General features: G+C 32.6%; 7 protein-coding genes and 1 long non-coding RNA gene across 10 annotated transcripts in view; 7 read left to right on the top strand and 1 right to left on the bottom strand.

Annotated features, from left to right (window-relative positions):
• The window catches only part of LOC141717154 (TMV resistance protein N-like), a 3,467-nt gene extending 709 nt beyond the window's left edge, over positions 1-2,758 (top strand). Inside the window, exons 3-4 of the mRNA XM_074519262.1 lie at positions 1,182-2,056; positions 2,132-2,758. Of these exons, the coding sequence (XP_074375363.1) occupies positions 1,182-2,056; positions 2,132-2,566 (1,310 nt within the window). The 3' untranslated portion in view covers positions 2,567-2,758. The remainder of the gene's footprint in view (positions 1-1,181; positions 2,057-2,131) is intronic.
• Positions 2,759-30,503: 27,745 nt separating this feature from the next.
• LOC141717127 (protein FAR1-RELATED SEQUENCE 5-like) lies at positions 30,504-31,747 on the top strand. The gene is made up of 2 exons (XM_074519237.1): positions 30,504-30,854; positions 31,157-31,747. Exons 1-2 carry the CDS (start codon positions 30,504-30,506, stop codon positions 31,745-31,747), a joined length of 942 nt encoding a protein of 313 aa, XP_074375338.1.
• Positions 31,748-55,163: 23,416 nt separating this feature from the next.
• Positions 55,164-55,994, top strand: LOC141717126 (F-box/FBD/LRR-repeat protein At1g13570-like). The gene has a single exon (XM_074519236.1). It carries the CDS (start codon positions 55,164-55,166, stop codon positions 55,992-55,994), a length of 831 nt encoding a protein of 276 aa, XP_074375337.1.
• A 22,926-nt stretch (positions 55,995-78,920) lies between these two features.
• LOC141717446 (uncharacterized) lies at positions 78,921-86,559 on the top strand. Of its 3 annotated transcripts, none has more exons than XM_074519511.1 (12): positions 78,921-79,088; positions 79,451-79,579; positions 79,859-79,982; positions 81,538-81,677; positions 81,793-81,937; positions 82,329-82,507; positions 83,153-83,390; positions 83,763-83,849; positions 84,104-84,249; positions 84,481-84,585; positions 85,031-85,119; positions 85,584-86,559. In XM_074519511.1, the coding sequence occupies exons 1-12, from the start codon at positions 79,026-79,028 to the stop codon at positions 86,263-86,265; spliced, it is 2,127 nt and encodes a 708-aa protein (XP_074375612.1). In that variant the 5' UTR covers positions 78,921-79,025; the 3' UTR covers positions 86,266-86,559. The 3 variants fall into 3 exon arrangements, with proteins under 3 accessions (XP_074375612.1, XP_074375611.1, XP_074375613.1); XM_074519510.1 differs by having other exon boundaries at positions 84,481-84,624; XM_074519512.1 differs by lacking the exons at positions 78,921-79,088; positions 79,451-79,579 and adding an exon at positions 81,043-81,139 and having other exon boundaries at positions 79,870-79,982; positions 84,481-84,624.
• Positions 86,560-87,230: 671 nt separating this feature from the next.
• On the bottom strand, positions 87,231-92,826 carry LOC141717445 (respiratory burst oxidase homolog protein C-like). Its single transcript, XM_074519509.1, has 12 exons — positions 91,997-92,826; positions 91,676-91,838; positions 91,531-91,579; positions 91,317-91,430; positions 90,801-91,226; positions 90,335-90,721; positions 90,146-90,241; positions 89,939-90,054; positions 89,633-89,735; positions 89,430-89,503; positions 88,683-89,260; positions 87,231-87,989 (listed from the first exon to the last, which is right to left on the bottom strand). The coding sequence occupies exons 1-12, from the start codon at positions 92,610-92,612 to the stop codon at positions 87,880-87,882; spliced, it is 2,832 nt and encodes a 943-aa protein (XP_074375610.1). The 5' UTR covers positions 92,613-92,826; the 3' UTR covers positions 87,231-87,879.
• Positions 92,827-100,758: 7,932 nt separating this feature from the next.
• On the top strand, positions 100,759-101,723 carry LOC141717120 (uncharacterized). The gene is made up of 2 exons (XM_074519230.1): positions 100,759-101,095; positions 101,293-101,723. Exons 1-2 carry the CDS (start codon positions 100,759-100,761, stop codon positions 101,721-101,723), a joined length of 768 nt encoding a protein of 255 aa, XP_074375331.1.
• An 18,648-nt stretch (positions 101,724-120,371) lies between these two features.
• Positions 120,372-127,243, top strand: LOC141717444 (chaperone protein ClpD, chloroplastic). The gene is made up of 12 exons (XM_074519508.1): positions 120,372-121,270; positions 122,057-122,217; positions 122,319-122,548; positions 122,682-122,790; positions 122,870-123,000; positions 123,583-123,684; positions 124,360-124,641; positions 125,148-125,248; positions 125,329-125,620; positions 125,918-126,151; positions 126,302-126,538; positions 126,795-127,243. The coding sequence occupies exons 1-12, from the start codon at positions 120,585-120,587 to the stop codon at positions 127,104-127,106; spliced, it is 2,877 nt and encodes a 958-aa protein (XP_074375609.1). The 5' UTR covers positions 120,372-120,584; the 3' UTR covers positions 127,107-127,243.
• Positions 127,244-141,112: 13,869 nt separating this feature from the next.
• On the top strand, positions 141,113-142,149 carry LOC141716592 (uncharacterized). Its single transcript, XR_012573258.1, has 2 exons — positions 141,113-141,426; positions 141,795-142,149. It is a non-coding gene; the product is annotated as an uncharacterized LOC141716592 (long non-coding RNA).
• Positions 142,150-144,179: the final 2,030 nt, after the last annotated feature.

Genomic DNA, 144,179 nt, shown 5'->3' with positions numbered 1-144,179 from the left:
AGTTCGTGCAAGACAGAGGTTGGTAACCTTTGGAAAGTCCATCCTTTTCTAATTTGGAACATATCTTAGCCGATTCTTTCCTATTCAGTTTGCTTCTTTTTTTTGTTAGGACCGTCAGTTGCTTTTATATGATCCGAATTTCAAAAGTTCATCATTCTATAAAACAACTATTTATCTTTAAGACTATTATTAAAAAAATTACCCTATTATCTTTTTTATGATGATCAGAACCAACCATTTGGCTTAAAGGTATGACTGCAATTTTGGCTTAAAGGTATGACTGCAATTTTGCATTTCTGCTCTAATAGCATACTTTTATAGAGGCATTATGTGAATACTTATATGGAAGTTTCCAAAATTCTTATAATAGATTTAGTATCGATATGATTTTCCTATGAACAAATAATATTAAGGGTTGTCTAGATTGCATGAATACCGATTAAAAACTGTGTGTCATAATAACTCCAATAAATTTATTTCAATAAATTTATAATGCTTTTCCTATAGTGTATTTTTTTTTTTGCCTTATTGATAAAATCAGGGAAGGAATAATATTGAAGGTCTCATCTTAGATCCGACGACTTGTACACATGGACTAATGACTACCTCTTTGTTCGAACGAATGTCCAATTTGCGGTTACTTCAAATAATCGGCGCACCTGATATTAAAGGAGATTTTAAAAATTTATTTCCTAATTTAAGGTGTATTAGATGGCATTTTTGTCCGTGGACGCATCTACCTCCTACATTTCGGCCAGATAAACTCGTCTCCATTGATATGTATTCAAGCAAATTCAAGATTTTGTGGAAGGGTTTAAAGGTATTTTTTCTCTCCAGTAATCGGTATTTACATATTCATTTATGATTATATAATTATGTTTATTTATTTTAAAAGAAAATTCTAATTGAAGTTCTTATTCATAAAAAACTACAACAATTATATCTAAAAATATGTTTTTCATGCGCTTCATCATAAGAAATAATTTAATCCAATTTGTATGTTCAAAGTTGGTAAAAACTGAACAATCTTGTATTATAGAAATATATTATAAATATAGCGGTGCACTAAATATATTTGAATATTTGCAGAAGTTCGTCATTTGAAACAGCAACGACTACCAGAGCAGTTGTGTGATATGAAGGCCTTAAAAAAGATTGATGCATGTTTTACCGCAATTGAGAAACTGCCGGATACAATTACTCACCTCAAGGCCTCATCAATTTGCTTTACCTGAATTTGTCTGACTGCAAAAACCTTATAAATCTTCCAAATAGCATATGTAATCTCAAGTTGCTTAGAGAACTAGATTTGAGCTACTGTTCAAACCTGGAGCAATTGCCTGAGCAATTGGAGAAGATGCAATGTTTAAATTGGCTGTTTGCACCTGACACAGCAATTGAACAAGTACCAGATTCTATTGGACTGCTGAGTAGGTTACAAGGGTTGCTTCTAAATGATTGCAAGAACCTTAAATGTGTGCCTGGAAGTATCTGGAATCTTACCTCAATCGATGATTTAGGCCTTCATCTAGGGGAGACAGTTATCAGTTTACCTGATTCAGTAAAAAATATGAAGAAGTTAAGTAGGTTGGACCTGAGTGGTAATGTAAGAGTATGGGTGCCTGTGATTCAGTGTTTATCTTCTTTGATATGGTTAAAGCTTTCTGATGAGGGACGGATTCTCCCTTTGGAAAAACCATTCAGCCTTTTGCAGCTTTACAACCTACAAGTACTCATATTGGATAAATGTACAAGTCTTGGTTGCTCCCTTCCACAACTTCCTTTGAATCTAGAAAGATTACGCATCTATAACCACACTTCACTAGAACAACTACCTGATATATCGAGCTTAAAAAAGTTGGTACACTTGGGTATAAGTGGATGCATTAGCCTTCAATCAATCTTGTTACTTCCTTGTTATCTTGAATCACTTTGCATCACAGAATGCACAAGCCTACAAGAACTACCAGATCTGTCAGTGCTGAAGGAATTGGAAGTATTGGAAATTCGGAGCACCAATCTAAAATCAATAAGCTTGAAACAGGGTTCCCTTCATGTATGTTGATGTTCTCACAATAACACACAATTGTACTTCTATAAAACCTATTCACATTTTTAATTTGTATTACAGGTAGGACAAAGCCGCCCTCCATTTAGAGCTGATCTACCAAACAGAGAGATTGCAGAATGGTTCACCTATAAAACCAGTGGGCGTGCAATCTCTTTCGATATCCCACCAAGCTTTGGATCTAACTTCTCAGGTCTTGCACTCTGGATTGTGTACACATGCAAATCCAAAGAGGACTTGATATACATGAGATCTGTTATCGCGAAGGAAGCAGAGGGTGTAACAGAGAAATATCCCATCTATGTACAAAATGTAGTAGGTGAAGCACAGTCGACTGTAAAATGCATTACAGGAGGGAAGCTCTTAATGAAAAGTGGAGAGAGAATTAAGGTTTCTTTTCCAAGCTTACTGTATACTGACTATGATGATGGGGAAGTTCCTATTGGAGAAGTGAAGGTCAAGATGTGTGGAGTTCATGTCATACGAAGATTGAATTAGAAATTTAAATTCAAGATAAGATAAGATAAGGTAACTTACTGTGCTTTGTAAATAAATTACATTTGCCTCAAGAGCTTTTAAATATCCAATCAAGAATCCTTTTTTGATGGATATCTTTAGAATGTTTTCTTGACTACAGCCCAAAATTTATAAAACATGTTCAATGGCTTGAACTTTCTCGTAGATGTCAGTCGTTCATGTGGTAGTAATGCAGTCTTTGATAGTGCAGTTCCCTTAGGTGTTATATATCAACTTTCTTGGATGATAGAGCATCAATAAATCTCTTCAAGTAACTGGCATGTTTCTCAAATCACGCGCAACGGTCGAGTAGGTTCTTCATTGTATGCCTGACCTGTTGTGTGAAGTTTTTTCTCGTTGTGTCTACTGATAACAGAACCATTCCTGTTCCTGATAGGCCTAACGAGGATAATAAGGTTGAAGTAAGATAGGAACTTGATCTAGCTGAAATCTTTCAATGGACCTGTATGACAACAACCTCTCTCTTACCGGTATTGATTAAAAAGTCTACTAAAATCTTATTACGAATAAAGTTTCTGAGGTTATCTGAATAAAGTTTCTGAGGTTATCTCAGGGAACTTTCCTGAGATAATATTAAAAAATCTAATACAAGGGTGACAAATGGCATGTGTAAGGTCAATTGTACGAGTGCTAAGAAAATAGAATAATTAGAAATTATGTTATAAGGAAAGTGAATAATGTTTTGATTTGATATGCATACATACCTCAGGAAAAGTTCCTGAGGTAATCTCAATCTTATTTAAGTTGATTTGTCTTGTGAATTTGAATTACAGGACCTTGATGTATACTCTGCTATAAGCATTGAGAATGAAGAAGACTTGCTTTGTAATAGCTTTGAAGAAGAATCATATTTAAGCTGCCATATCGAGTTATGGCAAAGATCGGCCCAAAAACGATGTTGGTTCTGTTAACCTCAGTTTGTATCACCACTATGAAGATGTTGATAATATCCGAAAGAACATGCCCATATTTTTCGAAAATCATAGAATGCACATCACCTAGTAAATGAAAATTATATGAGGTCACCAGCAGGGCAAAAGACAATTAAAGAAATGATAGGATGCCACAAAAAGAACGTTCTTCCGTTTCCTGTTTATCAGTGTCACCATATTGAGAACATCGTAGCACGTGTGGTATCTCTTGTCGATGAGGATGGGGATGATATTACGCTTAAAGTTTTTATTGTCAGCCATTTGAATACATCTTCGTGCAATACTGTCCTCCCCTACAAGAGATACCACATGTATTACATATATGATGATATTGATAGACTGCAAATGGAAGAACTTTCTTTTATAGCATCATATAGTTTCTTTTTGCTTATAGTCTCTGCACTGCCAATGACTTCATATATTTGCCATTTACTAGTGATGTAAAAAATGTGGTAGCCTCTCTTTCCAAGATTCTGAACACAAACTCACACCATCATGTTTCAGAGTGAGCTAACACAACCCTTTTCAAAGATAATGTTGAGAATACGAAACACAATTGATGATCAGAGTCCCACATAAAATCTATGTGAAAGACAAAAAAACTATCTGCAACCCTGTTCATCTTCTGTTCAGTATTCTCACTTTTTACTATTATATGAAAAAGAAGTCTTAAGTGATGAAGAGGAGAAAAATAATAGAAACTCTTCAACTTTAAAACTTCAACTTGGTTCAGCTTGTTTTTGTGAAATTTGGGGAATTAACCTCCTACAAAGGCTCTTTGGAAAACTTAACATAATAAAAGGAAAACAAATTAACTGACTAGGATTTAGTGAATTTACCTTTTGTATGCATTCTCTTGAGCTTTTTGTAGGCTTTGTTATCAGATGTATACCAATTATGCAAGTAAATTATTTCTGTCATTGCTCTTGTTTTTCGAAGATGATGAATTCTGAATTATCACTACACTTTCTATTATTGAAACTTTGTCATTTTCGCAACATATTAAATTTCTTAACAGCTTATATTTGTAAAGAAAACTCTATCCTTTTTTTGCGTGTGCTATAAATATTGTTTGCCAGGTGTATAGGCATATATTTCTCAAATTGCAAGGAAAGTCTTGAAGGTTCTTTAATGGCAGATCATCAATCTGCTGATGCTGCTGCAGATACTCTTGTGGAAGAGAGGGAATATGTAATGCATCCACCCTCTGGTAATTGCTCTATTTTGGGTGCCTCACTTTTAACTCTAATAGCTGAAAATCTGTTAATATTTTAAATTGTTTGAAAAAAGCTCATAAAATATGTGGTAGAAATCATGTTGGGGCTGTCAGTGCTTCCGCATGGATGAAATATGTATTTGTAATCAGTACAAGTTTATTGTATAAAGGTTAGCTAGGGCCTATAAGTATGCCTTGAAGGAAGAAGATAAAATTGTTGACCTAGCAGAACTCATGCAAACATCTCATTCTCAGCTTAAGCAGTTGAGAAACCATTTGCATATGCTTCAACCACATACTTATCCTGCAATTTTAATTATCTGTATTAAGTCACTTCGTAGGATTGTTGAAATTAATTTGCTATATAAGCTTATATGCATGTCACTGCAACAAATCAGATCATTTAAGACATTTTGGATTATGTCATAGATGTATAGTGTGTCATGGTGGGTCCTAGGACACATGATTAAAACTATACAAACCCTCCAATCTTCTAAATTCATTGATTCAACTTCTAAATTATCTTCTTAGTTTTCAATCAAACCCTCCAAACTATACAATTTGATACAGAAAAAGTTAGGCTTACAAATACAAGGTGTTTGTTAGAAGGTCATAAAGAAATATTTGGTAAAATTCTTTTGATTCTTTTACCATTGTGTGTTGACGTAATGAAAAGGACGAATGCAAGAGATATCTCAAGTTTTTTCACCAAAAAGACAGTTAGAGAAAATGAGGCTAAAGGTCAAGTAAGTGAACCTCCTCCTGCTCCTGAAATAATTCTCACTCCACCTCAAATAAGCGCACAAAGCTCTTCTCTATATGTGAATGTTCCTCAAGCTGCGTTTAATGTTTTGACTCTTGCTCATGATCCCGGAAAAAGGAAAAAAATGAGAGAATTTCATCCTGATGAAAGGGATTTAGTGAGAAGAACATACATACAACGAGGGCCTTGCCAACCGAAAGATTATGTGTTTCCTAAAACATATTTCGGAGAAAAGAAGGAGCGTCACTTTAATGTTAAATAGTTTGATACTTGGCCAACATGGCTTGAATATAGTGTGAATAAAGATGCTGCATTTTATTTCATTTGTTATTTGTTCAAAGCTGAATATACGGTTGGAGGCGATGCTTTTGTTAATGAAGGTTTTAAGTATTGGAATCGATTGTCTACAATTAGAGATCATGTTGGTAAACATATGAGTTGTCATAATAATGTAGTGGTTGCTATGGAATTGTTCAAGAAACAAAAGAGCAGCATTAGTAGTGCTTTATCAAAACAAACTGAGGAGGTTACCAGTGTATATCGCAAGCGATTAGAGGCATCAATAACAGCTATTAGATGGCTTTTATTACAAGGGTTGCCCTTTCGTGGCCATGATGAAAAAGAAAGCTCAACAAATCGAGGTAATTTTATTAAGTTGTTAACTCTTCTTTCGGAACATGATCTTGACTATGGCAAAGTTGTTTTGAAAATGGCTCCTCGTAATTGTCAACTTACTGCACCCGTAGTTCAAAAAGATAGTATTAATGCTTGTGCAAAAGAAACGACTAAGGCAATGTTAGAAGAGCTTAATAATGGATTTTTTGCTATTCTTGCTGATGAATCTGCTGATATTTCTGACAAAGAACAAATGGCTCTTTGTTTGCGATATGTCAATAAAAAAGGAGAAGTTTGTGAACGATTTATTGGTGTTGTGCACCTTCCGAATACTACTTCATTAACTCTTTTAGAAGCTATTGAGTCTTTACTCATGGAGTATTCACTAACTTTCTCGCAAGTTCGTGGTCAAGGCTATGACGGGGCAAGCAATATTTAAGGTGCAATCAATGGGCTTAAAACTTTAATACTGAATGAATGTCCTCAAGCATACTTTGTTCACTGCTTTGCGCATCAACTTCAATTGACACAAGTTGCAATTGCTAAGAAAAACTCGGATTGTGGTTGGCTATTTGTTGATGTACTTGCACCTCTCCTGAATTTTGTTGGAGGTTCATCAAAAAGAAAAGAATTTCTTCGAGAAAAACAGGCTATCCGAGTTGTAGAAGCATTATTTGTGGGATAACAAATGAGTTAAATCTGGCTCTACAAGACATGATCAAGACATTGTAAATGCTATGTCCATGGTTGACATAACGAAGACTAGTTTGCAGAAAATGAGAGATGGAGGCTGGGATTCTCACATGAACAAAGTAACTTCTTTTATGCTTAAGTATGATACTGAGATACCAAATATGGAGGAAAACTATCTTGTTCCGGGAAGAAGGATGTACAGAGGAAAAAACTCGCAGGTAACAAATTTACATCATTTTCGAGTTCAAGTATTTCTGAGTGTCATTGATCTTTAATTGCAAGAACTTGAAAACCGATTTCCTGAGGTAAGCAAGGAATTACTTATATGTATGGCATGTTTTAGTCCCGTCAATCGATTTACTGCCTTTAACAAAAGTAAATTACTACAACTTGCTACATTATATCCCAATGAATTTTCAAGTAGCGAACTGCTATTCTTTGAGCATTCTCTTGAGAATTTTATAAATTCTATTAGAGAAGATGAGAGATTTTGGAATTTAAAGAATATTGGTGAGCTCTCTGTGAAACTTGTTGAAACAGGAAAGGATAAAACTCATCCAAGTGTCTACTTATTACTGAAACTCGTGTTGATTCTCCCCGTTGCAACGACAAGTGTTGAAAGAGTTTTTTCAGGAATGACGCAAGTGAAAGATAAATTACGTAATAGCATGGGAGATCAAATGTTGAATGATTGTTTGATTACATATCAAGAGAGAGATTTATTTTTAAATGTTAAGTTGAGTGATATTGTAGATCTCTATCAAAACATGAAAAGTCGTCGAGATCAATTGTAATTTTTGAAGCTTTCTATTATATAAATCAGTTTTTCCTCTATTACTTTATTGATATTAAATTAGGGACACACCATATGTAAAATCATGTATCCGCCACTGTTCATAAATAATTATGATATTTTACTTTTTTCCGTCATAAGTTGGGCGCATACTATTTTCTGCATAAGTTTGTCGTCGTAAATGCCTAAATTTGTTGTAGTGTGTCTCAACTCTCACATGAAGTTACAATCTTGTATATATAATGAGGTAAAGTATACCAAATTATTTCACAAACAAAACATCAATGACTTTAGTTCTTATTATTTTTCTCCTCCTCACTTGTCGCTTCTTTCGCATATACAGCAAAAGTGAGAATGTTTTCAATGACAAACTTGAAATCTTCTACAACACTAACCTAAGACATCAAACACATACAAATATCTTAATTAAATAGAAAAAATATTGCAGCCCCACCCCCCAGAAAAAATAGTAGATAGCAAGCTCCTTACTCAAATTAATTCCAAAAATGGAGTAAATTTGGAAAATATAACAAAACGTTATGCTACTATTCAAGCTGCCAAATCGAGTTGCAAGAATGGGCCCAAAAAAACTTTGTAAAATCGACATCGTTTTTTGGGGGATTCTTTTCATAATTCGAGTTGGCATCTTGAATAGTAGCATAAAATTTTGTAATGTCGTTCGTTCTTGGGCGAATCCTTACCATAAATCGATTTGGCATCTTGAATATATAGTAGCATAAATTTTTGCTATATCAATGGAACTTGCTCCATTCTCAGAATTGATTTGAGTCACTAGCCAGCTCAATTACTGATTAGGCTTCAGAAATCTTTTAATTTTAGATATTTGCCTCTGTTTGACGCCTTAGGATATTGTTGTAGAAGATTTCAAGCTTGTCTTTGAAAACATTCTAACTTTTAACCATGTAAGAAAGAACTGAGAAGTGAGAAGACGAGAAAAATAACAGAAAGGGAAAGCCATTGATAATTTGTTTGTGAATAATTTGGTATAGTTTACCTCATTATATATACAATGAGATGAGATATGTGATCATTGCCGCAACCTCATGCAAATGGTTGAAGTTGCCCAGTTTGCTAGAGCGGAAAAGCCTACAAATGTGCATTTGATGACTACACTATGTACTATAGGTTGTCCAAAAAGGTTAGACATTTTTTTTACACGGATTTTACACTTTTTTTGCACGTATTTTGCACCCGTTTTTATGGGCTTAGTTAATGTATTTAGAAATAATATATTTTAATTTTTTTATTCTATATAAAAATATGAACATTATATTTTTATAAAAATTACAAAACAAAATTAAAATATGTAATATATAAGTACCTCGCCCGAAAATATTGAAATACCTGAAAAAGGTTAAATGCCCATACTTTTTGGGGGCGGAGGGAGTAATTGACATCATATTTAATCTTTATAGAGAAACCTTATAATACAATTTGTTCTTTGAAATAACAAATTAAGTATATATAAATTTGAAATAAAATCACAAATGATTCTAAGACCAATTATTTTTGTTATACATGAAAATAGTTTGACAGGTAAGTAAACAGTTTTAAACAGGTAGTTCTTCTCAAGAAACAACAGTCCAACACTTCAAAAGTAAAGTGAAGCATTGTGTGAATCTGGTATAGCGACTTTAGGGGTGAAAAGGGTTTACATTAACTCGCTCCAAAATATGATGGAGTTTGTCTTCGAAATCATGAGAAGCGAGGTTACACCATTATTTACATCACCTAGTAAATGACAATTATATGAGGTCACTAGCAGAGCAAAAGAAAATCAAAGAAATGATAGAATGCCACAAAAAGAACGTTCTTCCCGTTTGCTGTTTATCAATGTCACCATATTCAGAACATCGTATCACGTGTGGTATCTCTTGTCGATGAGGATGATATTGCGCTTAAAGTTTTTACTGTCAGCCATTTGAATACATCTTCGTGCAATACTGTCCTCCCCTACAAGAGATACCACATGTACTACATATATGATGATATTGATAGATGGCAAATGGAAGAACTTTCTTTTGTAGCATCCTATAGTTTCTTTTTGCTTATAGTCTTTGCACTGCCAATGACTTCATAGATTTTCCATTTACTAGTGATGTAAAAAATGTTGTAGCCTCTCTTCCCAAGATTCTGAACACAACTCACACCATCATGTTTTAGAGTGAGCTAACACGACCCTTTTCAATGATAATGTTGAGAATACGAAACACAATTGATGATCAGAGTCCCATAAAAAATCTATGTGAAAGACAAAAAAAACTAAGTGCAACCCTGTTCATCTTCTGTTTAGTATTCTCACTTTTTACTATTATATGAAAAAGAAGTCTTAAGTGATGAAGAGGAGAAAAATAATAGAAACTCTTCAATGCATGTACAATGCATGACAAAGAATTTGTTAGAGATTCAATAACGCATGAGAAAAATAATAGAAACTCTTCAATGCATGACAAAGAGTTTGTTAGAGATTAAATAATGCATATTGTTCAATGCATGCATGAAAATCAGTTAAGTGTGCATCCAGTATGTGCCCGTTTGGGGAGAGCATCTTCCTCAGCTTAGCTTATCTATTACTATTATATAAAAGACGAAATATTGAAAGTTTTGGTACGGTACCTGTTTTTTGGTACACGTTGAATTTACTGAATTACCCTTATTTTATTTAAAAAATTTATTAGCCTTAGTAATTGAATTATAATAGAAAAAGAAATAAAAATTGTTTTCAACTATAACACGAAGTTTTATTAGCCTAAATCGAATTATAATAGAAAAAGAAATAAAAAATGTTTTCAACTATAACACGTTACCTTTTTTATTTATCTCAATTAAAACAACTTCTTCAGATATCACAGACAAGTTTATTTAATAAAATAAAATTAAAATATTATAACCACTAATAATTAATAAATTACCTTCTTTAGCTACTTAATTGTTTATTTTATTTAATTATTATTTTACTTAAAGACTTTGTTAAGTTTCTTGACTTTAGCCATCCATAAACTCTTAATGCTTTACAAGAATAACTTAGCATCATCATCCTTATTCCTCGACATCAACAACAATCTCATCTCATCATTTATAAAACTATACAAAAGTCAAAATCAGTTGCACCTCTAACCAGTAGCTGTTGCAGATATATTTTATACGGGTCCACAATAAAAATATTTATTTATATAATTTTTACTATTAATGTAAAGACAAATATACTTAAAATAAGCATTATCTTGCAATTCAATTACATAAACAAAATAAAAAAATAATTATTTGATTTTGAAGTCAAATTATTTATCTATCTATATTATTATATTAAATACGAAACTTTGCGGTCTTTCTTTCAATTACATAATCGACCTTTTCTTAAAAAATAATAATTTACTCAAGTGCTCTTAATTAATATCTAACCAATTACCTTTATAAGTAAAATACGTTGCCTTTTTTATTTTCACCAACTAAAACAACTCTTTCTCTACAAATATTTTAGACAATTCTTTTTAATCTTTTTTTTTTGAAATACAGGAAATATATTGAGTTAAATTGGGACAAAGCCCATACAATATTGAGAGAACTAGATCTACAACCCATAAATTAGTTTAAAATATTATAGACAAAATATTAAAAGTTTGGTTGATACGGTCTTTCCTTCAATTACATAATTGCCCTTCCTTAAAAAAATCAATATTTTAACTAATTATTTTTATAAGTAAAATACGTTGCCTTTTTTTTCACCAACTAAAACAACTCATTCTCTACAAATCTATATCTTTTTAAGTAAAACATGTTGTTTTTTTTAATTTTCTCTAAATAAAACAAATCTTTCTCTAAAAATATTATGGACAATTCCCTTTTAATATATAATGATTATCTATTTATCAAACTATATTATATTATAATAGACAAAATATTAAAATTTGGTAGTAGGTCGGTACTCGCTGAAATTACATAATTGTGCAACTTATTTAATTTATTATTTTAACATAATTAACTTATATAATATTACAAAAGAATAAACGGGAAAAAAGAGAGTTTTACCGTGAATTAAATAAGATTCATGTTCACGACTCTGAAACTAATGTTGATAAACCAAATCAACGACGATGTTTGAACTATACATATTTTGCCACGAAATAGTTTCTCCAACATTGATAATTTTTTTATTTTTTTATCGTAGGTAACCCGCAGTCGCTACCCTTCGGGTGCGCACTGGGTAAACCCTACGAGTTCACGCAATAGCCTGCAAATCACGTGAACCAAGGTAAACCGCATTTAAGCGTCAGACTTTGACTCAGAAGACATAATCATAAATTCTCCTCCTGTGGAATTCGAACCTATGGAATTGAATCTATATTTTTTAATGAGTTTATTAAATTATTTTTTTTCTAAAACCTAATTATTATAAAATAGGTATTATAATATAATAAAAGATATATTCATATTTACTTATTCAAACATACTTACAGTTTTAACAAATATAATTAATAAAATATTAACATTAAAATAAGAATTATTTAAAACAACCGTGCATCGCACGAGTTTAGACTAAACATTAAAATTTAAAAGTTTGATAATCGGTCGGTACTTGATGAAGCTACTTAATTGTCCTCGCTTAATTAATTTATTATTTTGACATAATTATCTTATATAATGTTATTGTTAAAAATTATGAAATCCCTAAAACAAAGTTATATATAACCGGATACATATGGCGAGTATGAGACGGTATTTGAGTAGATATAGATGGTGTCCATTCTAAAATAAAATAATAAATACTAATGATGATGTCAAAACAATTATATTATTGAACCGAAATAAAAAAAATTAAATTAAAAATAAGTCATTGGTCGATATAATGATATCGAGTCAAAAAATAACATATTACTTAATTTTTAATTTAAAAATAAAAATAATAAAATAACAAATATTTAAAAGAACTGTGCATTGCACGGGTTTTAAGCTAGTTAGCCTAAAGACCATTCTATATTAACTTGGAGTGTTTGCGCAAATTGATGAATGATCATATATCACTGTTTTTAAGAGAAGCATGGGACTCTCATGTACTCTCTTCTTATCGATCTTAGTTTGTGGTTCTATACAATATTATAATTTGTATACTTCTTCCTTTATGATGAATCATTGCAGGTAAGTTAAAATACAAAAATTAATATAATTAAACTTAACAATATGTTTAGTTTAAAATTTTAAAATTTTATTTTCCATCAAATTTAAATTTAACAATAAACTAAATTTAATTTAATAATAAATTAAATTATTACTTTTAACACCGACCAAAAATCCGGGTGACAATTTTTCACGAATTTTAATTGTGCAATTCCGTTTGTCTTTTTTTTTCCTTTTAACATTTTGTATTTTAGATATGAATTTTTGTTTAAATTCCATAATGATAATTTTTTATACAAAAATTATAATTTATAAGTCAGAATTTACCAAAATATCAACAACTTATAAGTAAAAATATCCAAATATCTTATAAGCAATAATTTACATATCACACTTTCCAAGTTTAAGTCATAAGTTAGTTTTTATAAGAAACCCCAAACGGGTCTTATGTCAAATCTCAGTGTTAATTTTAAAATTAATTGTAAGCCACTGCAACAAATCTGGTCATTTATGAAGGTTTTTTTGAACTGAAATCGTCGTAATTGAGCCATTTACGATGGAAAAAAATCATCGTTTTTGGTCGAGTAGTAAGTTCATTTTTTCGTCACAAGATAAAATTGTGTCGCAAGTTAGGAAGTATGGGCCCACATACTCAATAAAATAATAAATCTACTTACGACGGAATATATCATCGTATGATACCAAAATACGACAAAAAATAACGTCGTAAGTACATAACTTACGACGGAAAAAACGTCGGATATTACTTTACAGGACCCACTTTTAATAAGATAAAACATAATTTTACGATAGAAAAATGTGTCGTAAGTTAGAAATTTTCGACAGAAAAAACGTCTGTTCTTGATGCATTTCTGCTTGGAATTTGAGCTGCTCATTTCGGAGGGTGTTCAACATATGTTCTTGATGCTCTCGAGACCGTCCTATACGACCCTCCAATCGAACGGTCAACGCCTCTATATCCTCGTGTTGTTTCCTCACCATTGCAGTTTGCCCCTCCATTAGTAACTCAGTCAGAGATTGCTTCATCGACGTTACAGCAGTCTCTACTGCTTTCGTCACCAGATCTGCCATGGTCTCCTCAATACCAAAAGCCTTCTCCTCAAGTTGCCCAATCCTCTGCGTGGCCGTCGGTGGTCCCATGGATGGTGGTGCTCTGATACCACTTGTAATATACTTGACTACGATTTTTGAGCAAATAACGTCAATATATCACTACTGGATAACACTATAATTGAAACTAAAAGAAGAATTACAAAACTCGAAAGATTACTAAACTCACAGCTGACAATTCGAGAGGTCAGTCTCTCCAAACCCTAGATTTGATTTCACTCTAATTCATTCCCTAAAAGACCAAGCCCCTTTTTCCTCCCCTTGTATAGTATTCATTAGCCACTTTTCTGTGTTGCCGATTTTGCCCCTTTGAATGAAAAGACCGGTTTGCCATTGGGCCACCTTCGACTATAAACCTTCACTATTGGGCCTGGGCTTGGGGTTATAACATTCCCTGGCCCCTGAAGACCCACCTTGTCCTCAAGGTGGAAGGACGAAAAACGCTGATTGATGACATCCATTTCTTCCCAAGTTGCCTCAGATGGTTGTAAGCCCCTCCACTTAACAAGCACTTCCATTTTGTCTTGGTTATGGACCTGGGAACCCCTTTGAATATCCAGTATTGCTTCTGGTTCTACAACCATTTCCAACTCTGGGGTTAATTGTTCTGGTATAGTGGATGATGCCGGTGTGGAACCAATCGAGTGCTTGAGCTGGGACACGTGAAACACCAGATGAATGCGGCTAGTGGGTGGAAGATCCAATTTGTAAGCCATTTTTCCAATTAGTTGAATAACAGTGAAAGGACCATAAAATCGAGCCGCCAGTTTCTCGTAAGGTCTGTTAGCCAACGACTTTTGGCGATAAGGCTGAAGCTTTAAATAGACTTGTTCTCCCACTGTGAAACTCTCATCCCTGCGTTTGTTGTCTGCTGCTAATTTCATTCGCTGATGGGATTTAACCAACTGGAATTTGAGATCGTCTAGTATTGCATCTCGTTCTTTTAACAGCTCATCTAAGCTGTTGACTGGAGTCTGACCTTGTCCAATCCGCAGTAGGGATGGAGGATCCCTTCTATAGAGCACTTTGAAAGGACTTACCTTGGTTGAAATGTGTGGTGAAGTGTTATATAAAAATTCTGCCCAGCTCAGCCATGCAGCCCATGACTTCGGTTTCTCCCCCACGAAACATCTTAAATAGGTTTTCAGGCCCTTGTTTACGATCTCAATCTGTCCATCCGTTTGAGGATGGTAGGCGGTACTCCGTTTTAATTGTGTTCTCTGCAACCGAAAAAGCCCTTTCCAAGAAATGCTTAAGAAAATCCGGTCTCTGTCTGATACGATGGACGCTGAAAAGCCATGTAACCTTAAAATTTCCTTCACGAATAATTCTCCTACTGTTACTGCGGTTTATGGGTAACGGAGGCCCAAAAAATGCGCAAATTTGGACAACCGGTCCACCACCACTAGGATAGAATTGATTCCCTTCGACATAGGCAGTCCATCCACAAAGTCTAGAGAAATATCTTCCCATATAAGTGTTGGTATGGGAAGAGGTTACAGCAACCCAGCTGGTGACCTCTGCGAATTTTTTTGTTGCTGACAAATCCTACATTGTTGGACGTTGTGGGACACGTCACGCCGCATTCCTTCCAAAACCACTCCCCAGCCATCCTGAGATATGTCTTTAACTCACCTGCGTGGCCTCCCACCACTGAGTCATGGTACTCTAACTGTAAAATTGGGATGAATTTAGAGGTGCGAGGTATGACACACCGACCCTTGAACATTAATTTATTTTCTACCAGCTGAAACCCCGTTGGCCCTTCTCTGCCCCCCTTGGATATCTTTTCGAATACGTTGCAATGCAGCATCCTTGGCAATTTCATCATCTAATTCTGCCCAGTTGATTCGGGTGGTGGTAACCATGGTCCCATACTCAATCCCTTCCTTTGTTTTTCTTGATAGAGCATCCGCCACTCGGTTTGCAATCCCAGGTTTAACTACACTTCGAAATCAAAACCCAACAACTTCTTTACCCACTTCTGATACTCTACATTCACCTCACGTTGTAGCATTAAGTACCGCAGACTCTGCTAATTTGTTCTCACTATGAAATGGCGTCCAACTAAATAGTGTTTCCATTTTTGGATGTCTAAACAGATGGCCATCAATTCTTTTTCGTATACAGATTTCTGTTGTTCCTGAGGACCTAACAGTTTACTGAAAAATGCCAATGGCCGATTTTCCTGCATAAGTACAGCGCCCAAACCAAATTCTAAGGCGTCTGCTTCCAACACAAACAGTTTTGAAAAGTCAGGTAGGGTTAACACTGGGGGGATGATCATAGCAGCTTTGAAACGTTCAAATGATTTTGTAGCATCTTCGGACCAACCATAACTGTCTTTCTTCAGATGGGTTGTCAATGGTTGGGCGAGTTGGGCATAGTTGGCCACAAATTTTCTGTAATACCCGGTTAAACCGAGAAACCCACGTAGCTCTCTTAAGTTCCTGGGGATGCTCCATTCTAACACAACCTTGACTTTTTCTTGGTCTACAGCTACCCCTGCTTCCAAGATTACATGGCCCAAGTATGCTATTGTTGTCTTGGCAAATTCGCATTTCTTAATATTGGCAAACAGGCTGTGCTCTTTGAGTTTTTGCAGAAATGTCTGGAGGTGAGCTACATGTTCTTCTTTGGACCCACTATATATCAAGATATCGTCAAAAAAGACGAGTACGAACCTCTTGAGGAATGTCCTGAACACGTCGTTCATTAACGATTGAAAAGTTGCAGGAGCGTTCATTAGCCCGAAGGGCATTACAAGGAATTCATAGTGACCATCGTGGGTTCGAAAAGCGGTTTTATGTGTGTCTTCTGGCCGTACCAAAAACTGATGATAGCCCGCTTTTAAATCCAATTTCGAAGACACTCGAGCTCCATGTAATTCATCGAGTAATTTTTCAATTACCGGAATCGGATATTTATCCGGTATGGTTTCCTTATTTAACGCGTGGTAATCCACGCAAAACCTCCAAGAACCAACTTTTTTTAACCAGTAATACGGGGCTGGAAAATGGACTTGTCGAAGGTTTTATTATACCCGCAGCTAGCATTACCTGAATCAGTCGTTCTATCTCATATTTTTGGCTTTGCGGGTAACGATAAGGTCTAACCCCAATTGGGTTACTGCCCTGCTTCAAAAAAATGGCATGCTCATGACCCCTGTCGGGTGGTAGGCCCTCTAGGCTCCGAAAAACACTTCCAAACTGCTCCACTTTCTCCCGTATTTCTGGTGTTAGCCTATGTATCCTCTCCTCTACTGTCCCGGGACCACCAGCTTGAGACTCCGGTTGGTTACACTCGACCAAATAAACCCTTCCTTCTTTACGTAAATTTTTCAGCATTGTCTTCAGCTAGACTTTTGCTCGTACCAAGGCAGGATCCCCTACAATCTTGACAGTATTTCCTCCCAACTCAAAACTCATTTCTTGTGTTTTCCAGTTGGTAACCACTGGCCCCAATTTTTTGAGCCACTGAACTCCGAGAATCACATCTGAGTTTCCCAAGGTCAGTGGTAAGAAATCGTCTAATACTTCTACCCCTCCATCCAAGTGCACTGCTACTCCCTTACATATACCACTCCCGTTGATAGCCTCACCATTCCCCAAGGATACACCAAAACTTCCTGATTGTGTCATTGGTATTTTTAGCTTCTCAACCAGTGGTAATGACAAAAAATTGTGCGTAGCACCCGGGTCAACCATCACAACCACAAGCTCTTCCCCAATTAATCCCCTCAACTTCATAATTTTGGGATTTGACAACCCGATCACTGAATTCAACGACACTTCTGGGACAAATTCTTCAGCAGGGCACAAAATTGGATTAGAATTCACCCCATCTACTTCCTCCCCTTCGTCATCGCTCATAAGTAGCACACTGAGTTCTTTCTTACGACAACGGTGCCCAATCATCCATTTGTCGTCACAGCGGAAACATAATCCTTTCGCTTTTTTATCCTGTAATTCCTTTTCAGTTAGCCTCTTGAATTCCCCTCCTGGTTTAGGTGTTCCCCCTCCTGAAGCTGCTGATTTTGGTGAATACACAGACCCCTGTGACTCAGACGTGGACACCCAACTCTTAGTTACTGTACTCGGGCTTGTAGGCAAAACCGAAGGGGAATATGATCCTCCCAATCCTCCTATACTATAAGATGAAAAAGTCCCGGTCTTAATCGTGCTTAAAACTTGTTTCCTCATCCCTGTCACGCGGTGCTTCTCTTCCACTCTCCCTGCTAACTCCATTGCCTGTTCAATCTCATCCCAGCCTTGATATCTTCCTTTAACCAGTTAATAAAATGACCCATCAACAGATTTTCTGAAACCCTCTCTAGTGGTGCTGCCATTTCTATGAATTTCCTGTGATACTCATTAACGGATGTCAACTGTGTTGTTGATAACCATTATTCATATAGTGAACCCCCATTGGTTGGTCGAAATTGCCTTAGTATAAATTCTTTTAAATCTGCCCAAAATCGAATGGGCCTTCTCGTTTGCTCCCACTAGTACCATTGTTGAACATCCCCTTCTAAAGCTACAACTACTGCCTCCAGCATTTCCTCTTCCGCCATCCTATAAAATGCAAAATAACGCTCAACACGAAGAATCCACCCATCCAGATTGTTCCCATCAAACACCGACATGTCTAATTTTCGATACCTCCAGTTACCAGGCCCTCCACCTGACCCACTCCCACCGTAGACCCCATGTCCTCCAATATACCCACCCCCACTGCCATATCCTCCTTCTTCAATTGTCTGATTGTTAACCCCATTTCCATTCTTACCCTCAAACGAACCTCCCATTCCTACCCCGAGCCTCGGTGACACAGAACCCATATTATTGTGGGCAATACTACCAGCCGGTTTATCACCTATTTGAGTTTGGTTCGAGAAATTACATGTCACCGTAGATCGCATTTCTGCTTGGAATTTGAGCTGCTCATTTCGGAGGGTGTTCAACATCTGTTCTTGATGCTCTCGAGACCGTCTTATACGACCCTCCAATCGAACGGTTAACGCCTTTATATCCTCGTGTTGTTTCCTCACCATTGCAGTTTTCCCCTCCATTAGTAACTCAACTTATATATAAAATGTTGTTATATATCATTCTTGAGCCGATCCTTGCTATAAGCCTATAACTCAACTTGGCAGCTTGAATAGTAGCATAGAGTTTTGCTATATCATCATTCGAACTTGCTCCATTCTCAGAACTGATTTGCTATCAACCGACAGGGCTTCAGAAACCTTTTGTATTTTAGATATTCGCTTTTGTTTGATGCCTTAGGATAGTGTTGTAGAAGATTTCAAGCTTGTCTTTAAAAACATTCTAACTTTTAGCTTTATGTGAGAAAGAAGTGAGAAGTGAGAAGAGGAGAAAAATAATAGAAAGGAAAGTCATTGATATATTGTTTGTGAATAATTTGGTATAGTTTGCCTCATTATATATACAATGAGATATGTGATCATCATGCCACAAGCGAATGGTTGAAGTTATCGGCAAGTTTGCTAGAGTGGCAATTTCTTTACGCTATCTATCGCCTACAAATGTGCATTTGATGACTGCACTATGTACTATAGGTTGTCCAAAAAGGTTAGACGCTCTTTTTTACACATATTTTGCACGTATTTTGCACCCGTTTTTATGGGCATAGTTAATGTATTTAGAAATAATATATTTTATTTTTTTATTTTATATAAAAATATGAACATTATATTTTTATACAAATTACAAAACAAAATTAAAATATGTAATATATAAGCACCTCGCCCGAAAATATTGAAATACCTAAAAAAGGTTAAATATCCATACTTTTTGGGGGCGGGGGAGTAATTGACATCATATTTAATCTTTATAGAGAAGCCTTATAATATAATTTGTTATTTGAGACAACAAATTAAGTATATACAAATTTGAAATAAAATCACAAATGATTCTAAGACTAATTATTTTTGTTATACATGAAAATAGTTTTGACAGGTAAGTATACAGTTTTATATAATACTTAAAGCTGTTAAATTGTTTTTACTTTTTTTACTAACTTAAATTATTTTTACTTATAGATATTGGAGCAAAACAGAAACGCATTGTTATGAACCATTTATACATTTAAGGGAAATTTCAACAGAAGTGGGTCATAACTTTGCAGCTGTATTCATTGATTGCACAAAGAGGTTAGATTATTATAAGGTGAGTTCATTGTTGTAAAAGGGAGAATCGGAATTAGTCGGTGGAGGTACGGTCCAGTAATTAATTGGATAATTGGGAATTAATTTGAATAATTAATCGGGTCATTAATCGGAATTAATTTAATATTATTTTTATTTATAATTTATTATATATGTAATTATTTTATTATTTTGATTATATATATATAATTTTTATAAATATTTATATAAATAAATTTAAAATATTATAAAATACAATTCTTAAGATCTAACTTATAAATTGAGATCAATTTGAGACGAAAATTTAAGAAAGATTATTGTTTAACCATTTAAAATAGTAAATATGTATACGAGATTATTATTTTTCTTAAATTTTTTACAAATTTATATTTATTTATTTATTCTAAAAAAATTACATTTTTTCATCAATTAGGTCGATTTTTGACCAATTAACCTGATTTTTTGACCAATCAAAAGTGAATACATTAAAGAAAAAGTGAATGGGTGGAATATGTATACATTTATCTATTCATGGATAGTATATATAAGAAAGAAACAGCGGAGAAAATGATTCCCAGCTCATATTTAGAGCCGGCGGAAAATGGTTTCGATTTGATTTTGGATCTAATATTTGAATTTAGTTTGATTTGTAATCCAAAATTATATTATGCCAGCCCATTTTTGATAAAATATGGATGTGAATTTGGTTTGGATATGATTATAGTTATGGTTTAAAATATGGATACAATTTAAATAAACAATTCTTATAAAAAAAAATTCAATAAAATTATAATAATCTAGTATTCAAAATTTACTATTTCTTATATATTTTTTAGATATTTGTTACATGTGTCTTAAATTTAAAATACGAAAAGTTAGCCCTTAACTTGTTGTCTAAACAAATTTTGTAGGGTTAAAAATATAAATTTTTATACATTGTAAAATTGGCTGCGTCACCACTTTCCATCCACTGTCTTTCATTCATCCCCATATGACATAATGAGCGTGTTTGACAAATCTGATAAGTTAGCTTAATGACTTATAAGCCCGTAATAACTTATCGACGAGTGTTTATCGAGCCAATTTATAACTTGAATTTACAACTTATAAGCTGATAAGTTGAATGTTAACAACGACGTACTTTTTCTCAACTTATTTTTTTATTTTTCATTTTTTTTTTAATTTTAGTTTTAAAAAATATATTTTAATTGTTAATCTAACTTAAAATATAAGAATTAAGATAATTATATTTAAAAATTATTTATTTTAGTCCATTTAAGTAAAAAAAATTATAACTTATAAGTTAAATTATCCAAACACTTATATAACTTATAAACATTTATTAACTTATCACTTATCAGTCACTTATTCGATTTAAGTAATAACTTACTTATTTTAAAATTTGCTAAACGGGCACCATATATGTATATATGCGCAAAGAGAGTAGCAGCAGAGAATACAGAGCTAATAATTAATAGTTAGAGGTATAAAGATTAGAAAACTCCCAGCGATGATGATGAAAGATGCAACAATTGACCGCCACAAGTTTTGGCCGAAAGAATAAAGATAAAACATAGTTAAAATATTGTTGCTAATATGGATGTCACGAATTTAGATCCATATTTGAAATTAAATATGTGATTGTAAACCAACCAAATCCTTTTAGCAATATGTGATATTATTTTGAACCAAAATCCATAATCTGGACTAGATTGGTTTGGTTATCAGGTTTTAAGATCACGTTGTCAGGTCTAGTCATATTATTATGATATTACTAGCTTTACAATCCATGCGATGTACGGGTCTTTATTATATTTTTATATTATTTAAATTTATAATAATTTTTTTTAATCATTACCTGATTAGTATATTTATAAATAATAATATAAATATTTTTTAGTGGCAGGATTAGAACCTGAATCTTTGATAGATTATAATTAATAATATAAATATTTAAAGTTGGTGTGGTTCGAACGTGGGAGTTTTAGTAGTGTATAAATAATAATATAATATTTGTTGTTACAAGGGTTCGAACATGTGAGTTTGAGTAGTGTATATGTTTTTAGTATTTAAATATAACGGTACTGATCACTTGATAAAAAAGATTCGACGGTCATGAATGAGGATGACCAAACCAACCAAAAAAAAGCATATCAAATTATACCTTATTCGGTTATTATAATATAGTATAGATAGATAATTACATGTTTAAGTTAATATCTGCCGTGAATCACAAATGATAATAAAACCAAATTGTTTTTATTATACACGAAAATAAAGAGTAATTTGATTATCCTTGATTATCGATATCAAGATCAAATTATTCTTATGATGCGTGTTCTCTGTATGTAAGATTATACTTATATCCGTAAACCTCGTGGAGCCACCTACGAACAATGAACATGCGGCATCACTCGATATAGTGCAAAACTGCAAATATATATGAAGCATTCCTATCCTATATTTTACCATAGGCTAGCTAATATCAATATATAATCCACTGAAAAAATATATGTAGAGATAAAGTGGTAGATATGAACATTGGGCTTGCTTTAAGATTATTCTTTTCTTTTTATTGATGATGATCACCTATATATTCTCCAACATTCAACTTAGGTCTTGGGCACTAAAAATCACTATTACAGATTTTGCACTTGCATATTATTTTTGGACTTGCGTAGCGCTTGTGAGCGCTCTATAAGCAGCGGTATGCAAATCTATTATATATACTGTAACATTACTTTTGCTTTTGTGGAAAATATTTAATTCGAAATTACTAATTTGCCCTTGTACTTGAATAAATATGGAAAAATATTGTTGAAATGGAGAATTGAACCCATAACATACTTATAACAAGTATAGTTGAGCTAGAGATTTATTTGTTTATATTTTGATAACATTAACTATTGACTTAAGACCGGATAATTAGTTGATTACAATATAATAATTTTATATTCATGTGTAACATCAGGATTATAATTATTTTGTTAAATTGATACATTAAATAAATTATTTTTTTAATTGATACATTAAATAAATAACTTCTTGCTTTCGTGGGAAAATATTTAATTCGAAATTATTATTTTGCTATCGTATTTGAATGAATATGAAAAAATATTGTTGGCATGTAGAATTGAACACATGACACACTTACTTACAACAAACATATGACTTCAACCAACTCAACTAGAGGCTCATTTGATTATATTTTGATAACATCAACTATTGAGTTACATACTTTTTTCTTTATTTTGGGTGACTAAACCTATATAATTCAATATTTATACAGGATACAATTATTCTAAGACTTGGGTAATTAGCTGATTATAATATAATAAATTTATACTCATGTGCAACAATGAGATTATAATTATTTTTTAATTAATAAATCAAATAAATAATTTCTTGTTGATAATATATTATCATATTAACTTGTTGATAATATTTTATCGTATAATAACAATTTATTAATTATCGAGACTCCGGTAATTAACTTGCTTCGAGATACGAACTTTATACTCGTGTAACAACTAAGGGTATAATCAATCCGAGTCGAGAACTGTTAGGCTCGAACTCGATTAAAAATGTTCGGGTTCAAGCACGAACTCAAGTTCAACCGAACCTTAAATTTTAAACTCGAATCTCGGGTCATAAAAAGTTCGATAGGCTCAAATTTTTTAGGAGAAACATATAATTTGAAATTACTATTTTGCGCTCGTTCTTGAATAAATATGAAAAAATATTGTTGACTTGTAGAATTGAACACGTGGCACATATGTCCAAACATGTGCCTTCAATCAATTGAGATAGAGGCTAATATTGATATAGAATAAAATTATTCTAAGACTTGCGTAATTAGTTCACTACAATATATTAACTTTATACTCATGTATAACAACGAGATTATATTTTTTTTTATAAACAAATTACAACCATTAAATATATAACTTGTTGATATTATGTTACCATATTAACTTGTTGATAATATATTACCATATAATAATAATTTATTAATTATCGAGATTTGTGTAATCAACTCACTTCAAAATACTAACTTTATAGTTGTGTACAACAACTAAGGCTATAATTAAGCTGAACCGAGTCGAAAACTTTCAGGCTCGAACTCGATTAAAAATATTCGAGCTCGAGTACGAGCTCGGTTTCAACCGAATCTTAAACAAGCTTAAAACTCGGGTCGTAAATAGTCCGTTCGCCTCAAGTTCGGCTCGAAATCTTGAATCAATTTCACCAAATATTGACAAAAACTCGAAATATGATAGGTTATGCTCGAAACCGCTTCTATTAAATATATAAAATATAAATAAAATATTAAATATTTACGTACAAATATATTTATATTAAAAAAAGTATCGGCTCGATAAGACTCGTGAGCCTTATGAGCCGAATAATTTGAAGTTCGAGCTCGACCGTGTAAAAAAATTTACTATTTTGATAAATATGATACATAAACATTATAGTATTTTTGGTATCTCCAATTGAAAAAATCATTGAAACTTGATAGAAAACCATTATTTTCAATGGTAAGAGTGCATTCTAAACTTTATATTCGTGGCATAATATAAATTTAGGGATTCATCGTTACATTAGTCCTTGTAACATGAACCACGCAATATTGTATGAAATAATACAAATATCGTAAAAGTACATTAAAATATAACAATATTTTTTATAAATAAAGCTACCCGTGCCTTGCACGGGTAATAACGCTAGTACATACTTAAATAACACTTGAAATGCTAGACAAGTAGGTGTCATCTAAGTGTAATTAATTGACATATTCAAACACACACGAACTCTCGCACCGTGGACTTATTTAGGGTGTGTTTGGTATTGATGTTGTCGACAGCAACATCAACTTTTCGCTGAAAATCAGTTTAAAAACTGTTTGGTAAAATTCAAAAGCTACTTTTTAGAAAAGTATTTTTAGCCTAAAAGCTGTTGTCAGAGAAAACATGCCACCTATAATTTCAGAAAAAGTTGTTTTTTTGCTTTTGCGGGAAGCAGATGCTGATTTTATCATTAAACCTTACCAAAAATATTATTATTTTTAATTTTTTGAATCAAAACATATACATATCAACAAAATTACCAAAGAGTCATCTGGTTTTTACAACGGCACTTTTTTCAGCAACATTTTTTCTATCAGCAAAGCAATTTTTAACGGCAATTATAAACAGAGTCTTAGTAGCTAACTACTATTGTGGGTGTGAACATGAAATACTCCTTTTTGTTAGTTACATATATTAAATTATAGCTAATTACTATTGTGTGAACATGAAATACTCCTTTTAGTTAGTTACATATATAAAATTAGGGTCGCGCTTCAATAAAAAAATTTAGATAAGAATAGTGGGAACTGATAATTTGTATAATTAAATTGGTGATTTTTTAAAAAGTTGAAATTTCGAATTTGATAAATTAGTGATTTCGTGCAAAATAAAAATTTAAAATGTTATAAAATCACCAAATTTGATTATAAAAACCACCGATTTTCATAATTCTCAATTTAAAAAATTCTCATTTAAACAAAAACCTATCAAATTAATCCGTCGAATGTGTCATAATTTTTTTAATAATAATTAATTAAGTTGAATCCGAGTCGGAGCACTATACTTTTATTATTGGGCTTTTGAGCAAGTCTGGGCTCTGGACTAATGAATAAAGCTGAAGTCTACCCCGGCCCGTTTGGATGTTGTTGCATGCATGGCTTATTTAGCTAAACTCTTGTTAGTAGGGTTAGGTGTACCCAATTTTGTACAAAAAATTTGTACATAATGATATGACAATTGATGTGTGGTGTTTTAATTGGTTTTGTTGGTGTGAATACAGGGGCCTATTTTAATTAAGACACAACACATGTCATTACTACAAAATTTTGTACATCATTTTGTACACCAAGTATTTTTCTTTATATATAGATAGTTATTTATGACCTAGTAAAACCGGTTGCAAAGATTTTCTTGCAATGTACCCTGTTAACAAATATGCATATCAAGGCAAAATGGTTTGTATATATGGAGTCTGAAACAGGAGAAATTAAGACGAGCATAAAGGGCATGATGAAGACATAAGTTATGGGTTCATACTCAGTTTGGTCGATTTTATTAGATCATTATGCAATTTAGATCCGCTAATGGAAGAGTTAGACTTGCTCTTGGCAACATGAGCTTCTCGAATAAGCTTTTAAGCCAATCTTTTAAACTCGCAATTGTTGATCTTTTTAGCCTATTCCATCGAGATATCCTCGTCAACCGTAAAAAACTTCAGACAAAAAATAGACATTTTAATGAAAACCATTAGGCATGCTTTTAGAGAATAAGGGGGGCATTTGGATCAGTAAGGGGAATGAGAATGAAAAATATGAGAATAGGAATTAATGAGAATGTGTATGAAATGATTATCCAACTAATAAAGAAGGTATAATTTAACCATCTAATGAAAATGAGATTTTTATTTTCAACTATCAAATTGTCAATCCAAACATTATAATATGGAATTGAAATTTCAGTTCCCGTCAACCGGTCTCATTAACCACGATACAAACACCCCCTAAGAAACACATTTTATACATGAACATATTGTTACAACACAACATAATGGTGTAGCAGAACGTATGAATCAGACACTCTGGAGAGAGTTAAGTGCATGCTCTCTAATGTTGGACTAACTAGAATATTCTAGGCAGAAGCGGTTAGTACAGCGTGTTATCTGATAAATTGTGGACCTCAAACATAAAGTGGCGGTGTTGAGAATTAGGTAGAGCAGGGAGTCACTCAAGATGAGGGTGAACCACAACATGAAGTTCAACAACCACATGCAGAATCAGAATCATCAATTTCATCATTACGAGTAGTGAATCAGCATAATTTGGCTCTTGATCGATCAAGGGGAGCTAATTATGGAGTGCCTCCAAAGAAATATGGTTTTGAAGATATGGTGGCATATGCACTACAGGTTGCTCAAGAGGCGGATCCTAGCTCTCATGTGCCATTTATCTACAAGGAAATTATTCAGGTGGCAAGTCTGCTCAATGGCTCGTCGCAATGTGAAATGAGAAGAGGATTAAGATGAAGAAAGTGGGTATTGTTGATAACCCAGCTTATAGGCTCACCATTAATCTGGTTCCACATATTTCAACATTGTTTGAACTTGATAAATTTTCGGAATTGTTGATTGCCCATTTTAGGGAAAAATCTGAGGCATACGAGTTTTTTTCCAGATACGTCTGGCATTATTATGGTGCATCTGGTAAATCTGACATTATTATGGTTCATCGGGCACATTTCCTTTTTCTGATACATCTGACATTATTATGGTACATGTGGTACAATTATTTTTGTGAGATGATCTAAGGCAAGATGGAGATTTGTTAGAATATTACTTGAATCTATTTTTAGAGAATCTGTTTTGGGCCTATTTTTCTGGGATTTTCTATAACCGCTCAGAGAGTACTATATAAATTCGATCTCTGAGGCATTACCTAAACATGTATTTTGTAATATGTATCGACATAACTTGTTAAATGTATATTGTAATTTATTTACTCAAGATCAATAAAATTTGTTTTTTTATCTATTTGTGTCCCTTCCTTACGGTTATTATAATCTTTCTTATTTTCGTTATAAGAGTGTGTGTGTCGTATTGTGATTTTAGGGGAGAAAACCAGTTGCGCCAGCTACTCTTAAATACGATGGAATTTCTGTTTGAAATCATGGAAGTGAGGTTACACTATAGGTTACACTATTATTTAATTCATCTAGTAAATAAAAATTATACGAGGTCCTTGGCATGGCAAATAGCCAAATACCATTACAATTAATTTCATTATAAAAATATTAGTATTATAATTTCATTAAAAAGCTAATAAAAATTATTAAACAAATTTTTAAATAAAATTAAAATAATTATATAAAAATGTAACAATATTAGAAAATTACACGTGCACGATTTTTAAGCTAATTAATATATATAAAGGGGAATGATCAAATAGAAACTCAAATTAAAATAAAAACTGGAAACCAATCCTAGCTGTTCAATCCTCATTTCAGCTTTTAATCTGAGCCATCCAATTAATTTAATTAAAAAAACATAAAAAGACAAAAATTATGTGAATTTAATATCATAATTGTTTTTACTTTCTCTCTCATCAGCAGTTATCTCTCCTATGTTTTCTCTCTTCAAGAGTTCTCTCTATTCAATCGTTCTCGTCTCTCTCGATCGATCTCATCTGTTTTCCGATTGAATATTAAATATTGATCTCATCGGTTCATCTGTGTTGATACTTCTTTGTGATTGATTGTTCTATCTTAGTGTTTTCAGGTTATCGTCAAATTTTGTTACTTGATTAGTACTCAGAGATGATTATATCTGATTTGAATAAAATTAGAGATAATCAAGGTAAATAATCTCGTTTTCAGCTTAAATTAGCTCTTGATATTATATTTTATTTGTTCATTTGTTGATCTTTATCCTGATGAACTTTTTATATAGTATTATTGTTGTAGATTTGTTTTTTGTTTTGTTTTTCATTCGGTTTATGTGTTTGAGTAGATTTTTGTATGAATTTGTGAAATTTATATATTTTGGTAGAGTGTTCAATTTTTTCATTTGTTTGTGTATATTTTAGTGATCCTCTTTTAAATATTAGTGGTTTTATTTGATATTGTAATGTTACTTGTCTTTTATTTGTGTATTTTAATTATATTTTTATTATTAGTTAGTGAGAATTATTAAAAATTACATTCTTTATATCTTACGTTGTTTGTCTTTTATAAATATGTTTGTTTTTAGGTTCTACTTGTGGTGATTCGTCTCGGATTAGCAGTGATATTTGTACTGAAGTTGTTAATGAAGTGACTTCAATTGAAAGTGAAAGTAGTGTAAGCATAACTCCCGGTGGTAGTTTGAATTACATACCTTGTTCTGTTGGTGATACTAGTATACCCATTACCAATCAGATTTTTGATTCTCTAGATAAAGGTTACAAGTTTTACAAGAATTATGGTCGATTAGGTGGTTTTACTGTACGGAAGACAACTGAGAAGACATATGATGATGGACGTGTTCTGCTGAAGCATTTTGTTTGTAGTTGTGAAGGTTTTAATGATCTTAAGGATGATGCAAATCCAGCAGTTAAGAAAAGGAGGACTGTTTCTAGGAGATGTGGATGCAAAGCGAAGATGATTTTGAAGTATATGTTTCCTGATAAGTATATTGTTAAGACTTTTGTTGAGCTACATAATCATCCGTTAGCTGATAAAAATGGTCGTCAGTTTTTTAGGGTTAATAGGGAGATGAATATTAGTTTAAAAAATCTTTATAATGGTGCAAAAGTTAATATTGGTTCCAGCAAGATGTTTAGCTTTGCTAAAGAAATGTATGACGGATATGCAAATGTAGGTGCAAACTTGCGAGATTTTCGAAATTTCAGTAGGGATCTGAAATTATTCATTGGAGATAATGATGCGCAAATGATTATTGATAAATTCAAACGTATTCAGCAGAATTCTCAAGGCTTCTATTTTGCTTTTGATGTTGATTCTTCTGGTCACCTAAACAAGTTGTTTTGGTCTGATGTTATTGGTCGGAGGAACTTTGAGTTGTATGGCGATGCAGGTTCATTTGATGCAATCTTTGATACCAATAAGTAATTTTACTAAACATCTGTAGTATTTTATGCAATGATTGATAATGTTTACTATTTAAATTCCAAGTGTTTAAGATTCTTGATATTTTATTTAGTGCTTAATATACTGATGGTTTTGTAGATTATTTTTTTGCACGTCTATTTTTTGTAGATTCAAGTTTTTAATACTCTGATTTTTATTGTATTATTTGTTGTGATATTTTTAAAAAAACATTTATAATATGATTTTTGCGCCTTTCACTGGTGTGGATAAGCATTATAGATGTGTGACTTTTGCGGCTTGTCTTTTATCACATGAGAGTATTGTTGATTATAGTTGGGCTTTTGATCATTTAGTAAAGGCAATGGGACGAAATCCGGTTGTCATTGTTACAGATCAATGCCCTGCTATGAAAGTAGCTGTTCGTGATGTTTTTCTGAAGTGAATGGTTTAGTTGCTACTAAACACCGTTTATGCATGTGGCATATTATGGAAAAATTTCCGGTAAAGGTATGATTTTCATTTTTTTAACAGCCTAGTATTAATACATTATATTATGTACTTATTTTATTTGTTATGTAACCTTTGCAGCTTGGTAATCGATTATGCAAAGAAACAGATTTTATGGAAAAGATGAAAATGTACATATGGTCACCTGTAATAGAAATTGAGGAGTTTGAGAGGGGATGGGAAACAGTTCTCAAGGAATTTAACTTAGAAAGCAATAAGTGGCTAGAAGATTTGTATACCTTAAGGGCATCATGGATTCCTGCTTTTTTAGAAATGAAGCAATGTTTGGGTTAATGAGGAATACATCGAGATCTGAAAGTGAAAATTCTTTTTTTGCTCAATTTCACAAACAAGGAGATACATTATCTGAGTTTTGGTTACGATTTGAGAGTGTTATGGATAGACAAAGAAATGAGGCTGCTAGATTGGATGAGGAATCAAAGTCAAGTGTGCCTACTACATTTTCCACATGGTTTATTGAAGATGATGCTGCTCGTTTATTCACACGTACTGTTTTTTACCAAGTTCAGGAGGAAATTTTTGCATCTTGTGTGGATATGCAGATTAAGCGTATGAGCAATGAAGTTGATGGTGTTACTTGTTTTGATATCAAGGATGTGAAAGTCAATGACAAACTTTTTAAGGTACTATTTTTAAATATTATTGTTTTTATTCCCCCTGCCTACTATTCAAAATAATTTTGCAATCACTTTTGATATATTATTCAAATTATCAATTTCATAATTTTTTCATATTATGTAATTGCAAAGAATACAATTGTATGTATTTTAAGAATTTTTACTTCAGTTGTATTGTTTTCTGATTTATTAAGTACTTATTTGATTTTTTTACATGTATTATTTTAGTGATTGGTAGATGATGTTTTTGTGATTTGTCCTAAATATATTTGTGATTTTTATTTTGTATTTTTGTAATTTTTCCCCAGGTCTCTGTGAGTATGAACCATGCTGTGTGTTCTTGCAAGAAATTTGTTATATGCGGTATTGTATGCAGACATTCATTTTGTAGGTTGAAACATATTAGAGTAACAAAGTTCCCTAAAAGTCTTGTTCTTAATCGTTGGATGATAAATGCTGAGAGTGGAACTTCATCAAATTTAGATTTGGTAACCAGTGCTTGTTTTAAGTTGGAGCAGGTATCTTTGAAACTGACAAATATCTGGTTTGATTTTCGTCAATCTGTTGACAAGACTAGAGTTAATATGGACAAGTTGGGTCATGTACCCTCAACTATAAAGCAATTGAATACTGATCTTGATGATGAAGATGAATCTGTTGTTGCTTTTACTAAAAAAGATCACATGGCTGCTATGGTTGGTCAGCAACCTTCGGAAGAAGTAACAATTCTTGCCCCTAATATTTGCAAGAATAAAGGCAATTATTTTAAGAGGATGATGAGTGATAGGGAAAAAGCAGTGATCAAATTGAAAAAACGGATTCGGAAGTGCGCACTATGTCAGGCAACTACTCATGATGCCAGAAAATGTGAAAAAAGGAAGAATGCGAAGGCCAAATAAAAAGTGAAAAAAGTAAATAATGTGAAAGTAGTAGTTGTTGATGGAGAGAAAGTTGGATGACTGTTTTTGATGATATTACTTTTTAATTTTTATATATTTCTTAAATTTTTGGTAATTTTACTGTTTGGATATTATGGTACATTTCAAGTGACTAGTTCGCCGATATTGTTTGTTATAATTCTTTTTTAATAATGATTGTCGTCTTTAAATTTTGAAGTTGCTGTTACTATTTTTCTAGTTAATTTTGAATATCGATTGTTATTTTAATACGATTTTTATGAGGAATTGACCAAAATGTCATTATTTCAGTAAAAAATGCCCAAAATGTCACTTTTCAAAATTATGATCTAAAATGTCACTTTTTAACTGGGTATCGTGTAGAATTTTTAAAACAGGGCAAAACGATACACAAAATACCATTTTTGCTATTGTTTTTAACATTCCAAGGTTACAAACATTAGATGAACTAACGTTTTGTGTGTATGTCTTTTTTCTTATATTTTTCTTACTTTTAAGTTTTGGGTTTTTTTTGTCTTTCTTCTTATTTTTAAATTTCTTTTGATGTATTGTTTAGGGGTCTGAAAATATCAGTTAATATTACGTTTTCGATAATTCTTTTTATTTAATATTTTTAAAATTTAAGATTATACCGTAATTTAACAATTTTTAACATTTAGGGTTCACCAATCCCCTTTTGGGTTTAGAAATATTAAAAATAAATTAATAAATATTACACCGATTTAGGGTTTAGGCTTTAGGGTTTAGGGCCTAATTTAAGCTAGGGTTTAGGGCCTACCTAAATCCTAGAAACCGAAAATGTAAAATTTAAAGAGTAACAAGTGATACTTACATTATTTTTAGTGATATATTATTTGAATGCTAGTGATTTACAAGCAGTATGTTAGTGATCATTGTAGTTTATTTTAGTGATCATTGTAGTTTATTGGTCTATACTTGAAAATTTACTTGTATTTTACTAAACAAAATCAGGTTTATGTGACTAACGATCATAATGTATGTTCTTGCAATAAGTTTATTATGTTTTGGACTAATCTAATATTATAAACATTACAATTACAAAAATCTTTAAAGACTGATATTGTACTTTTCAGAGCTTCTTTAGACTTTAACCAACTAATTGGATATGTAATGCAAATGGAATCATGTATAATTGCTAAATAGGTGACTTAAAATTTAAGTTACAAGAAATGTAATTCCATTGCAATATCCAGAAGTAGCAAAAGAATAATCCATTTGAAGTATCACACTGATGGCTAACAATCATAATATCCAGTTATGCAATAATCATGTACTTCTCCAAAGTCACTACTAATATCTGTTGAAATTCCCAACTAAATCAGTTAAAGATTAATTTAATTATCCAGCTTCATTGAAAGGGGTTGTCAAATTATGTGCAAACATGACACTCTTCCTTTTTGCAGATTGATCTTGTCTATATTCAGTATTTTTATATTCTTGAGAGGATTTAGATGACTGGATCGCCAAATTCAGAATTTTTCTTGACGCAGCTTCAATGTAAAGCTCTTTGCCTTCTTTCATTATTTCTCTCCTTTTTTCATTGAGTTCTGAAGAAAGAATATCACTATTATATTTGACTATGAGGGTTGTAATTTATTTTTTCTGGCCATTCTGCAAAGAAGATTTTAAAGAAAAATTATTGATATCTTATTCACAATCAATTGGTTATCCAACATAACTTTAAAATTGATTTGGTAAGGAATATTTGTGTACCTCTTCTTCGTTAAATCCGGCATTCCAATTCTTAACATCACCTTTATATGTTTCCATGTGTCTACTAAGGAAGATTCCACAATCAGCTGAGTTATTTTTTGTCTGCCATTTCATCTTCATGTAATGAGGCTTCAAGTTCTTCATTCTACTTGACAGATTGTGATAGCCTTTTGCTTTCAAGTACTTTACAAAGTGAGAGTGCTGCAAATAAATCGATTAGTTTAACAATAAATTGATATAAAACAACTACTTAGTGATTGAACTACTGATAGTATGCGATTCATACCAATATTTTTAGTTTCTGTCCATAGCATATCTTTGCATCGATTTCTCTGTCTATGTTATCAATTATCTCATATGCTGGGTTTCGCATATTGTAGCATATCAAGTAAAAATGCTCGTATGCAATAGTGGGGAAAAACACCTAAAAAAATTAAAAATGTTATACATAACAATGATATATATTTGGATTTGTCAAGATAATAAGTATATTTATTACCATGTCAATATTTTCAAGTTTTTCCCTATTGAACATGTTGAGCATCTGATCCATATTTTCAACAAATAATGGATAGGTCAGAGTAACACTCTTCGAAGTATCCAAAGTTGGGTACTGTTAATGATAGATTTTGTAAATGATAGAAATTTTGAAGATAATATAAAAAATGGAGATTGATGCAATTATTAAGATTGTTATATTACCACAGAACCAATGGTACAAAATAGGCGTATAGGAGACTCATCTGCCTTGTATTTCTCATTGTCATTCAAGATAATCACCCATGTGTCTATAACAGAAGTGGATATATTTTGGTTGACTTCCAATGTCTGCATATCCTCCCTTAAGCAAAAGAAGTCTGTCCATTTGAATAATTGTTCCTTGTCAATAACAAGTATATATATTTTTACTGTTAATATCTAGTTTAATTTAAAATTAAATACAACAAAGTTGTAAATACTGTACTTATATTGGATCTCTTTTTTGTATCATGAATCTCCAAAGTCCTGTTTCTTGACTTGTAAAGTAGCTGCCATTTATGTCTATAATTCTTTCCATGTATGGGGATTTCCCAAATCGACCCAATTTCAGAATTCTTGTGCTTTTCTCTCTCAGTGCTGGTTTTGGAGTTATGAAATCATCTTTTTCTGTTACATCTTCAATCTGACCATATATGTCCTCATCTATTCCAAGCGAGAAGGAAGGAATTGCTTCATTAACATTAGGATCAAGATGGTAGATATGTCAATATTATTCTGTACTGAGTGCAGATAATCAATAATGTCAGTTTGATCAATGTCTTCAGGTGTCAACTGAAAATCATCCTCGAACACTGAGACATTTTCTGAAGCTGCTCGTTGGCTTTCCTGCGAGTACTTTTCATTTTGTTTTTGATTAAAAACTTCATTGATAGTTTCTTTAACCATTAACAACTGTTCATTATGTGGATCTTCCTGCAATGCCAATTTGAGGTCTGTATCAAACAACATCTTTGTTTCAATTAAGTCATGTGCCTTGTCTAGCAAATCTTGCACTTTGTCCTGTAAATTTGATAAGTGAAGTGTTATACATTAGTGATTAGAGTTTTCAACAGTAGTGATTAAAATCATTCAAATTAGTGCTCAAAGTGTTTAATATAAGAAAATAAGAGTGTCTTACCTTTATTTTTGTTGTTTTTTGTGCTTCATCTAGCATTTTCTTTGTTCCAGCAGGATTATGTTCCTCTTGTTCAGCCTCATTTGTTGTTTCTGTTAGTGTAGGTGCCCTAGAGGCAATACATTATTCTTTTATAATCTTTATGTCAGTTGATCATTCAATAAATGTATTTATTATGACCTTAATTACTGCGATATTTTGTTAGCATAATAAATGTCCTTAGAATCATGATACAAATTGTATAATTTAAGTACATGACTTGAACTTGAGATTATATAATATATCATATTCTTAAAGGTCCCTAGTCGAGTATTATTATATAGGACAATAATAATACATAGATAGACTAGTATGTTGTTTGACAAGATAACCACATCTCATTGGTTATAAGTATGGGGATACTAAAGTTAATACATAGGTACATGTGAGAGTACATGGAACTGGACAGACCCACAATGAGATTCTTCATCTTTAATAAAGTCATAAGAAAGACTCACAGTGATAATGGTGTAACGATCCTTTGACTTGAAATCATTATATTTCTATACGAGGATTAATATACTTTGACTACATTAAAAGTTACTTTTGATCGAGTGATGATAAAAGTGGACATCGGGTATATCATGAGTCGTATGAGAAATATGAATGATAGATAAAGGATTTAACCCTCCTATCATTAGGAGAGATATTATTGGCCTCTTGATTGAGTGAGATTATAAAAGCATGGCCATGCTCAAATAATGATTTGTCTCGATAATCTACTCATGGATCAAGTAAACCTGGATTAAATGTTGAAGAGGATGACTAAATATATGCCTCGAGTTTAATCTATAATATGTATGGTTAAAGGGATTATATTACACGAAAAATATTAGTCACGAAAGGTTTTATCTAATCACGATTTAATTATTGTTTAATTGGGTAACAATGATGTATTACTAGATACCGCTCATTGTTTATAATTTTATTAGAGAATAAAATTATTGCCAATTAAATAATAGCCTATAGGGTCGCACAAATAGAGCACTTAATGGAATAGTTAATTTAAATTATGGATTTAAATTAATTGATGATTATTTGAATTTTATTATAATTAAGTAAGACTTAATTGAGATAATATAAATTCGAATTAAAAGGAATGTTTTTTGCCCATAATAATTAAGTATGACTTAGTTATTAATTAAATAATAGAAATTCGTTTTTATTATTTAATCCAATACCTACTAGGGTTGGGCTTTGCTGTTATGGGCCTTTTTAATCAACCATTATAAATACATAATGATAGGTTAAAGAGGCTTGTACGTTTTTGAGAAAACCCTAGCAGCAAAGAGAGGCAGAGGCAATTCAGATCGTCAAGAAGGAGGCTAGTACATCTATTCCGTAGTCAACTTCGTGAGACGTTCTTGAAGGTGTTCGTGTGGATAACATAGAGGTGTTTCGCCGAGAGGTAGACACAAAGCGTGATAGCTAGGATCTCCGTTGAGTTCGTGAAAGTTAAGCTCTTGAAAGGTATGATTCGTTATCTCCATAATCTGCCCATAATTATACATGAATCCTGTTTTTGGGTTTCGAATTTTTTGTTTTATTTACGTTTATCCGCTGCATTTTATGCCTTCGAAACCCAACAATGGCATCAGAGCTACTTGTATAAGGGGCTGATTTGGTTACGTGTTTACTGTATTTTTACAAGTATGCATGTGTGATGAGTCTGCCATGATAACAGTTATGTTATATGAGTCTGCCATGATAACAGTTATGTTATATGAATGATATGATGAATCTGTTAATGATCTATATGATGATACTAGTATGTTTAAGATCTGCCATAACTCATATGTATGCGATCTCTTAAAATATGTATACTGATACATGTTTTTGGTAACTGGGATATGGATCGTGTGTATACTGATACATGCTTCTGGAATAGTATTCTGATACATGTTTTGCTAGTATTCTGATACTTGATTTTGCAAAAATTTCCGCCATCGGGGGGCTCGCTGCCCCCCCCCCCCCCGAACCCCCCCAGCGACCTCACCGCGGAGGTCGATCCGCGTGCTTAGGGTTTCGTTTTTAATTTGTGCTTATGACATATGCTTTACTTATTTATTATTCTTGATTGGATCATGATAAGTGATAAATAGTATGTCATCTTTATATGATCTATCATGTTCTTTAATGGTTACTTGAGCATGGTGCATAGTTTTGGCCATAAGACCTTAGTTGTAATGTTTTATTCTTTTGGTTTGTAATAAATACGACTTGCATGTCGTTTTCTATTTGTAGTTGTTTTATCTCGAATGTAACTGGAGTTCTTTTGTAAGTTCATTAGTATAATTCTTAATGTAACATCCAAGAAGGACAAGGGAAAGAGGAGGCATCCTATGGAGGCCAAGGAGACAATGGAAGCAATAGAGAAGACATATGTAATAGTTATTTTTACACCATAGACTGACCTTGATCTTTTCATTAGTGAAAAGATCACATAGGATTGGGCCATAACTATTGCACGTTTACTTTACGCACTTTTCATATGATGTATAAATAGTATGTGTAGAGTAGAAAATGCATGTTTTAATTAGATTAATGATGCATGTATGTATTAGATACATCACCCATGCCATGCCTTTAAACAAGATAAAATCTGTAACGACTCAAGATTTAAAATTAACAAACGATCATGAGATTCTTGTGTTTATGAAACACGGAATAAAATACGAATTTTCTTTATTTCTGACATGGGGAGATTTTGTCAACAACGGGTTCATAGAACTTGTAAGGCTGTGGGTTTTAAGAGAGATCGATGTGACTCCTCCACTACCTGGAAATCAAACCATTGACGAGTATTGATTTGAAGTATTTTATTCAAGGAAAAATTGGGAATCTCTTTATGATGGGATCATGATCGTTCTAAATTAAAAATCTCTAAGTAAAAATATTAAGTTTTAATCATATGCTTTCCAATGAATGAACACTCATTAAATCCTAGATCGATAAGGGGAAGGGCTGTCAGTGGCAGGGGACTCCTATCTATCATGGTGAATTGCGACGAATATAAACGGTTATATTTGGACGTTGTATCATTGGGTCTAACTTAACTGAGTCATCATAATAAGGTGAATATAAACGGTTATATTCAACTATTATGAACTAGAGTTTGGTTAAAAATCTATTAGATAGATATGATCAATTGTTGTTCACCAAATTATCCAAGAATTATATATGATATAATTGACAACTGTTGTCTACCTAAATAATCATGTTTTAAGGATACCAGTGGTTGACTTAGAACATGACGAAATATGGATCTTGGCTCACTAGAAAGATTTATGGGATATACTTTCCGAATTAATAGTTAGGGCTATTAATTTGATAAAAAAATAGTGGGAGATATATTATGAATATATCATAATCATATGAACATAAAATTTTAACTCAGACAATCTAATATTTATTTTGCACTTTTATTATTGTAGATACTGAGTAATGGCAAACAACACAAACACACTATCCGTACGTTCAGTCCTTGAGAAGGACAAGCTGACAGGAGGAAACAACTTCCTAGACTGGCAGAGGAATTTGAGGATTGTCCTCAGGCAGGAGCGCAAGCTTCAGGTCATTGATATTCCTCCTCCAGGCCCCCTTCCTGAGGGTGCTACTGCTGATGAACGAGCAGCACGCACAAGGGATGAGAATGATGCAAATGATGTTGCATGTCTTATGTTGGCAACTATGAGTGCTGAGCTTCAAAGACAGCATGTGCATATGGATGCATATACTATCAATGAGCACTTGCAAAGCATGTTTGCAAGCCAAACTCGTCAAGAAAGGTTCAACACGAGTAAGTCACTTTTTAATTGCAAACAAGGGGTGAGTGAACCAGTTGGCCCTCATGTTCTGAAGATGATTGGTTACATTGAGTACCTTGAAACTTTGGGTTTCCCGATTGGTCCGGAAACTGGTATTGACCTAATCATGAATTCTTTGAACAACAAATTCACTCAGTTTGTTGTGAACTACAATATGAATGAATTTGGAAAAAGACCTACTGAATTGTTGCATATGTTGAGAACATATGAGACCAACATGAAGACAGCTGAACCTGCTCCCATACTGATGGTGGGAAATAAAGGTAAGGCCAAAGGGAAGGGCAAATGGAAGGGTAAGAAGAAGATTGGATCTGATTCTACACCCAAGCTAAAGTCAGGTCCCAAACAGGCTTTAAAGCCTAAAGGTGGTGTGGCCAAGGGTGAATGTCACTACTGTAAGAAAGATGGTCACTGGAAGAGAAACTGTCCAATTTACTTGGAGGATCTGAAGAAAAAGAAAGCAGTTCAGATTTCTGGATCAGGTATTTATGTTATAGAAGTCAATTTGTCTATTTCTACATCTTGGGTATTTGATACTGGATGTGCTTCTCACATTTGTATAAATGTGCAGGGCCTGCAGAGAAGTAGAACTTTGGCTAAGGGAGAAGTGGACCTAAGAGTAGGCAATGGAGCAAAAGTTGCTGCTTTAGCTGTAGGGACTTATTATTTATCTATGCCCTCTGGGCTTGTTTTAGAACTAGAAGACTGTTTTTACGTGCCTGCGATTCGCAGAAACATTATTTCTGTTTCTTGTTTGGACAAGAAAGGTTTTTCGTTTACAATAAAGAACAACAATTGCTCTTTTGCTTTGAATGATTTAACATATGGTGTTGCGCGTTTATTTAATGGTTTATATATTCTTGATTTAGATAACCCTGTCTGTAATATAGAAAACAAACGACATAAAATGAATGACTCAAATCAAACATACCTCTGGCATTGTCGTCTAGGCCACATAAATGAGAAACGCATATCCAAATTATATAAGGATGAATACTTGGATAAGTTTGATTTTGAATCATACCAAGAATGTGAATCTTGTTTGCTTGGTAAGATGACTAAAGCCCCTTTCACTGGTAAGGGTCAAAGGGCCACTAAACGTCTGGAGCTAATACATAGTGATGTATGTGGCCCAATGCGTGTAATGGCTAGAGGAGGCTACTACTACTTCATAACATTTACTGATGATTTCAGTTGATATGGATATGTATATCTTATGAAGAACAAATCCGATTCTTTTGAAAAATTTAAAGAATACAAGGTTGAAGTAGAGAATCAAATTGGCGGAGATGCAAGTATTAAGATCTTACGATCCGATCGTGGGGGTGAATACTTAAGCACCGAATTTAGAGAGTATTTGAAAGAGTGTGATATTGTATCACAACTCACTCCGCCAGGAACACCTCAATGGAATGGAGTTTCAGAGAGGAGAAATCGCACCTTATTGGACATGGTACGATCGATGATGAGTCATGCAGATCTTCCAATTAGTTTCTGGGGTTACGCTCTAGAAACAGCGGCTTTCACACTTAACCGTGTTCCTACTAAGAAGGTTTAAAAGACTCCATATGAGATATGGAAGGAGAAACGGTCAGGCATGAACTTTATGAAAGTTTGGGGATGTAAGGCGTTTGTGAAACGTCAAGAATCTGACAAGCTTGGACCTAAATCTGAAGAGTGCATTTTTGTAGGATACCCTAATGAAACAAAGGCGTATTATTTTTATAGTCCTTCTGAGCAGAAAGTGTTTATTGCTCGAGATGTTGTCTTCATGGAAAGAGATTTTGTTTCCAAAAGAAACAGTGGGAGAACTATAGATCTCGATGAAGATCGAGAACCGCAAAATAGCATTGAACCTGAAGTGGAACAAGAGCAGAATAATGATAATGCTCAACAAACACAGGTTGTTCATAGATCTGGTAGATTTCGCCATGAGCCAGAGAGATATGGATTTCTCATGACTCAGTGTGGTGATTTGATGCTCATAGATGAAGATGAGCCTCTCACATACCAAGATGCTATGAACAGTCCAGACTCTAATAGATGGCTTGAAGCCATGAAATCCGAGATAGATTCCATGTACGAAAACCAAGTATGGACTTTGGTTGATCCACCTGAAGGGGTAAAACCCATAGGGTGCAAATGGGTTTTTAAGAAGAAAAAGGGCATGGATGGAAATGTTCAGACCTATAAAGCTAGGCTGGTCGCAAAAGGTTTCAAACAAATTCATGGTATTGACTATGATGAAACTTTCTCACCAGTGGCTATGGTCAAGTCTATAAGGATTTTACTTGCCATTGCAGCATTCCATGATTATGAAATCTGGCAAATGGATGTCAAAACAGCCTTCCTTAATGGAAGCCTTGAAGAGGATGTGTACATGACACAGCCTGAGGGTTTTGTCAATCCAAGGAATGCTGGCAAGGTATGTAAATTGCATCGATCCATTTATGGATTGAAGCAATCCTCTAGGAGATGGAATATCCATTTTGATGAAATAGTCACAGAGTATGGCTTTGTTCAAAACGAAGATGAACCGTGTATTTACAAGAAGGTTAGTGGGAGCTATGTGGCATTCATAGTACTATATGTTGATGATATACTACTAATGGGGAATGACATACCTTTTCTAAAGGTTGTTAAGACTTGGTTAGGGAGCAATTTCTCCATTAAAGACTTAGGAGAGGCATCCTAAATTCTAGGAATGAGGATCTATAGAGAAAGATCTAGAAGGATGATCGGTCTAAGTCAGAGCACATACATTGATAAGGTTTTGCATCGTTTTGGAATGCAAAATGCAAAAAGGGGATATGTCCCCGTGTCTCAAGGATAACGATCTCCAAGGACCAGTGTCCGAAATCATTGGATGAGAAGGACCACATGAATAAAGTTCCATATGCTTCAGCAATTGGATCTATCATGTATGTAATGGTATGTACTCGCCCAGATGTCTCATGTGCTTTGAGCATGACGAGCAGATACCAGTCTAATCCGGGTGAAGGTCACTGGACGGCAGTTAAGAATATTCTTAAGTACCTGAAAAGAACTAAAGATTCATTCTTGGTGTATGGAGGAGAAGAGAAACTCGTTGTAAAAGGTTACACCGATGTAAGTTTCCAAACAGACAGAGATGATACTGTATCACAGTCTGGTTTTGTGTTTTGTCTAAACGGAGGTGCTGTAAGCTGGAAGAGTTCAAAGCAAGAAACAGTAGCTGATTCTATAATGGAGGCTGAGTACATTGCAGCTTGTGAAGCAGCTAAGGAGGCCGTTTGGATTCGAAAGTTCATTTCTGATTTGGGAGTGGTTCTATCGATCGCAGATCCCATTGATCTATACTGCGATAATAATGGAGCCATTGCTCAGGCTAAAGAACCTAGATCACACTCCCGGGCTAAACATATACTCAGGAGATTTCACCTTATTCGAGAGATTAATGAAAGGGGTGATATACACATATGTAAAGTGCACACAAATGATAACATTGCAGACCCACTGTGTGACGACCTCAATCTCGGGGTTAGGAAATGAGGACTCACACACCTCTAATCTACTAATTAAATATGTATAAACCCCGATTAACTACTAACAGGATCAACATGATAAAGTATGAGACAAGATTACAACTACCAATCACCGAATATAACTTACAAACCCAAAATATTATTAAATAATCAATATCGATTCCGGCTGGGAACCGACAGATAACCCATTGTATCTTTAAACACCTCTTTACTAGGCGCGAGCTCACTCATAACCTGTACTACCTGCTCTGGCAACTGGAAGCCCTCAACACGGTAGGGACCACCAGGTACGCTCTTACGAGCAGTGCGCCTAAGCCTGGCCATCTTCTTGCTTAACTGCCATGGTTAGATTAAGACAAAACAATGAGTATAAAACTCAGCAAGTAACTAAATAGCAGTTCTACAATAACAATTCTCAATATGCTTTGAACAAACTAGGGCATTCTGTTTTAGCTAAACTAGGTGGCAGATTTCCGTATATTCATTTTTTTTGCTTTCTTTGAGATAAGGAAAGGTATCTGAAGAATAACTGGGCTTTCAAGAAACAAGGCTCGAAACAGGATGAAAGCCGACATTCAACACAAATCATTATAGGATCAAAATAGATCTTTCGGTAGAGGAAAGCAACAGTATTTCAAGATATAGAATCATTCATATGATCAACAATTTCAGGAATCAGGGTTCTGAGCTCTAAGCTCCACAATAACATAATCAACTCTTTTCAAAACAGTATAAACCATTTTCATTTCCAAAAATCAATTTATTGAATAAAAGTTTCAGTTCCTTTTCTTAAATAATCATTTAGAACCCTTGATTGGATCACTTATCTTTCCATTTCATTATATATGGGTGATCAGCCCGTATCGACCTCCATTCCGGTCTTTAAGGTACCATTCGGCATAATTTCAGCCTTAAATTGGACTAGTCCCACTAGCCTCTTACCATGACTGGACTAGTCTCACTAGCCTCTTACGTCTCAATCCAATCCATCAGGAATTCATTTGGAAAACCTTGAGTTGAAAAACAATAGGTTTTCTAAAATTCATTTTATCATTACCAAGCCTTTGAAATCATTCGGACTCTTTCAAGTCGAAACTCATTCTTAATTCAGATTTTTAAAGAAACAAAGTTCAGGGAGTGAATCAAAGATACGCAAGGAACAATTCTCAAGAATTCTGTATCAAGGTTAATAAGGTACTAAATTTGAAGGATCAGAAATAACTTAGGGATCATTAGGGCGATCAAGAGAAACAGGGTATCATTAAACAGAGTTAACCAAGATAATTAAAGGTTCAATATGATCATGGCATTATAGGAAACTTGAACAGAAAGGCAGATTATCAACGGGGGAAATCAATAGGATTATCAATAACAGGTTATCAAGAACAAAGGGTACTTCAAATCAATATCAGGGTTTCATAAAGCAAGGGTTTCATACTTTAACAGTTCAATACTCTACATGGTATGAACAACATTTTTTTATAATCATTTACACAAGTAATCAGAGTTACTTGCCTGAAATTGCTTTCCTGAGGGTTGAACTACTGCCACCTAATATACTTTTCCCTTTCCTAGCCCGAATGCCCTCACGCTCCGAATCTACAATAAAACCAGAAATCTTAATTAGATTTCCAACTCTCGTTCCCGGAACGATCACTCTATACGATAACTCGATTATATTTTTGACTCGAACTATACGAGTATAGCTTATACAAATAAGCACACAGCACATAGCACATAGCACAATTCTTTCTCGTAGTTTTTATATCCTTATATACCTAGCAATCAAAGCGTACTCGCTTGACCTAGGCTATTTCTCAAATCACACTAACACTACTCTTTTACGAGTACTAGACACATTTTCAACCAAACATTTACGTGCATACTATCACTTTTATCAATCGACTTAATTCCCTTTTCTTTTATTCCTTAATTCGAATCAAAACATCAAGCAAAATCAAAGATTTTCACCTATAACACTCAATCATTCTTTCAATTACCAAAATCAAGTTTTGACCTTTATTTCTTATGGCCTATTCGGCCTTATTGCAAATACCCACCATAAAATCAATCAAATACTCACTTTAATTCACATAAACACGTATCTCAATTAACAACCTTTAAGGAACCACTCTTCTTTCTTTTAATCATAGAAATCCGAACCATAATTATACATATACAATCAAATTTCTCAAAATTACACCATACAACTTTAGTTCTAACATGATTCCACATTTAAACTAGCACCATTTTCTTGATCAACAACCATTCGAACCAAAACATACATACATGCTCACATGCAATTCAATGTTAACTTAGCATAATATCAAACACTTTATCTTTATCACGTAAGCCAACTAAGTTCCTTAACACAATTGATTTTTATCTAAATTACAACATACATCCATTCATTCATCAAATTAATCTATTTTAACTCAATTTCATTCGGCAATAACTCAAATTCACATCCCAAGGACAAATCATTGACATGCACATCTTGATCCTTTTTAAAACTAACATGCAATCACTTTTAGTCCATTTATACTTAGTGTTTACCAAGATTATCCAACAAAAATCAATTTCCTTTCTTATTAACACAAAAATTCGAACATAAACTTAGCATGCAACAATATTTTCATTCCTTTTTAATCTAATAACAATCCCTCATCATTTTAAACAAGTTAATTCAAATCAAACAACCTTAAAGATTAAAACCATTCGGCCTTTTTCAAAAACAATCATGCAACTTGATATTCTTAATTCTTGAATCACAAATCCACCTATATTTTAACATCAAATCAATGACTCATGCATTTCAATATAATCAACTTGATTTCCTTAAAATAGTAAGGGCCATTCGGCCTTTTAATCAAAACACCACATGCAAATATAAATAAGTGATCTTAAGGTTCTAGAGCTCAGTTTTTAACATCATAGCTCACCACCGGTTCACCGGAGTTCATCACCGGTGGCGGTGGCTTCACGGTGGTGCCCTCATTCGAGGGTGTCCAACCACGAAACCCCCGATTTCTCAAAAGAAATGCATCAACACCACATGCAAACTGATTTCAGCACAATAATCATAGGATACGAACTAATCAAGCAAGCCCTCGGTTCTTGGCGCAAAACCGAACCCAAAAACACACACACACTTCGGCATGCAAGCACCAATACACACATGCACATACTTCTACCTACACATAAGTGTTTATCAAGAAGAATTAGGGATGATTGATAAGTTTGATCAAGGAAAAAGGAGGTATACCGAGAGAAATTGAAGAGAGAGCCGAGAGAGAGTTGTTCGAGTGAGAGAGAGAGAGAGTGAAAGAAAAAGAGGAGAGAAAAGAGTGAGTGCATGGAAAAGAAAGAAGAAAATGGGGAGGAAGGAGTAATTTATACTCCACCAACACAAGGGCAAAATGGTAATCTAATAACTCCCTTTTTAATTTACATTTTGTTTCTCTTTTTACTCAAATTTAACAAAATTCAAAATAAACATATTTCTCTCTCGGAAAGTCGAGAATTATTGAAAATGACAATTTTAACACGTAGGTCTCGAAATTAGCTTTTCATCCATTACTCATAATAAGAATTTGAGCGAGCGGTTAATTTTATATGAATTTCGCAAACTCGCTTTAATAAATACCTTTTCCACATAAAATCAATTTAAAAATGCAAAGACCCACAATTAAATTCACTTATCATTTTTAAAAAGTCTCTAAGACCTCTACGAAGATAACAGAACGAATCCCATGTTTTTATCCATCTCAGATGATTTTATAAAAATGCACGAAGGTTAAATAAACCCTTATGTAAATCACATAATTCCTTTAAAATTCACAGAAATTAACACAGAACATATAATCATGCACACAGTCAAGCAATCACACACATATAGTCACATAACGACTCAGGTCTGATCATAGAATCTATCCCTCTTTAATCTTTATTCTCTTTTTTACGCTTCTCATTACCTTTGCCAATCAACACGTCTCTTAAGACGAAATACTTCATTCATTTACTTCACATATAATTCACATTTTATATTATTTAATTTTCATACTAGGACGGGTTCCGTTCTACCTGACGGCCCGAAACCACAGCTTGACTTTTAAGCTGACTCTTTAAATTGGAACGTTTTTATCCACGCTCCTTAACTCTAGTATACAGATAAGACAAATAATCACCACTTAATCACATAATCTCATCACATAACACATACTTTACTTTCTTAATTACGACACAAAATTCTCGGTCGTTACACACTGACCAAAGGCTTGTCGCAGCAGAAGCACGATGGTCACACTAGTTCCATGGGTATTAGATATATGGGTGATTGGCTCTAGTGCAAGTGGGAGATTGTTAGTGTAGGTGCCCTATAGGCAATACATTATTCTTTTATAATCTTTATGTCAGTTGATCATTCAATAAATGTATTTATTATGACCTTAATTACTGCGATATTTTGTTAGCATAATAAATGTCCTTAGAATCATGATACAAATTGTATAGTTTAAGTACATGACTTGAACTTGAGATTATATAATATATCATATTCTTAAAGGTCCCTAGTCGAGTATTATTATATAGGACAATAATAATACATAGATAGACTAGTATGTTGTTTGACAAGATAACCACATCTCATTGGTTATAAGTATGGGGATACTAAAGTCAATACATAGGTACATGTGAGAGTACATGGAACTGGACAAACCCACAGTGAGATTCTTCATGTTTAATAAAGTCATAAGAAAGACTTACAGTGATAATGGTGTAACGATCCTTTGACTTGAAATCATTATATTTCTATACGAGGATTAATATACTTTGACTACATTGAAAGTTACTTTTGATCGGGTGATGGTAAAAGTGGACATCGGGTATATCATGAGTCGTATGAGAAATATGAATGATAGATAAAGGATTTAACCCTCCTATCATTAGGAGAGATATTATTGGCCTCTTAATTGAGTGAGATTATAAAAGCATGGCCATGCTCAAATAATGATTTGTCTCGATAATCTACTCATGGATCAAGTAAACCTGGATTAAATGTTGAAGAGGATGACTAAATATATTCCTCGAGTTTAATCTATAATATGCATGGTTAAAGGAATTATATTACACGAAAAATATTAATCACGAAAGGTTTTATCTAATCACGATTTAATTATTATTTAATTGGGTAACAATGATGTATTACTAGATACCGCTCATTGTTTATAATTTTATTAGAGAATAAAATTATTGCCAATTAAATAATAGCCTATAGGGTCGCACAAATAGAGCACTTAATGGAATAGTTAATTTAAATTATGGATTTAAATTAATTGATGATTATTTGAATTTTATTATAATTAAGTAAGACTTAATTGAGATAATATAAATTCGAATTAAAAGGAATGTTTTTTGCCCATAATAATTAAGTATGACTTAGTTATTAATTAAATAATAGAAATTCGTTTTTTATTATTTAATCCAATACCTACTAGGGTTGGGCTTTGCTGTTATGGGCCTTTTTAATCAACCATTATAAATACATAATGATAGGTTAAAGAGGCTTGTACGTTTTTGAGAAAACCCTAGTAGCAAAGAGAGACAGAGGCAATTCAGATCGTCAAGAAGGAGGCTAGTACATCCATTTCGTAGTCAAGTTCGTGAGACGTTCTTGAAGGTGCTCGTGTGGATACCATAGAGGTGTTTCGCCGAGAGGTAGACACAAAGCATGATAGCTAGGATCTCCGTTGAGTTCGTGAAAGTTAAGCTCTTGAAAGGTATGATTCGTTATCTCCATAATCTGCCCATAATTATACATGGATCCTGTTTTTGGGTTTCGAAATTTTTGTTTTATTTACGTTTATCCGCTGCGTTTTATGCCTTCGAAACCCAACAGTTTCCACTTCATTTTGTCATTGTAATGGCCTTTGTTCTTCTTCAGGTTTATTTTGTCTTCCTTCCCAATCATTTTCCTGCTCCCAATCATTAACAATGGTCTCATTTTCTTGATCATTCCATGAACGCCAATCAGCATTGTTATGATTACCATCTTCATTGTTATTGTTGTCTTGAGTGTACGTTTCTTGCTCCTTGACATCCTTGTAGTTAAAGTTATAAAAAAAATGTTATGCATATTCATTTTACAGAATATGTATTTAAATAAATTTGAAAGGCACTGAATTCATACATTTTTCACAGTTTGTTTTGACAAATAATCTCTTAGTGGCATTTGAACAGCACCAACTCTAAAAACTCCATTTGACACTTCAATTATTTGTCTTTGTTTTAAAATATCTTCACTCCAATCCTTGTAAGATGGAAACTTTCTATCTACCAATTTGATTCCTTTGTGTTGGACTCGATCAACGTATAACATCTGCATATAAGTGACACGAGAATTTAATTAATAACTTATTTTTGTAGTAGATCTGCAAAAAAGAAAAGTAACAATTTATGAATTTTAAAGTAATTGAATGGAGTTTACTTACAGCAAGAAAGATCAACGAGCCTCTGAAGAAAATTGATGTTGTGTTATTCCAACTGTCGGTTGCAGCTACTAGGTAGTTTAACAGATACTCTTCCCAATTATATTTGTAGCATTCATCAAGATTACCATATAATCTAAGTAGTTGCCTGTCAACGTAGGAGTTGGTGGGTGTTCCACAAAGAACATTTGACAGCACAATTAAGAAATTGAGTTTAAAATTTGTGGTCAATCCTTGACCCTTCATAACCTGCACCACCATTCCAGTTGTAATATGCTCCCGTTTGTCAGCTGGGAATTGTTGTAACCATTCATCTATTCTATTTTTGTACATGTCAATTGTTCCTAATATTATTGACTCTCCACTAAATGGCAGGCCAGATACATCAAAAACATCTTCTTCTGTGATCTAGATATCCTTGTGTTTCAGTTTTAGACATACACTGTTGGCGTCAAAAATTTGAAAGATGTTATAAGCCAACTTTGACGAAATCATCTCCAAACAGAATTCTAGGAGTGGTTGAAATCCAGAATCTTCAACCCAATTCGTCTGATCTTGTGTAAGATAGTAAAGCATTTCACTCAATAACCTAGGAGAATTTCTGATTTTTATTTCTTGTTTCGGTTTGTTAATATGTTTGGCAGGTTCAATTTCCTTGATCAATTTCAAAAAAAATATGTTATGAATTATTCAGGACATTATAATTATATATGCTTTATTACACATACAAACAAGAATATGATATGTTACCTCAGTCTGAAATTTTATATTTTTCTTTGTTGTAAATCTGACATTCGGCTTTTTTATCATTGTTTCCTCATTTTCATTGTTATCCTAATTAGATAAAAAAGAACATTAAGAAAGTAAGAAAAAACATTAATTCTAGAGCTATAAAACAACATATCCATGCTTTTAAGTTGATTCACCAAGTCTGAGACCCGGACTTCAGTAATGACTAAATTTGATTAGATTGCATGCTAATTTACAAATAAATAAGTTTCGTTCTAATTCTTAACTGATATCACAACACCAACTTGACATTAATTCATAACTTTGTACGTCATAAGCAAATATGCTTAATGTTAATTCTATAATCAATCCGACAGCTGAATATAGACATAAGGATTTTCGTCCTTCTTTCTAATACAATAATACTCTCCGAATGATTCAAAACTTTCAAGTACACAAACAATGACAAGTATGTGAATACCATTTTATCAGCTCGTCGTCCTTATATTTCCCCCTGCCGGAACAATAAAAATCCACCCCCTCCCTAAAGTACATTAAATATATTCTTTATATTTGAATATAAAGAATATTTACATTCCAATATAGAGAAGCCAATTTTTAAAATGAAACTAATGAAATACAAATTAGTGATTGGTACATATGATTTTAGTAAATATGAATACAAATTTTAGTGATTGTTGTACTTTTTTTATTTTACCTTTGATTAGTGGTCCTAAACACTAGTTTTCAACTAAGAAGAGGACAACATTTTTGATTTATATATAGACTAAATTTGTGAAAGAAGTAATAGATTTATACCTGCTTAAATGCCTTCCTCTTCCACTTTGTAGTTTTTTGTTTTTTGCTAGGTTCTTCCTCTTCATTTGGTCTTTCTTCTTCTTGGAAATGATCATCCACCATTTCATTTGTTTGCTCTTGTTCATTTGTATTATGTTGTTCTTCTTCAGGATGATCAACCTCCATTTCACGTATTTCCTTGTATCTTGTTTGTTCTTCGACTGTTTCATCTTCTTTCTGTTTGGAAAAAAATCTTTAATTCATATATTTATTAAGATTTTTAAAGTATGCCACTAATATATTACATACGTTATAATCATGCGGTCTTCCTGCAGTTTCTTTAAATTTGTTGTTTGCTCTTCTATAGAACTTTCTCAAACTTGATCTTGGAGGAGTGCTTGGAGGAGTTCTTGTATGTTGTCCTGCATTATTTTAAAATAGATAATATGATAATTATGTTAGCAAAGAAGAAATAAAGTTTTTCATTATACCTTGTTCCATATCGCTGTCAGTAAAATCTTCTAAATTAATAAACTCAGGTGTGAGATCATTGTTTCTTTTTTTTGGCTAACTTAGATGTTTAATTCTTGAACTGCGTCTTGGTGTTACTGAAGATAGTCCTGTACAACACAACAAAAAAACAACTAAAATAGGTGGTAATTTATTATTTTCAGACAGTATATTACACAACTTACCAGAACAGGGCAATTAGTACTACAATATCAATTTTTTTTTAAACTATAGGTTTTAAGTATAGTTAATCTTTTCAAATGAAATTGAAGAGGCATAGAAATTTTATAATTTATATTTGCTCCACCTAAATTTATATCATCTATGAATCAATATACAATATACCATAACAGGGCTATATACAACACAACATACCATAACAGAGGCAATTATTAATATAGTTAACCAATGTAATTGTAATAAAACTATAGTTTATAATCTATAATTTCATTATTAGCACTAACATGTGGTAAATAAGCAACATTATTATATTATAGCATAACAGTTAATATTTGTGCATAGGCTACACATGAATGTCTCAATTGGTTCCTTTGACATACATATTTACACCATGGTAATTTTCATAAGTAAGTTTCCTCACATGATCAATGCTTTAAATAACAAAAATAATAAGCTGTAATTTGGCTTCGAGAATACTCCCATAACCTTTATACATATCGCCTTGTCTGTGAAGATCTAGTTATATCTTATTTTTTCTACCATGGCATCAGCTTCTACTGACTTCAAATTTTCACTAGGATGACGACGTAAACGATTTGTGTGCTAAAAGATAATCCATTACACATGAATAGGCTAGTTCTTCCTTTGCAATCTATCTTTATCCTAAAAGATAATCCATTACACATGAATAGGCTAGTTCTTCCTTTGCAATCTATCTCTATCCAGATTAACATATTGGAATCACCCTGCTCTTCCATTTCTGTCAGACACCTTTAGTAAGCATAAATGTTACATTAGCAAGCAACTCAAAATCCCATACTCGCCCAACAAAACAAGAACTCAACATTTTTGAAGGCCTCTGTGGCTCCTGGCTCCTAGATACTATAACAGGAGCACAACTTGTAGTGGGAATATCAAATTTAATTTAATTTAAAGTAATCAGCCCCTTGTCTATTCAAGAAGTAGATTTCCTCCTCATTTCCTAAAATATCAGCACATATTCTAGAATAAAAGTCCATGGACAAGGAGATGGTGTCATACAGTGCTCCACTATTTGCATATTTAACTTATGTAACATTAGACGCCTCTTCTTCCGTCCACTGATAACCAAAATTGAGCAATCCAACAGCAAGTGGATTTAACAGCCGTCAAAAAAGATCAACTACAATAGGACATTTACTTAGGTTTGCCAAATCAAGAAATACAGAAGAACAAACCTCCAGGTATTCAAACAAAAAAGAAGTAGTCAAGACCCAATCGAATTCTTATCTTCAAGACCCCCTGAACAATCTATGCAACACTATGACTTGCGTGTAAGCAACTTGTGGTTAAGTTGTGGTCAACTTATGGTCAAGAGTTGTATCATGACATCTAGTACCAAGCAACTCATATAAGAACCAGAATTTAACTTGAACTAATTTTAAGAAACACATTCTTTTGATACATATACTCTAAATTCATGGATTGTCCTGAATTTATTGACAATACTCTATAGCTTGTGATTGAAACCAAAGTATATAGTAAACATGTTGAAAATAAGCAAACATGTTTAAAATAAGTATATCCAGAATGTAATATTATTAGGAAACATGTTGAAAATAAGTATATAGTAACAAATGATTGGTACATATGAATTTAGTAAATAGGAATACATATTTTGGTGATTGTTCTAAAAAAAATTTGTGATGCCTACCAATTGAATAGATATGTGAGCCATTGTATTTTACTTGTTTTGCTTCAATCTCTCATTGAAAAGTCAGATATTAGCTAAAACTGAATAGTGAGATATAGTTAAGTCCCCTTCTGCAACTATATTATCATAGAGGGATCTTTTGTAGTTTATTATCTAAACTACAACACCTCGACATCATTAAACATTCGACATTGGTAACTATATACATAATTAAATACCATCAGGCTGTGCGATCAAAGAGGCTTTAAATTTAATATTCTTTATACAGAGAAGAGTTTCCAAGCCTTACATTTGCATACATTTGAACAGTGTTACTAACACGAAATATTGTATTGTACAAGTTTGCGAGACTAGCATTTAAATTAAAAAATTTCAACATCTAAAAATCTTTATCGTAACATACTTAATGATCAATTTATAGCCTAACATGATTAAATTATGCTTAAAGACTAAAAACCGGTAGCGTAATCATTAAAGTAGGCATAAAACTAAAAAATATCAAAAAAACATCAAAATTACATAAAACAACTACACATGCATAATTATACAATTAACATTTGTAAAACAAATGAAATCATTAAAAGTTCAACAAATTTTATCAAAAAAGTATAAAACCCTAACTTCACATACCTCCTCTAGTCCTAGCCATTTTATCCTTTCAATAATGATAAAATCGCTAATTAAAAGCTGTTTGAAGAACATATTAAGATTATTAGTTAGCACCTAAACAGTAATTAGTGAAAAACACAAAAAACATGAAAATATCAACATGCATCAGTTAAACTATGTGTAAATGTAACAACAAAGTTGATTATAAGTAAAATATCACTATATCAATAAAAAATTTACACTAATTTACCTTTAATTGTGTTTTTTGTTGTTTCCGTACACGAGGAGTACAAATTCTGAAGAAACTTTGATCTCCTCTTCGTTTAGTATCAATCACTAGAATATTATGTCTTTCAACACAATTTGTGCTTAGAAACTAAGAAATGATTGTCGATTTTGAGCAGTTTAGAGGGATGAAGACGATGTAACTGTTTTGTGTGTAATATGTATGTATAGTTTCCTTTTATCTCAACTTAAAGATAAATTAATTATCCAATTGTTTTGTAGTTATATGGGCCGATATGTTTTTTTTGTTTGGGTTGCTTTTATTTGGGCTGGGCTGCAGGTTTGTAGTTTTTATTTTAAAAAAGGTTTTTATTGGAGTAGCCCATATATATATATATATATATATATATATATATATATGAAATGGTACATAATCAAATAAGGTGACCAAATGTAAAATCAAAATTTTCTTATGGAGGATCAGAGGTCAATTTTACAATATTAAAACAAAATTTTCTCACGGTAAGCAAAAACTCATTTCCCTTTTTTTATTGGTAAACGGACAAACTAATCTGCCTTGCTTTGTTTAGTAAAAAACACAAACTTATTTATCTTATTTTTATTGATAAGATGGGTGTGAATGTAGGGAGTTTATTAAAATTAAAATTAATCCCACTAATAAAAATAAGGTGTTGTGCATGGTTATTGTGTCATAGAAAAACCAATATTAAAATGGGTGAAAAATCCATCACATGTTGTATGGTTTTTTTGTTATAACCTCAGCCTCGCGGTTGTCAAACTAGTATATAAAACCCTAATTTTAACACACGCTGGTCAAATTCTTCACCTCTGCTCGCAGAAAACTGCACTAGAGAACTCCCAAATAGATTTTATTACAAGCAGTCGTAATAAGAGAGATATAAGTAAGCAGTTGTAAAGAAGATCCGTGCAACAAACTATCAGAGTAACACAAGAGATAGAAGTATTTCAGACAGAGGTATAATTTCATTTGTGAATTTGTAACCTAATAAGTATTTCTTTTACAATAATTAGACTTGTGAATTTATAATATCCGCTTACTTTCGTACTATTTTTATGTTGTGACTTTTTCTTATTGGTGTGATTGTTGGGCACACAGGGGTCCATTGTATCATTACGAACCAATCACATTTGAGAGCTTGTGTGTTCTTGGTAGAAAAACCGTTTTAATAATTAGACTTCTACCTCCTACAAAAGAGTATCATAAAAATGTATCCAGAATCGACAAAAAATAAATCTAAATACTAGAGCTATCTCTTTGCGCTCTGTGTTTATATATTCGTTATGTAATGTGAATATCCAATTTAGTCAATTCATGTTTCAGTTACTGTTGTTGCTGTCTAGCTGAGAAGATGACCCCTGATGCTAAAAGGAAACGTGATGACGAATGCATTGACGACAGGATCAGCAATTTGCCTAGACACTTAATAGATAATATACTAGATCGCATGCTTATATGCGATGCTGCAAGAACAAGTATTCTGTCAAAAACTTGGAAGAATATCTGGGAAACCTATCCCAATATACTTCTGGTAGAGCAGTCTATGAATCAATTCATATCCTCCATGAATAACAAAGAAGCAGTTAAACTTCAGTACCTTCGAGTTGTCAATTTGATCCTTTTAGGTCATGTTGGGCCCATCTTGACATTTTTTTTGTCGATTCCAGCTTATTCGTATCTTGGTGACACTCCATATTTTTGTTTGTGGATCAAGCAATTGGCTGAGAAAGGGGTTAAGGTTTTAGATCTTCGTAATCAACATCCAAGTCGCTCCAGTAATATGCCCTCTTATTTCTTCTCTTGTTCGGACTTAACTAGTTTATTTCTTGACAACTGGAAACTGAATCCTCCCAATAAATTTAGAGGATTTCGTAATCTTACAAAAATTACCCTTTGGTGTGTCATATTTAAAACCAATATGTCATTTGGGACTCAAGTACAGAAATTTAGATTGTTGTTTTGTTCTAGAATTGAACATCTGGACATCCAACTTACAAATCACGGTAGAAATATTAGATACTTAAATATTGGAAGAGATGTTAAAATGGAGAAGCGTTATGCTCTGGATTACAACCCATTTACCGACATAAAGAAAAGCTTCAATCTGCGCAGGCGCGCAGGCTTCTTGGCAATATGCCTAGCATTGAAACTCTTAAAGTCAATGCCATCAGCCTCTCGGTAAAAGTTCAATTAGTTTTTATTGCTTCTTTCAATTAATATATGTCTCTTACGTTCTGACCTTAAAACTGTATATATATAGTTTTTGGATCCGGGTTTAACTTCACACAACCATCTTACCTCAACAATGGAGAACTTGAAGACTCTGAAATTATATAATGTGGCATTTGATGATGACATGAATGTGATTTTAAATGCTTTATGCTTGCTCAGAAGTACGCCTATTTTGAAACGACTTGAGATAAAATTGGTGAGTCCTGGTACAAAATTGTTGATTAATTGTTAATATTTTGATGGAACTTAGATGAGGCGCCAACTGATAATTTATTCTTGATTTCAACTCACGATGCAGTGTATAATGCAGGTTCGTCACATGAACTATGGGAGAAACGTAAATTTAACAGCTGAGCAATATTTGGAATCACCAGATTGTGCGGATGTAACTCTAAACCAACTACAAAAGGTGATCATACGTAATATTATGGGTTCAAGGGTCGGGCTCCTTTTAATAAAGCTTTTGCTTGCATCTTCTCCTTCACTCAGAAGAATGGAATTAAGGCACGACACTAAAGTGGATGACTCTAGGGAGTACTTAAGGATTAAACGAGAGTTGTTGCAGTTCCCTAGAATATCCCCAGTAGTGAAAATATCTTGGAGGAGTTGATCAGCAGTCCTCGTGATTAGATACTTTTGTGTAGTAGAGGCTATCCTTGTTTATTTAGCTGGCTGCGTTTGAAAAAAAAAATTCAGCTTCCAAATTACTAGAGAATCCAGATTTACATGAATATCTTTATCATTAGAACCATCATCTTTAGTCTGTATGGATGTAATCTAATATTTTCTTTGACAAGACAAAGTTGTAAAATAGCAATAAACTCTTCCTACAGTATATTTGTAGGAGTATTTGTGAGAAAATTGCATTCTATATCCCTTAATTTTGGCTATATTCACTTTTATATACCTAATTTCAAGATTGCAATTTTGCATCCATATTTTTTAAAACCCGATTCAACATGCACTTTTTTTGTCTAATCCCATTAATTATTCAGCCCTAATTGTTGTCTTCTATAATATATTTCATCTTTTTTTTCGAGAATAAATTAAAGTATATTATGAAAGACAACAAATGAGGCTAAATAATTGACGGGATTAGCAAAAAATGGTGCAAGTTGAATCGGGTTTTTAAACAAGTGGGATGCGAACTCCAATTTCTGAAAATAGGTATATAAAAGTGTGTTTGAACCAAAGTTACGGAGTGCAAAAGGCAATTCTCTCAAGTTTTTATTAACTTTGATATTTATTTCAAATTTTTCCCCGTCGATAAATAACATACAATCTGTCACTTTTTTACTCTGGTTTCGTTTATGACCGAAACTGCTAATAGTGTTTACTCTGATATCTTAGATTTTCCCAGATTTGTATGAGGCTTTGAGCTGGGTAACTTGCTTAAATCAAAAAGTTAGCTTGACAGCTTGAATTATGTAAGAATATGATTCTAAGTTCAGATCAAATTTGAGTATATAACAGTCAAAAATTCCATTAACTCGGAATTATATCTTAACAGGATGAAAGTGAAAACCTGATTTGAAATCAGGTTGTTGTCCCTGAGGTTTAGTATATATTCTGATGAGACCCATTGCCTCCCACATCTTTGCGAGCAGTCTATCCAAGTTTAGCTGCAAGAAGAATGTATCGTAAATTAACTCTCCATTACAATATTTCTGCATATATAAGAGACACTAAGCAGAGAGTAAATTATGCTTCTTGCAAACATGTGTGTTTTCAGATACAATAGTAGTTTTACTGATGAATGTGTTTATATTTTAATTTCTTAAAAAAACTCAGAAAAAATGTTGTACAAATTCTGTTGGAAATGTCTGTGCTTCTGCATGGATGAAATATTTCTTAAGTAGAGGTAATCAGAGCATGAAACATTTCTTGCAAAGTGGTTGTCCAATTTTGTTCTCGTTTGCACCTTTAATCACATAACTCTGCGGAATTTTCATGTTGCTATACAACTGTGCCGAGGTACTCTCTCCGTACCTAAAAACGTTTCCTATTTGTGTTGAACACGTTTGCCAATGCACACTTTTGATTGTTAATATCTTTAATTTCGTATTAGTATTAAATATAAAAATTTCATTATATTAAAGTACTCATAAATACGAATTAAACAAGATCACTCATGACTATATTTGATTTTATAGATTAGACGTAAATTAATAGTCAATCGCTTACCATGAATAATGTCAGAAGTCAAAATAAAAAATGTATAACGGGACGGAGGGAGTAATAAAATTGCCCTAGCGCCGCCTTTTCTTGCCGGCATTTATAGACATGAGACTGTTATTACATAATCCAGTTGTCGAGTCTGTAATTGATTTGAGGTTTTCTAGTCATGGCAATTTGGTGCGCATATGGCCTTGGGAGAGTTTTGCAAATCCAAGACCAGCTCCATACAGTTAACTTCAGACAGTTGTATGTTGAGTAAGCTGTATATTGTTATGAACAATGGATATATATATATATTACTTAATTCCACAGCTGTTTAAAAGGACAAACAACATTTCTGTATATTAGCATGGTTTTGTAATAATACATGCCACAAAAGATCCATGCCGCAAAAGTATGAAGAAAGCTAATTTGATAAACTTATACCGAGAGGCTGATATCATTGGCCTTAAGAGTTTCAATGCCAGGCATATCACCAAGAAGCCTGCGTAGGTTGAAGCTTTTCTTTATGTCGGTATAAGGGTTGTAATCTAGAGCATACCGCTCCTCCGTTTCTTCACCTCTTGCAATATTTAAGTATTTAATATTTTTACCGTGATTAGTAAGTTGGATTTCCAGATGTTCGATTCCAACACAAAAAAACAATTTAAAGTACTGTACTTGAGTCCCAAATGACATATTGGTAGTGAATACGACATACCAAAGGCTAATTGTTGTAAGATTGCGAAATCCTCTAAATGTATAGGGCGGATTTAGTTTTCACTTGTCAAGATATAAGTTAGTTAAATCCGAACAAGAAAAGAAATAAGAGGGCACATGACCGTATTTAAACCTGAATTACGAAGCTTCAAAATTTTAACTTTCAAGATGGGGCCAACATGAGCTAAGAGGATCGAATTGACTGTTAAAGAGTATAATCACTTAAGATTTTAAAAGGACCGCTTACTTAACATTGACAACTCCAGGATATCGAGTTTGGGTTGTTTCTTTATTTTTCCGAGAGGATAAGCAGACCCCACTAATTGATGATCATCATCAAATTTATTGAAAATTGATGGAGAAGTGATGAATTATTGCTCCATCAAAAATTGATGGTTGCATCCTACTCTTACATTTAACCATCAATAAAATTCACGAATTGCTTTTTTAATGTTACCCGTGCATATGCCGTGATAATCCTGATGCTCATTCTCACGGGGAAATAAACGGTTTTTCAACCAATCCTTAGAGGGAAAGCGATTTGTACAACCCTCGGCTTCAGTTTGTCACAGAATAGTTAAAGTAATTTCATAATCTGGATTCTGGCATAATTAAAGTAAGCTTTAATTAGTAAAAAAAAAATCAGTTATTATTATAAATAGGGGTTAATTATCAAATAGGTCAGTTATTACATCCAAATATATCAAGTGAGTCTGACATGACTCAAATTAGTCACTCATTCAAAAATTTGTATCAAAAATATCACTATATCTTTAGTCGAAATACTTAAAAGTATTATATATTAAGTTTGACACATTTTTTATGAATGATATTACATCTAAATGAAAGATTCTGAGTTCTACTATTTTTGATAATATTGTTAGATTTTTAAAATTTTATCAAATATTTATTTTTAATTTTTTTATTGTTTTATTTGATTTAAATAAAAATAAATAGTAGATAAATTTTTAAAAATCTAAAAATAATATCTAAAATACTAGAACTCAGAATCTTTCATTTGGATGTAATATCATTCATAAAAAATGTGTAGAACTCAATATATAATACAGAGTTGGAGAACTCCAAGTTTGTCCGCCTTTACATATATAACTGTTGCATTTAGACCTTATCATAATCAGTTATCATTGTAATTCTGCTTCATTACCGAATCACTATCTTCACTACATCATGGCAAACTTTAACATTTTCAGCATTGATACTGATATTATGGCTATATTGTTTGCATTCATAATACACGATCTTGATAGCTTTCACATGTTTGGAAAGTTGTTGATGGCCTATTTCACCAAAGCAAGCCGAATCCAAGTTAAAGAGATGTTGCAGAAGCTCAATTGGGATGCTCTATACCAGTACCATAATCATTATCTACAAGTTAGGCGTGACCAATTCCATGGCTTTATTCGTTTTGCCATTTCTCTTGAAGTTGAGCAAGCATTATTTTATAACTCGGCTCGAATGCTTTTCATGCGTAATAATGTGGATCATAATATTCAAACTCTCTCTTTTCTCTCCGGTAATCATTTTCCATCTTATTTTAGTTTTGTCTTTTTTAGAGCGGTGTACAGACCATATGAAAAAGATCAGGTTGTTGAAGAAATGTCTCATATTGTTGGAATGGTTGATCTTAAATCAAAGTTAGTAGACATTGTTCATTTGCTTGAGGATATGTACTGGTACATATCGGATGTAGACAATTTGATTCCTCTTTATAAATTTTGTCCAGATGCAAGAAATAAAGACCCGATAAACAGAATTGAAGGTAATCCTTTTGGTGAACAACTTTGGTATTCACTTTGTGAGTTGACTGTGAAAGAGAAGTACCGTGAAGAAGGTGAATTTTATAATCAACGTTTAACCAAGTCACACATATGGAATTCAGGTTGTGGTCATTGCAAAGTGCAGTTACTTTTGTTCAAGATTTTGCTTGGTGAGGTTTGTGACTGATGTTTTGCAGTTTTATTGAATTTAGTATGAAATTTAAATATTTGGTAGTTTAAGTTTTGTAATTTCTAGACTTTATGTTGAATGGAATATTATTGTTTGCTGTTGATCAAAACTAAGATGAAGAATGTGTGGTAATATATATGTTTTGAACATGTAAATGAAGTTAATTTGGTATGTAGTACAAGATGGATTTTGGCATACAATATTTTGTTACAATAAATAAAGATATGATAGAGATAACAATTATATAATTATAGATTTTGTGATGTCAAAACCACAATTACAAATTAGGCAGAATACATAATTGGGCATATTTTGGCCAGAATCAATTATGCCATAGGAAGATAACCTTAAAGTTGTTAGATGTGGTAAAATTTGTAACAGCAAAGAGCTTACGAAATCCTCGAGTCTCCAAATTTGTGGTCATTGAAACCATCATTGTGAAACTATAGTTTTCATGAGTATCATGAGATATTAGTTATAATAAAAGTGTAACTCACATAGTTTTTAAATCTACATGTGGGTTATTACATCCACTTTCATTAAACCACAACTACATATGTGCAATTCATAGGCCATGAGTTGATACTATGATTAGGTAAGTACCTTAATGGAATCACCCAAGCAATTAATACATAAGCCCAATGTTATCTTCAGTCGATAATTATCAAAAATTATAACAATTCAGTAATACCAAACATGGCAAATGCCATGTTTGCAATGATACGTCTTAAAGTGAAATTCATGCCAAAACAATTGGCGACTGTATAAATATTACATTCTTTGTTGAAAGCATAAGTTAAAAACATTGGAATATCGGCAGACACGCAAGCATGGTCATGAAATGTTTTCACTCGAATTCATCTCCATTCCATTATTCCCGAACTAATTTCCCTCGACGTTCTCTGCATCAAGAAAAAGGACATTTGTATCTTTAAATGTGTGTATTTAAATGGAGGTAAACTATAACGACCTGTATATTTTTATTATTATTTAAATGTGTACTTATGGATTAAATAATTAAATAAAATAATTGTGTGGGTTCAGTCAGTGGGTTATTACTCTGTCGCTATGTGTATGTGATTACTAGTGTGCGGAATTGAACTGCGTGGGTAATTAATGAATTGTATGACTTTGTATCGTTGTTAAAAATGATGTTATTGCAGTTTTATTTCCATAAATACTTGGATTGTCTCTAAAATTGTTTTTATGACTTTGTAATTTCTAGAATTATTTTTAGGACTTTATAAAATTGAGAAATCGATATTTCATTAATTATTTATTTTTAAATGATTTTCTGAGTGTGTTTAATGGTAAGATCCATATTTAATTATAGAAATATTCAAAAAATTATGAAACTTATATTTTATTAAGTTCGTATTATTCTGAGAATTTTAAAATTATTTTGGGAATTTTCGGAGTTAGTTTCACCAGCGCGTCGATTCGTTTAATTGATAAAAGCGGGCATAAGTTGTGTTTTAGGAATTGTTTAAAAATTTCAAACTTTATGTTTTTATAAAATTCGGGATATTTGTAACATTTTAAGACTATATCCGTAATTTTCTGGAATTGTTTTATGTGCACCTCGATCCGTTAATGTCAAATTTTGGGATAAACCGGGTTTCGGAATCTTCGTGATTATCTATTAGTACACGCGTTTGATTTTTAGGATGGGTATGGCTGCGTGTCACTTTCTTGTTGGGAAGGAGTAATCGGAAAAAAAACAAAAAAAAAACAAACACAATAACAAACAAAACACAGCCCCCCCCCCCGGCTTCTTCTTTCTTCCCTGTCGCTGCTCTCCTCCCCCGCCTCTACTCCGCCGCTTCTCCGCCTTTCCTCTCCCCTCTTCTTTCTTTCTTTTTCTTTTTGTTTCTTCCGTTCTTTAACTTTAATCACCCTCTGAATTTAACCCTCAATTAGGTATATACCCTCATATACATACATATATATCTTCGGCTTGAATTCTTTTGTTTTAATCCTACAGTCTGATGTTGGGAAGATCGCGAATTCCTTGATAGTATGAGAACTGGGCTGCCTCGACGAACCAGAGGCTCGACCTCGATCTTCACCCGCGATTTGGGGTCGATCGGAGGTCAGCCGGCCGCCGGTGTTGAACCCAGCGAGCCGGTGGTCGAGCCTGCCGCAGCGGGTTGCGTTTCTTTTTTTGTTTTTATTTGTTTGTTTGGGCTAGAATAAATTCATTAGTTGTTGATAATTGTTCAAATATTGAGTTTCTGGGAATGATTTGGAAGTTGAATTTAATTGTGGTTCGGTGTTGGTTTAGTTATGTGCGAATGAATATGATACATATTTAGGTTTAAAAGTTTAATGTTAATTGAGATTATGTTTGTTGCAGTATAAGAAATAGGAATTCGATTAAATAATATTTTCAAATTAATAAATAAATATGAGTATAAATGTAAGATGTAATAATAATAATTATTTGGTTAAATCGGTGTTTGGGATTTGTGAAATGGATTTCGGTTGTATTAGTGGAATGAATTGTTGGATTGTTTGTTGTTGTGATTTGACGTCGAGTTGTTCGACGGGTAGGCCGATAAACTGTGAAGGTGCTGCCCGAATTTTTGGAAATTAAATTCAGAAATTCGGGACATACCCTGTAATTATCGGAACGTCGAACGAGTATAAATAAGTATATACTTATATTCTGTGTGGAACGTGATTGTATGTTGTGGTGAATGTTTTGTTAAAACCCAATAACCCTAATTTCGTAAAATGACGAGTATACGTATTTTCTGAAAACGAACACTGAACCGACTTTCGAAGACGTGAACCCTAATTGATACGTGTATTATTATATGAAGTATTACGAGTCGGGTCTTGTTAACGTTCGGGTAGATTGTTAGCGAGGATATGTCAAGCATAATCGAAGGCCTAAGTTAGGGTGTTTCGCCTTTGTAGGTGCTAGTCGGAAAGCCCAAGAGTTGGCGTTGGATTGCCTAGTGGACAGTCGACGAGCTCAGTAAGGTTCCAATCGAAGGGCCTGAGTGTTGGAGTCGAATCCAGGGTAATCTAGTGGTTAGACGTTAAAGTCTGAGCGTCCGTGTCGGCTCAAGGTTAATCAATAATAGTTGTAAAGCTTTGCAAGACAAGTACCCCTGACCATTCTTTTATGGTTCAGTATATATGAATGAAATATTGTTTTATTTTTGAACAGGAAGAGAAATGTTTAAGTTACGTATCCCCTGGGTTTGAAAATGTTGTTAAACATATATTTTGGGGAAAAGTAACTTTTGAAAGTACCTATCTCTAAATGTGATTAAAAATGGAAAAGAGGTTTTGAAGAGTGTGTTGTGACAGAATTGATTTTAACAAGAGATAGGTAAAAGTGATTTTGAAACTGGATAAAACGAATCAGATATTAAATAACGTTGCGTAAGTGGCTAATTCGGTTGCGCGCATTACATAACCGATTAGTCCAGCATAGATAGTCAGAGACCTAGCTAGTCCCTGCGGATCCGATAATTTTTTGTGAAATCCCGATCAGCTTTCCTAGACATTTTGTGTGATAGCTCGGCCAACTATCCTAGATAATTTGTGTGGAGGCCTGATCAGCCGTCCCTAGATAACATCCAATATATATCTGATTGTGATTTAGTGGTTCCCGTAACGGAACAGATGATTTTGTGGTTCCAGTAATGGAACAAGTGATTTTGAGGTTCCTGGAGAGGAACAAGTTTTTATAGGTCCTGTGATGGGACAAGTTTTATGGTTCCCGTAACGGAACAAATGATTTTGGGTCCCCGTAACGGGATAAATGGTTTTATGGTTCCTGTAATGGAACGGAAGGTTTGAAAATGAAAATAGCATGCTAAAATTTAACTCTGATATTTACGCACAGCACACGACTGTTGATTTTTATTTTACAGAGCATGCTAGTTTTGATATCCAATTTATACATGTTTTACTTGTTTCTGGCGAGTTATGAATTTTGTTCCTATAACTGTTTTACTTTAAATCGTATTTATTTGTTATTCATAAAGTGGTACTGCTGAGCAATTGATTGCTCACCCTTGCCAAATGTTTTATATATGTATTGCAGATGCCTAGGGGATTCTTCCGTGTTAGTCAGGGCAGAGTTCCAGTTCTTTCCGTGCCAGGCTCCTCTGAGGTAGTTGTATTGGACCCAAGCGGGTCTGTTGCTGAACAAAAATAGTATTGTTTGGATTGTTTTAGTAAGTTGGTTTTGTGGTAATTGTAACCTAAATCATACTTAAACCTGGAAAAGATCTTGGTAAAGGGGTCGTAGTTATATCCTATTATTGGATTGTTTATCTTATGATTATTATGGATGACGTCAACTCCTGACCCCGGGATTGAGGCCGTCACATAAACAATCAGTTAAGTATAAACCAAAAATAGTTTATGTAAGTTCAGCAATGATCGTCAATTAATATGACCATACTCTATAACAGAACTTCTATTATTAGAGTTCTCACCAGGCTTTGGGCTCTGATGTGCAAACATCCTTTGCACTCTATATTTGTCAAAAATGACAGCATCAAACCGACCAGCTTCCCAGTTGGTGAACACAATAAAATCTCCCATGTTGAGTTGAATATATGCTGGAATTTTATAGAGACCAAAGAACCTTTTGTCATATTTGGAAAATTGACCTGTAAACACTGTATCCAAAGGGAAACAGTAGAGAACAACATCGGGAATATGCTTGCCAAAGCGTGCCATGAAAGAATGTGGAATATCCTGCATCAAAAGTTAAAACATAGTTATCTTATGTATTTCAATTATGTAAATAGAAAGTTTTGCCCGATTAAATCATTTTACAAGTTTATAAGAAAATAACTTACAACTAAGCCATCATAGATTGTATTTTCTTTAGCTTCAATTAAAATCTTCCATCCAGCTCCAACAACATTGGCTGGTCATGTTTGTAAAAAGTATAATTACAATCATGACTTAAAATAATGCAATGTTCAGCCATATAGTGTAGAGCATATTAGACTTTTACCTCACTTGGCCACATAGGAATTCGGTTTTTCTGGTATGATATACTCTATTTCACATCCCGTCTTATCAAAAGTGTGACCCCGTAAATTTCCTTCACCTTTGTAGCAGAGAAGAAGTTTACAACCAATGCCTTTTTTGAACAGATTGTTGAGTTCCCCAACTCCAGTTAAGCTTTCCCTGTTTTTCTCATAAGAGAATTGTAGATGTTGGCCATTTGGTAGCATTATTAATCCATTACCAGGAAGATTTTCACCATATGTAGAAACAATGGAGAGTGGTAATTTCTGAAGACATAAGCAAATACTTAACAGGAATACTCAATTATGATAGTTAGTACATGTATTAGGACAATTGAGTAAGTTATTTACCAATTCATCCATGAGAGGTTGCATTGTGGCATCGACCTCAATGATGAATGCTGGAATGTTAACAGGCTCACAGTTTTGCTACTGAGATGGAATATTATACATAAGTATAATTAGTAACAACAAATTATTAAGTCTAATCGGCCAATTAGCGAGACCTGTGCAATACAAAAATTGTAATGTTATTGTATTTTTGGCTTCTAATCCAAGCGTGATCATTTTGTTAATGGATTACAGAATATTGAAGTAGCTCTTGATACTGTGAATCAGGTCAGATGTAAAGTACAGCCGCAATGCTAAACATCTCTTAATACAATCATGGCGGATACTATTACAAATCAATACAGCAGAGTTGAATATGTATAATGGTTGTCCCAGTAGTAAACCAATATAACCAAAATCACAACATACACTGCTAGGCAAAACAGATTAAGGGGTTATTTGTAAAATCTGAATCATTTTTTTCTGAACGATTAAAATTCTGAACGATTGATAATCTGAATGTTGGACTGTTAATCCTGTTTGGTAAATAAATATCAAAATTTCTGAACGATAATATTTGTTGATCATATCCTTACGTATATGTAAAAATTAATTTGTATTTTAATCTTAATAATCAAATAATAATTTACACGTATTTTGAAAATTTAATAATAAAAACATACATATATTTTGAATAAATATTATCCATTTAAAGATTTAAAGAGTAAACAATATTTTCAGTCGTAAACATGAAAAATATATAATTGTAAGTTTAATTTTAAAATTATTAAACAAATTTTAGACAAATGTATTCATATTAAAATTCTCATTATTATTTGAATATAAACATATTTAAAAGCTAAAAATATAAGTATAAATGTTAAATAAAATTAATATATGGCATGGAATTTTAATTTTATACTTTTTTTAAGAAAATCACGTACGTATTATAAATAAATATATTATATTTTTGTATTATGGTCTAGTGGCTTGATATCACTTGATAAAACTTACTATATCCTGAGGTTACATGAACCATCCAGCTATATTTTTTTGAATGAGTCGTCCAGCTAAATTCTTGGCTCATCCAGCTAACAAAAAAATTTATCAAACAATCTGAACAGGTGATTCAAGTCTCGTCCAGTACTTTTGGTATGGTACAGGGGTTAACAAATGACCCCTAAGACTACCAACGACATAGTTAAAAGAATTGGATTGATTTTTCACCATATAAGTCAACATAAAATATGACGATACTATATGAAAAAATACCCAATATTAATCAATACACAATGTTATCACGAGATCACATTATCAATCCTAAACTAATCTTAAAAACTATTTTCATAGAATCATATATGTAGGCTATTCACTATACATATTTGTATATTAACATGAGCATGATTGAACAAATCGAAGACAGTAAACATCTATTAGATATTGATATTCAATCATCAGGTTCCTAATTGAAGGATAGAATATAAACATACCCCCATGACAACTGTTGAATGATCTGATGGAAAAGATATCAGTCGATGCTCCGTGCAGAGTTGGATTACGGTTTAGTTGTAGTATTCACTTTGAATGGGGCTTTGCATGCAAGGGTTTATTTTGATCAATATACCAAAAACTATTGAACCACTAAAAAGTCAAATAGCACGCATCTCTATGTGTAATTATGATTTGTGTTTAATTAGTTGGAAAGATGTAATAAAAGAATTATAGGTTATTACATAATTATGAATATTAAGTAAGACTACATAATTTAGTTACATAATTATGAATATATTAATAATTTAAAAATAACATTTAAAAGAGCAAGTAAATATCATTTATCTACTAACAAAAAAATATTTATTATTTTTAGAACAATATGCTGCAATCTTATCATAAAAGTTAATAATTCATGAATTATTTTTCCCAATAAGTTTATTTAACCGAATATGTCCTTATTACGGTTTATAAACAATACTATTTATTCGAGAATTTTAATTTCTCAATATTATGTTATTAAGTTTTCAGTTTTGTATTTTACGCCTATATCTTCACAATACACAGTTCAAATAACCATAATTCGTAATAGAGTATTATGTGTCAATTTGTTATACATGTTCACTCATCTTCCCATGCTAAAAATAAAATTGATTTTTTTTAATTCTTTGCCGGATTATATATATTTTGCAATAAAATATTTTGTAAGTGTAATTTGATTAAAAAAATAATAGACGTCTAAAACAAACATAGATATTTCAATTAATTAATGATCAACAAATTATTTTGAATTAAAATATTGTTATCAAATTTTTGTACATATATTTTTTATAGCATATATCCCGCAGCCACTACTCTTCGGGTGCGCACTGGGTAAACATTAAGGGCTCACGCAATAGCCGGCAAATCAGGTGAACGAAGTTAAAGCGCATTTAAGCGACAGGCTCTTAAATGCTCTTAATACTGATTACTTTGAGCTAATTAATATGCATAATAAGTTTTAACTTTTATTTTCTACGCCATAATATCATCGCAATATTATGCCCATATAAGAATAACAAAAAAACTACGATTCTTTGTTAAACAATATGCTGCAATCTTAACATAGAAGTTGACAATTCGTGTTTTTGTTACAAAAAAATTATTTGACTAAATATGCCCTTATTACGTATTATAAATATTACTATTTATTCGAGATTTTTAATTTCTTAATATTCTGTTATTAAGTTTTAAATTTTCTATTTTACGGCATAATATTCTCACTATACACATTACTACGGTCCTTCGACTTTAATAGACTATTATGTGTCCTTTTGTTATATATGTTCACTTATCTTCACATGCTAAATTTGTAATAGTTTCCAATATACAATTGGTATCGTTTTCTTTATTTGGAGCCGGATTATATATATTTTTGCAATTTGTTTTTTTAATTGTAATTGGATTAAAAATAATAATATACGTCTAAGACAAATGTAGATATTTCAATTAATTATTGATCAACACAATGTTTTGAAATAAAATATTATTATGAAATTTTGGTACATATTAAACTGTCAACTGTGGATATTTTAAGATTTAATATGCTCTTACTACGGATTACAGACATTACTGCTTATTCGAGCTAATTAATATGTGGGTTTTATATCAAGTCGGCCATCCTATTCGTCAAAATATCTCACTTAGACCACCATTTCCCACGGCGGCTTATTGAAACCATTAAAAAACTAATATATATCATGTCGTTATCCTTTTCTAAATAAATTAACAGAAAATGTTAATTTCTTAAAAAAATTCGTTAGTTCAAGCAGAAACAACCAGAAGTGGTGAGCTGGTAGTCCACGTATGTTCCACGCTGGACTAACTATCAAGTGACACAACACAAGTGAAAGAAACCCTAATAAATTAAACCGATAACCCGAACAAACAAATAAACTGACATATTGGCGAGTTAATTTGGGACTAAAAAAACTCTAAACAGCGGGTTCATTTAATCTTCACTATCAACCATCATTCAATCGTCAATCGTATCTATCTTCAACAAAATCTAGAGACCAATTATCACTCTTTAACATCATTCGACAAGGTAATCAATCCTCTTTGTACTGTTTATTTGTGTTTTATATAATAGTACTGTTTCATTCGATCGTATTGTGCGGCTTGTTTATTTTATTGTTATTTGTTAGTAATAAATGAATGTACGAATGTAATTACTTATACGTTGCTTTTACCTTACTTTTACCACAACTCCAGAAACCTCTTCCTGGATTTTTGGAAGACCATGACATAAGTACTCGAGCATTCAAACCACAAAAATAAAAAATCAAGTTATTATCAGACTTAACAACTGACGAGTTTGACAAAGCAGACATGGGGGTTTACGATTATGAGCGAAGATGAAGATAATGTCAGAAGTAATTACAAAGTTATGCAAAAATTCCAGAGAAGATTAATTTTTTTATCAAGAACCCTAATACATACACTATGTTTGTATGTCTGCAAATAACGTGAAGTCAGTCAAGCTAGCTGTTGCTTATTCAACGCCATGTCAGCTGAAACATCAGCATCACCGTTAACTTTTTTATTAATATAACGGCGTGATATATATTAGTTTTTAATGGTTTAAATGAGTCGTCGTGGAAAATGGTGGTCTAAGTGAGATATTTTGACGAATCGGGTGGCTGACTTGATATAAACCCCATTAATATGTAAAATAATTTTTCTTATGAAGTTTTGACATTTTTATTTCACGCTATAATATCATCACAATGAAAGAGATGTGTCCTAAGTCCAATCATGTATGATGATTTAGGAATAACTTTTATGTAATCTGTTTTGATTTCATTGATATTAATAAAAGACTTGTTTTGGTTTTATTGCGGGCTTTATCTATTTAAGTATTTAAATAAGATATACCATAGTTTAGAGTAAAGCTTTTTATGGATTATGATGAGATCATAATAATGAGACCTAAAAGATGATAACTCTAAACTTAAATATTTCCTGGTCGTAGGATTACTAACTGGTAATTAGTAATCCGCAAAGATCGGTACATACTATGCTTGCTTCATTATGAAGGATGTTTGTTGTCATAGACATTTGTGTGGTGACACTATAGCTAGTATGTATGTGCTTATTATAGAATAATTTCACTGAACATGACTCACACAGCTGAACAACTGATGGAGTTCACTCACGTGTCAGCAGTTGTTCACATAGTGATAGTTGTACAAGTATCCTTAGACTTGAGGTCATCATAGTCATCTTGTGTACACTGAACTATGATTTGGTTTAGTTCTTAGTCTCCAGGGACAATTATAAGGGCTCTACTGGGTACAGTAATTTGTACACGAAGATAGTGTATGATCAATAAATGATCTACCCCTTCCAGGGAAGAAAGAGAATGTTCAATGCTGATCCACTTATACTAGTTCAGGAATCTCTGGCCAGAGTGAATGAAATTAGAAAGGAGTTTCTAATTTACATTAAATAGAACTAAGCATAGTGAATGGGAAAGCAAATGATTAAATAAGATAGGCTTGACACAAGTTCCATGCCTTGTATTTAATCGTGACATTACAGGGTAGAAGGAATTGATTGTACGGTAACTACTCACTGAATATGTTCTTGGTATTCTAAGCAGTGAATTCATATTATTCGGATAGTCGCGATATGCTGAGAAGTATCCCTCACGATGTAGAATAAATATGATTAATTTATTAATTAATTATATTTAATGAATTAGAGAATTTATATAAATAATGATAAAATAGTTTTATTATTATTTATTTCTACTATTGGCTTAATATTGAACCTACAGGGTCACACCATGAAAGAGAATGATTTAATGGTGGAGGAATTAATTAATATTGGCTGGTAATTATCTATTTGTGAAATAAATAATTAATTAGCAGATTTAATAATTGATTAAATGAGATTTAATTAATTCTTAATATTATTAATTAAGAATTTAATTTTGGAAATTAAATCAAGTGAGAGAATTATTTTTCTAAAGTGTTTAGAAAAGGGATTAATGATTAAAAGGTGTTTTAATTATTAGTTAATTGGTTAATAAGAATAATCAATTAAATGATTAATAATAATAATATTTTATGGAAAATTTTCAGCTGAAAATTTTGCCTATAAATATACTATTATAAACCCTATTTGCCTCAACTCAAATAATTAACCCTAATTATAAAGTAGAACAAGAGGGAGACAACTAATTCTCTCAACCTCTTCCTCCTCCATCACATTGTACTCTTGGTGGATACCGGTGGAGTGCTTCACACTTGAGGAGCAGCTGCTAGGGATTTCCGTTCATCGTTCTTGGATCGCTATTAAAGACCTTCATTTTTCCATTAATGTAAAGCTTCTTAAGGTAAACATACTGAACTACAAATTAAATATTATTTTTCGCATGGATCCTGCGGAGGGTTTCGGTTTTTTTTAAGATTTAAATTTACGTTTTCGTTGCGTTTATGTGCTAAAAACCCTTCACACAATACAAATTACAAATAACCATTGACTTTAATAGACATGCATAATCTGAAATTGTTAATAAATTAAAATGTGTAATCGGCTCACTTACGTGTTCACTGTATGGGTATATGAATATGATATGTTATATTGTAATAATAAATTTCTACTATCTACATCAATCGTTTTGTTGGTAAAATAATATTCTTGACAGATTTGCATATGTAGTACCAAGTTATAAATCAATGTATCATTATGCTTTCGATCAAATCTACAAAATGAATTGATTAAGCCTCCTATTATGAACTTCTAAGGTTGAAAAATATATTGTATGTGTACTTGATACTAATTAATTGTGGAAGATTTTAGTTCTACTTTACACTTAATTCCTTTTTTTCAATAATAGGACAATGATATTCAATAATCGTCAATCATTATGTTCACGATTCTGTGCAACAACTAATAATTTGATTTATGAAATCATCTAAAGAAAATTAACAATTTAAATATACATATTTTGGTACAATCAAATTATCAAGAAGTATCATATTCTCACTGCACGATTGACTTTACATATTTCAGAGTAACTAACTTCATTCCATATTAATAGCCTGACATATCACATATAACAACTTTGGCGGCATAAAACATGTAATCTGATCATATCTCTAAATTAAAGTTGTAGATATGCATCTAAATCTTTTTTATAGCATCTTGTTTTAATTCCGATATTGTCATAGTTGTTCCTGTATTATAACTCAGAGCTGCAGAAGAAACGTTGCATACCACATCTTGCAAGCATCATGGGTTAGTATTCTGCATACAATTTGTATTACATGATGAACGATTATGAATTCTGGAGTTTACTATTAAGTTCTCTTTTAATATATATTTTAAAATTCAATTCTTTCAGCTCCAGTTATAGTTCATTCGCTTTCTTCACTGGACATTTACAGCCGAAACTTGAGGATAAGAGTTCGAGTCACAAGATTGTGGCATACTAATAACAGAGAAGGAGTCTTTGTTGGATGTAATTTGATTCTTTTGGACCCTCGGGTAAGTGATGTTTAAAACAGATTGTTTTACGTTGTCACGTTTATAGTTGCGAGTATACTATTGTAACCTACATGTTTTCCTGTTTGTAAGAATGATCATATGCAGGCTTTTATGAGAGCTGATATATGGAACTCTCTTGACAACACTATTGTTGAGGGTCAGATGTATGAAATAACAAATTTCATTACTACCCACGCATCTGGTATCTTGAGGCCTGTTCGTTCTGCGCTAAAAATTATTTTCACACCTTTAACCACAGTTCAAACTATGTATCTACAGCATACTTGGTGGAGCAGTCTAAATAAACTACTTTTGGCGTGAAGTCTTCCCTACACATTTGCAATCAATTTATTCATAATAAGATTTAGCCAAATTGTGTTCTGGAATGTCTGCTATTTTGCATTACATTTGAGTTTTTGTCATCTTAAAGATGATTGTTTTGAGATTTTAGTATTCAGCCAAACTTTCTCTTATGAATTAGAATAAATTTTAATGTACACTCATATGAATGTTTTACTCATCTAATCATTTGTTATATGTCATTGCCGAAATCAATGTTTACTTATGACATGTGAATATAATTTTAGATGTTGCTATTACAAATGGGAATGACATACAAAATAAATGATACTCTTTTACATGTAGATTGGAAGACAATGTTACAATTTGAATATAGATAACAGCAATGTTCACTTTGATCCAATAATCTTACAAACACTTTCTGTAAAATAATATTGTCACTAATTTATAGTAACGTTGATTAAACATTAACATAATAACATCCTTCTAATAATACACTGGAATATGAATCATATATTGTGACCATAATCATCCACCAATATGCGAATTCTACCAATTGCTTCAATCAACTGACCAGCCTGGCCATTCAAATTAGCAAGATGTCCTTCCACCCATCGCTAAACTTTTGAAAGCCATTCACCATCTCTGCAGCGTTTAGTTTCAAGGTTGTCTCATGACCACGTAGGGAGATGGACGTATCACCTAGGAATCTAAGTGGATTTCCCATATAAGATGATGGAATTTCGTCACTGCTTTGGGATGATTCTCCACGTGTTTTCCTTGATCCATTCTGCAAAATATCTTCTATATTGCTGTAAAGGATAGAGATAAAATTATGAAGCAAACGTCCAGAAATTGGTAAGACATGAAAAGAAACAGACATGTAAAGAATACTTTAAATGTTCCTGGAGGCCAACCGAACGAGCAAACAAATCAGATTGCCTGCTTTCCATGGATATACAACTCTGAGAAGAAAACATTTGCATCTTCCAAATCAGTGTTGAAATTTGCGCAAGTGACAACCAATTGGTTCAACTCCACCATTGCCACATTTTTAATACCTGACTATCGTTTCCTCTTTGCACTGCGTGAAGTCATTTTTCATGCTATATAAGAGAAGGTGTAAGAGATGGTGTTTGTGTTAATGTGCTTGTATGTGTGAGGTCATGTACCTTTCCCTTATATAAGCATCAAACTTTGATAACTTCCTGTTCTATAATGTGCAGTTAAATAACTGCAAGTCAGTTATCTAAAACTTTGGTAACTGCAAGTCTCCATAACTCTCATCATAAACAGTTCTCTGTGAGTGAGTCTTTGACAACCAACATACAATTCCCAATTCATCATCAAAATACTCACAAATATAAAAATTTATGACTAAATATAAACAAGTTCAAATATGAAACAGAAAAAGACTTTTATGACGAAAAGTACTATGTCACAAACGCATAAACCATTCTTATGTTTTTGGTATCATACAGAGAAAATAGTAAGTGCTTATAATTTTACATCGAAACTATCATCAATCTCAATTACTTCTTCAGAACATGAAGGAAACATGAAATCTTCAAAGCGGTATGTTCCAAAATAATGACGAAGGTGATTCACGCATGCCGTATCATAAACAGAAATCTGTAAGTCTGAATTACGGCAATATTTAAAAAACATAATATAACCCTCACGTACAACATACTTTCGTAAAAACTGATTTATCCCATAAATCTTCTTCTCCGCAAAACAGAATTTAAATTTTACACTCATCCCACCACCGAGAAAAATCTTTAAGTTATTGGCAAGTTTTGTACCATGAAGACAGTAAAACCCATGTGGTACTTCCTGCATAGTAAGATTATCAATTACTGCAAGAACTCATTTTAGTGATTGACTGCTTATAAAACAAGAACAAAGTACAAACATACTAGTTCCCCGAACTGTAACGTATGATCTGTAATAACCTTAAAAAATTTGGCATAATGCTGAACATCATCTGCCTCACCTGTTAAAATGCAACATGGGAAACAATTTCAAAATCTCAAGTTTTTAAATAGAAGATGTTAATGACAAGATACCTCCATAAGTTCCATCTTTTGGAATGACGGATTCATCAAAAACACATATTTTAAACTTCAGTGCTTCATCAGTATGGTAGAGAGCAATGGTATCACCAATTTTAATTTGTGTATCTCGAATGAACCAATTTCACTCATTAGTAAAAAGGACTGCGTCAGTAATCCATTTTACATGTATAGGCCATTCTTGATCCTCAAAATAAAATGTAATGACTGGAGACTTTTTACATAACCCCAATTTGTCGCAAGTATCTGAATTGATAACCTAGAAGGAACAAAACTATTAGAGACAACACATTAAAAAAATGACAATGTTTTAAAATAAATTTTGAAATATGGACGTCTATTTGTTACCTCTGTGAATGATGTGTCCAACAAATGTTTGCCTTCAATAAGTATGTGCTGAACAGTGCAGAAATTAGTTGTAGCATTACAACAAAAAGTGGTACTCAGTCTTTCTAGCTCGGTATCAGTCCAGGTCAAGTTAGAATCCCATGTCACTTCTGTATATTTCATTTCCACCGTATACAGATTATATACTTGAAATTTGAACTGCGCTCCTCCTTCATATTCCAGTAGAACCATATGGTAGGGCTTCATTAAGTAGAAATTCATCATATCGGACAAATTTTCGATGCTCTTAGAGTTTCTCGGATATTTTTCCGTCCACACAATATTCAAGGGTCTTAACAACTTAACCTCACCAGGGAGGTGACTCCCATAGTTTACATAAAATGGCATTGCCAGAAACTGCATAATTTGAACAAAGTAACCAAAACAGATACTCTAATATATAACAATTACAATTATCACATAATGAGCAATTGAACTTTATCAAAGTACAGAGCTACATTCTAATACATACCAATTCTCCCTTTCTGTAAAAATCACCCATATTTGTACAAACAAAACATATATGAACTTCTTTTATATCCATTTTGCATCAATTTACATTCAACGATCAATCGAACATCAAATTCTTATTCTAACAATGAGAATATGTAAAACATAATTGAACAACTTACTTCTTTCGGAATGAGTACCCCCGATGAAATGGTATGGATTAATTATTGTACTGAATGCAACACTTCAAGCTCTAAGCATAAATTACTTGAATTAGTTTCAAATTGAAAGAGAGAGAGTGTGAATTGTGAATTTTAAGTGAGTTTTGTCTGTTTCAAATTGAGAGTGTATGAGTTGTAATTGAGCTATGCTGATTTGCTTTTTCTTTTTGTTTTTGGAATATGTTTGTGTATTATTCAACTATTTTGTCCATCCAAAAAACCTAATTTTAAATGTTAAATTCATATTTTACTTTTCCTTATAAATTGAATGGAAATATAAATGCTCTATTAACGTATTTTAATTAAAATCAAAAAAATTCTATAATTATGCTTTATATCAATACAGTACATAAGTTTAGAAAATCTTTAATAACTTGCAGCTGTACATACTTTTTTAGATGCAAAATATGTGATGTCATCTAAGAATGAATGTGAGTGTTGTATTGTATGTATATCTTTTTTTCATTAAATTAAATCACATTATTTAATTTTGGTATTGTCTAAACTATTCATGGCAATATTATTTAACAGAGTTTTACCTAAACTCGACACCATTATATTTCAGTGAAAAATAAACTATTCAATTGGTAAAAATATTCATTTGGTGCGAATCGTAAATATTAATAAAAAAAATTGCTAGCATGCGTAGCTGACTCATCAAACTGGAAAGGTCATTTTACGTTCCCAATTACTAATATACAATAAAGACAATTAACCAACAAAATTCATTTTGCACATAATTTATAATTACAATACTGAATTATACTCTATTCACTTAATCACGTCGCGAAAATCCCAGTCGCTACAGTATGGATTGCTCAAATGCATGATTGTAACAATTGATATAAAATATTCTATCAACTCAAACTCAATCCCCAAGTTTTAAATATAATTCATTTCATCTATAAATGTTAAATCATTATATGTTTACTTAATAGTTATTTGATTTTATGATATGAAGAACATGCATTGATGAATGAAATCAGATTCGAACAATTACTTAATCACTCATCACTAATGTTCAACAAAATTAAAGATATACACAAAAGTATCATATGTAATACCATATGTGGAAAAAAAAATCAATGATGTAAGGGTGCATATAGAGGAGAAAGTAACAAAATGGACCCGGTAATAACAATAATACCTCCGTTTTTTTATTCAAGTGATAGTTACTCTGTAGATGTAGTAAAAATAAAAACTAAAACTTGTTGGTGCCTGATAAAAGAATAGGAGATGTGTCAATTGTATTTCAATTTGGCCACAATTTGGTATCTATACATTTTTTTCATAAAATTAAACCACATTAAGTAATTCATGTTATTTGTCTAATTTGAAAATTTTGTTTTTCTCTTATATATTAGAAAAAAAAAATTTAACTAACATCATATCGCAACTATTCGTGGCAATATTATTTGAGATACTTTTATCTAAACTCAACAGCATGATTTCCGGCTAAAAATAAAATATTTAAATTATAAAAAGAAATAGTAAAATAATTTATTTGGTGCTAATCGTAAAAGATAATAAAAATAATTTTTTTGGCTAGCACGCGTAAGCGCGCGGGCAAATGTCCCTAGTTATTACAAATAGGGGTTAATTATCAAATAGGTCACTTATTGCATCCAAATATATCAAGTGAATCACTGACCTTACTCAAATTAGTCACTCATTCAAAAATTTGTATCAAAAATATCACTATATCTTTAGTCAAAATTCTTAAAAGTATTATATATTAAGTTTGACTCATTTTTTATGAATGATATTACATCTAAATGAAAGATTCTGAATTCTACTATTTTTGATAATATTGTTAGATTTTTAAAATTTTATCAAATGTTTATTTTTAATCTTTTTTTTATTTTCATTTGATTTAAATAAAAATAAATAGTAGATAAATTTTTAAAAATCTAAAAATAATATCTAAAATACTAGTACTCGGAATCTTTCATTTGAATGTAATATCATTCATAAAAAATGTGTGAAACTCAATATATAATACTTCTAAGATTTTCGACTAATGATAGACTGATATTTTTGCTACAAATTTTTAAATGAGTGACTAATTTAAGTCAATTTTATTATTAAATTTGGACGCAGTTAGTTACCTACTTGATAATTAACCCTAGTGTACTATTTATATTTAAAATTTTGTTACTCTAAAAAGGCGCTAAAGAGTATATATATTATATAGACGCAGAGGCATAGAGCTCAAAAACAAGCGGCAAAATAATTACACAAATTTCTATCAAAATTTCAGAACTAGAATGGATACACAAATCTAGTGAGAGAGAGAGAGAGAGAGAGACAGATAGAGAGACACACACAGAGAGAGAGAGAGATGCTGTGCTTCGTACTGGATCTCCGCAGTTTGTCACCTCCTTTACTTGGAGACATCAAACAGGTAACATCTAATACTCACATTTATATATTTGTGAATGTTTCATTATGAATTGCGTTTGTAATTAGTGGTGATTATCTTCAAATTGAACCTGCTGATTCACTCGTGCGAGTGTAATTCGTGTCAATCCGGTGAATACTTGTAGGTATACTTGTATTTGTATAATCAGTGGCATTTGTATTGAAATTGAGCCTCTAATTCACTCAATTTGTGCGTTTTCGTATTTGTAATTCCGTGTGAAACGAATTCTAGGTCATATATGTACTTGTAGTTGATCGTATTTGACTATTTGCAATTCTGTGTGAATTTATTGATTTTGAGCAACTGATTTACTTCGTTTGTGTGTTTTCGACTTTTCGTTTCAGTCATTATTGCAATTGGCGAATTTCTATGCCATCTCGTCTTCTATAGGTGTACGGCCTCACTCGAAGCCTCTTCCTAATCGATTAGGGCTTTGTTATATCAATAACAATCGAATTTCTGGCTCCAGTGAGGTATTTTCACTGAACTATCTAGGTTGTTCTCTCACTATACTGCTTTATATGTTTAATGTGACACATGTGTGTAAATATTGTTGGAGCAGGTTGAAACTGATATTGTGTATATTTTTGTATGATGAATTCGCCAAGTCAGATAATATTATATTAATTCAGTAGTGCACCTAATGTGATTTTTTAATTGTTACTAACTTACTATGACCATAATTTCACATTTCTAAAAGAAGTTATTATTATTATATGTTAATTAATTGATTTAGTGATTTATTCATACAGCTGAAGGTTGCATATGTTCCAAGAGGAGACTTCAGTCTTCGTGATTTCCACCATGCCGTCACTAGTCTCCCTTCTGATGTCTTCATGCCTACATATAAGAGTTCTGGAGATGTGTCTTGTGAAGGTAATTTTGAAGTGCAGGGATCCTTTGTTTGCCCAGTTATTTAATGCTAATTTCATACTTATATCTGTTGAAACAAGATTTGGATTTATAGATCGGTTCACCAAAATCACATAATTTTTTGAATATTTGAACTTGCATTACATCTCCCAAACAGGGCCAAGTATTCGTTTCTAGTACAGATGTCAAATATTAATACAAGAACATATCCGGAAGTGAAATTTAACATACTTAGACTAGTTAATGCTTATAAGGTAACATTTAATAGTGAAACTAATGCACCAATTGCTTCCATTCTGGAAACACTTTATTGCTTTATCACAGTGGGGCCAGTGGGCTAATACTTCGAACGTGCTGTAGAAATGTCATATATAACTGATATCGTTGAATTATTGCATCTAGCACCACAACTAAAACTCTTCTGGTATATATAATCTGCTATGGCCTACGAGGGTTAAACTTCCGTATCAGAGAAGAAAAATTATGAGACGGATATGCCTTCTTGTATACATAATATGATATGAAGCTGCCCCTTCTTGTCCGACACCTGTAATAGCAATAATGGTAAAACATAGCAGCTTGATTGAACAAAGATTATATTTATGACGATAATTTGTTCGTAGATATGTCCACAAAAAATTAGCAACGTCGTAGCGGCTTACAAACCGGACAATACTGTGGCATATTTTGGTAATAGCAACTAGGTTACAAAATATGGTTGGTGCAGTTATCTTTACCAACTAAACTGAGCATTTATAGTTCAGGAATTGCTGTTCCTATAGATGAAGATGTACCTAATGTCACATAGATATAGGCTTTATCTAATAAGGAAGAAGTTAAACAATAATGCAATCGATCAAGCTAGGAACAACAATCATTTAGGTGGATATCGAAACTAGGACCAGTTAATATAGAATAAAAGACATAACTAAAATACCAATACCAATCTAGAATATCAATAGTTATGTGATGGTAATCATCAGTTACGAAGAAGATTGACTGTGCTAGAGATTATATTGCTAGTTAATTATTACTACTTATAATTAAAAGTTTAAAAATGCAGAGGAAATGGAAGAACAATTTTGTCTGATTATGCCATGTCATATTGCAAAGGATGATTCCCTTGCATATTTTAAGCAGCGCCAGTGTCACGCACCAAGGTAGTTTAGATTCTATTATTATTACACAAATAGAATGAAAATGACTCACCAGATAATAAGTATGTGTTTTCTCAAATATTCCTAAAATGAGTATGGTTTTTCATCCATGTACTGTTTAAAATTTTATTTTAATTTAGGCCACAAGCATAATACAAAAAAATGGTATACTACATGTAAAGTAGAAAAAGAACATTTAACCAGTAGCTCATTCTTACCAATATCTATACATAAGAAGTTTCTTTGTTTGAGTGTGTGTAGGAGTACCCCTTACCCCTTCAGCCCCTCCCCATCTCCACTACTGTCAATATTTTAAGCAACGGTTTTATCTCGCAAGTGTGAATTATTTTCTTAATGTGTGTAGTAAATGCTTTATAGTTTGCTTTTTTTTTGGGCACCAGATTTGAAACTCTCAAGCATCCTGAGTGAAAATGTATTGTACTCATGGAAAGGCGACGACAAGGATTTTACCAGAAAAGTCATTATGATCGGCTCCAATTTTGTACAAAAATTAGACTCTGCTACTAAAGAAGCACTTATGGTTAGGCATTAGTTGTGAATACATTTTAGTTTTCTTTATGTTTGAAGCATAATTGGCTTCTTCGCAATATGCACTATGAATCTTAATGTAGTCATGGTTTATCTTTATTTGGTAGGATGCAGCGGAGAAGTGCGTCTCAGTGGAGTTTGTTTTGCTTGAGCAGAAATTAAGCCATCTCTGTGATCTACCTGGAACTATCAATAACTTTGATCAGCAAATCAGTGAACTTGAAAATTGCTCATTCCGAGCATTCTTTCCAGGTTTAGATACTGTATTTAGATTAATATTAATTTTACATGATTTGGAAACTTACTGTTGGTCGAAAGGTAACACTTAAAGCAGTATGTGGAAGAGATTAGGTCTAAAAAGCTTGTAGTGGTTAAATCTTGTATGACTGACAGTAAAATTCCAACCAGCTTCAAATTCTCAACAATTACCTTTAAATGTCAAGTACGAAGTTGTCGGTCCCTCAGAATATTGTAGGGGAAGCATAATTGACAACATTGCAAATTGGACCATGAACACTATACAGAGACAAAATTCCTGCTTCCTGATCTAGATTTATTAAGTTGTATGACCTGTAGAAAATTTCTTATACGCACATGGCACTCAACTGTATTAATTATGTTACTTAGAAATTCACATTTTTAGATGGAAATGTATTCCGCGTACTGGTAAAACAATGGCTACAAGGCTTGAAGGATGACTCGGAAGAACAACTACAAGCTCAGTTCATTTTCAAGGGAGATCTTGTAGGTTCTCTGAAGCAGATAAATTGCAACTTGAGCTCATTCTACAGTCCCATGATTGACGGATTCACACCCTGTCAGGTAAAAGCTTTTGTTTGGCCAAATTGGATACTGCATAATATATATAATTTTTTTGGCTAACTGATGCTCAATATTGAAGTTATCCACATTGTTTGACATCACCGTCAACACAAATATCTTGTGTTTACTGGACCTTCCCCCTCCCTTTATGTCATGTAACCGAGGCATAATTATCTGTTTACATATGGAAAAAAAATTACAATTAATTCATGAAGAAGTTAAAAGTTTACAGAAAATAGCTATGAAAGGTTGACTTCACATCAGCTAATAAGCGACTCCCTGACATGTTATTCAACATACAAACATACAATAAATCCCAGTTTGTGAGATGTTAAAAAATATACTAGTTGTGAAGATCTCTGGTTCAAGCCGTCCTTCACAGGTTCAATTGCAATAAGTATGTATTAGACGGGACGACATTAACTGCTGATTACCAAACTGAAAGTTAATTGCTGTAATATGACAAATGAAATCGAACATGTTGATATCATCCACCATTCGATGCTTGCATCTAAAAATTAAGTTTCAAAAAATTATGTCTCTATCATGAAACTCTTTTTTAATACACGCAGTGCACTTATAAGTTATGCTTTTAATAGTTACACAATACACACACTGACTTTTCTACTTTACTATTAAAAAAAGACATGCAGGTGTCATGGCGTGCCATTAGATGACAGACATGAAGATAAAAACAAGAGGTCTTGCCCACTTACATGCAATAATCTAGAATCCCCGGATATATATGACAATTCTGTGAAGGTTGGCGAACAAACTGTTCTGTTTATGCCCTCTTTCTGGTGCTGTTTGAAGCTTCAGCAAGTATCTTCACATGTTGATTTCAAGGTTATTGAGAGAACTAATTTAGGATCTTTAAGTGAAGGTAAACCTAAATCTTGAACTTTAGTCATAAATTGAGCAAAGGTTTCGTATAGTTGTATAGACTCTGCCTGTATCGAGCATTGTAGTGCGTTTAGTTGTTTTATACTTCCATCACTCTAGGTTTTTCCAGTATATTGTGATTTACTGCAGCACATGACATTTTGTTGCAGAAAAAATCATTTTCCTTGTCAAAATTCTCGGTTTCCATTCTAATCTTTTTCCCTTCTAATCTTTAGTAAAATATTACTTCTAAAATGGCGCTTTAATAAAAATTTGCAAAAGAAGCATGCCAATATTATCTGTCCTATCATTTTTTCTTGTGCAAGTGACTTTTGCCATTCACTCTATTTTGTTAACTGACCCATTCCAACAGGTTTTATATTCGGGCCTTCCTACGTTGTAACTCCATCAAGTTGTCCAGAGTCCGAGGATATTGACAAGTCGGAGCTAAATGCTCAAAGTACGTGAAATGCTGAAGATAACATTTTTTATTCTGTGAAGTTAAACAACAAGTTTTACATGTGACATTTTGTTCCTCCCTCCCTTCCAAATGAGAGTCCACTCGTCCGAATGTAGACACCGTGTACCCAAGTAGACAACTTGGACTCTCATCTGGGAATCAGAGGTCGTTAAAATTTTCTAGTTTATTTTCTACCTGCTTTTTATCAAACCTGCTGTTGATGGCACTTTCTGCTTTTCTCTGTGCTTTGGTAGTTTTCCAAGGACTTTGTAGTGTGCTACATTCTCTGGACCAAGGTCTGGTTTGCTCTTCAAATTGTAATATAGAAACGATGAAGCAGACTTCCTTTCAGTGCTATTATATATTGTTACCTTCAGACAAAGGACAGATGCTTCTCAGGGTAATACTCTCTTTACTTGTAAGTCTGATTTCACTTAGTATCTACAACAAATTTCTGCGAAAATCTACCCAACAACTTATTTTTGTCTTACTGTTTATAGTTTCTATAAAACACAATATATGATAATTTTTACAAGTGCATGTTGTTTTCTTATACTAAGTAATTTTGAACTAGATTTTAAATATTCAGACCGCACTTTGAATTTTATTCTAAATCCACCAATGTTTGCAGCGGCTAGCAGGATCAGAGGAAGTCGTGCCTATCTTCGACTTCCAACAGTTAAGAACTTCAGCAGCAAAAGAGATTGAAGACTCTGTACGAACCTCTTTGCTGAAGGTTTTTTTTTCTCTTTCATTTTCTTTGATTTGTAAGCAGGTAAATCTATATATTTCGTTTGTTGATTTTATTCTCTAATTTTAATGCGAGTATGATTGGATTAAACATCCTTCAAAGGGGTGGTAAGAGTGTAGATTTACATTTATATATTAAACTGATTTCTGAAGCTACAGCCAGTATGATTGTGTACTTCCTTAATTCAAGAAATGCATTATATTCCCTAATGGAAGAATATGCAATTGTGCAAAGTACGTCGGTAGCAGGTAGACTAGGGTGAACTACTGCAACAGATTCTAATCATCAGACGTTCAGGAGATATTACCTGCTAAACATGTATGCTTTTGATTGCCTACAATAAAAGAAGGAGCTAGTATTTTTAAAATCTGGTATTCTAATTTGCACGCAAAAAAAAGAAAGGAATTTACATGTCCCCTGCTGTTTACAGATCGAAGCAAGAGACTACAATCCTGTCCTGCATGAGAGAGGATTCCATCAAAAACTGAACGTGCTTGTAAAGGAAAGTCTACAATTCGGGTAAATATCTTTGCTTCTGACTTTGTGCCTTCAACATGAAATGAAAAGCATGATGCAAGACTTTCTCAAGTGCATGCAATTTATAACTGGGAACTTGCTCTTCTTTGTACTAAAACAAACATGTGTGGTTTTCTGCATTGTTTGAGGAATTCGAATGTTTGTAGGTTATATGTCTGCCTAAAAGTTAATCAATTCATATGCTTTTATAATTTGACATTGTTTTAAGTTGACTTAAAAAAACAAATGTATATCATGATATGTGATCCAATGCAATCTTTTTAAGTTTCTTCTGGAGTCATTCTATTGTTTTTAATTACTAGGCTGTCCTGGGTACTACTTACTAATGTGATAATATATCTGAAAGTTAGTTAAAAAGGCTAACATTTTTGTGTGATTTTGTTATGCATATCATTAATTGCAAAAACTTTTTAGGTAATTTTTGTTAATATTGATATACATCCCAGCTCATTACCTGAAAACTTGAAAGAAACAAGCCATGAATCTATCTCTACCCAGCGAAATTCTCCAATAGAGATTGGGTTATTAAAGCAAGATGCTGATATTGTAATCATGGAAGAGGAACTACCTCAATTAGAGTTGAAATTCGAAGAAGATAAAAATTCTGAGCATGTTGCTAAGAAGTGGGAACATCTACCTGGAAACAGAAGCCCAAAGATAAGTTCGGTAGAAGAGACCCAACAACTAAAGCAAGCTGCTGATATTATACCTAATAAAGAGGAAATAACACAGGTGGATCCTAAGGCCAGAGAAGACAATATGACCGCACGTATTGCAGAAGAGTGGGAAAAGTTAATTGTTAATGAGATCCCCAAGAGACATTCTCCCACTTGCATTGCGAAGCCTGCGTTTGACCAGACTGTTTTTTCATTACCAGATATTGGTAGTAGAAATCCAGATGAAAAAACTTCAAGAATACTAGAAAGACTGGAGGTACCAAGACAAATGAGGAAAAAACTAGCTTCACCTAAAGTCTCAAGCGGCGTCATTACAGAAGAATGTGTGTTGATAAAAAAACCTCTCATTCCATTTGGACCAGCTCATGCTGCGGATCAGGGCACAGTAGGAAGCCAGTCCAGCCAGCCAATGAAACCCAATTTCCAGAGGCTAAAGAGAAAACTGAGATAAGTAAAGGATTTCGTGATTGTTGCGACCAGAGTTGTTACAGAAGAAATGGCCCACAAGGTTTATGTCTCTTACTCTTTGTTTTCCTTTTGTGCCTCTTCTAAAACTTGTACATTTTGTGTGGCACAAGTTGTGCTTTTACATGCTTGTATCATAGTGTTAATGTGCTGCTAGTGCTACCTTTATGAGCTGGTATTTCAAATGCACGAAACCAGCGCTGTTTTTGCATTCTAAGCAATTAGAAATTTAAGGGATGTGTATATACAAAATACCCAATTAATCAGGATAACATATCAACTTGAATCACTTTGTTAATTGCAGTCAGTTTATGCACTTGTCCAACTTTTTTTATCAACGGCTTGTATATATATTCCGTGTATCTCTGTAATCTTAGGTTATCTTAGAATTTTGCATTAGGTTTACTCTGACTCCTGACCATTATTACAAATAAAAATAATATAGTTATTAACGAATTTGTATTTGAGGGAGTGCACTGGATTCAGATGTTTATTTAGATTCATAGCATTACATAGGATAGTCAGTTCGACTTTAGGTCTATATATTACAAGAAAACCAAAAGGACGCAAATAATGTTGAAGCACATTTAATTTTTCTAGTGCACTGACGTCTGACCCAAGTGTCTGGAAATTTTGGGATCTAAGAAAGGCGGACAACTCTGTACCTACGGTAGATAGCTGCCCACTTTACTATGCTGTATACGACACTAGATGATCATTTTTTTGTTGGGACCATTTATCTGTAGATAGATTAAAAGTTTTAATACAAGGAGATTTGTTAGTTATTCTTCCATAAGCGGATTTTTATGTGATGATATAGAATTATGTGACAAAATAATTCCCACCTGCTCAAATATTACTGGAGAATAAGTTTTATATAAAAGTGTGCCCATATACTACACTTACGGAACAACTCGGTAGCAAAATTTGGTTGGAAGTTAACAGTTACAATAAAGTAGAATGAACTTGTACTATTTTCATGTATTCATCAATATTTTCATTCTTTTCTCAATTGCAAATAAACAAATTAATTAGATCTGGAATAAATGCCGATTTCCACTTCTGACCCTAGTCACCACAAATCTTGTCATAAAAAGTTATATGTTATCAAGTTTTTCACCCTTCTTCTCATATTTCTCTTCTGCCTTAATTTCTTTTTTACAACAGTTCAGCAAATTATTTCCCTGTATCATTCCTTGCGACCAAAAACAACAGTTCAGTCGGTTATCTACTATCTATATCTTATAACTATCTACCTTCAAGTGAGACGAGGGAACACAGGGACGGCTGAATCCATAGAGCACTTCCTATATTGCAGCAATGATGACCACCGTTATTCTTATGTTGAATCCATCTCAAATATAGGTATGATGACCAGTCCTTCCGCTTGAATATAGAATTATGTACACCACCTTTTTTGTCCACCATCCTGCCTCTCAGAGTCTTAGTCCTGCGTTGCCATCTTTTTCTATATATTTCTAAAAGATTATTACACTTCACAACTAGCACATTGAACTCAGATGGAGTTGGTTCGAAAATAATAATTGGGATTACGTCAAATCTAATATTTTGGTCTTCAAATTATTCAATCCCGCATCAATCAAAAGTTCTCTTTGTGAAAATCAAATTTGGTGGAGGTCTTGTGTGTGAAATCTGCCGCCAGCTGCCTCAACTCTTTTACAGGTGGTGGAGCCCCGCAATAAAATACACCTGATAATGAACAAGGGGCAGATAATTATTATGAAGAAAAGAATACCTTGTCATTAAGCTAATACAAAAACAGCAAGACTAAATGGGAATGCTAGAAGTCTTGTATAGAATGAGGGAGTACTAAGCTTTCTATTTTCTAGAACATTATCTGCAACCGGCCTCTTACATTAGTAGCTCTTTAGGCCTTTTATTACACGCTCTTGACTAAGATCTCTAGTCTTAAGTCTCCACTAATTATTTCCTGGTGTAAACTGGTCCTTCATGGGCCCCCCTTTTAGTTCTACAAGAGTGGGGTCAATGGCTAAAATTTGAGTTTTCTTTTCAAAATTGTAGCACACACTAGTCTATTTCTTAGTAGTCAGTAGTATGTTAAGAATTATATTAACTTATACCAGGATAGTTATATACCAGATTACCAGTGCCAGTGTTACTGTTACTTAGGAAAAGTTTCTTCGGAGAAGTCTTCTGTGTAAAAAGAATCATAGAAAAAAGTCTAGCAATTTTATCTTGTTCTTTAAACATATTTTCTTCTGTGATCCATGATTAGGCTTCATATTGTTTTTGGATACCTATTACTTCGAGATGATAAAGTTAAGACTTAAGAGACCCAAGAGTAATGAAGATTCCAAGATCTATGATTTACTTTTAAACTGTTACTCGAGCCTAAAACAACTGCAAAGATGGAAAACTTACCAATTCGGCTATTTGTATGGTTGAGAGCAATGCGTTTGTAGACATTGCGCCAATTAGGTTTTGCAAAGTGTGACTTAACCCGAGTGCCGGACACAATGTCAACACCATTCTTTGCATGGTTTATGGACTGAAGCATAGTAATAAGAGCTGACCTGGCATCCCCTTCTTCATAAACACTAGTGCAGTAATTATGCATTTCAATCACTCCATTTTTATCAGTTTCAGCAACCTCATTCATAACCCCTTTGAACCAGTCAAATGATCCTTGTTCTCTTGTTACCCAATAAAAGTAAGCCTTCCTTGTTTTGAAGTGGTTACCACTTACAGACCCTGATTTTCCTTTTGAAGTATTTAGAGAACTAGTAGTTGTCGGGGAATTGTTGTTAGCAATGTTAGTCGTCCCATCCTCTAAGGCAGCTTCATCTTCCTCCATTCCCTTCATGTTGTTCACTATGTCTTTCACAATACTGATCATTGGTGTTGCTCCTATTCCCAACCCTACCAGCAAAACCACATCATATTTTTTGTAGTCTTGTGCTGGTGCCCCATATGGTCCATCAATCAAGACTCTTGGAAAGCTGCCACATTCATCATTGTTTTAAAAGTATATTCAGTTTATATTTTATTTTAAATAGGGTATAGCACAATAATGTAATTGTATAATATATGTGTCTCTGTCAAGTATATGAAATAGCACTAGTTTTGCATGTGATACTTGATTATAATCATGATCCTGGATTGACTCACTTGGGATTGTTTTCTCCCTGAATGCGATCAGCTCTTAGAAGTCCACTTTTCCCAGTAGGTGGTGGTTGGCATACCTAACAGAACCCAATTTGAAACTGATTTGTTTAGAATCATTGCAAGCATTTGCTAGTACTAGAAAATGGTACAAATTGCAATGAATTTAGAGTCTAGGACATGATTTAGTTTTTGAAACATTTATTCACCTCTGAGAAAACAGTCTTCAGTTGTCGTGTCCAGTCACCAAGAGTTCGAATATGAACACTTAGATAGTCGTCTCCGGGGGCAGATGTAATGGAAAATGGATGCCTGTTACACATGAATTTATTACATATTAGCAAAAAACATGAGAGGGGGCAGGGGAATAAAGGACTTCACAACTCGCAAGCTATGCTTGTTGGGAGGGATTTGTCACAGTCAATTATAGCCTTAGTTGTTCAGAAGCAAAGGAACTGTAGATGCAAAATGTATATCTAGAAAGCGAGTTTTAGGTAAATTGAAGGGACACCCACCATTCAAATGGTGAAACTGCTGCACAATTGACAAACATGTATTGCCCACTCTTATATCTGAATCCCTGAGGCTTTGACATGTGAATGGCCAAAACATTTCCGGGATAAACCGCCACCTTTGAATATCATAATAAAGTCAAGACTCAAGACTCTGTATATTAAGACCTTAAACATGCGTAATCCAGTGTATACGAATTCTGAGCTCACCTTAAGTATTTTGACAGGTTTGATGCTCGATCTAAAGACCCTTACCAATCTCTCGCCTGCATATAGTGTGACAGGAACTGCCAAATACATCCATGTCTGTCACAAGCAAAATGTAGCATCTTGTGAACATGACATTGAAAGATGAGAAGCAATATCTTTGTATTTAGGTTGATTTGCATCAGTACTAACCGTTTTCTTGTACCACTCATGGGTCAAGTAAAGTCTGATACCGTGAACTATGAGGAGTGCGTAAACTATCACAAATAGGTGATGTGAATACCAGAAAGCATTGAATCCAGTGAACTTCTTCAAAAAGTTGGGTAGGTTTAGTCTGCCTCGCCTTAACCATGGGGTAGCGAGTGTGAAGGCTATTGCCATTAACACTACCATGATAATCCCAGTGACTCCTTCTATTTCCTTTACAAAATGCCAGTAGCTTGTAGGTTGTTCTTCCCCAAAGAATGGCTTCATTAACTCATACTTTTCCTCACTTGCTTGAAGAAGGCGCGGAAAATCGCAAGCTAAATGGGAAATTGCATGAATCCCAATGCCTACCGCAATTCCAACTGCTATAACCTACAAGGAAAAGTCACCAATTCTTTAGTAAACTAACCTCTTTTGAATTCTTTAGCCAAATTCCTATTTAAAGACTCACTTTGTGGAAATTGAGGTTGTCGTCAAACGGAACAGCCATGCCCAGTTTGGTTTTATTCCTTAGCCAAGTGATGGTGTTCCGACAAACTGGTAGTAATATTAGTGCCATGTTTAGCTTGAGTGTCTCAGCTGAACCCTTAGCTAAACAAACACAAAAACCGATCACTTCGTATGCAGCTCTGTGTTTATACTGCACATACTTGTAAGCAAATAAACCAGCCATCACTCCTATCCATAGCGCCAACACCCAAGCTCTTCGCCAATTATCTAACAGAAAGTACTTGAAATCTCGAAAACTTCTCTGAACTATATTATGATCATGTGTGGGCTTGAGCTTCTGGCTCAGCATTTGGCTTAAAAGTTTGCTTTCACCTCCTCTTACAGGTTGGTTAGGAACTTGTAACAAAAGCATCTCCAAGTTTTCAATCTGCTTGCATACAGTAGAATCCTTAGTTGCAAGATATAAGAACATTATCCAATTACGATTTTGTTAGTTATTCATATAGCCAATTCTTACCATGATGTAACCAACATTGTCCGGGTCTAACTCTTCCATGATCAGTGCTGCATATTCATCTGCTTGTTTTTGGATATTCGACAATTTGTTTGCAGAGGCACTGAGGCTGATAATCTGCAAACGTAAAGTATTGACCAATTACACAGTAAGTCTCTGTTCTTAATATCCACTGATTAAACTTAAAAATCACAGAAAGGTTTCCCAGTGCCCCTACCTCTCTGACTTCGTCCTCTGTTATTCGCCCATCCGCGTCTTTATCAACCCTGCCGTAGATTATTTATACTCCAACATTATATAGCTATTAATAGTAAAGTTAGAGAACCAATGATGCTCGATTATATAAATCTTCGGCCACTTACATGTCAAAAAAGGTTCGAAGCCTTGAGTCAAAACTCTGATCAGAAATTTGTTCCCAGAACTCTTTTAACTCTGCTTTGTTGATCAATTCTCCTGTTATGTTCCTCCTCCGGGTCAATGCATCGAAAAGCTCTCCAGCAAACTCTTTAGACTCCTTATTCATCCCTGCCAATAAACAAAATAGAATGTTAAATGCACAATAGATAAGAAGTGTTAAGTAACCAGTCCGTCTAAAACCTTAAGGTGGTAGAGAAAGGCCCGAACATGATCTTATACTCTTTAACAAGTAGTACTTATATTTCTAGTAGAAGAGTTGCTTTTACCTATGCATTGCCCAAAGAGTGCACGAGGTAGCAATCCAGTAGTGGTGGAGGTAAGTTCATCAAACCGCTTCTCCACCGCGGCCCAACCAGAACCACCATCAGTCTTGCTAATAAATTTAAGACCCTTGAGAGCCAAGGCAGCTGCAGATTTACTTCTATCCAGCTTTCCTGCATGAGTTTTTTTAGTAAGCGAGGCCAAACGCTTGAGCTCCTGAGAAACTTGCCTGATTTTCATAGAAGCACTTCTCGCTACTGAAGATCCAAAAGATGACCTTTTCTCCAATCTTCTGGCTAACAAAGTAAGCTCCTGATCTTCCAAGTCAGCTCCAGCAGCAGTCTTGACACTGTGAACAGCCAGTGAATCATCACGAACATCGATCGTGACCTCGACATAATCATCATCAGGACTGTTACTAATCTTGCTACTGGCATCAGCTGAGCTGCCAAACCTTGCACTCTTTCTTCCAGCTCGCTGGTTCAGCGGCCCGCTCAGCGGGCCGCTAAATGTTACCTTGTCACTGCTTATGACCTCTGTATCAGAATGGTGATGCTGGTGAAAATGTTTCTTGAAATAACTGTCACCGCCACCACCACCACCGCCACCTTCCGTGCCCATTCAGATCTTTGCTATGTGAATGAGTTGAAAAAGGGTCCAAAAGGCTCAAGGGATGAAGAAAATATGAATGGAGTAAATTGAATGAGAGAAAGTGTACAAGATTTTGTTTTGTGTTTCTAGCTAGGCTTTTGCCTACAAATAGTGTGTACTTGTGTTTACACACACAATAAGGAATCCACCAACAAGTCTTTTATACTAGTTATCTGGTGTATCTCTGGTCAAATTTGGTTTTAGTGTGATATGAACCCACTCATTTCTTGATTAGTTTTTATGGTAATGTATGTTAGTAATAGGAACTGAGCAGTCAGTCTGAGTAATGAGTATGTGTTAATTATTAATCTTATATACTTATTTCAGAAATAAATATTATTTCTAAGAAAGTATAATTTTATATCTTTTTATGAATTCCCAATTTACTTGTGTAGTTTATTTTTTCACGTAATTTAAATTGTAATGATTGCAGAGCTCAGACAAATAATTTACGAATTTATATGATTAATACATCTTAAATTACATGTAAAAAGTAAATTGTACAAGTATGTCAGAGCATCTCCAACCCATTGCATTATTTTGGTGTAAGTTTTACATCAAAATTTTGTAAAAACTACACTATCCCATATTCAACTTCAACCCACAAACACTAAATTTTACACCATTGTTGTACTATTATTGTACTATATATATTATTTTATTACTAAAATACAAAAGTAAAGTTAAAAATAATAAAGTGGTGGGATAAAAATGGAACAAATTTATTTTTAGTAAAGAAAGACAAGGGTAACATGGGAATATATAAAAACTCTTAAAAAATTTAGTATGACATCAAATTTGATATAATTTTTGGTGTGATATCAAAATAATGTAATTTTAGAGTTAGGTTAGAGTTACATCAAAATGGTAGGGTTGGAGATGATAGGGTTGTATGCAGTTCGGATCGGTTTTAAGGTGAAAGTTGAACCAAACCGCAAAATTTAGGATGGAGTCTGAACTCTGAAGTGGTAGGGTAACCAAATAACTCCATATGTATGAAATTTAAGATTTAGATTATTGCGGCAAAGTATCCAAGACTACAAATTTTGACAAACAGTCCCTGTGCAGATTGTGCTAATTTGGTTTTATGATTTGAGAACACATGCCTTGTGTTTGAAAAGTTTTGAAACTCTATGTAGCACACCATTTCTCCTTGTTAGGATATATAGGCCGGACCGTCTAATTAATTAGAATGGTGGTGATTAGATTTATTATTTTCTCTTATGTTATTTTCTGTACATTTATGATGCATTACATTTTTTACACAATAATACTTGGTGTCCCGAAATTATCCTCAAACCATTTCTCAACTAATATAACAAGGAAAATACTATTACAAAAAGTTTTATGGTATTTTTTTATTTAGATAATTCGCAGCCGTTACCCTTCGGATGTGTACTGGGTAAACCTGACGGGTTCACGTAATAACCTGAAAACCACGTGAATCAAGATAAATCGCATTTAATCGACATGCTCTGACTCAGGAGGTATAATCATAAATTCTTCTCTTTTGGGATTCGAACATGTGACCAAAAGGATAATACGGGATCCACATGCATTTATATGGGGTGATGGCCCAAAATACCTTTTATTTTAGGAAACGTTACAAGAATACCAGTTTTTGAAGTATATGACCAAAAATCCATTTCTAATACGAACTTTTGTCACAAACTCAAAAAAAGAAGTATTTCTATCATTTTTTCTATGTACACATGAAATAAATTTCGACACTTATCATGTTGCGTCATTTTCTAGTTATTTTGATAGAAATTTAATTCATGTATATGTATAAACGCAAGTCTATGTTATTGTTAAAAAGTCATTAATCACTCAAATTACCCATCAACATTTAGGAAAAATATAAGATATTGTTACGAGTGTCTAGCATTTTCCATTTTTACATATGAAATGAGTATAAAGAAAAGAAAATCCGTTTAACATGATTCCCTGTAATATTCCGAAAATAAGGGAATGAGTGCTGGGATCATATCTAGATTCAGTTATGACCTATGAGCGCTATTGCTATAGTTGTTTCGAAATATCTTATCGTGTGAAAAACTAAAATACTCATCATTTGGTGAGATTTGCCTAAAATACCTATTGGCGGGACGTTCCGCCCTTTTTACCCACTGAATACGCATGTCAGTAATGTGGATTCAAATTTTAAAATTTTAACAAAGAATACGCATGTTCAACATGCGTATTCACTTTTTGTTTTTTTTGTGAATATGTATGTTAAACATGCGTATTCTTTATAAAACCAAAAGTGAATACGCATGTTCAACATGCGTACCCTTTATTGAATTTTTGGAGGCTGAATACGCATCCAGAATACGCATCCATGAAATGCGTATTCCGTGGGTATTTTGGGCGGTTCGCGCGCATTTGGGAATTTTGGGCAGTTGAAGGTGGAAAATGGTGTATTTTGGGCATTCTTTCTAAAATAAACTAAATTTAAAATATGGCAAAGTTTTCTGAATATGGCATGAATTGAGTGTAAATTAGGGAGACGAGTATTTATCTAAACGCGATTCAGTTATCAACGCTATTAAGCCTATTATTATAGTGATTTTGAAATATTTGATATTGCATTGTAAATTTAAAATATGGGGAAAAAATCTAATTATGGTATTAATTTAGTGCCCGTTTCGAAAATACTAAAATAAGTAACTTATGACTTAAATCGAATAAGTGTTGATAAGTGATAAGTTGATTAATCTTTTTAAGTTAAAAAAGGTGTTTGGATAATTTAAGTCAGAATTTTTTTATTTAAATGAACTAAAGATAATTTAAGTCAGAATTTTTTTATTTAAATGAACTAAAGTAAATAATTTTTATATATAATTATCTTAATTTTTATATTTTAAGTTTAATTAACATTTTAAAAAATAAACTTTAAAACTAAAACTTAAATAAATTAAAAATTAAAAAATAAGTTGAGAAAAAGGAAGCCGTTACTAACATTCAACTTATCAGCTTATAAGTTATAAATTGAACTTATAAGTTAGGTCGACAAACACTCGTCAATAATCTGTTGCGAGCTTATAAGCCAATAAGTTGGCTTACAAGATTTGTCAAACAGAACCTAGTATAAAGTTAGACGAAACGGATTTTTCTGCTAAATATTGATTTAATTGATAAAAACAAGTTTTTATGTAGGTTACAAAATGACTATGAATGAAGGAATAATTTCCTGATTAAGTACAGATGTGGCTGAAGTAGGAATGAATAATTAAAATTTTATTTTATATAAAAAAAATTCGTATTATCTAAAAAAGTAATCAACCAGAAATTCTTACTTCCCATGTTACATCTTACAACTCTTGATTAAAATAATTACCGTTAAAAGCTTCAACAAGCAAGTTGTTACCTTATAAAGTACATTTGACTTGTTAGTAGTTGTAATTAATTAACGGCGAGTTGGGATTTCGAAATAATTTCTATAATTTATTACTCGGATTTCTATAATTTCTTTCTTCTAAACTGGTCCGAGCCTTGTTGTGCCCTTTGTTTCGACATACGGCCAAGTTGACATATTTTAGACATTCCAGGGTTCGTTTGGTTTGTGAAGTGATATGGAGTTGGAATGAGGAATTGGGTTAAGGTGGTATAGGGTTGAGGTATCATTCTCGATATCACGTGTTTGGTTGAGTGGTGTAATGAATATATTTAATTAAAATATTATTAATTTATTATTTTTTTATTAATTTTTTTTATTAATTTAAAAATTAATAAAATTTGAATTTTATATTGTTTTGATTTATCGATTTAATTTTGTATTACATATTTACATAAAATTATATTCAAAATAAAAAATATATTTGATTCCTTATACCCATGTTTCATACCCACTTCCTCACTAAGGTATTAAAAACATTAGGGTTTTGAGGTATAGGTTTGGAGGATTGAATTTCAGCACCAAAAATCAGGTATGGGTTTGGAATGATCAAAACCCATACCTCATACCTGAAAAGTCTGAACCAAATGACCCCTAATTAGTTGTCTTATTTAATTTTTACGTAAATAAATTAATCAAAATTTTATGATACAAATATATTAATTGAAATTTGACTGAAATTGTATTCGTTATATAATTTTAAACTACTATAATTAAAAAAAAAATTGATTTATTTTTGAATATTTTTAAAATTTTAAAAATTGTAGAACTTACATTCTAGTTACCCGTTAAGATGGGATCAAACTGGTTGAAAAAATAAAAAATGATAGTTAATTTAAGATAAAGAAAGTATTTAGTATTATAATATACGATTTAAATGAGTGTTATCTGATTGCATTTTTTCACTTATATTTGTGTGCTCATGAATACCTGTTAATAAATTAGATGATAAAATTTGATTAATTCATCATCTAATTTATATAAAATATATTTAATTATTAGAGTGTGCACCCTAAAGCCTAAACAAACTAAACAAACTATACATATAATATTGAGTATTATTCTAGCCCATGATTAGAGTTGAAATTGAGCTTTAGATTTGGGGAAAGCAATAGAAAAATAAACCCCCAACCTTTGCGGATCGAAATGCTTGTCCTCGAGCCATTTTGCGGACTTTTATTCCTATTCAATTACAAATCACTCAAATTTTAAATCTCACGTGCGAGTGTCCAATGACATTTAAAGTTGACTTTCTTCATTAATACTTAAAAGTTTTAAAAAAAACCAAGAGCCAACTTCATATTTTAGGAGGCATGAAAGGTGTACGCGATTAAGTTTGTTTCAGTTGAGAGGTCAAAATCGTATTAAATTATATATAACGGTTTGTGATTGCGGTTCAATTTTTATGATTGTTAAAAAATAAAATTGATAGTCAATACACAGATTTGTGATTTATGTATTTTCAAACAGTGTAATTGCAAACAATGCGAGTGATTGATGCGATTAAACGGATTAAATATACACCGCTACATGAAACTATAAATCTACATTACTTGAAAGATATGATTTTGCGGTTCGACCCAATTATGTTTCATATGTATATCACCATAAATTGATGTTCTTGAATCTAGAGGAACATGCAAAGCAGCATTTAATAATATGCAGAGGCGTGGAATTTACATAAAGCTGTTATATAGATTTGACTTTTATGTTTTGAGTTGCAGACTTGCATGTCATGCGTAGACTCTCAACTCTCAAGTCATAAATCTCAAGTCAAGTTGTAGGAAGGGAAATTAGATGACTGGTTGGTAATTTTTTTTTAATTTATGCATATTTTGAGATATAATATATAAAAATAATATTTTTGAGAATGTTTGATAGTGAAACTGATAGTTATTTCATGTAAAAGCTGAAAACAGTTTTTTCCAAAAGAATGGAGGACATGTTTTTGCTAACAGCAGTTTTTGGATCAAAAGCGCTTTTCCAAACGACAGCTTTTAAAATTTACCAAACACCTTTCTGACAGCTTTTCAGCAAAAAACTGCGCTGCTGTAGCTATCTACAACAGCAATAACAAACGGAACCTAAGCTTGTACTCCTCGGAATACAGATGTGCACCTGTCGTATCGTACGCTTTGCCTTCTAGGTTGTAGGTTGTAGCTAGCTGACAGTTGCATGTTAGAGCACCCCCAATGCGGGGCTACTTGACTGCATGGGGACACTAAATGCTCCACGTGGTTGGACACTTTATAAAATAACCATTGCATGAGACACTTGAAAGTGGTTGGGGATGGTTAACTGGGCCGGGGTCACCTGACATTTACTTCTTATTTTAATGTTACTTTTGTGCAAATATTGAATATATGTCATGTGAAGTCTGAACTTCATTTACAATTTATTTTATCTAACAACGGTTATGTTAACGTTAGGAAGTGAACGAATATATTTTCAAACGGTAAAATTTTTATTTCTATAAATACCAAATTTTATACCTTATTTTTCACACTCTGTACTATAATTTTTTTTAGCAAAAAAATGAATCAAAACAATCACCCATCTTCAAATCAAAATCCAAATTCACAAAATATAAATCATCAATTTTCATATCCATATCCAAATCCCTATTTTTCAAACCCACAAAATTTACACTTTAATTCTCAAAGTATGAATTCTCCCTACCAATTTTCACATTCTCATAATTCTCAATTTCCATTTTCATATCCTCAAAATTCATCATATCATTTTCCATTTCCTCCATTTTCAAATTCACAAATTGAAATCCCGCAAACAACAATTAATGTTCAAAATTCTCCGGAAAGACAAGTACCGGCCTTTGGTCACGAAAATGTTGTTGAACTAAATGATGATTGTGAAAAAATCGAATACGCGCGAGAAAATATCGGTCAGTGGAAGTGGGCTGAAGATAAACTTCTAATAAGTGCATGGTCGAATGTGTCAATTGATTCACTAATTGGTACTGATCAAAAGGCCGAAGCATTTTGGAATCGAATTCAACAATACTGCTATTTACTTTGCATTTCTGTTTATATCTTTTTCTTATTTGTTAGTTGAGTTATCCTCTAGGTATTTGTTGTTATTGTCTAACAAATGGGGGATATTGAAAGGCATATGACATAGCCTATTTGTTTATTCGAGGATTTAACTCTACTCAAATAAGAATGTAACATTTAATAGTGGATCTACCGTCAAAGAGATCTCACAAAGTAACATCTGTCAAAAGATTCAAAAACAATGTTCATCTACAGACTTGAGAAATTACTTCACTGGAAGAAGTTCAAGAAATTGATCAAGCCTCAGTGATATAAATCAAGATAGTGGATTTAATTAAGTGACAGAGATCTTGTCAGAGTATCAGATAATTACAGGGATTTAATCTGAAGAAAATCAAGTTATCAAAGTCAAGACATGAAGAAATGTCACGAAAGTTAGTCACTCATGAACCAGACAGTACATCGAGTGTCAGCATTGAAGTGGTGGAATTGATTCATAATTGAAAGTGATTTTCAGAAGATTTTCAGAATAATGGTTGATGTTGAAGAGTAGTATTAATTCTCTATTAATTAATTAAGTCATATAGTTTAATTAAGAAAATAAATTATATCTGCAAAGATTAATTTATTTATTAATTGAATTAATTGATTAATTAATTCTGAATTAATATTATAAATTTTTAAAATTGATTTTGAATTTATATTTAATACTAATTCAGCATGACAATCAGTTGAACTGGTATGACAATCAGATTGTCATACCGAAAGTTCTACTAGCTATGGGATTGTCTTGCTAGTTCGGGAGATAGTCATACGGATTGTCATGCTAGTTCAGGAGATAGTCATACCGATTGTCATGCTAGTTCAGGAGATTGTCTCACCGAAAGTCATGTCAATTCACAGATTGTCTTACCAGTTCCTTTCAGTTCTGTTGATTAAATTTAAAGACAGAAGCAACAGATTCATTCAACAACTTTAACCAACCAAGAACACAGAAGCAGCCGCCCAAAAATATTTTATCTGCAACTGCAAACTTCAAGACCATTAATTTCTGGTTATTCAAGTTAAATCCAAACCACTAGAAATCATTCTCTTATTCTTGTGTAACTATCTATCGGATCAAAATCCCTAGAACTTAATCTCAAATTGCTTTTAGCATTTGATCTTTTTATTGCAAAAATAGAAAAAGTTCATGTCGAATTTATGCTAGATTTGTGATAATTAATTTGAGATTAATCCCTTGTAAACGATACCGTTGTTGTAACATCTTTCAAGTTTAATAATAGTTTTATTTAACTTGAATTTTGTTTCACTTTTTTATTCCGCATTAAATTCGATTAAACGGTATAGTTTGCATTCAACCCCCCTTCTACAAATATATTGGGACCTAACACTAGCTATTGGAATATATTACTTTTGACCTTCTATATAAACTAGATGTGTTAGTACTTTCAATTCACATCAAACACCAATATTAAAAAGTTTTTCTAAGGAATTCACTGAAGAATTCATTGAAGAGTTCTACGATGATGCTAAACACAATCGTCGACTCGAGCTTTTTCAGAAAATTTATGGACAAAGCTAAAAAACATCCATGCATCGTCAAAGTATTTACAGAAATTGTGAAGCAGGCCATCAACGTCTAGTGAATGATAAATTTTCAACGAATCCGGTATACCCAGAAAATATATTCCGACGAAGATTCCGTATGGGAAGTCATGTTTTTCTTCGTATTGTGGATGTTGTTTCAAATTTTGATCCATATTTTCAACAAAGGATTGATGCAGTGGGAAGGAAAGGTTTGTCACCTTTACAAAAATGCACTGCGGCAATGCGTATGTTAGCATACGGTGTCTTTGCTGATGCTGTTGATGACTATGTTTGTATTGGAGAGAGTACTGCGGTTGAATGCTTGAAAAAATTTGTCTCCACTGTATGTACGATATTTGAGAGTGAATACTTACGAAAGCCAAACGCGAATGATGTGCAACGTCTATTACAGATGGATGAAGCTCGTAGTTTTCCTGGTATGACCGACGCTAAAAGTATGTTTTGACCGACGATATAGACCCTTTTAGTACTAGTGAATGGAAAAACTGTCCAAAAGCATGGAAAGGAATGTTCATGAGTGGTCACAAATGTGTTGCAACAATTATACTGGAAGCAGTTGCTTTATCTGATCTTTGGATATGACATGTATTTTTTGGAGTTGCGGGATCAAATAATGGCATAAATGTGTTAGATCGATCACCAGTGTTTAATGATTTGCTACAAGGTCGTGCTCCAGAGGTAAATTATACTATCAATGTAAACAATTATAATATGGGATATTACTTAACAGATGAAATCTATCCTGAATGGTCAAAATTCGTTAAAACAATACCCCGTCCACATAGTGAGAAAAAAAAGTTATTTGCAAAATATCAAGAAAGCCAACGGAAGGATGTTGAACGAGCGTTTGGTGTATTACAGTCCCGTTTCGCAATTGTACGTGGTCCAGCACGCTTTTGGGACCGAGCAAATCTTGGGAGAATAATGAGAGCATGCATCATAATTCATAACATGATTGTTGAAGACGAGAGAGACACGTATGCCACCCAATTTGGTCCTCTACCAACCTATGATGATACAACAAATGGCTTACCGGAACCAAATTTAGGGAAAGAACCTTAAAAAATTTGATCAAAATTTACCAACAAATTTGTGCCGTGTGAAACATATGTTCAAAATAGTATGTAGATACGTGATAGACAGACATATCGTCAGCTAAAAAATTACCTTGTCGAACATATTTTGCAGTTTCATAATAATCGTTAATTTTTTTAAAATTGTAATATTTAAATTTAATGTATTTTTATTTCATGTTTTAGTAATATGCTAGATTTTAATTACGGTTTTTTGTCTTTTTTAATTAGCATATTTAAAATTTTAATCACTTTTATTTGATTATTATAATTTTCAAATTGTTACTTAATTAAAATTTTAAGCTAGTACAATCGAGTTATATTTGCAAATTAAATAAATAAGTTAATGATCGAGTTAATGAAAATGTATAATTAAATTAGTGCGATCAAATTTAATAAAAGAGAACTAATACATTTATTTATATATAAGTAGATGTATAAAATATTATAAAAATGATTTTAAAAGGAGGCTAAACTGACCCTCCATTGGACAAACTAGTCCACTTGATTCCCAGGGACATATTAACTTAGGTGGACATTCAAAGGGGTCCACTAAATTTAAAAAAGAGGCACTCCCCACTGTGGGTGCTCTTATACAACTCCAAAAACAAAATTCAAAAAAAGTACTATGTGTTACGAATATATGTGGTTAATATATTCTAATAGAGTTAATTTCTGGGGGAGTTCTCTATTTCGTTCATTTTAATTCTTGGAGTTCATATATTTTTACAAATAAAATATAGTTTAAAATATCAAAAAATATATTATTTTTGGAATGATTTTCTACAAATATCATTATTTTATTAAAAAAATTGCAGATTGCAAATATTTTACGAATAAAATATTGCTATTTATATTATTCTACAAAACATGTTTATTTCGCAAAACATAAATATTCATGTTCATCTTCCTGAACATACATGTTTGGTCGCAAAACATACATATCATACTTATAAATGCAGGGGGGCGGTCTACAACAAACGTTTGTTGTAGACCGGTTCACAACAAACACAGTTGTAACTGTTGGATGGGGAAATAGAAGGCTGAGATCACAGCGGACCGCTGAAATTTTCCGTGGTCCAGAGAAATTACTAAAATATCCCTAGCCACGGGCCGCGGAAAATTTCCGCAGTTGGTGTCGTTTTTTTTGCCTAATCCCTACCAAACACAGACTCTTAACAATATACAAACACAAACACAGCCGCACATGTAAACACAGCAGCCGCAGAAAATTCCAGCAGAAGCAGCAGAAGCAAGAACCTAGCAATCCAGATGCTTAAATCATTCACCTTTTTCGTTATTAAGGTATATATTCGATTTTTTTTTGTTATTTACAGTTTTATTGATATAAATTTATGTATTTTTCTTGTTCTATATCTGATTTTATTTATGTAATTCAAATTTTTAGGGTTAATTTATGTATGAATCTTTGTAATGAATTAACATATGAATCGTAATATGATTAAATTCGAATTTTTAGAATTTCTAGGGTTCATAATTTGAAATTGATTTAATTAGATTTTTAGGATAAATTAGTGTTAATTTAGAATTAATTTAGTGTATGTAAAATTGAATTAACGTAATAATATTTATAATTTTAATTCAAATTTTTAGTAATTGTGTATTAACTTAGATTTTTTATGATTAATTTAATTCATTTTTTAGGATTAATTAGTGTTATTTTCGTATATTTTAATTCATTTTTTAGGATTTAATGATAAAATTAGTGTAAAAAATCGAATTGAATTAGTGGAAAATTTGAATAAAATTAGTGTAAAAATTCGTTTAATTAGATTTCATTTATTTAAAATACGTTTAATTAAATTTTAATTTCGAATAATTTTCAGGATAAATTAGTGGTAAAATAAAAAATAACTAGTGATAATTTCGAATTAATTTAGTGTATAAATTAAATTTAATGAAAAAATTAGTGTGAAATTCGAATGAATTAGTATTAATTTCGAATTATTTAGTGTAAAAATAGAATTTAATGATAAAATTGGTGTTACATTCGAATTATATTAAGAATTTATAATTATGAAATTAGGGTTAATTTAGGGGTTAAATTTTGGTGCTTAATTTTTGGGGATGTAATTAATTTTTGGGATGTATAATTACAAATTACGAATATAGTGGTTAATGTATTATGTACTTGGTGTTTATATATCTGTTGATTATTTTTATTGTGTACGTGGTGGTGTATTTATTGTGGTGATTGATGAATTCTGTTGACAATATTTTCAGGTATGGATAATTTTGGTGATTTCGGGAATATGTTTTCGGGTCCTAACACGCATAATATTATTTGGGACAATCGGTATCACGTCAGTGAGGATGTTTGGGATGGTGCAGGGAGAGATGAGTTGCAGAGTTATTCGGGGAACAAGTCATTGCACTTGTGGAAGTTAAGGAGACCACAACGGGAATCGCTACGCATGCTTGGGTTTGGGATTTTTGCAGACCCTGCTGTTGTCTTGGCTACTGACACTCGGTTGATATCTGCTTTGGTGGAGCGTTGGAGACATGAGACCAACACTTTCTTCACGAGGCAGGGGGAGATGACTATTACATTGGAGGATGTAGGATTTATTTTAGGGGTGCCAGTTCAGGGGGATGCGCTGACTTGTGGAGTGATAGAGAACAAGGCGGCGTATTTTGCTAGTAATTGGTTTGAGCCTTTGACCGAGGAGGAGGTGAATGAGGCTTTGTGTCGGAATAACATCAAGCTGGGGTGGTTGTTTGGGAGATATGGTGCACAGAAGCCTGAGAAGAACAACATGAGGGCCACGGTTGTACATACCAAGGCGTATCTGCTATTCATTATGGGTTGTATCCTCTTCCCCAGCATCAACCGCTCTTTTGTTCATGTTCGGTATATGCACCCATTGATTAATATGCGGGAGATTCCTTATTATGCTTGGGGTGCAGCTGTGTTAGCTCATATATACCGGGGTTTGGAGATTGCTGCAAGGAAGGGCAGCAAGAGCATTGCTTGTTGTGTCTGGGTGTTACAGGTTTGGTCTTACGAGAGATTTCCTCGTATTGGCATGCCTTTACGATCTCCCGGTCAGGAGGATTATCCGGTTGCTGAGGGATGAGCGTATGTTAGTGATACTCATGTCGGGGTTTCGAAGAAGCGCAGGATGTCAGGCCCTCACCACAGCTTACCGTTCTATAGGGGTGAGTTTGATGGTGTTGCTGGTGATGAGGTGGTCTGGAGGCCGTATGCTAGGTTCGAGGATGTTATGAACAACGAGATGATACAGACACAGTTAGCTGGGTGCGGTCGAGTTCCCCTTGTATGTCACGACGTGGTCGAGTGGCAGCATCCGGACAGGGTGTCGAGACAGTTTGGTTCTAGTCCCCAGATTCCACGGGCACCGGTTAACATGGTTGGTTACAGGGGGCTAAGGATGCCACGTTTGCAGGGGAGGATTGGCTGGTGCGGTGGTTTATTGATATTGGCAAATGGGTCAGGTTCTGTTCAGATTTGGATTGCCTTGTTGATGACTCGGTAGACATAGCTTCGGAGGCTGATTACATGGCGTGGTATGCTGATATATCTCGTATGCGCATAGGGAAGCCCGATCCACAGCCTCAGCAGCAGTACAAGACGAGGGAGTTGTATGATAGCCTCGAGGGCTATGAAGTTGTAAGTGTTTTACAAATATGCATATTTCACATTACAAACATATAAACGACTGTATATCTCGTTGTCTTTATTACGATGGCTAGCTTAAATTTTAATAGCAAATCCATTTCGTAAAGCATAAGCCCTAAAAAAATGACCGACCTCATCCACACTTTGAAAATTTTGATTCAAATATGGAACTCCCCCGCCCATCAACATTTTCATACAAATTTGCATCCTCTACATTATCATCTTCATCTTCCTCCTTACCCTCAACATTATCACTATCATTTTCAACCTCGTTTGCAACCTCATTTTCATCATTTTCATCTTCAACATCAACCAAATCGTCATCCAAATTAATAAATTCCTCATTTCTATCTACAAAATCATCATCTTCAATATATACAGGGGTTTTAGGTTCTTCACTAGTATTTAAATCATCAAGATGTAAGCTATGATCAATAGACTCTTTTTTTTCATTTTGACGTTTATGACGAAACATACGAGCAAATAATTTATCCGCCATGAAAATGTGAAATTTAAGACAAGAAATATACCTTGAATTGACAAAACTACTTGAATTTCTTGATGAAAATCCCCCAAAATCGCCTAAAATGTAAACTTGGAGAGAGTAGAATTTTTCTTGAAAATTTTGGTGTTTTTTGTGGTGAAATGAGCTGCTGTTGGGATGCTGGGGATAAGGGGACAGCACCCAACCGCGGAAATTTTCCGCGGTCCGTCCAGACCAACCGCTGAAAATTTTCGCGGTCCGGATGTCATCTCACCCGTTAATCCCCCATCCAACGGCTGATAAATTGTTTGTCAACAAACTTTAAACAACAAACGGTTGCTAAAGAACTATCCCCATAAAGGTATTATATTTGAATGATTTTAGTGATGTGATAATATTGGTGAAACATGTTTTGTAAGATACACGTTTTACAAGATATTTTATTCGTAGAATATTGATGGACTCTGAGCTTTAAAATAAAAAGATGAACTTCGTATAACATTACTTCATTTTAATATATGTGCACAAAATTAACTTGTACAGTTTTCTTATATACGGGTGTTGGGGTTAATATATTACGGTTAGAGCATCTCCAACTGTAATAGCTAAAATGGTTAGGCAAATTAGGATTATCTAAAATTTGACAGAACATGTAAGACTATACACTTCAGTGGTATTAGGTATAATCATTAGTTATATTCAAAAATATTATGTTATTTTATTTTTCAGATTTATATTATATATATAAACTTTAAATAATAAAATAAATTTAGTTAATACTTAATTCAATACATGAAAAACTATATAATTGTAATTTAATAATTATTACAACTGAAAATACAATAACATAAAATATAACAAAAAAATATTTAATAAAAAGTTACTAATAAATATTGTATTATATATATATATTGTTTGTTAAAAGTAATTAATAAATTTTGTTAATAAGAGAACAAAATAATAAAATAATTTTGTTAAAAGTTACTTAATATTATATAAATTAAAAAATATTATATATAAAATAATATTTTTGATATTTATATATTAAATATTATATGAATATATGTTTGTATTATTGTGTACGTGTACGTATTAAAGTGTAGATTTAGGTTTAAAAATGAATTAAATCTTGCTAATGCCTACAGATTTAACAAATATAGAAGACCAGATGAAGGATATCTAAATTTTTTGCTAACAGTTGATGTGGTTGAAGTGCTGTTTTTTTTACATAATATCTATATATAAGTGCCACATAGGATTTTTAGCTAAGAGGAGATAATGGTTGGAGATGCTGTTAATAAGAACGCTAGCACAACATTTGCTCTTATCGCTCCTACTTGAGGTGCATTTACTCCACTAATCACGAGAATTGTGTTTACTTAAATCAAATCTAGAACTTTAATTTAGCAAAAAAAAAATAATCTAGAACTTTAAATTATACTTCCTCCATCCCCTCAGTTCTTTACATTGAGAACTGGGGCGCGACACGCACTTTAATACTCACTCTTATTAAATGTACTTGTATAATTTTTTTAATTTTTTTTCTTCTAAACAAAAATATAATGTTCAAATTTTTATACAAAAAAAAAATAAAAATAAATTACAGAAATATTTTTTATAATTATCTTAAAATACGTGCCAAACATATCAAAAAAACATAAAAAAATGAGGGGACGGAGGTACTATATCCTTAAAATTCCGGTTTCCATGAGCTGAGTTATCCGGGTGAGCACATGTACAGTAGAATGAGTTGTTTAACAAAAAAACTACAGTAGAATGAGTAAACGGTCAACAGAGTATGAACAGGTAGAGTCAGATAAAATGGGGGTTGACTATAGCGTGTGAGATTGAGAATCAGATGGCAATCAAAATAACTGAATGGAAGCTACATTGCGTCCAGCGAGTTTTAAGTATCATTTTTTTAAGTAGTACTCCGTCCGTCCCATATTATTTTTTCCATTTTGACTTTCGTTACTGTTCGTGATAAACGATTGATTACTAATTTACGTCTAATCTATAAGATCAAACATAGTCATAAGTGATTTTGCTGGATTCGTATTTATGAGTATTTTAATACAATAAAATTTTTATATTTAATACTAATACGGTATTAAAGATATTAACAATCAAAAGTGTGCATTGACAAACGTGTCCAACACAAAGAAAAAACGTTTTTAGGGACGGAGGAAGTAGTATACAATATACTTTAAATCACGCTAATCTCTTAAAATTAACGAAGGATGCTGAATATATAACAAATGTTTCCGCTAAAAATAATTATTATTACGAGAATACAATAACGAAACAAAGCAGATGCTATTTGTTATCATATACTATAAATAAAAATAATTACAAATATTCTAGAATGAATTGTTTTCTTGGTATTATTACACAATTCTATTAAATGAAAATTAAACTACTTATGCTAAATTTAATTAAACATTTACTCGTGTGGAGTTACCAGAAAAAAAGTTAAAATCATGTAAAAATATAAGTTGATTATGATTTTGCTTGAAAAATTGTCGACATACCAAATAGTTTTGAAAAAGGACGATTCTTCCTCATTTTGGGGTTAAAAAAAAGCGGGACGATGGTAAATAAATTTTAGTCTCAAATTTAAAAAACTAGTAAATCTGTTAGGTCACCCTCCAATACCTCAACTAAGTTTTCTTGCAGTCGTGTTTGTGTACGGGCTTATAAGTTATTTATGGTTTATAAGGTACTTATCTCGGATTGTTTGTCGACCCAACTTATAAGTTTAATTTACAACTTATAAGCCGATAAATTGAATTTTAGTAACGGCGTATTTTTTCTTAACTTATTTTGATTTTTCACTTTTTTATTAATTTTAGTTTTTAAATATATGTTTTTAAATGTTAATTTAATTTAAAAGTCATTAATTTAAGATAATAATATATAAAAATTATTTATTTTAGTTCATTTAAGTTAAAAAAAATTGACTTATAAGTAAAATTAACCAAATACTTACATAACTTATAAGTATTATTCTACTTGCCACTTTTAAGTCATTTATTAATTTTAAGTAATAAGTTACTTATTTTAAAATTTCCCCAACGGGCACTATATATCTCTCCATCCATTTGTATTCCGTTGAATATTCGATTTTTTTGAGAAAAAAATATTCTAATTTGGACAGAGAAACCATAAAAGTTAAAGCCTCTTTGTGCAGGGGTTTATAAGTTATTTATACCTTATAAATCATAATTACTTATTTTGTAATGTTTGCTGACATGAATAATAAGTTAAATTTATAATTTATAATATGATAAATTTAATGTTAATAACGACATATTTTTTATCAAGTTATTTTGAATTTTCGCCTTTTTGTTAAATTTAGTTTTAAATATGTGTTTAAAAATATTTTTCTTAATTCAAAATTCATGAATTAAGATCGTTACATTTATTTATTTATTTTGATAAATTAAGTAAAAAAATTCTGACTTTTATTCAAATAATTTTATAACTTATACATAATTATTTACTTATTATTTATAAATCACTTATACATTTTAAATTATGAGTAATTATTTAAAAATTTCTTAAACCGACAATATTAGGTATTTCAAAATATTTCCTAATTTTTTCCCAAGGATGATATTTAACCTGCAGACTTATATGTATGCATGTATTATTATTATTATTATTATTATTATTAAAAATGATCACATGCATAAATATAGAATTTATTAATTTGAAAAAATTTGGAAATTTTTTGTGGTCTCTAACTCTCTAAACTCTAGCCTTTTATAATAGAAATAATTATTATAATAACAAAAGGTTTAAGAATTACTAAATCTTCACGAACAATAAATTGATCAGTCAAAGTTGGTACTTCATCAATTGTCTTCAAACTTCCAAGTGTCACGATTATTCTCACTAATGGGCTATTTGGCTAGTTTAGCAGCTAAAACGTGTTTAACGTCTAATTTCAATTTTCCGTTTTCTTCATTTTCTTTCTCTGACGTACTACAGTCTTCTCAACATCCATTTTAGGATCTAATATGTTTCATGGATAGTTTTACAAAGAAAATAATTTAATTCCAAATACATTTCAAATAATAAAAAAAAGAGAAATTATCAAAAATACTTACTTTTCTAAGTTTTTTTTTGCGATTTTACTGTTTTCTGATTTTTTTGCAAAAATACGAAATCAAACAAAATCAAACAGATATGCAACAAGTTGAATCGAGTTTTTTGTTGTTGCATTTGAGCTTGCATGATGTTGCGTGTAGTTGTAGAAACTCGTCAAATGTTACATGCAATTGATTCTAGTTGCAAAAAATCGTATTTTGCAAAAGAAAAACTGAAAAATAGTATTTTTGCAAATAAAAAAGTATTTTGCAATTTTTTTCAAAAAAATTAACAATATTTTTGCAAAAATATTTTTAGACTTGGATATTTCAAAAAACCCCTGAAAAATTAGAAACAGAAAAAAGGACTCGCATGCAGCACGCATGAAATGTGACGGCAATCTGTTTACGTAATGCATACTCCTTCCGTCCCCCCAATTCTTTACACTTTCATTTTTGGGGTGTCCTACCCAATTGTTTACATTACCCAAAATAGTAAAAATTATATATTGTAAAATGTCTACACATTATTATTTTATTATTTATACCTCACCTAATTGTACTTATCTAATTGACCTAATCAATCTTATTACACTAATTAATTATCTTATATGCGATCTACTTTACTCTATCTCCTCTAAACACTTTCATATTCACCCTAACTTTATTCTCTCTCATCTCAAGTCTCATCTTCCTCGATTACTGGATCCCCCCTTCTACATGAAAGTTTTATTGAAGTCACAAATTATCAACGATTAAGCATGACTTTTATTTTGATTCTGAAATAAAACCTTTGCTGGTTTTATCATAAGTTGCAGGTATTAGCATCTTTTAACAAAAGATTACATATATAAACATCCTTATCGTAGTTATACAACAAATTAAGATAACAAAAGATTTTGAAATCGCTACTTAAAACATTCTCGCTTGTTCTTCTATTGCTTCTTCGCCTGTTCCACTTAAAATTCGAAGCACCAAGTCTCTGGGGATGGTAATATGACTAGGAAGTTGACCTAAATTTGTCTTGTTAGGCCTTGCATTGTCTTGTTGAATGATTATATGCTTGTTGAAATCAGTAGGCCATTTAGATTTAATAGCGGGGATGATTGTTTCAATCAAACATTGCTTAATCACAATCTTATTCATGTTTTCAATTGACTTAACTTCCATAACACATTTTGGTCCATTTTTACTTGACCTAGTTGTTGGTTGTTCTATAGTAAAAGGAAATATGTCTATCTTGCCATCAAATACACATACCCCATCTTAGTATACTGAGGCCTAGCTACTGCACTCATAAACATAAGTTTAGTTATGAATCATTTTGACTTGCATGTTCGATGTGGTTCTGATTCGCCCGACAGGTAGTATTTCTGAGTTTGTCTTGTCATGTGGAAACATTTCTCGTCTATGTGGAGAATAAGAAACATTCCCACATATGTGGAATTTGTGTGAATGGTTGAATTTTCAATATGCTTCAATACAAATTTAACTCTAGCTTCTATATTAGAAGGAGTTAAAAATGGTTTGAAGGTATTTGAATGTGGTATAATGTTTCCTTTTTGAACAAGTTTGTGTACTGTGGATTTACTTGCATTTAATTATTGTGCTAATGTTGCCCAAATTAGAAGAGGAAAATAGGAGAGGATGAGATGCTCAAGGGAAGTGGAAGAGGCGGCGGCGGTGATGGTGGAAGAGGCGGCGGCGGCCGTGGTGGTGGAAGAGGCGGCGGTTATAGCGGCGGCGGCGGTTATGGCGGTGGAGGACGAGGAGGTGGACGAAATGGAGGACGCGGTGGTGGCGGAGGAGTAGGGGGTTATCAGTGTGGTGAGTTTGGGTTCTGTTTCGTATTTGAAAAAACAGATTGGATAATTTTATAGATTGGTTGAGAATGAGTCGAATTCGGGAAGAAAATTCGGGTTCCGAGTTCGCCAAAATTTCACCGGCTGGCGGTGACGGCCAGTTGCTGCCATGAAAGCTGGTGAGTGGTTGGGTGGGGATGAGGAAGATGGGGGGCAAGATAGTCTATTGTTAATTGATTTAATTAAATTGATTTGATAGTTAATCAACCAATTATTTGATTTGACAGATAATTTTAATGAGTGTCTTGATTAGTGCCTTGATTGAAGGCTTTTATGTGTATATTTTATTTTGACCTTTTAGAGGAAATAATGTATCAATTTATTTGGGTTGTTTTGGCCTTTTAGAGGAAATAACGTGTCAATTTATTTGGGCTGTCTTGGCTTTTTATAGGAAATTGTGTGTCAATTTATTGGGCTTGTTTGTGTCTAACTAAATTGTTCTTTGGTTAGATTTTATGTATTATACGTATATTTATTTTATAATAAATTTTATAATCTTATATAATACCCTCTTTAATTATTTTTAATATTTGTCTTTGTCTCATTTATCTTTGGGTGATATTTTAGTGGCAATATATTTGGCCATTTTAGAGGATATTAAGTGTTAATTATTTTGACTTATTTGTGTTTAACTGAAGGAATTACCTTTGGTTGAATTTTTACATAAATGTTAATATTTCTACCTTTCATATAATTATGTTATTAAATTGAATTTTGGCATTAATTGAATCTATATCTCTGACCGAAAATATTTAAGTGATTAAATTCTTTTATTATTTTATTCAGGTGTGGTATTTGAATAGGATGCTTGATGGATTAGATTCGAAAGTTGAGGATTTGGATTAATGTAGAAGTAGTCCACTCGAGCATATACTTCAGGTGGGTATCTCAATAGGAAGGTAGATGTACGAGTTACGAAAATCTAAATGTTGGATCTCTCAACAAGCAGTCTACTGGAGCAAAGATTTCAGATAAGTAATCGTATTTCATTTTATTTTATTTTTGGATGTTCTCTCTTCAGACCTTAAGGCGTTATTGTCTAAGCTTCCGAGGCCATCATTCATGACCTTCGGTTAGATGATAAACTTTATTATGTGAAGAAAACTCCTTTTTTTCTCTTTTGTATCTCGGTACAATCTATATTCGAGATTATATATCTCACCGACAAAAAAAAATTATTGTGCTAATGTTCTAATATTGCATATGAGATGAAGAGGAACATGCCTTTCCTTTTCCTAGTCTAAAACATATCTTTTATGTCCACCCTTGTACTTTCTGTCCACGTTAGGAAGCTTACCTTCTTTAATTGCTTTATGGACAACTTTCCAAATTTTAGATATTATTGTTCTACTCACACCATGATCAAAGCTGAGTTTATTGAGTGCTCCACGTTTGAGTTTGTTGTTGCAGTAGTTTACTGATAATAAATGAGCAATTTGTTTCTTCTCTGAATTTTTTAATCTCCTTTGCTTTGCTGGGACATTTAAATCTGGAAGTACAAAATCAGATGTCATGTCTACTTTCTATTAAGCTGAAGAACACCACTGATAGAGATTTTCTAAAGTAAAATTTTATAAAGTGTATTTATAGACTAGACATTTTTGTACAAGGGGTTATGTAATTAGCTGTATATTGCTTTATGTATATAAAGTAGAGGCAATTTTATGTAATCAAATTTTTAGCATGGAGGGTGTTAGCAGCGGACTTTCCCCCAATATGTTAATAAATGTACTTTTATCTTTACTTCATGTAGTTTATCATTAGCAAGCCTTTTTTTATTTTGTGCATTGGTCTCTGTGCCCATCCCATTTGATAACAAATGGGAGGGACATAGCGAGTATTATTTAAATATCTTCTCTGCGAGTAACAAGGGCAAAAAATTAGGAATTGAATCTCATATTGCCTTTTTAATCAAATCGTTTAACATTGATTGGTTATTTTTTTATGATAATCATGTGTCCGTACTTTTCATATCCATTTCCTGAATTCACAACAAAAAGTAAGCGATGTTATTTTGTTGATCGATTCGATTAAGGTTTTAACGACAAATTGGTCGAACGAAAAGCGCTTAACTCATCTAATGAACAAAAAATTCACGGTATAGATAAGTGCAATGAGAAGAAAATAATGGGTCAAGGTATTATCTCGATTTACAAATAATATAACCAAATTTTTATGTTAAAATTTTACGTACTTTTTCGTATCATTATATATCATTTTTTATCTAGAACATACATTTCTGTACACACAAATAAGCCCAGAGTTTTTTTGGAAACAATCTTTTTATTCTTTTAAACGAGAGTAAAATTGCGTATGTTACCCTCCCCAAATACTGTTTCATGCAATATTACTGGATACGATTGATTAATTGATCGAATATTATTTAGATATTGTCTGTGGTATATACTGAATAAAAAACGGGTGGTTGTGTTCGTTGGTAAAGCACAATCACTAAAACTCATAGTCTTTTCGAAATAGATATAGAGCATGCAACATTTAAAAAATGGTTGGGAAGTACTTGGAACCAGTTGCGGGGAGTTGTGCGAAGAAATCAGCAAAATCAGAAGGAAGGAGTGGAATTTTCCAGAAGGTGTGCAGGCGCCCGCCGGGAGACTGCAGGCGACCGCCTGGAGAGCAGGCGCCCGCGTGGGATTGGAGGCGGCCGCCTGGGGTCGGAATGTCAGATTCTGGATTTTCTAATTTGAGTTCTATTGGGCTTCTGCAACCGCTGTTTCTTGTTGACTCTTATATAAGTAATCTTGGGAGACATTTTCAAAAACAACAAGTAACAAGCAAAGAGCAAGTAATAAGGAGAGAAGATCAAGAAGACCGTTTTAGCACACAACAACGAAGAAGAGGAAGCATACGTTTATCTTGTGATTCTTTAGTTTGTTGTAACAGTGGATGCTAGTTTTCTTTAATCTTTGAACCTTAATACTCTTGTGACGTACTCTGTTTTTATTAGGTACTTTTGTTAGTTTATATTGTTGTGTTATTATCATGTTTTCATATGAACTCATGGTGACGATGAGTTCTATCATGGGCTAATCGTGATCATGGGATCGTAGCGGATTTACTATGGATTTCTTTAGTTAATTATTTAATACCTTGGTATGTGATGATTGTATGATATCTAGCATAGGTTGTACTTATCCGTCTTATGTGCGTCGCGAATATATAAGATAGCTTGTTAATCTCTTGTGAAGCGACAATGAATCTTGAGATTTAGAACTTGCCATGCTAGCATATGTTCATGTATTGTATGCATGATTAGTGGGTAACTCTAACCGTTTTACTTGCCCTGTGTAATCATAATGAATAACTTGCGCTTAAATCGTTATGTTGTCAAATTCTGTAGACATATAGGGTCTCAACATAATTGATGCCTATTCAACTTCTATCTTAATTGTGGATGCTTGATAGAATGGTACTTGTACAACGAAAGTTGGCTTTTATCAGTTTCGTGTTGTTCGATTAATATCATCATCGTTACATGCTAAGGGTAATAACAATGACTATTGAATAAAGTAGTAATGAAGTTATGATCTCATGTGTGTTTAATATTGTTAATTCAAGTGTTAATTTAAGTGTTTAATTCTCATAGTTAATAATTAGTTAATCAACCTTAAGTGTTATTGTCTTGACATTGAAGAGTAATCATATATTGGTGAGTAAGTGTTAATTAAATATAATTAATCAGAATCTCTGTGGGAACGAACTAGAAATCATTCTATATTACTTGCGAACGCGAATATTTGCGTGAATTATTAGTGCATGTTTTGTGCCTAACACCCTTTCTTTTATACTTTATCATGGTATCAAGAGTCATGATTCAATCTGATATAGGTTGATGATGAGTTATATCGGGTTGGGTTCCACGCGTTGGGTTTAAAACATGTGTTATGATTATTGTTTATTCTTCAAATTGGTTATTTTTTTCTTTTTCTTGGATATTTAGAGTTTTAATCATTATTATTGTTTTTTTCTTCGATTTGGTTGGATTTCTTAGGGGTACTTGATTTTGGTTGAAGTTTTTTTTCTACTGATTTTGGTTGGGACTCTCATACAAGTTTTCTGGTGATTTTGGTTGGAACTCTAATATAATATTTCTGCTGGTTGCGGTTGGTACTCTAATACACACTTTCGGCCTCGCTTTGATGATATTGGCTCCTTGACGATATTGTTTTTTTCTTTTTTTTTCCCCTCTCATCTTCCTTTTTTTTTCTCGTGTTGATGATGGGGGTAGTCCCAGGCACATATGTATAATTCTCCGCCTTTTATTTTATTTTATATGGTGCTCTAGGCACATTGGCCTTTCGCGGAATTGGTGTAGGTTATTTGGTGTTCTAGGCACATTGGCTTAGTTTATTTGGTGCTCCATTAGCCCTTGGAGGGATTGATTTAGTTTATTTGGTGCTCTAGGCACATTGGCCCTTTGAGGGATTGGTTTAGTTTATTTGGTTCTCTAGGCACATTAGTCTTTCACGGGGATTGGTTTGGTTTATTTGGTGCTCTAGGCACATTGGTTTAGTTTATCCGGTGCTTTAGGCACACTGGCCTTTCGGGGAATTTGATTAAATTTGGATACAATTTGAATTGGGATACAGTTTTTATTTGGTTGAGGATTTGATACAATTTGTTAACTTGGAGTTTGTATTGGGTTGAAGTTTGATTTAGAATTGGATTCAGTTTCGCATGCAGTTTTGGTATTGTTTTCGATGGTTGCGGATTTGTTACTTTGGTGATTTGATTGCTTTATTTTCTCTTGGGTTACTGCGTCTTTGGACGATTTCTCGTTTGTTTTTGCGTTTTTGGATTCGTTTGAAAGTTTTTGGTTTGTTTGAATTCGTAACTCTGTTGTTGGATGCTCTTGAATCTGGTGTTGCAACTTTGGATTTGTTTGGTTATGTGGCTCCGTCTCTTGTTGGCAAACTCCCGATTCAACAACGTGAGTTTGAGGGGGATGTTAACATATATAATAACATTATATTATTGGATAGTTTCATTATTATAATAGTTTTCTTGTTAGCTTATTTTCCTTTATTATGTATGGTTGTTGGTTATATAAACTCCTTTTTTATTGTAATCAACAATAAGTCATATTATAATAAAACCCTGCTTTTATCCCTTCCCTTTATACTTTATCAAAATCAAATTATACAATTTTTCATTATTTGAAATTTTGAAAATATATAAAAGTGCCCAATAAAATTTAAAACCATAAAAATGTCTTACCAAAATTTGTTCGGTGTCCCCTGAAAAAGTAATTCTGGATCCATCCTTATATCCTCTGTACCTGCTTTTCTCTCATGTTCTCTCTTTTGTTGCATCAGGGACTCACCCTGGCTCCCCACCCGCACACCCTCACCTTCATCTACTAAGGTGGGACTCCTCTCACTCCCTTTTACCAATCCTGAAGAAATGGATTGCAGATTTTCAATCATTTTCTCTCCTTTTGCCTGGGAGCAACCCAGCCACTCACTCAAGACGCTCTGCTCTCTCAATCTTAAGAGTGACTGTACAACGACTAAATCTTCTGCACTTGAAATAATTGAAGTTTGAAGTTGTGCAGAGATACTCGACGGATGAGTGATATCCATCGAGTAAGTGGTTTTGCTATCCGACGGATAACTGCTGTTAGGCTTATCCGTCGGGATACAATCACTACTCGATGGATGAGCAATATCCGTCGAGAGAGTAGAAATGAATGAGTTAGGAAGAGAAACTATTGTTGACTCTGTGCTGATTGAAGAAATTTTAGGCACAGATGACACAACAGTTTCTGAAAGAATTGGCAAGTGAGCCAACAAATCATCTAAAAGATGATGCTCACTTTCACTGGATTTTAGCTTCCCCAACAGAGTTAAAGAAGGGGAATCAGGAATTGATGTGTTTATCATATCCACATCCAGAGAATTTGTTAGTGAGTATGGTGTTTGAGGTGCTTCTATAACTAGAGAATTTGTTATTGCTTCCATAAAGTGTCTTTAGCTTAGATCTCAAATAAGTAAAGGCAATATAATATAAATTTATAATTTTGCATTTCACATTTGTTTTTATTTGCTAAAATTTCATTATAAATTTCATTTCACGTGATTTTACTTATTTAGTTTGATGTAACCATCTAAAAGGATGTTTGCCTGTTGAGATACTTACGATTCACATGAGATGATGGATTTCAAATGAAAAAATTTGAGTTGTTATTTCAAATTTTAATATTTTTATTAATATTTAAATGTTTCGGATTTTAAATAAAATTCAATTTCAAAATTTTAAATATATTATTTGATTAAATTCAAATTTTTTTAATAAAATCCAGGTTCTGAAACTGGATATGACAGAACCACAAATGGATGTTCTCTTCTTCTTCTTCTTCTTATTATTATTATTATTATTATTATTATTATTATTATTATTATTATTATTATGAAATTTATCAAAAGTATTAAATTATTTTTATAAAAATTACTTATGAGGTTGCAAAATATGTTAGCAACTCGAAACCAGTTGAGGTTGCACAATTACAATGGTTGCAAGTAAAGTTACACCGTTCTTTTTTTGCAAAAAAATTGCAGCTTGAGTATTTTTCAAATAAATAACTATTTAATTTTTTTACTAAATTCTTTCATCAATATTATGACAAGTAGATTTAAAATAAATTTCTACTAATTCGTTCTAGAACGAATATTACCATATTACGTGCCACCTAACAATTGAGTCTAAAAATATATAATACTCTCTCGAATGGATATAATTTCTGTTATTTAATATTTGTACCAAAAATAGGAAATTTATAGTAGTAGATAAATATCTACTTCAGAAATATAAAAGGTCTTAAGTACTTTTGAAAATTGTAATTGCTAGGCCATAAAATATCAAGGCCCAGTTTTAGACAAGAATTAGGAGGCCCAAATTCTCACAAAAACAACTCAGGGAGCGAGGAAAGGAGTGTGGCCCAAATTCTGGTAAAAGACCGAGGAAGCCCAAATAAGTATCTATCCATGATAATTTTGTGTACTAAAATTTTCAATTAAGCCCTAAACTTTATTTAATCATTTAAACCGAATTGAAACGTTAATCAAATGAAAATAATAAAAATGATTTTTTTTTATAAAGATAACACTGAAAAGTATTTTTTATCCGGAATCCGGATGGGTTATTGTAGTGAAAAATTATAAAATTCTATACATTATATTAAGACAAAACTGCGTATGAGGTTGTACTGCAAATTACCTGAGTTTATGACATTTTATAGTATAATATTTTAAGGAAAATCTGTAAATATAAACACAACCCTGTATATAAAAAATTACCACTATGCTACACTTGTTTTTTTAACCCCAGACATGTCTGCTAAGGTCATCCTGAGGGCCAACAATCTCTTATATTAATTGAATTAAAGGAAATTTTGTCTATATTTTTAGGAAACACAAAAATAGGTAAGATATATGCTAAGATATATGTTAACACCTTCCAAAATAAAATTTAAATAAATACAATTTAGTTAAAAAAGTTAAATCATGTATCCAATATAACTATAAACTCTATGAATTATTATCCAACTTAATTTTTAATCGCACTCAACTTCTTTTTTATCTCTTTTGCAGGGAAACTTAAGATTTTACCTATCTAAATTTTGAATGATTCGATAATATAATACAAACAAAATAATACCTAAATATTTTAAATTCATTACTCTCAATAATAAATAAATATTGTATTTTATAAAATAATAATATTATAAATATATAATTAATCCGTATAGCAAGTATATAAGTAAGCAAGTATAGGAACGTAAATATCGTTGTTTAAGGGCGGTAAAGGGCAGAGTAGATGCCACATGGTATGGGAAAGCAAGCAAGGCATTCGTGTTTGGTGGACTAGCAATCTTACTAATTCCGTGTTTCTGTTCTACTTCGTGTGTATGCTCTCGCAGGTATCTGTCACTTCCAGATCCTTTGTCTGTCATAAAAGTGTACTACTATTATTCAACTATTAACAATTTAACATCACAAAAAGAGGGCATCCGTCATAATATTCGATCCAAGGTATCTAATTTTAATTACTTTTCATTTCTGTATAACATTATTCAAATCCCTAAACCGATTCTGTTAAGTCAACAGAAAACCTGAATTCCTTCATAAACCGAGTCGATATCAGGTAATCGGTTCGTCCAAAATCTTAAACCGGTATCTTATACTAATCAACTTATTCAAATTTAAGCAAATACCTGATCAGTATCCAGATTTCAAAAATATATACGACGAATCAGTACATCGAATTATGACTCAAATTTTATAAATATAATCAAGTAAAATCAATTTAGAAGTTTTACAATCGAATTTTAACGACCATTCGACTTCTTTACGGAAGTTCGAAATACTCGAATTTTGACTCCACTACAAATTTTTGTAACCTAGCATTAGCAGCCAAAAAGAAGAATATTTTTTTGACAAAAAAAGAAGCATATTTTTGTTGATAACACACACAAACATGCGCAGAAATAGTACTACAAAATACAAATTAAACAACTATTCAGACAGTCGTACCTTCACGCAATAACAAGAAGAAGCTACTTCTAGCTTTGACGTGTAGACTTTCCCTTCTTCATTCCCTCTCATTTCCCCTTAATTCCTTCCCCCCCAATCTCTCTCCCCTGCAATTCATCTCTCTATCTCTCTCTCTCTCTCGAACATATACACCTCTCTCTCTCTCTCCCCCCAACTAAATTTATATATTTTTCTCAATAAAAATGGAAGTTTCATCATCTTCTTACTCACAACCACTCTCTCTCCACAAACATCATTTCCCACCACCACATCACCGCCGTGTCTCCGCCAGATTCAACCACCTCAAATCTCGATCCCCACTTTTTACTTCCCAAAACTACCCTTTTACTACTTCTTGCTCAACTTCAAGTTCTTGCTCATCTTACTTTGGAACGACCTTGAATTATGTATCCATAGGTGTTTATAAGCCCAACCCAGTTCTTAGAAAGAGATCTTTTTCAATCTTGTGTGGGGTTTTTGAGAGATTTACTGAGAGAGCAATCAAAGCTGTGATGTTTTCTCAAAAAGAAGCCAAGTCTTTAGGCCAAAAAATGGTGTTTACGCAGCATCTTTTGTTGGGATTAATCGCGGAGGATCGGTCTGCTTTGGGGTTTTTAGGGTCTGGTGTTACAATTGAGAAAGCTCGAGAAGTTGTTAGGGAAATTTGGAGTGAGGAGATTGATCAGGAGGGTAATGTGAAAGGGGGAAATGAGAAGGGTGGTTTGTCGAGTTCTGCTACGGATGTTCCCTTTTCTGTGAGCACCAAGAGGGTGTTTGAGGCTGCAGTGGAGTATTCGAAGAATATGGGGTATCATTTTATTGCTCCGGAGCATATTGCTATTGGATTGTTTACGGTTGATGATGGTAATGCTGGCCGTGTACTAAAGAGGTACATTCTGTTTGAGCATTTAAATTTTGATCATGATATGTATAAGGCATTTGTATTTGTTGTTGAAATAATTTTATGGTTTAGTTATTGATTATGCCTATATTAAATTGTTGTGTTAGCTGCAATCTTTGAATTTGAATGACATTCTAATGCTTTAGAAAACTAGTGCGGTTGATGCTTTTGAGAATATTGAAGAATGTGTAAAGAATCAGCAGTGTTCTCACAACTTGACTGCTATGCCCTCTATTTCTGAATAATCGGATTCAGTACCGTAAGAGTCGACCGTAAACTATCTAATATATTTGCAGCGGATCAGATGAAGTCAAAGTTTATCCTTGAGATTTTTGTTGCTTTAAGTCGGATGATGTTGGCAAATGGCAAGTTATTGTAGTGATCTTATTTCACACATGAATTATGCATGAAAAACATAATAGGTATCTTCTGTAGTGAAATGTAGAAAGCATGAGTTTTAATTATATAAAATTTGTACAGTTGTTAAAATGAGTACGACGATTGAAAAACTAAGTTAAAAATTCTTTCATTTAATATTATGCAGAATCAGTGCTCCATGTCTAATTGAAATTTTGCACATACTTTTAATATCTACTTCAAAATACAAAGCCCTTCGCCTAGATTTCCCAGCATTCCACATAGAGGGGGCATAGTTTATGACAAATTTATTGATATTTGATAGTCTGTTGCAGCCATTTTATAACTTTTTCTTTTTGAATTTTCATCCAATTATTTTTTTTGCCCATTAATGGAGATAGGTAATTGTAATTTCAGATTAGGGATAAACGCAAATGATTTGGCAACAGTGGCCGTTTCTAGATTGCAAGGAGAGCTTGCAAAAGATGGTAGAGACCCACCCACTTCATCTAAACGAATGCGCGAGAAATTAGTTCCCGGAAAGGTCACTATTGACAGATCATCTGAAAAGGCTAAAGGTAAAGATAATGACCCTATCATGCTCTTTTTCTTTTGTCTTGGGTTTATGCAGTTACAAGGCTATAGAAAAGAGTATAAAGTTGCTGCCTTTTTGTGCTAGATAAAAGTGCTTTGGCCCAATTCTGTGTTGATCTTACTGCTCGTGCTAGTGATGGACTCATTGATCCGGTGATTGGTCGGGAAACTGAAATTCAGAGAATCATTCAAATCCTTTGCCGAAAAACCAAATGCAACCCCATTCTTCTTGGTGAAGCTGGGGTCGGAAAAACTGCTATTGCTGAAGGGCTGGCAATAAATATTTTGGAGGGAAATGTTCCTGAATTTCTCTTGGTGAGTTTTGTCATTATTTAATATTTATAATATATGCGATATCTTAAATTTAACTTGTCCATAGGATCTATGGCTTACCTTATTACAGCTTGTTTAATAAATTAACTTCCTCTTCTTTTCTTTTTCTGCGCAGACAAAGAGAATTTTGTCATTAGATATAGGTCTACTAATCTCAGGAGCAAAAGAGAGAGGAGAGCTAGAGGGACGTGTTACTACATTGATCAAGGAAATAAAAGAGTCAGGTGAATACAGTTTTGCAATTTTTTCTATTAGACCAGGCTTCTCTAGATCATGGCTCAGCTTTTTGTGACAACATTGCAGGCAAAGTTGTTCTTTTTATAGATGAAGTACACACACTAATCGGATCAGGAACAGTTGGTAGAGGAAACAAAGGGTCTGGTCTTGACATCGGCAATCTATTGAAACCATCACTTGGAAGAGGTGAAATACAGGTGATGATCTCCCTATCAATAATGACATTCTTGATTCTTCTGTGCAGAAGAGATAGCTTAAAAAATACACATTGTTGTTTGAAGAGATCACACTGAATTGCGTGACAAAGATAATCAATATTTAACACTAACACGTTTAAGTTTTTGACAGTCATTCTTGACTCCCCTAATAATTAACCGCATTGGAAACGGTTATATAGCCAATGGAACCTGCTACATCTGCTCTAAATTTTATTACTTTAGTGACAACATAGAATCTTGAACGGTGTTTAAATGATAAAATTAAATGATGTTTCCTTTAGATCGTCTTTATCTGTCATACGATTGAAACAAGTCGGTTAATTCCATGATAGGCGTCGAGGGCCACTTTTGTGTTAAAATTCTAGCGTTTTGTTGCTCTGATAGTGATAGAAACTGTCTCAGAAATATCGAAATGAACAGTTCATTTTAGGAAATAAGGTTTAGTCAATTATTTCTCAAATCCCCAACTTGGTCTCGGTACTAATTATAGTATCAGTACGATGCAATTATTGAGTGAATGTTCGATCTTTCATCATAGACTAAGAATTTAATTTGTTTCAGTGCATTGCATCTACAACTATGGATGAATACAGGATGCATTTTGAGAAGGATACTGCCTTAGCACGACGATTCCAGCCAGTGCTGATCAATGAACCAAGCCAGGTATATTGTTTAGACATGATACTTTTAGTCAATGCTGATTAATGAATAAAGCTAGGGGGAATACATCAGTATCTGAATGTACTATTTCTATGTTTTATCTTTTATGTAATCTCTCTATATTGGAGAAATAAACAAGTTTACTGCCTACAAAGCTCTCAGTACTGACTAGCAATGGTAACTCAAACCTACAAAATGTACATTCCCAGCCCAAAGTAGGAAACATGTGTAATATGTAGCTTTTACTAAATCAAACTTGGAAGTTGGTGTTATAATTAAATGCCTTCTGTATAAAGTAATACAAGTAACTTTATTCTGCTTCAGATAAATTTCATAAATCCTATTTTTAATGAAACCTTATATCTCTGACTTATAAAAAAAAAGTATTCTGGTCTTGGCGAAGAATTTTTCTAATTTGTTGCATGAATTTAAGATTCTCCTTGTCATATCTCTTTAATATTAAGTTCATATTTGTGTAATTATGCCGGGAACAGTAGAAATGATGAACTACAGTGGGAACATGTGATTGGACGTCTTAAATTATATATCTGAAGCTGTTGTTATTAATTAGAGTATTATTTTACGGTCTTGCTATTTAGCTTGATAATAATATCATGAGAACATATTTAAGTTTCTTGTTGTTCCAACTGATATTAAGACACCCCCAAAATTAAATAGGAGGATGCTGTGAGAATTCTCTTGGGCCTGCGTGAAAAGTATGAAGTGCATCACAGATGTAGATATACATTGGAGGCATTAAATGCTGCTGTGCAGCTTTCGGCAAGATATATACCTGATAGGCATCTTCCTGACAAAGCTATTGATCTCATCGATGAGGCAGGAAGCAAATCTCGTATGGAATCGTACAAGAGAAGAAAAGCACAACAAATTCATGTACTTACAAAGTCACCAGATGATTACTGGCAAGAGATCAGAGAAGTTCATGCCATGCACGAAGTGGTAAGAGCATCTTTTTTTTTGCAGAATTTAGTTTGGTTACATGTTGAAATTCTTGTACAGAAGTCAGAGGTTCAAAGTGTTATAATTTAAGGCTCTCTATCCTATGATTGCTAACTCTTAGTTATGCAGGAGGGAAGAATTCATAATGTAAGTGTTACCACCTCCATCCCACAATACTTGTCACTTTGACCTTTTGCACGTATTTATAACTTTTAAGGTGCATAGAATAGGTAGCTAGCTTTTTATAAGCCTTTATTTTAAAAAAGTAAATTTTAGAACTTTTAAGGTGCATCGAATAGGTAGCTAGCTTTTAATAAGCCTTTATTAGAAAAAGTAAATTTTAGAAATAATTTGTCTAGCTATCTTCTGTATGCACCCATTAAATACGTTCGGAAAGTGAAAGCGACAAGCAATGTGGGTATGGAGGGAGTATAATTTGATTAAGATCTCTTGACTATAATGACTTGATAGTAAAATATCCATGGTGACCTCTTTGTATAAAGCAGGTTCTGGAGAGTAAAAGAAATAACTTGGATGATGCATCCAGCATGGAAGATGACACCAAGCTTAACCTGGAGCAGTCCGTAGCTATGGGAACTGATGACGAGTATGCTAGTAGATCACCTATGATTATATATGATGTAATGAGGTCCAAAACTCTAACCTTTAACCCACAAAATTTTCTAGGTCTGTGGTCGGACCTGATGAAATTGCTGCAGTGGCTTCAATGTGGTCTGGGATTCCTGTTCAGCAGCTCAATGCTGATGAGAGACTGCTTCTAGTAGGTCTTGAAGAGCTGCTTCGGAAACGGGTCATTGGTCAAGATGAAGCTGTTGCTGCCATTTCTCGAGCTGTTAAGAGGTCCCGAGTCGGGCTAAAAGATCCTGATAGGCCAATTGCAGCAATGCTTTTCTGTGGTCCAACTGGTGTTGGCAAAACTGAACTGACAAAAGCTTTGGCACAGTGCTATTTTGGCTCTGTAAGGATTTTAACTTCTCATGTACCTACATTTCATCTACTATGTAAAAACACGTCTTCCGCGGCGCTAGCTACCTTTAGTAACTAAGTTCAATATTAATTGAACTTATTTCTGTTCTTAAAGTAAGTTTAATAAATATACGTCATATTGCAAGCCAACAAAAATGGACCATGACCATGGTATTGAGTGGCTTCATCTTTTACTAAAAGTCACATACTTTGATAATGTTATCTTATTAAAAAGCCAGACCATAAAATATATAAATTTACTATTAATCTAATTTTATGATTGTGGCAGGAGGATGCAATGCTAAGGCTCGACATGAGTGAGTATATGGAGAGGCATACAGTGAGCAAGTTGATAGGCTCACCCCCAGGATATGTTGGCTACGGAGAGGGGGGCACTCTTACAGAGGCCATCAGAAGGCGCCCTTTTACAGTTGTATTGCTCGATGAAATAGAAAAAGCGCATCCAGATATATTTAACATTCTTCTCCAATTGTTTGAAGATGGCCACCTTACAGATTCTCAGGTTTGCTTCTTCTGCCACTCATTCCTGACAAAATGTCTTTGGTTATAGATACGAGTAGCACTATAATTAGGTTTACCCCCCCCCCCAAATAACTTGCAAATTGTAATTTTTTGGTTCACGAATCACAAGTTTACAAATCCATTCTGACAGGGTCGGAAGGTATCTTTTAAGAATGCGTTAGTGGTGATGACTTCTAATGTGGGTTCTGCGGCCATTGCAAAAGGTACACAAAACTCTCTAGGTTTCTTTCATGCTGATGATGATGAGTCAGCTTCGTATGCTGGATTGAAAACATTGGTGATGGAAGAACTAAAAAATTACTTCCGCCCCGAGTTACTCAACAGGATAGATGAAGTAGTTGTATTCCGTTCATTGGAAAAAACTCAGGTTTGTCTCTACATTATAGTGATACCCCTTGTAATGAATTATTTTGTTCTTAAAATGCTTTGTCAAACTTCACTACGTCCACTGTTGAATATGTGAAACTAAAATAAGAATTGTATTTGTCCATAATCTGATATAATAACAACAATACAAAAGTTTAAAAGTTGTGAACTTCTAGTGTATCTGAGATTTTCTAGGTTTGTTAAAATTGTAGTTATGAATATCATTGCTGAAGTATATTTTTGTATTAATTTTTCAGCTGCTCGAGATATTGGATATTATGTTGCAAGAGGTGAAGAAAAGGGTCATGTCTCTCGGAATTGATTTAGAGGTGTCTAAAACAACTCTGGATCTAATTTGTGAACAAGGATACGATCGGAGTTATGGTGCACGGCCACTTAGAAGGGCCGTTACTCTTTTAGTCGAGGATCCCTTGAGCGAAGCAATTCTTTCAGAAGATTACAAGCCTGGCGATAAAGCCATAGTAGATCTGGACGATTCAGGAAATCCTGTCGTCACTAACAAATCCAATCAAAACTTACACATATCTGATACAAAATCGTTCTTGTAGGTACATAGGTCATCAAAAAAATGAAAATAATCTAATCTAGTATATAGACCTGATATACCTTGTACAGTTGAGTACATAATGTGCATTGTAGCATTGTAGTCAAATTATAAATGTATAGAGAAAAAAGTTATTCTTTACACAGATTCCCAATCTTCAAGTTTTAGAAGAGAAACTTTTAGCAAATGTGCAAGAAAAATAGGCAATTGAGGAATCACCTGTTCAAGCCTTGCGACCTCTTCAAGCGTTTGAGAATTGACGATGGCAGCCTACACAGACATATACAAATTTAATAAGCTGCAGTTAAACTAAGTAACAGTTAAAGGGTGATGTTTAAAAATACCCATTTTTTGGGTGTAATGATTGAAAATACCCATTTTCAAAATACATGGCTGAAAATACCGTTTTGGTTATGAATTTTGTAATTGGGTAAGTGGAATATACATTTGAAAATTGGGTATCTAAGAAAATTACTAAAGATACGCATTTGTAGTTTGAGTATTAATATTGGGATACGCATTTGCCAAATGTGTATCTTAAAAAAAATAAAAAAATTAAATTGGATACCCATTTGACAAATGCGTTATAGTATAAAACAAGATACTCAAATGGCAAATTCGTATCCAAAACGATATTTTCAATCATTCAAATGGGTATTTTCAGCCATTTGCAAAAAAAAAATGTTATTTTTAACATTCTTTCCACAATTAAACTGGATTTACAATTGATTAAGATAACTATAAATCTTTCTGTACCTCCGATGTTAGCATTAATTCGAGTAATTCAATTGTTGTTGAGTAAAGTTTTCGAGCTTAACAGTCTCATTATCAGATAAATCTAGGCAGTCAAATTGGTCCTGCAATTTGTATTATAATGAATTAACAACATATCGAAACTCGAAAACAAATAAAATAAATAATGTGTGTGTAATTATGTACCTCAGACTCAGTAGCGCCAACATTTTCTATAACAGCAATTTCGTTGCCTGTAAAACAGAGCAAGTAATGACACGTGGAGTTTAGAAAATTAAGAAGAATATTAATTTACTAGATCACTTCCCGGAAACACGCCCGGTTATATTATAATTTTTTTATAAAAATATATTTTAAAATATTTTAATTTCAATATTTATTATATTTATATCATGTTATGATGGTGAGAAATAGAATAAAATTATAAATATAAATGCTTAAAAAGAGTGTGACAAAAATTATAATTTTTTTATTATAATTTTTTTTTAATTATAAAAATATAATAAATTGATTAATATTTAAATTAGTGTAAAAGAGAATTAATAGAGACTTTAAAATGAGGAGGGAGAAATGATAAACGAGGAAAAGACCGAATGAGGGGAGGTCATAAATGAAAGAAAAACATTGAATGTATAATTAATTAGGGAACATGGTGAAATATGACATTATCAAATTAATGTGAGTTTGACACATTAGATTTGATGATGTCAGCTATTTAATGTGAGCTTAAAAATAACATCAGCTCTACTATATATTTTAGTATAGTGTAGATATAAAAATACAGGCTTAAATAAATAGATAGAGAGAGAGGAGACATAAATAGAGAGAGAAGATGTAATATCCCATAATTTTTAGAATTAGATTAATAATTGAATAATAGAATAAAAGTATTAAAATTGGATAAGGACTAGGATTTAAAATTTGAATTAGACTAATGCCCTAAAATTTGGATCAGATTCTAATATGGATAACTTGTAGGTTAAGAAAGATGGTTTTGTATCTTTATAAATACATTCTATTCGTCTTCCTCGTTCTAATCATTAAAATTCGTAGACCTTTAGTCATAAAATTCAGTTGTCTTGTAAAATTCATAGGAAATTCATCGTAAGTCAGAATTTGTTGATCCTGGACTTTTCAGAAAGGTCTTTTCGTTCTCTACAACTTTCGTGTTTTGTGTTTTCCAAGATAACGTCGTTTAGAGGGTCAAAAAGGCTATATTCAGATCTGGTCATGTTTTGGAGAAAGTACTTTTCGACTTATTTTTATTTTTGGAAAAATTTTGATACTCTGATTTTCGAATTTCGTATAAGATATAAGAATTCTGTTTCAAACTGTATAACAAATAAGATACGAGAATCTTTTGAAACTCAGTCTCTACGTTTTCGAACCCGTTCGTAATTTACGCTATAGTTCCGGAACTAGCCTTAGATACCCTTAGTAGGCGCACTTTGCAACTTTAGATACCTATTAAGGGCGCGTAATTATTGAACTTTAGATGCCACCACTGACAAAGTGTGGTATATAAGAATAAGAATAAGAATAAGAATTAGATGCCGACTACTAGTAAAGTGTGGTCGTAGATCAAGACTGTGGTATTTATAAGAATTATCGTTTCGTTCTGTTTTACTATGTTCTGATCTGTTATAAAATCTGCTCTGTTCAGTTTTAAATTCTGAATTTTAAAATATAAAACTTTGGGTTGGATATATTTTTAGAAATTGTTTTACAAAATCATTATTGTTTTGAGAAAAAAAACGTTTTATTAAAACCACATTGTTTTTCCGTTAAAGAGTTAGTCAATTTGTACTTGTTAAGCTTTGTAACTCATCCCTTTCAATATTTCAGCTTTCGTCTAAGATTTCGAGTTGGATAACATTGGAGTTTCGAGGACTTAGAATGACTTTTGAACTTCCGTTAGTTGCGCTTTTGTAGTAGTCATTTTTGTAATAGAATTTTTGATTAATAATTGAATTTTGTATTGGTTTTCGATTTAGAATTAACGATCCGCACTTCCGGACTTTTCAATTATTAATCTAATTCTAAAAATTACGGAGACCTCTGAGATGAGCAAAGCCTACAATGAGTCGTGTATTGGGCTGTGGTCAAATAAAATGAGGTTGGGCTCTAATTCGAGTTTATGTAATTATTTCGACTCCAACAATAATTTGACTTGGGTTTAGTTATTTCGACTCCAACAATAATTTGACTAGGATTTAGTTAGGATACTTTATGTTTAGCAACAAAAAGATCACAGTATTGTCAAGTGCTATTTGAATTTACAAAACTTGATAAAAATAATAGCAACTGAAGGTATAAGTACCCCTTTAATATAAAAAGAGTAGTGTAAGAACTGTCAAAAATTATTTTCAAATGACATAACTTTGATGTGTTGGTAATTTGAAGGTTTGTATTGATATGAGTACTATAGTTGTGTCTTATCATAAAAAAATATTATATTTGAATTATACTCGAAGAGAATGAAAAAAAATGATATAGAACATATGTGTAAAAAAAGGAGGGAAGTAAATTTTTATTGAAAAAAATTGAAATAAGACATGCCTAGTGGAACCTTAAAAATGAGTCAAAGTTATGTGATGGATGTCCTTAGGGGTGTGCATTCGGTCCGGTTAACCGATAACCGTACCGAATAAGCGAAATTAATTCGGTTCGGTTAACCAATCTTCAAAATTCGGTTCGATTTTCGGTACAAAAATTTGCGAAATTCGGTTTTTTGGTAATTCGGTTATTAACTGTTGTTAACCGAAAAATCGAATTAATAACCGATTTTTTAATAAAAATAAAAAATTTTATTATTATTAGTAATATAAACACATAAGTTAATAAAATATATACTCTCCTCAATATCCTAATATCCTGTCTCCTCTCTTCGGTCTTCTCACTGGGTCGACGAATATATACTTATAGATACACACGGTGTCGCGACTGCTGTACAACTTCCGCCTTAAACATCAGTAGCACAACAGTTCTCTTTCTTGTATAACCATATGACTATCTTGAGTAACTGTAGTGATTTTTTCTCACATTTCCTGTGAATTTTCATTTGGTCGCTTCTTCAGCTTCTACAGACTCAGGCTTAATACTTATGTATAATATATGCAATTTATGTTTTTTGCAATTTTTGTTTTTTTTCCTAAATTCTTAAAATTTCGGTTTTCGGTTCTAACCGAATTATTAAGTTTGGTTTTGGTTAAAAACCGAATATATTTCGGTTCAGTTTTCGGTAGAGGTTTTTGCACTATTTCGGTTTCGGTTAACCGAAAAAAAATTCGGTTTCAGTTTCGGTTAACCGAATGCACACCCCATGTCCTAGTATTTTAAGACACCACTAGGACATTGTTGGAGCAACTAATTATTCAAAATGTCTCAATTATAGTTTATGACGACAGTTTAAGACACTATTGGACTTGCTAAAAGCAACTCCAAGAACTTAACTATTTGGAGTCCTAAACTACAATACAAGGAATAAGAGAAAAAAAGTTACTCAAACAGTATTCTAGTGATTTCTTAAATCAATAAGATCCACTAAGATCTTGTTCCAATTCTTATCTTTAGCTAATATCTCTCCTCTTCTAACTTTTATTTTATAATAAATATTTGCATGAAGTACTTTCTCTTTCTTCACGTTTTGTAATAATGAAATTTTTTAATGATAAAATATTATATAAGGAATGGATATAAGGAATGTTGTTGGAGATGAGAATAAATATTGATGTCTTAAGTTATTAGGATCCAATATTTTATGTTAAATTTAGGGAATGAACTAGGAAGCTATTGGAGATGTGATGAGGATCAATGAATGAATATGTTAATTGAAATTTGGCTATGTGTACTTGTTGTGATGTTCAATTGGAGAGGACACAACCATTGACTGTGAAACTTACTTGGACAACAAGGAATAAAGGAGCGATGCACGAAGTTGGACAAGTAGCTGATTATTATATAAATATTAATTAGAATTTTTCTTGCAAGTTTTTACCTTTCACTTGAAAGGGTTTTTCTTGTTTTAAGCACTTAGGATTTTATTTTCCTATTTGGTTTTTGTCTTTTTTCTATTCGGGTTTGGTTTTTAAATTTGTTTCCCGGAAGGATTCAGATATTGGCTAATTCAAGCTGATATTGAATTTCTCTCGGAATCCTATTGGGTTTGGGTTATTGTCTAAGCCTATAAATACCCTTCTCATGTAATCTTTTAAGAGAGACAATGGATGATATAAAACTTGTGTTTTGAGATAAACTATGAGTAGTTTTTCTTTTCTCTAAATTTCAATTACTAGATTGTTTTGAAGATTAGATTCGAATTACTTAGTTTCTGGATTGATCTAAGCAATTAGAGATTCAAAGTTCACGTTTCTGGATTGATCGTGTTCTTTTGAAATATCCTCTTCTTCTCTTATCCCTTTTCTTCTTCTTCTTTTCTTTCTTTGTGGAGAGATCCGCATCAATTTGTTATCCAGAGCCAAGGTGTTTTCTCCAATTTCTTAATTGTTGGGAGATCTAGGTTTCAAAAAAATAAAATAAATAATAATTACTATTCACGAGTATTGTTCACTAGTATTATTCATGAGTACTGTGCATCGGCACTGTTCACGCGCGTACGGTTCACGAGTATTGTTCATCAGCGCTGTTCACGGTACTGTTCATCAGTTTTTTAAACAGATTTTTCTTATGGCTACGGATGAATTGCTCAGAAAATTACTTGGAAAATTGGATGAGATTGATAAACGTACTCAAAAGCTTGCTAATTCAACGGAATCGAGGTTTGATGAATTTTATAAAATTTTAGTTAAGGTGAAAGATAGTGATAAAGTCTATGATCCTGGTATAGAGCTTGATTATTTTACAGGTTTGGGTAGCATAGATGATTTTGTTGAATGAGTTACACAAGTCGACAAGATTTCTGCTTATACAGGTTGGACTGAGATGAGAATATTCAAGATTGCAGCGCTTAAACTTACAAAGAAAATAGACTTGTGGTTTGATAATCTAAACATAAAAAGAGTTAGATCTGGAAAAGAAAAGATTATGACTTGGACATCTCTGAAGAAGAAACTTCGCGCAAAATATATTCCTTTGCATTATAAATTCGAATGTATAATGAAGATGACATCCCTCTCTCAAGGTACTATGGGTGTTTCTGAGTATACTTCTGAATTTTATAGATTGCGCCTTATTTGTGACTTAGAAGAGACAGAAACACTGAAAATTGGAAGATTTATTCGTGGACTGAACTTGCCTATTTATCGAAAGGTTAAATCAAGTCCATATATCTCGTTTAATGATGTATGCAATCTTGCTTTGGAATTTGAATTTTTTCAACAAGATGAGAAACTGAAGTCGTCCCTTCACGAGTTTACTCTTTCAGAAGAAACTAAAGAAGAAGACTTTGTCAGTATGGAGAATGTTGCGGATCTTGTTGTTGATTACCAGGTGTTACATGTGGCGACTACATCAAGTTTGGATGAAAATGATGAACCAGTTATAAAAGAAGCTATGATAGAGAAGCATGAAGAAAGAAAGTCACTTGTTGAGAAAGTTTTGGTTGTTGAAAAAAATCAGATAGATGCATCTCCTAAATTTGTGTGTGACGACATTGATGAAGGAGAAGAGATACTAAAGGAGAAGTTCGAAACTAAAGAGGTTGTGTACAAGGAAAACAACATCATCCTAGTGGAACACAATGATTTTATGGGGGTAGAGAACTTGTTGAATGCACCTATCTCATCAAATTATCTTATTCTTTCGAGTTTAGTTCCAAAGATATTGCTGATGGAATTGAAATTTAAGGCTTTCAAGTTCTACAAGAAATCACCTCGTTGTGTGCTTATTCTTAAATACTTTAGAACTCGAGGACGAGTTTTTTTCAAAGGAGAGGAGAATGATGAGGATCAAGGAATGAATATGTTAATTGGGATTTGGCTATGTGTACTTATTGTGATGTTCAATTGGAGAGGACACAACCAGTGGTTGTGAAGTTTACTTGAACAACAAGGAATAAAGGAGCGATGCACGAAGTTGGACAAGTAGCTGATTATTATATAAATATTAATTAGAATTTTTCTTGCAAGTTTTTACCTTTCACTTGAAAGGGTTTTTCTTGTTTTAAGCACTTAGGATTTTATTTTCCTATTTGGATTTGATTTTTGTCTTTTTTCTATTCGGGTTTGGTTTTTAAATTTGTTTCCCGGAAGGATTCAGATATTGGCTAATTCAAGCTGATATTGAATTTCTCTTGGAATCCTATTGGGTTTGGGTTATTGTCTAAGTCTATAAATACCCTTATCATGTAATCTTTTAAGAGAGATAATGGATTATATAAAACTTATGTTTTGAGATAAACTATAAGTAGTTTTTCTTTTCTCTAAACTTCAATTACTTGATTGTTTTGAAGATTAAATTCGAATTACTTAGTTTCTGGATTGATCTAAGCAATTTGAGATTCAAAGTTCACGTTTCTGGATTGATCGTGTTCTTGTGAAATATCATCTTCTTCTCTTATCCCTTTTCTTCTTCTTCTTTTCTTTCTTTGTGGAGAGATCCACATCAAGATGCTCTAAGAGCAAGTCCAACTGTGCCCTATATGATTAGTTGTGAGCATTTTCCGGTTCAGAATCGAGAACCGAATCGAACCGATCAAAAATTACGGTTCCGGTTCAGTTCTTCACTAATTCGGGTCCGGTTCGGTTCTTATTTTTTTAGAAATTTCGGTTCTCGGTTCAGTTCAGTTCTTAACATACTCCGTAAAAACCAAACCGAACCGTATATAAATGAATGGATACAAAAATATATATAAATATATGTATATATATTACGTATTATGTTTTCTTATTTATAATATTTTAATAAATATTAAGAAAAATATGATTTTATTGTATTACTTATTTCTTTAAATATATATGAAGTTTCAAATATTTTTATAAATATTTTTCTTCTTAAATATTACTCCCTCAGTCCCGACCAATTGTTATCGTTTCTGAGAGAGTGTTCGACACGCATTTTAAAATGAATATAAAGTATAGTTCTATAATTTATTTTTTAAATTTTCTTTTTCTGAATAAAAACAGAATGTTTAAACTTTTATCCAGAAAAAGAATTTTTTTTAAAAAAGTTATAGAACTATACTTTCTATTTATCTTAAAATGCGTGTCGGACAGTCTCTTAGAAATGATAACAATTGGGAGGGACAGAGGGAGTAGAAAATAATAGAATTTAAAATGATCCCCCACTAATAAAAATCTTTTTTTTACTAAATCACCCTTAATAAATAATCAAAACTAGTCAAAATTTAAAAAGTTAAGATATAAAATAATATACAAAATAAATATATATGAAATAAAATATAACTTTGGAACTATAAAATATAAAATATAAAATATAAAATAAAATAATCAGCATATAAAATATATATGCTTATTTACATTCAGCAATTTTCAAATTGGAAGATGATGAAATCCCCGTACTGTGCATGCCGGGCAACATTCCAATTTTCATAAATGGGCCAAAAGCCCATTATTAGTTTACTCGGACTGTTTGGCAACTATGAAATTTAGAAAGTTAGGACACTGCTACATTCTCATTTTCGTTTTCATCCAAGTTTTCACATTATCCATCTCTTATACTTTAAACTGAGTATTTTTTTTCTTTTAACACGAGTTAAAAGATAGGATGTCTCACACTTAAAGGTAAATCAATATACATATATATTAGACTTGTAATTAATTATTAGTTTTTTTTATTTATGTCATGCATTAATGGTATATTTATTTTCACTAATTTATATCTTCATTTTCCTCTAATTCTTTTATAATGATTGTTTATTTATACGTACAAGTTAAATCTCTTGCCTGTATACATTTTACTTCCTCTATTATGTGCTTTAGTATATGCAAGTTAAATTTAATAATTTTAATTTCTTCCGACAAATTCTTGATTAAAATTTTATTTTTTTGTTAATAATTTATTTTTTAGTTACAATACATGCACGCCCCGATTTCGAGCTCGTAACCTCTCTTAAGGAATGCAAGAGCTTGTTATTTCTGTCATGCATTAATGGTATATTTATTTTCACTAATTTATATCTTCATTTTCCTCTAATTCTTTTACAATGATTGTTTATTTATACGTGCGTGTTAAATCTCTTGCCTGTATACATTTTACTTCCTCTATTATGTACCTTAGTATTTGCAAGTTAAATTTAATAATTTTAATTTCTTCCGACAAATTCTTGATTAATTTTTTTTTGTTAATAATTCATTTTTTAGTTACAATACATGTACGCCCCGATTTCGAGCTCGTGACCTCTCTTAAGAAATGCAAGAGCTCGAACCACTATATCGACACAATCACCGGTTAACGATATATTTTATTATTGATAAAAGGTAATTTACTAATAATTATTTGATTTTTTTGTTATATTTTTTTAACTTTGCCTTTTTTATTTTTAGTAATTTATATTTCAATATTTATTTTAAATTTGTCTTTTTGAATTTTTTATTCACGTATTCAATTATTATATATATATTTATTTTTTTTAAAAATAATTATAACTTATAAGTTATGATTTACCAAACATTTGAACTAAATTATAAGTAACTTATATGTAAAATTATCCAAACACGTAAATAACTTATAAGTTACATGTTCATATCACTTATATGCCACTTTCCAACTTTAAGTCATAAGTTCCATTTTTTAAGAAACCCCAAACTGGCCCCAAGTCAGTTTGGCTTTGGCTACCCCTATAATATACATATATAGGTAAATCAATATACATATATATTAGACTTGTAATTAATTATTAGTTTTTTATTTTTGTCATGCATTAATGGTATATTTATTTTCACTAATTTATATCTTCATTTTCCTCTAATTCTTTTATAATGATTGTTTATTTATACGTGCGTGTTAAATCTCTTGCATGTATTCATTTTACTTCCTCTATTATGTACCTTAGTATGTGCAAGTTAAATTTAATAATTTTAATTTCTTCCGACAAATTCTTGATTAAAATTTTATTTTTTTGTTAATAATTCATTTTTTAGTTACAATAGATGCACGCCCCGATTTCGAGCTCGTGACCTCTCTTAAGGAATGTAAGAGCTCGTTATTTTTGTCATGCATTAATGGTATATTTATTTTCACTAATTTATATCTTCATTTTCCTCTAATTCTTTTATAATAATTGTTTATTTATACGTGCGTGTTAAATCTCTTGCATGTACACATTTTACTTCCTCTATTATGTACCTTAGTATATGCAAGTTAAATTTAATAATTTTAATTTAATTTCTTCCGCCAAATTCTTGATTATTTTTTTTTTGTTAATAATTCATTTTTTAATTACAATACATGTACGCCCCGATTTCGAGCTTGTGACCTCTCTTAAGAAATGCTAGAGCTCGAACCACTATATCGACACAATCACCGGTTAACGATATTTTTTATTATTGATAAAAGGTAATTTAGTAATAATTATTTGATTTTTTTGTTATATTTTTTTAACTTTGCCTTTTTTATTTTTAGTAATTCATATTTCAATATTTATTTTAAATTTGTCTTTTTGAATTTTTTATTCACGTATTCAATTATTATATATATATATATTTTTTTAAAAAAATAATTATAACTTATAAGTTATGATTTACTAAACATTTGAACTAAATTATAAGTAACTTATATGTAAAATTATCAAAACACATTTAGCAAGGAAAAAAAAAAGTTATCCAAACACGTAAATAACTTATAAGTTATCATGTTCATATCACTTATATGCCACTTTTCAACTTTAAGTCATATGTTCCATTTTTTTAAGAAACCCCAAACTGGCCCCAAGTCAGTTTGGCTTCCCCTACCCCTACAGGGTATGTTTCAGCGATAAAAAGATACAATAATTCTGTTTAAGAAGCTATAACACGGATTACACAAAATTCTTTTAAATTCTGCATAATGATGAAATAGGAAGCAACTATTTCTAATTTCTAAACATAATCAGACATGTTGTTCTAATCATAAAACAAGATTTTATGTCATAATTCTGTTAGAATATAGAACACAATAGAAGATGACTACTACTTGCTACATATACATGATATGGTTCTTGTTATAACATAAAATCATCATGGGTATTTTATCGGATCTTTAAGGAAATGGGTCGGGTGACCGCCGAGGATGAAGACAGAAGATTCCTGGAGAACGCGTCTTCGGAGCCTAGGACGCCCCCTATAAGGCTCATCCTGGGAGTCGCTTACGACGACTATTGACGACGAGAAGTTATGACGAAGATCGGTAAAGTTTTATATGAAGGTTTACGACGACCATCACAACAGGGGATCTTAACAACCATAATGAAGGAAGTGCGTGACTACCGTTACGACGACAATATCACGAAAGTCGCTATAATAGAAGACAATGATGAAGAACAAGTATTGATAAGGAGTCCATAAAGGATGACTTTAAGCCTAGGGAGAAAGAATGAAATAATCAAGGAAGGAAGAATGATCCGGGAATTGGAGAAATGTCCTCAGACCATCCTAGGGGCGCCTCGTGCTATATGGCCGCATAGGGTGACCGCTCCGTAATTTAAGTGAAATGACAAGGAAGAATTAGTAAGGAGGCTGCTCCCATAACTAAACTGGAAAATAAATAAAGCATAAGAATTATACAAGAGAAGAAGAGGAGCCCCGGAGGAGCTCTCCGTGCTTAGGCGCGCCCTAGGCATGGGAGAGGACTCCGAATGACTTCAGCCTTTCCTAAGGCGCGCTCGAAGAAGAAAAAAGAGCCCTACGTCCCAAAAAAACATAACGAATGTGTCGTTTTGTAGTATTGCGGGTTATCCTTGTAGTGGAACGGTCGTAAATATATAGTGTGTGCTTTGAGAGTCCTGTCTCCGTATTCGGTGGGCTATCCTCGATGGGAGACTTTGGGGTTATCTCGCACCTTACACTTCTATGCTTGGGATCACTTGTACTGTAGTCTGGTGGGTTATTCTCATCGGGGGGCAAATGATGCGCTTTGACATTTGCGGTAAGTCATGGCTATACCTGTGGTTACGATCGGTGGAAGTGGCGGTAGCGGATGAGGATATCCACCGGCCGAGGAGTTTCCTTGTCCGTGAAGTCTCGAAGTTGTAACTGAGCCTGGGGCCTTTGTGACTATGCCACATCATCGGGCACTCCTAAAGCAAATCAATGTCCGAGTTATAATAGGAAGTTGGTTCGACAACTCTTATTGGACCACGGAATGAGAAGTCAAGTCCATCTAAGTTTCTTATTACCCAAGAACAATATCCGGCTTGGACCTCTATAAAAGGAGGTACGTCGGCACATTGTGTGGGTACGTGTTTGAGAACGAATACCCATCATCGCACATGTTGTGAAGCTAGTACGCATAAAATTGTGTCCATCCGTGCACGTCAAAATGCTACCGTATTTTCGTGATATGATATATCCTGCATCATACGGTTTCGCTGGAGTGGACCCCATAATTATAGGGCTGCAAAAAAACAGAGCTGCTCGTGAACAAAACTCGAGATCGGCTCGTTTAAGTGAACTCAGCTCGGTTCGTTTTTTTAAACAAGCCGGTCTTGAACATGAAAGTGAGTTCGGATAAATAAATGAGTTGAGCCGAATTTTTTGTCTATTTGGCTCGGACTCGGCTCGTTTAGCTCAGGCTCGGCTCAGACACGGCTTGAACTCGGTAACTCGAGTCGGATAAAGTTTATATATATTATAAATAATAAATTATTACTAATTACTTAAATGTTTTTACTGGTACATTTTTTTATCATTTATTAATAATTTAATTATTTTAGAGATTTTGTTTATTTTTCTAAATTTAACACTTAGTTTTTTCGTAAGTAATTATCAAATTGTTATCATAAACAATTATTAATATTTCATAAACATCATTAAATAACTTGTCATTAACATAAATCTAATTTTAGTAAAACAAGAAAACATAATAAAATTTGACATCATCATTTTAAAAAGTAATGTACAATTTATAAAATTACGAATGTCTCAGTAGTTAAAAATAAAATTGGAAACATTTTTAAAAATCATCTTGAAAAATAAAATTATAGCTAGATTAAGAAATACGTGTAAAATGTGAGTGTGCATAAATAATTTTAAGGTAAAACTAGTAGTTGATCTCGATACAACTTGTAAAATTATAAATTATAATTTATCATTATTCGATTGAAAAATATATTCAAAATATTAGTGTACAAACTCGACCCAGCTCGGCTCGAGTTCGGCTCAACTCATTTATAAACGAGGTGAGCTTGAACATCACTTTTCGCTCGGTTATTAAGCTCGGCTCGGCTCGGCTCGGGTCGTTTTAAAAATAAACTAAACTCGACTGTTCGTTTGCGACTCTACTTAATTGTTACCGGGCTAGTTGAGCCGTCTCTAGATGAGCATGAAGACAAAATGCGGTCCTTCCATACGTATCATTACCGAGCTTGTTCCATGCCTCATGAATGATACAATTTCCAATCATTTAAAATCTCAACCCGCGGATTTATCCGGTGGAGTGCACAACTATTTAAGCCTTTTGCAAAAGCTAGGACCATATCCAATAAATCCATATAAAATTATAGTATATATGTATAATACATACAACTGAAGCATGGGCAGGTATAGTAACTTTAAATGAATTATATATTATATTCGGGTTAATTATCAAATATGTCACTTGTTGCGTTCAAATGTATCAATTGAGTCACTGATTACAAAACTGACTTAAATAAATTACTCATTTAAAAATCTGTATAAAAAATATCACTATATCATTGATCGAAATTCTTAAAAGTATTATATATTGAGTTTCACATATTTTTTATGAATGATATTACATCTAAATGAAAAATTTCGAGTTTTACTATTTTAGATAAAATTGTTAGATTTCTAAAATTTTATCAACTATTTATTTTTAATTTATGATTATTTTATTTGATTTAAATAAAAATAAATAGTAGATAAATTTTTAAAAATCTAAAAATATTATCTAAAATACTAGAACTCGGAATCTTTCATTTGGATGTAATATCATTCATAAAAAATGTGTGAAAATTAATATATAATACTTTTCAGAATTTTGACTAACGATAAAATGATATAGTTAATATAAATTTCAAATAAGTGACTCATTTGAGTCAGTTTTATAATCAGTGATTCACTTGATACATTTAAAAACAGTAACTCACCTACCTACTTGTTAATTAACCCTATTATATACTGGAAACTGCATGTTTGATTCTGTGTGTTCATGCATGCTGTTATTCTACTTTCATTGCTATCTTCCATTTTCTTAAGCGCTGATCTCTCAAACTGTCCTCCTAACCGACCATCATCTCATCTCCCTTATCTTGGGGACTGGATCCTACATTATCCGATATTATATATTTTATAAAAAAATTCATTTGCAGCAAGTATAAAAGGAGAGAACTGGAACTAAAAATTCAGAGCAAATCACATTACAAAAGGAAAATAAAGAGTAAAGATGGCAACTTCAGTTAGCAGAGGAGCACAGACCATGAGTTCCGTCTATCTCAAGTAAGATTACAACCTCTAGTTCAAATAATTTCAATATTGAGTACTCTCTTGGTCCTATCCAATTGTTATCGTTTCTGAGAGAGTGTCCAACAAATATTTTAATAATATAAAATATACTTCTATAACTTTTTTAAAAATTCTTTTTTTTTTCTAAATAAAAATAGAATGTTTAAATTTTTATTCACAAAAAAAATTTAAAAAAACGTTATAAAATTATACTTTCTATTCATCTTAACATGCGAGTCGGACACTCAATTACAAAAATAACAATTGGGAAGGACGGAGAGAGTATTTAACTTGGAGTAATATGGTAAATTTATCATAAACTTCCAAATAAATAATCTGGAATGATCAATTATGTTATGTAGGCCGATGTTCCGAAAAGCTTACCACAGAAAGAGTGGAGACAAGGTAAGCGACGGCCTGAAAATGAAGGAAGAGAGAAAGAAGAATGACGGAAATTGGTGGATTCGCGATGATCGGACCGGAATATTGTACCCTAAAGGCCAAGAAAAGGTGATGGAAAATGTTCCGTTAGAAGCTGGTAAAGACTTTGGAGTTAACTGGCTTTCAAATTCTACTCACAGTGCTCGAGTTTAATGTCATCCATTTCACCACTAAATAAACTCATTATTTCTCTGTGTGTTTATTTGTGCTTGTCTTGATGTGATCAAATAAATCACAGTTTTTACTGATGTGTGTTAAATATATGATTCTATTTGGAATTTCCTGTAATACCTTACGGTTTTAGATGAGCTAGTTATTCAACATAATATTAGAGATTAGGCTGACGGGGCAATTAAGGTTCGATTTCCAGCCACCTCAACATTCTCACAATTTATTGTGAACACTAAAGACAACTAATGCTCCTAAAATGGGCGCCGATGTTCCACTATTCGGGCGTCTTAGACTATTAAATATGAGCTGATATGCTTGAGCAACTACAATTCAATAGTACTAAAGGCCCAACAAAGATAAAGCAGAGTTTAAAGCTGAAATTAAGAGTACAAATGTAGAGGCTTAAAAACCAGTTCAATAAAAGTATGACAGCCCAATACAAGAAAGCTCAGTGAGCTTAAGACACAGGACATGAGTCCAGAAGTTAGACATAATTTAAGGCCCAATGGTCTAAAGGCTCACGCTCATCATCATGAGTCCATAAAAAACACAAAAAGAATCCATAGTTAGATAAAAGTATTTTTTTTATTAAAGTAATAATACTCAATGCGCATCAAGTGAAGTTGACACAAGACCAACCAGCACCATCACCAATAAAACAAGTACAGTATGAAGAAATTAAGCTCTTAAAAATTATTATAATTAATAATATACAACTTCTAGACTCAAGGTCCACTTAGAGAACAATCACTCAAATCTTTGTCCATTGCATCTTACTTGGAATATTTTGGTTATATCCAAACTACACAGTCTTGTCTTAATTATTACAATAATGGTCACTTTAACGGGTGCATCAATATAATTGATTGATTAGAGAGATTAACACAAAAATGTTTCAAATAAGCCGGCTGTCGGATAGCCAATTGATGTTCAACTCCATAACCATAATAATATACTCCCTCCTCCGTCCCACTGCGTTATTAATATTTGAAATAAAAAATTTGGCACACATTTTAAAAATCTTATTTAATATATTTTTATAACTTATTTTTAATTTTTTCTTGCATAAAAGTTCAGATATTAATTTTTTACTAAAGAAAAAGAAAATTTTAAAAATAACTTATAAAACTATATTAAATAAGAGTTTTAAAATATGTGTCGATCGCTTAATTTTAAATATTAGTAATAATTTAGTGAAACAAAGGAAGTATTATTTTTGGGTAGGGCAGAATGACCCTACTGACTATTCTTTCTACCGCCGTCTTTATAGTGCCTGTTTTAAAATCTTAATTTATAATTTAAAAAATAAGTGAGTTATAAGTAATAATTAGATAAATCATTATAAGTTATATAAGTGTTTTGATAATATTATTTATAAGTCAGATTTTATTTACTTAAATGAATCAATTTTTTTTTTAAATATAATTATCTTAGTTTTTGAATTTTAGATTAGATTAATATTTTAAAATATATTTTTAAAAACTAAAGTTAATAAAAAAGACAAAAAAATCAAAAAAGTTAAAAAAACTACGTCCTTACTCACATTCAACTTATCAGTTTATAAGTTAAAAATTCAATTTATAAGTTAGGTCGATAAATAGTCATCAATAATTATTTACGGGTTTATAAATTAATAAATGATGTATATGCTTTTTACCAAACATGCCCATAATATATGAATTTCGTTTTAATCAAATATGTGGATATGGCCAGTATCGGACTCTGTGTACTTTTTGTGGGAGGTTAGGCGTTCAATTCTTGTGCCTGTATAATCGATTAGCAAAAAAAACATATGTGGATATGGACATTAGATCTTTCGAAATTTATTTCATAAATTTTGAATAAATAGTGATAAAAGTATCAAATAAAATGTCAAAATTTGTTATCTAATAACAAGATATTGGTGACTTGACAATATATGATGATGATATTGGTGAAATTAATGTAAATACATGAATTTCGCTGTTTATTAATTGATTTATTTAATTAACCCGTAATATGTGATATTTGAAATTCATTTTTTTTACCTATATCACTATTTTTTTATTTTGATTCAACTTCAAAGAAAATATTCATTCTTGAAAACCACATATTTAAAATTTTTTGTTCATTAATTACACATGTAAATACTAGAT

The sequence above is a fragment of the Apium graveolens genome, chromosome 4 (genome assembly GCF_009905375.1).
Source record: "Apium graveolens cultivar Ventura chromosome 4, ASM990537v1, whole genome shotgun sequence".
Taxonomy (NCBI): domain Eukaryota; kingdom Viridiplantae; phylum Streptophyta; class Magnoliopsida; order Apiales; family Apiaceae; genus Apium; species Apium graveolens.
The sequence above is the reverse complement of the archived record's forward strand: the minus strand, read 5'-3'. Positions and strand labels throughout refer to the sequence as shown.

What these genes read in the sequence shown, in the direction of transcription:
- LOC141717127 (XM_074519237.1), top strand. Translation starts at nt 30,504, where the DNA reads ATGAGGAATACATCGAGATCTGAAAGTGAAAATTCTTTTTTTGCTCAA. An exon ending in TCAATGACAAACTTTTTAAG is followed by an intron (nt 30,855 to 31,156) that starts GTACTATTTTTA and finishes ATTTTTCCCCAG; the next exon opens with GTCTCTGTGAGTATGAACCA.
- LOC141717126 (XM_074519236.1), top strand. Translation starts at nt 55,164, where the DNA reads ATGACCCCTGATGCTAAAAGGAAACGTGATGACGAATGCATTGACGAC.
- LOC141717120 (XM_074519230.1), top strand. Translation starts at nt 100,759, where the DNA reads ATGGGAAGTCATGTTTTTCTTCGTATTGTGGATGTTGTTTCAAATTTT. An exon ending in TGGTATGACCGACGCTAAAA is followed by an intron (nt 101,096 to 101,292) that starts GTATGTTTTGAC and finishes TAAATGTGTTAG; the next exon opens with ATCGATCACCAGTGTTTAAT.
- LOC141717446 (XM_074519510.1), top strand. Translation starts at nt 79,026, where the DNA reads ATGCTGTGCTTCGTACTGGATCTCCGCAGTTTGTCACCTCCTTTACTT. An exon ending in GAATTTCTGGCTCCAGTGAG is followed by an intron (nt 79,580 to 79,858) that starts GTATTTTCACTG and finishes TTATTCATACAG; the next exon opens with CTGAAGGTTGCATATGTTCC. An exon ending in AAGGACAGATGCTTCTCAGG is followed by an intron (nt 84,250 to 84,480) that starts GTAATACTCTCT and finishes CAATGTTTGCAG; the next exon opens with CGGCTAGCAGGATCAGAGGA.
- LOC141717445 (XM_074519509.1), bottom strand. Translation starts at nt 92,612, where the DNA reads ATGGGCACGGAAGGTGGCGGTGGTGGTGGTGGCGGTGACAGTTATTTC. An exon ending in CTTCGAACCTTTTTTGACAT is followed by an intron (nt 91,580 to 91,675) that starts GTAAGTGGCCGA and finishes AATCTACGGCAG; the next exon opens with GGTTGATAAAGACGCGGATG. An exon ending in ACAACCTCAATTTCCACAAA is followed by an intron (nt 90,722 to 90,800) that starts GTGAGTCTTTAA and finishes TTTTCCTTGTAG; the next exon opens with GTTATAGCAGTTGGAATTGC.
- LOC141717444 (XM_074519508.1), top strand. Translation starts at nt 120,585, where the DNA reads ATGGAAGTTTCATCATCTTCTTACTCACAACCACTCTCTCTCCACAAA. An exon ending in TTCATGCCATGCACGAAGTG is followed by an intron (nt 124,642 to 125,147) that starts GTAAGAGCATCT and finishes TGTATAAAGCAG; the next exon opens with GTTCTGGAGAGTAAAAGAAA. An exon ending in GCTATGGGAACTGATGACGA is followed by an intron (nt 125,249 to 125,328) that starts GTATGCTAGTAG and finishes AAAATTTTCTAG; the next exon opens with GTCTGTGGTCGGACCTGATG.